Source organism: Sphaeramia orbicularis, chromosome 24 (assembly GCF_902148855.1).
Source record: "Sphaeramia orbicularis chromosome 24, fSphaOr1.1, whole genome shotgun sequence".
Classification (NCBI taxonomy): Eukaryota; Metazoa; Chordata; class Actinopteri; order Kurtiformes; family Apogonidae; genus Sphaeramia; species Sphaeramia orbicularis.
The window spans coordinates 24,704,554-24,819,152 of NC_043979.1; the positions used below are offsets into that span (position 1 = coordinate 24,704,554).

General features: G+C 37.5%; 3 protein-coding genes across 8 annotated transcripts; 1 reads left to right on the plus strand and 2 right to left on the minus strand.

The window, feature by feature from the left end:
• Positions 1 to 326: 326 nt before the first annotated feature.
• Positions 327 to 37,109, plus strand: fndc4a (fibronectin type III domain containing 4a). The gene is made up of 6 exons (XM_030129237.1): positions 327 to 1,242; positions 10,513 to 10,628; positions 13,676 to 13,880; positions 24,976 to 25,065; positions 32,550 to 32,683; positions 36,024 to 37,109. Exons 1-6 carry the CDS (start codon positions 1,167 to 1,169, stop codon positions 36,063 to 36,065), a joined length of 663 nt encoding a protein of 220 aa, XP_029985097.1. The 5' UTR covers positions 327 to 1,166; the 3' UTR covers positions 36,066 to 37,109.
• A 7,856-nt stretch (positions 37,110 to 44,965) lies between these two features.
• LOC115414957 (low density lipoprotein receptor adapter protein 1) lies at positions 44,966 to 92,248 on the minus strand. 3 transcript variants are annotated; one of them, XR_003934734.1, is made up of 10 exons: positions 91,899 to 92,248; positions 67,572 to 67,714; positions 65,236 to 65,348; positions 56,760 to 56,874; positions 55,792 to 55,864; positions 55,421 to 55,507; positions 54,270 to 54,397; positions 52,890 to 52,924; positions 47,345 to 48,045; positions 44,966 to 47,295 (listed from the first exon to the last, which is right to left on the minus strand). XR_003934734.1 is itself a non-coding variant. In XM_030128334.1 (10 exons), the coding sequence occupies exons 1-10, from the start codon at positions 91,981 to 91,983 to the stop codon at positions 47,999 to 48,001; spliced, it is 855 nt and encodes a 284-aa protein (XP_029984194.1). In that variant the 5' UTR covers positions 91,984 to 92,246; the 3' UTR covers positions 44,966 to 47,998. The 3 variants fall into 3 exon arrangements, 2 of the variants coding, with proteins under 2 accessions (XP_029984194.1, XP_029984193.1); XM_030128334.1 differs by adding an exon at positions 48,591 to 48,619 and having other exon boundaries at positions 44,966 to 48,045; positions 91,899 to 92,246; XM_030128333.1 differs by having other exon boundaries at positions 44,966 to 48,045.
• A 2,736-nt stretch (positions 92,249 to 94,984) lies between these two features.
• LOC115414955 (E3 ubiquitin-protein ligase RNF19B) lies at positions 94,985 to 113,716 on the minus strand. Of its 4 annotated transcripts, none has more exons than XM_030128331.1 (11): positions 113,436 to 113,713; positions 107,131 to 107,406; positions 106,854 to 107,015; positions 104,755 to 105,245; positions 100,993 to 101,198; positions 100,673 to 100,820; positions 99,136 to 99,298; positions 98,677 to 98,791; positions 97,261 to 97,392; positions 96,865 to 97,135; positions 94,985 to 96,695 (listed from the first exon to the last, which is right to left on the minus strand). In XM_030128331.1, the coding sequence occupies exons 3-11, from the start codon at positions 107,004 to 107,006 to the stop codon at positions 96,434 to 96,436; spliced, it is 1,941 nt and encodes a 646-aa protein (XP_029984191.1). In that variant the 5' UTR covers positions 107,007 to 107,015; positions 107,131 to 107,406; positions 113,436 to 113,713; the 3' UTR covers positions 94,985 to 96,433. The 4 variants fall into 4 exon arrangements, with proteins under 4 accessions (XP_029984191.1, XP_029984190.1, XP_029984192.1 ...); XM_030128330.1 differs by having other exon boundaries at positions 106,854 to 107,033; XM_030128332.1 differs by having other exon boundaries at positions 96,865 to 97,114; positions 106,854 to 107,406; positions 113,436 to 113,716.
• Between the last annotated feature and the right edge of the window lie 883 nt (positions 113,717 to 114,599).

The window sequence follows — 114,599 nt, forward strand, 5'->3', positions numbered from 1 at the left end:
CATGCACGCGTTAGATGACTTGTCCACTGTGTCAAATTCAACACCACAATATCCTGCGTGTGGCTGCAGTCAGAGCCCTTACAGGCAAGCAGTCGGACGTGGACGCTTGTCCCATGAGGCAATGCACTCAGCTTATCAACATGATTCATCTTCCTGATATCACGGTTGTCTTCTGCGCTCCGCAGTGTATGATGATGCGTGAGAGCCGCATCAACCTGCTGCAGGGGCAAAGGAATAAGCACTAATACCGACTAAAGAAAACGGTTTGTGCTGTATTTATGAATGATTTTCTCAGGAAGGATAAAAAAAAAAGAGCACAATAATGAAAAATCCCCCTGTTGCTTCCTGGTTCAGTCTTTGTCTAAATATCAACTTGCACAATAATAATCTGAAGAAGCATTTGACTGTGCACATGTTGCGGCTGCAGCTCAGGTAGGCGTTAAGAGCTGTGCCGTCCTCCTCTGATGACACGTGGAGGATCAATCACGCTATACTGCGCGCATACTAGATCTGAAAAGCCTCAAGGCAGAAACCAGGGGTCTTAAAGGCTGTTTGTGAGCCACGAGAAACAACTGCAGGATGCCCAACCCTCGTGAATGAATAACTACATTCAGGTCTGAGACGTAAACACTGAGGCTCCGTGCGCCAGAGCTGACACCAAACTTAGGCGCTGTCCACGGTGCTGAATCGCCCTACAGCGTCCCCTCAGTCCGGTGCGTGGACCGACGACCCTGTGAGCGTCATCTTTTCTGCGACCTGTTCATACCTGAGCTCTCGGAACACCGATGATCGATGATCCACAGGAGGATGTGAAAAGCTCACAGTTTTATCCACGCGATTTAGTCAGACACCAGACCTGCCTGTGATCACTCAATCTGCAGGAGACCATGGGTGAAGGACTTGTGGAATTAAACCAGAAATGAAGAATCCGCTTCAGCACGGGAAAAATGTTTCTGAAGACATCGATTGTTACGTACTTTCACTGGTCATCTGTTTAGTGACCAGCTCGGGGCCGATTCAGTCAGAAACCCTTCAATGAAAAGCGTTCATTCATTCATGTGGAATCCCAACATGTTATCAAGATGAACTACAAGCTTTTAGTTTCTCTTCAAGCATAGGAAATCAGCGTTTTAATCCAAGAAGAGCGACAACATCTCCTCCAAGACATGGCTCGTCTGCTTGTTTTGGTCAACTCTGTGATCCTGTTGCTTTTTGGCAGCGACATGTTCTTAGTAGGAGCAAGTAAGTAAGAGTCACATTCAATATTCTGCACTTTATTAGTAAAGTATGATAAAACACTGAAAAGTCATGGGGCTTTTTTAAACACAGACACAATTAACAACATTAAACTAACATTTTTAATGATAATTTCTATTCCTTCGTTTTGATGTGACATGCAGCTCATCTAACACCACCCGTTAGTCACATTTAACATAGAATTCAAGATTTTTTTAAAGTAATAACATTATCATAATTATTTCATTTTGCTTGCTTTATTGCAACCATTCAAAACAAGAATGGTTTATTTTGTTCTATTTTAGATCTGCTTCCATATATTTGTATTCACTAAAAATAATTTATGCAATGCCAGCAAAAGTCTAAAACAATAAAAATGCACACTATTGTCAAATTCAGCCTTTTGCTACTGTTTTACGTTAGGTACTTGACAAATACTTTATGAATTGTTGACTAAATGAAGCAAATTCCATTCCTGAAGCATCCATAAGAAGCTAAAACACCCCAGGTCATTCTCTTTTCTAAATTAAACACCAGTTGCAGAGTCCTGGCGTTGCTTAATCAGTCTGTGTGGTACACTGCTTCCTCTGCATTATATGGTATGTACACGATGGAGATCACCTGTGTTTGCATTGTATTAAGGTAACATTAGTCCATGTTAATTTCTAGATCTATTTCTTTCCATCTCTGCATGCATCTAGAGTTTTGCTGTTTCTTTATCTTCTTGTCTATCTCTGTGTCTTCTTTTCTTGTCTCTCAAGGGAACTGAGTCGTACATGAGATAGTGCTTTGACAGAATCTGATTGGCATTTCACTGTGTCTGTGGGTGTGCATTCAGTCGGTCTGAGACAAATATTCAAAGGTATTGTTATGTTCAGCTCTGACATGTAAGACGCAGGAGCATCTGTGATCTCAGTGGAGTTACGCATGAGGCTGTCAGGAGCAGGAAAAGTTGACATTAAAATACCAAACATGACACTCATAAATAAATGAAAGTGTTGAATGCATTCTGGCCTTTCAATGCATACAATGAAACTGGGACTCATTGAGACATGCCTTTCATTGAGAAGTCTTAATTAAATGTATTGCTCTTAGGTTTCTGGCAAGGTTGGCAAGAAACTTTCCAATAATATAAAAAAAAGGTGACAATGAAGTTGAATTTGCTCAAAGAGTTTACGATTTAAATGATATAAGGTTGGTTAAACTCTAGTACATAATAAATGCATTTTCTTCTTACATCCCCTGATATTTCTTCTTATTAATTTAAGTTTTTCTTTCATCCATTAATAAAAAGTCAAAGTATGTTTGTCTCTAGATTAAAGTGTCAGAATAATCTACACAGCACAGGTCTGTATTTCAGTATTTCAATGTACGTAGTATCCAGTCCACAGTATTGAGCTTCAAATACAACTGAGGAAACTCAGAATAATCTTAACAAGAAGAAAAGTCTGATGCCTTCTGTCTAAGTCAAACAGGACGAGGACACCAGACTGTTTGATTTTTGTCATTCCAGTCTGACTTGAGTGAAATATTTTAGCTAGGCTGTCTGTATTCATATTTACACAGTCTGAAAAAACAATCATGCCAGAAAATTAATCTCATATTAGGCTCAACCAGTGCTTTAGACTCTAAACAAATGTGAATTATGATATATTGGATTTATTGGATGGCTGGGCTCATATCCTTCTTCAAATTGGCAATCTGCTGTTTATAAACCTGGTGACACATTTTTGACAAATAGACATTTTGTAATAGAGCTGAATGTGAGGCCAAGGTTTGCTCATGTTGCCATAATTCCATCCCCTGTCACATTGCTGACATGTTACAGTGGATGTTTTGTTATATAAATAAATCTATTATTTATTAGCAGAATTTATTTCAGTTGTAACTTTCACCCCACTGTTTTAATGATCACGTCTGTGGAATGAACCAACACCCTGCCCTGTGTGGCTGGTAAAACAAGTGTTACAACCATGATTTACATTATAAATCTGCTCCTGTACTTTAGTGCATGCTAGAGTTTACATTTATGAGATGATTAAGCAGTGTTAGTCTGCAGTTAAAATGCCTCAGGCCTTTGCCAGTGATTACATTAACCTTAGATTGGCACCTGGTCCTATGTGGTACCACTGCTGTTTCACAGCCTCTGGGTTTGAAAGAGTAGATAAAGCACCAAAAGTAAAGGAAAGTAAATGCCCCTACAGTAGAAAGGTGATGAAATACAAACGGAAAAGCACAGGACTCCACGCCTGGCTGAACAAGTGGTTATGGTTTATACTTTATTTAGAAATATTTATGATGTTGCTGCACAAAACGTATCCCATTCCAGTAGCTTTAAGAAAAGATCATTTGAAGTCATGGCTCCCACATAGCACTAACTGTGGCATAAAGACAGGAAATGAAAATAATCTTGGAGTCAAGTTCAGATGCTAATGCAGTGCAGAGATGAAACAACAAAATGGTCCTCAATGGTACGGGGGCTGAGAGTGCTGCTGCTGAGTTAAAACCAGCACGACATTGCTTAAGAGGCCTACTACCGGGAGATTTGCAACACCGGGGCCAGTCAAGCAGCTGTGTGACAGTCTCCTGCTGTGCACAAGAGAACATTTAGACTTGCTTTAAAAGGCATCCAGATGAAGCTGTTCAATGGCAGCAGATCAAAAATCAAGCCCCTTGCTCTGAGTTATTGCCTTTATTATAGTTTAATGCACACACGGGGAATCCACTTCTAAATATTAGAAAAGGATTACATTTCAACTAACTGCTCAAAACGTCACTAGCCGGGAGCTAAATGAGACTGAAACACGAGTGATAATTCTGGGAAATCACAGCGTTTTGCCTTTTAGATACGTTTGAAGCAATGCGCATTACGCACCTACTGAAGTATTATCGCAGTCATTACTACGCTGATCAAACACTTGGATGATTCATGCTCACGGAATAATGAGATGAGCTCGTTCATGTCACACTTGATATTGTTTGTAAAATAAAGTAATGACATCTTCTGTCTCCTATCTCAGATGTGCAAGGAAGCAGAGCCAAATAAAACACAGCGCTGACTCTGCTTTCACACATTTTAAGCAAATGCATAGATGTGTTTGCCTCCTAGACTCAACATATGCTCACAAATGCTTTGCGAGCTTTCAAAATGTCATGAATTGAAGAGATCTTTTTTTTTTTTTTATTTGCTCAATATTCTTGTCATCCAGTGAGCTATTTCATGTGTCAAAATGAAAAACAAACAGTCGGGTATAACTCGAGTTTTGGAAGCATCAAATTAAATAATAATGTCTTTTTTTTTTCCACAGTCATTTTCTGCTCTTGGTAAGAAAAAAGGACTCCTCATCCAAATTTTTCGGTTTTTGTTTAGTCAAAATACCAATTAATTGACAGCAGCAGACTGTTTTACAAATAGAAAACATGTTCTGGGGCACACCATATAAAAGAAGGCACTTAAACATATGAGTAATCTGGGTGAGAACCTTTACTGCATTTCATCTTTACTTTGATTTTTCAGTCTCTCTCTACTATCAGTATCATCAGAAAGCAGAAATGCCCATAAAAATAGTCTTGAAAAACGTTTATGTACTAAAAAATATATGCTGCTCATGCATCCCACAGTTATGCTTCACAAGCAAATACAGAGGCCAAAATATATGATGTCACGGCCTAAGTGGCTCTAATTGGGCTCTGTTCCAAGAGGCTTGTCGGCCATTCAGAGATCCACCCGCAATTTTACTATCTCCCCGTGCACTTTGCGTAGATGGGGAGCAGCTAATGCGCTGGGCTTTTGGCTATACTCTATGATTCATTCTGGCAGTGTGCCCACATCCCAAGAGGGTCTTACCATTTGTTTTCAATGACACATGCATCAACCGCTGTGACCTATTGCTGTTTGATTTCAGATCTTACATAACACATTGTGTGGAGTAGAGCTGCTCGGGACACGTGGCCGACAACAAATATTTAAGTGTCCACAATGACACTTATTACCTCAGAACGGAACATCAAACAAACTCCAACGAGCTTGGACTGTATATCAATAAAAATATTTGCATTAGATAATCACAGAGGAAGGGTAATCTGTTTTCTGCTCACTTGCCTGGCCAATAAGTCATTACCCAGAGGGATTAGATATCAGAAATTTCAAAGTCGCCCATCTTATTTATTAGAGGCTTCTGAAATATTAAACGGATATATACAGCTGTGTTAGATTTAGTTGGCCTCTGCTTGTTCGATTATTTTTACTCTACGCTGCACAATGTCACCTTTGCCAGCAGGTGTTTGAAGTTGAGAATATACTTGTCCTGTTCACCTGCCTGTAATGGAAACAATATCATATATAGGGACAGGGCACTTATACATTAGTGATGATTCATAGCCTGCTTCAGCTGAATTGTCACTTGCTCCATCACGAATAAATGACCCGCAGACAATGCATCATGGTTAGTGACTGGTTTTTTGCCCATGCATAGCTGTCTGTAACCCCCATTACCTAAAGGACAACGAGTGTGAAGAGAAATGAATGTGTCCTGCCTTAGATAAATGTTGCACCTCAGCGTGCACTGCAGGACACATGCTGATGGCAATCAAGTCCTGATGGTGTTCACTTGGTAACTGTAGCGCTCCAACTGGTATCTCTACTAAAACAAATGAATCATCCTTGATATCTGTGTGTATTGGGGATAATACAGTTACACTATCTAAGGCTTCTGTGTGGCTTTTAGAGATGCAAGGCTGTTCGCTGCAATATGTTTAAACTGTGAGATAATGAAAAAAGTGTCATTCTGGTATGGCAAAGCAATATGACTGCTTTATATCTGAAGTTTCTGACCTAAATATTGCATAAATATTTCCATGATCACAAATATCATGACCCAAATTTGGTAAATTTAGACACTAAGAACTCACAAGGACACAGGTACCATTCATTTACATATTTATCTGAGTAATTTCTCACATCTCTAAAAAAAAAAAACAAGGACAATCCATACCAAACATGACTCCCCTTCCTCTTACCTACCTTGCATCTTTCTTTTAACACGTTCCAATAAGGAGCTTCTTATTAAACAACTAAAATGAGACCGATATAACCTCTCAACCTGTGGATTCCACCTCTACCAAGCCCACTTTTCTCCTTGCTCTTTTTACAGTCGAAACATTAATTTCCTCTGACACCCACTTTCACAGGCTAAGCATTACTCTATAGGAACCAATCTATGAGCCTGAGGGGCTGAGCTTGCCTGTTTGACCTTGAACCTCATGCTTCATGATGCCTGAAACAACCAGACGAGGCTGAGACTGATAGCCACGTCTGACCTGAGGGTCCCGCGATCTGCTTCAATGTCACCTTTTGCACTGAACACAGAGGCCATCAGTGATTGTCTCTGAGATAAGGCGGACAGAAATACAAGAAGTGAAAGAGAGAGTAAGACAAAGATAAGAAGAATGTCACAAAGAGATAAGAGGCGAGGGACAGGAGGCAGAGTAGGCAAGGAAACGACAAATCATTCAAAGTAGCGCTCAATTTTGTCATTTTGTCTGTCATCTTTTTCTCCAAAGTGCACTTTCTGAATCAATTATTGTCCTTATAGCACTTTCATCTTAGGACTATAACACTATGGCTTATTATGTCCATTTCCCATGCATTAAAAAAAGCTTCTGAATTACAAATGAACTACACAACCTAAAAACTCTTACGGTTGATAACTAAATCAAATCCTCTGAAATGAAGTGGAAATATTTCTTTATCAGTACAACACACTTGAACTGAACGTATCATACACTATTGTCTTTTTCTTATACTCCCAAGAAAAACTATTAATGATTTTTCACATATCTGACAGCGTATTTACCCCTATCCACATTGCATCAGTTACTTTCTGTGACAACACATAAGGTCCATTAGACCCACATTAACAACAAAAGCCCCGAGGACAGCCTCCTGGTCCTCGTCTGCCCACTCAATCCCATCTCACCTATCCATCTGAACAGTGCGATTGCTTGGAGACTGTAAAGCCGTACAAGCCCTCTATTAGATCTGTCACCCTCTGTTTCTCCTGCCTCTTGCTTCTCAATGCCTTTGTCCCACTTCTCAATCAGTGTGTCCACCAGCAACCAAATCATGATAGATGGCTGCAAAAGTGGCGGGGTGAAGAAACGTAACCCTGTCCTGGGGGTGTAGACATCAAATAGAGATGGTGATTGCTTTAAAAAGGCTGATACATCAAGGTGACAGACTTTTTTTTTTTTTTTTTTTAGATATTTCTCTAGAAGTAAAAAATACAGCTCTTTTAGTTCAAATCAAGGAAAGTAGGCAAATTTAAGAGAATGGGAAAAAAATTATCATCACCTCCGCGTATCATCCTCTCTTTTTTAAACAACAGCGTATAAACATCTGGAACTGAGGACACAAGTTGCCGGGGATTTGGGAGAGGAATGTTCTAGCTTTTCAACAGTCCTGGGTCTTCTTTGTCATTTTTATTGTTCTGTGATATGTGAAAGGTTTTCAACTGGACTGTGACGCCAGTTCAGCTCCAGTTCAGACTCTTCTACTGTGAAGCCATGCTGTTGTAATAGATGCAGTATGTGGTTTAACATTCTCTTGCTGAAATATGCAAGGTCTTCTCTTTAGAAAGATGTTGTCTAGATGGGATTATGTGTTTCTGTAAAACCTGTATCTACCTGTTAGCTGATGGTGCCATTAGAGACACACAAGCTGCCCATTCCATAGGCACTAATGCACCCCCATACCATCACAGATGCAGGCTTATGAACTGAGTACTGATAACATTTTTTTCAGTTTCATCGGATTCACTCTTCATCAAATTTCTAAGACCATTTGAAAAATTGCATGAATTTACATTTTGCACTGTTGGATCTTAAGAATACAGTGGCCCAGAAGGGCACTAGCTCAAAAATTATTCACTACAAGAAAAAAAGGAGATTGTGATTTATTTAAAAAGAAGTATCTGAAAAATAAATGTACCCCTTAAACAGAAATGCACTTGCATGAAAAAATAAAATAAAATAAACTATCTCCTAAAAAAAACTTTTATTAAAAAATGAATTTGTACAAAGAAATTAAATAAACTTGTATGATTTTTAAAATAAAATACTCTCCTCAAAAAAAAGTCTTCTACAAAAAAGTGTTTCAAAATAAAATTAAGCAACATCAAAAATTATACATTTATCAAAAAAAGAGTGTTTGAAAATATAAAACTTCATATGCCTAAAAAAGAAAACCTCTTCGCTTTTTAAATAAGGTTCATCAAGAAAGAAAGAAAGGAAAGAAAGAAAGAAAAGAAAACATCCTCCACCTTTTCAATTAAGGGGGGGGGGGGTTACCCTGAAAGGTCCCTTGCTTTAAAATTAAGGATACCACAAAAAATAAAAGCATAGGCTGAAAATTTTTAAGGCTTTCAGTTAATGTGGCTAATGCTAAGGAAGTAACCCACCAAAAGTGGAGGTTGGTGCGCTAAAAATAAAGTTATTTTAAAATCAAACAAGTTTATTTTATTTCTTTGTACTAATTACTTTTTTATTAAAAGGTTTTTTTTTTTGTTTTTTTGGAGATAGTTTGTTTTTCCATGCAAGTGAATTTCTATTTAAGGGGTACATTTATTTTTTTCAGATACTTCTTTTTAAATAAATCACAATCTCTTTTTTTTTCTTATAGTGGATAATTTCTTAGGCTGTTGCACCTCTGAGCCACCACATAAGAAGGTTCTAAGTAGAGTTTCAAAATGCAAAAAGAAGAAATGGGAGTGAGACAAAAAAAAAAAAAAAATTTGGAGTAAGCAATTTATTGAAAACAACAAGTAAACTGAAATAGGCTATTGATCAGCTGATCAAAAGTTTAAGGCCAAAGCCTTTGAAAACCAAAATCTGCCCAAAAGTGTGGATTCAGTGTCATTTTCTGTCAAGTTTTCACATTGTCATGACTTCCTGATGGCAAATGCTAAAAAGCTTTGTGTCTTTGAACGTGGTCAGATTGTTGGGATGCAGAAGAAAGGCCTCTTGCAACTCACCATCGTTGCTGAGGTTGGACGCAGTAAGACAGTCATTTTGATTTTTTTTTTTTTTTGTCTCACTCCCATTTCTTCTTTTTGTATTTTGACACTCTACTTAGGACCTTCTGAAGATCCAACAGTGCAAAATGTAAATTCATGTAATTTTTCAACTGATCTTAAAATTTTGATCAGGTGTGTAGCAAAACTGCTGTGTGTCCCAGTTGTGTTGTTATTACTGATTAGTCTTACATTAATGTGTCATGGTCTTTGTATGTCCTGTAGTGTGATTGTTCTTTGTATCAAAAATGTGATATTCTCATCTTATATGTCATATGTGTGAACTGTTATTGTTATCATTTCTCTAATACGTACAGTAAATGTCTGACAGCAACTTTTGGATGAAAAAGTGTCTTCTCATTGTTTGGTCAGTAGAGATCTTCCCTCGTACTCCGACTGTCCTTGGTTGCTATGTGAGCTGAATAAAGCCTTGAAATAAACAAAGCATTTCTTTTTTGAGCACCTTGTCTCAGAGTGGTGATTTTTGGTCTTAAAATCCCACAATTTTCTATGTTGTATTGTGAATAAAATAGAGGTTTAGGAGATTTTCAAGTCATTGCATTCTATTTTTATTTATATTTTATGCAACGCTCAAACTGGAGAGGGAATTGGAAATGGGGTTGTACGTTCATTAGAAAACACTGACTGAACCTTCCTATTTGGACCAGCATTGTATGCTACTGACTGAATAGAGTGATCAAGTGCAAAGAAATATGACTGTTGAGATTGAAATGAAATGTTTTAAAGGTCGAAGGTCATCAGCTCAGCGTAGTGCAGCTTATTAAACAGAACAGTAACTTGGCAGTGACAGAACACTTCACGCTGAAGCTATTTTCCTCCGTAAAGCCACTGCATAATCACATGATGAAATGCTATGCTCCTCTGAGTGTTGATACCGGGGGCTAATAATGAGACTATAAAAATAGGCCAAAAGGTCTGCGCTCTAAATGCTTATGCCCCTCTTGCTCTTGCTACGGTGTCCCATGATGCCTCTGTACTTTCTAATTAGAGTCGTCGATGCATCCACACAACTGACAGTAAGTACTTTTAGAGCAAAAAATCAATTTTCCTTTCAGGTCTAAGCAAACAACCTTGGTGACTCAAGGCTGCCAACAAAATATTTGAAGGTTTCAGGTGCATTGAGTAGACACAAGTGCTGTTAACAGATCCATTGCATATTAAATCCCATTTCTATTGTTTATTTCAGATCGGCCACCAGCTCCTGTCAATGTATCTGTCCTGCACCTACGGTCTGACTCTGCAACTGTGTCCTGGGAGGTTCCAGAAGGAGATACAATAATTGGCTTCTCAATCTCACAACAAGTAAGTCTTAAACACCTTATTGAAACCATCAAGACTGTGAAAAGACAAACTGAAAAAAAAAAGAGTCTGGCAAAACAAACACTTGTAGTTTGGCAAGGAGCCCTCACTATGTTGTGTTGACATTTTGGGCAAGTCAGGCAGTCAGTAGCCCCTTATACACAGCACTTCTGTTACGGGAATATTTCACCTTTATTCTGGAATGACATTGTTTAAATGAAATGAGGGTATCATTTGGTCCCACCTTTATCATGGCTTTGTAATGCCTCTGGAGGTAGTAACAGAGTCACAATAAAGGTGGAATCGGGATTCTGGAACGCTATGTAAAAGGAACACCTCTTGTTCTGCAACCAAGGTGTCGTTTTGATGACTTATTGCATGTGCGACCCCCGCGTTGGGGGGATTTAAAAATGAGTATGGGCCATGTACAGTAAAAAAACATATCAACACAACCAGAAAGATGCCAAACTGGGGAGACGCCGAGATCTGCAAGCTGTTGTCACTTCGGGCGGAGAACTCTATCCATGCTAACATTTATGAAACACGGGCCAACTCTGGAGTGGTTAGCAACACCGCTATTTATAAACCCGCAAGTTTTATGTCACACTGTACGCTGTGCTGCATCACCGCCCCTTTGATTCCAGAACACAGGTCCGCTGTGTAAAAGTCCAGCCTGTCTCACCTCTGTTACTCCTTTGTCTTGGCTGTGGAAATCGGTCAATGGTGGAAAAAAGGTGGGATCACTATCTTGCCTTTTTTCCAGGATCTCTGTGTAAAAGTGGCTATTATGTAGTAAGAAAAATACACCTGAAATCCAGCTTGTACAGCCATTGTGAGATAAAATGGGTATGAGCTACCGAAGAAACATTTTCAGGCATTGAAATGGCATTTCACTTGGCATTTGTGTGCTCAACAAATAGTTCTCAGTTTGTGTCTGGAATTCACATGGCATACAGAGCAGCACATTTGCACAAGATACTGTGTGAATAAAGATGTGGTTTTGTCTGAATGTATATTCTCAGGGAGCCCTTAAATCTTTGTTTTGCATGGAAAAAAGCTGAATAAATGCTGCCTTCAAGCCTGGAATCAAAATAAAACTTGGCACGACTGATTTGTCAAGAGAAAACAAGGTTGCAGTCTGAATGCAGAGCTGTGTATGTGGCTGCCAAACTGCTGTGCTAGGATCAAGAGAAACCTTAAAATAGAGAAAATAATAATGCTAACGCTGAATTTTGAAACCAAATGTTACTGTAATCATATTCTTGGTTTAAGTAATTCATGAGCAATAAAAAAGCAAATATGTCAGTCACGTCCCATCTTAATGCTGTTCATCATTCTACACAGCTGAATCTGAACACATCTGGTAATTGACTTTAGTGTGTATAGTGATTTAATCTTTGTATTAGTCATTGTGTAAAAAGACTAATGAGATTTTTATCAGATATCTCAGTCAAGTAGGGCCATAAAAACACATGGGAAGACATCTGGCATAAAGCCACTTCAAGTGTGGATGGGCTTGAGAGCGTACAAGGCAGAGGGCTCTCCATGCTGAGAAGACGAATAACTCTTACAGCTCTGAGTCCTGATAGCTCCTATAACAATCTTAAAGGTCAAAGAGAAATGTCTGTGCCTTTGAATGCTTATGTCTCAAGGTACTTTCACTCAAAACTAATCAGAATTTTGACGACGCAACGTTTCAATTTCCAGTCAAGGCTCCATATGGTGCAAATGAAGTGCCAACTGTTAATATAATAAAGTAGTCAGCATGTGGTTCTCCAGCTCTTTCAACATTTTCTGGTTGGTCACCTCTATTTCACATTGCCATGCCCCATTTATAGGTACATGATTCTTTTCCACTTTTTATGATTTCAGGGAGTGATTCATCACTACTTAACTGCTTTTTAAAGACAAAATCTGTAAAACATTGACAGAGAAGGTTGTGTAGTCAACACAGTATTGTTTATGACTTTCACTGCATGAAGCGTTGTATCTGTGTTTACCGAGGAAGATGTATAATAATTGTAATAAAATAACAGGTGAATTGTATATTTACTATATTATCTTGCATCTGACTGCTGCCTATAAATGAGAACTGGTTGTCAATTGAACTGACTTACCTGGTAAAATAAAAGTAAACTAGTGCATTGACCCATATGGATCCATGGGTTCTAGATGTGGTAGTTTTTATGCTGTTGTGTATTCATGCATGCTGTACTGCATTTGTCCAACAGTCACTGCCAAAGCATTCTGGGCATAGCAAGGTGATTATAAGGCTATTGTATTCCAAAATTACAAATATCTCCAAAAACATTGGCCCTATCAACTTGTTGTCTTTGCTATTGTCTTCCTTAATGAAAAATACATAAGTATGCCAAACTGCAACTGTCAGCTCTTTCTGAATTTTGTGTGATTCCCGAGACACACACACATGCACACACACAGAGGCCACTTGGTTTTTATTCTATAGATAAATAAAGTTGTATGAAGTACTGAAGAGAGACCTCAGTAATTTCAATTTTTTAAAGGTGTTTCTGAGGAAGCACTAAAATCTCTGGATCTCAACCTCAACACATTTGGGAATTGCTGCACTATACCATAGGATCACCTTGTTTCGTCAGACTTTTGAGCATTATTATTATTATTATTATTATTATTATTATTATTATTATTATTATTGTCTCTTCTACCATCTTCCATCACTTAAAACATCACAGTTTCTACATATGACAGATATATTTCATATTTATTTGCCATTTTAGTCATTTTCATATCTCACTAATAACTCTCTGTTATCATTTATATATTTTTTTAATTATATAATTTTTAATATTATGTGTATGTGACTGAGAGTTTATACATGTTTCTAGTCATTTATCTAGTCATTGTTAAATGTCTGTTAAATGTTATGTCATTTTATCTTATCTTATCTTATCTTATCTTATCTTATCTTATCTTATCTTATCTTATCTTATCTTATCTTATCTTATCTTATCTTATCTTATCTTATCACTATCTTTTCTTATTTTGTATGATCTTCATCTTATCTCCAGAGACAAGATGGACACATGCAGCGATTCATTCGAGAGGTCAACACCACCAGCCGCTCCTGTGTCCTCTGGGACCTGGAAGAAGAGACTGACTACATCATCCAGGTCCAGTCTATTGGCCTTTATGGGGAGAGCCAAGCAAGCAAGAAGGTCCACTTCAGGACCCTGAAGAAGACAGACCGCTTCCCCTCCAACAGCTCCAATCAAGGTAAGTTCTTGAAGGATCATGTTTAGCCTTTATGTCTTTATGTTAGCATTTCTACTTAGTAATTTACAATGTACGACTTGTAAATAGGATAGAGTTTAAGAGATATTCCGCGTCAAAATGACAGATGACAGGGTTAGAAGTTTACACAGTGTTGAGTCTGACTGTTATGCAACGTAATGTGTTGTTTTTAATTCTACATGTACTGCCACAGCTCTCTTCCTGAGGCAGAACTTGAGAAACCCATCACAGATATTTTTCCCACCATTGCACTAAAGTGTCCTCTGACTACTGAATGCTTTTAAGCCCCCTGACTTTGGAAATGAGGTATAATAAAAGCCTGTGCCCACATACTGTAAGTGCAAGTAACCTGAAGCCTCCTCTCACAGCCTCTCTCTGGGGGTTCTCATGAAGCTTTTGCAGGTTTATTTTCTCCCAGACACCAATTCATTATTGACAGTCTCTTCAAGCATGGCTGCAGGCAAGCTTCTATGAATTTATGCAACTCTATATCACTCCGAGTGCCTAATCAGGATTCTGACACACACTTTAAAACACCTCAGATTCAGTTTCTTGGCTCCGCTTATGAGCTGGAGGAATATGAAGACCGTAACCAAAGCAGAATGTGTTCAGTAGTGTTTCTTAAAGTGAGGAAAGAATGAGAAAAGAAGTAATTTGCTCTCTATTACATGTAGTTACAGTCCACGCTATGTAGTCAATTCCTCTTCTAACTTGTCCTGCATTAGTGTGTTCATGGTTGTGGGATGAAGCTAATAAATTAAAATAATGGAAGCTTATATTTGACATTGGCCGGATACTTTGAACATATTTTCCTCTGTGATTTTATGGGCTGGTCTTGGTTGTGAATATGGGATGTGCTGATGCAAGTGATTCATAAATGTTTCCCTTCAGCTGACTCAGGTTGGATACCATTAGTTAAGCTGGCAAGATTGGCCACGGTGAAAGACAGAGAAACTACTTCAAGTTCAAGTTCAACACCGCTGCTCATTAGGTTAATACATACTGTGGGGGGAAGCTGCTTTTCTGTTGCTTTACATTAATTAAAACATTAAATATATTGTTTATGTGCTTATTTTTCAGTTAAAAAGCACTGGATTTTAGAAAGTGTCAATATCTGGACAAAGCGCTGAGGATTGAAAACACTTTATGTCTTATTACTTTTTTAAGAATTGGAAAAGATTCACTATGGAACATTAATCAGGATTTGCAGCCCCATGAGTCATCCAAGTAGGTCAGAAAAACAGCCCATTCAGTGGATGAGATTAATTTGTGTGAGTTTGTTTGGGTTTCAGTGTAGAAGGAATCAGTGTCAGTTTTCCATAAATCTAATGCCGACACTGCTGACTCGTCACGCTCCAGTTCAAAAGTCCAATCACATCAGTTTCTTTGTGTAACTCTTGTCCAGTTTATTACTCACTTCCTGTTTTAATGTTTTTCATCATCTGAATACATTTTTTGACAGTGTTTTACTGTCGATAAAGTTAGAGTCCGAATTATGTGTGTGTGTGTGTGTGTGTGTGTGTGTGTATAGGGGATAGAATGACTTGCATAATACACACATTGTTTGGTACACAAGTATCTACTGAACTAAAATATTTAATAACTTTTGATACACTATTCCTTTCATTATATTTAAATAATTCAGGTAAAATGCAGTTTCACAGCTTTTCAGCACTATCAGATGTATTCTTTTTTTCCATAGCGAACATGAAAACACTGTAAATTTCTGCAACGTTGATTCACCAATAAAATCTATGACAAATGACAGTAATTGTAGATGTTTGTTTAATGTCCAGGTAATGATATATTCTGCTGAAAAACTCACCTTTTCTTCAATTTATCTGTTCTGATATAACAACCTTTGAATTTACCCTGACCGTTTATCAATATCTACATGATCAATAACAGGGTTTCTGTAGGTTATTAAAAAGCATTAAAAATCATTAAATTGATTTTCTGAAAGTTAAAGCCTTAAATGGCATTAAAAAGCATTAAATTTGATCTCCAGAGGCATTCAAAAATGTAATACACTTGATTGAAAAAAAAGCTTTGTTTTTCACAATTTATTTTGATTATATAAACATTTAATAATTTTGGTGAAAGTATAGTGTGATTGACAGGTGGAACCCTTTAATTGGCTATTGTTTATGGCCGATACATAAAGTCATCAACACCGGATGCTTGGAATGCAACGTGCTGTGTGTGAGCTCATGCTGTGGTGAAAGAGCAGAGGGAATACTAGCAAATGCTGGAAAAATGGGAAAATGCCAGTTTCAGCAGAAGTGATTGGAGGAGGAACTATTTAGAACCTGGTTAAAACCTGTCAAAACATAAAACTGTATATAAAACTGTATCTGTAGTTGGACATGGGCATTAAATTTGTTTAAACTGGCATTAAAAAGGGCATTAAAAAGGGCATTAAAAAGCATTAAATTAGATTTGCTGATACCTGCAGAAACCCTGGATAACTTAAATACTGAGAAAAAACAAACCCCAAAACAAAACATATTTTGTGTGAAAAATGCAAAATTCAGAGGAAAACATTATAATAAATGGTCATAAATCATTTATGAAAGGTTAAACATATCTACACTGAAGTTAAGTGAAACAGTGGCGTGTCCCTTAAATTATTAATAGTATCTAAGTACAGAATAATATATAAGTCTATCCTTTTTGAGAAACAGTCCTCAAATGGGTATTAAGTGTAGGTAAAAGGTGTGTGAAAATTACTGGGCCAACACTAAAAGTTTCAAGTGCAGAGTTTAAAATGACTCATTTTCACCAACCATTTATCCCAGTCTAAAGAACAGAATTAGGTCATGTAGTTATGATGATGATATGTAATTAGGTTATAAAACTAATTTTCTCTCATTGCGTCCTAAATGTATCGCTACTAGAATATAAATGAGCTCATAAAAAACCCTCATGGACTGTTACTATGGACTGTCCTCAGGGAGCAAAGAAATGTTCAATTTATAGATAACAGACAACAGAAGAACACAGTGTCCATAGTCATCGGCTGTTTCACACTATTGTACTCCTCCATGACACTTCCCCCCCTTTAATTCACACATCTGAAAATTAATCTTTGTGTTTCTTAAAGGTGTAGTCTTGTTTGTGAGCTGCTCTTAAAATAACTTTCCGCTCTGTAAACCATAATGCACTTTAACCTAGTGTGACTTCTTTTATTCAGGTTTTGCTGCTGACCATTGTACCTTGAAAAGCCTTTTTTAATCTAGCTGGCTTCTACATCACACAGCCTTTTAAGAAATCCTTTGTCACAGCCAAGTGGCTCTTATTGAAAGTAAACTGATTTGAGGTAGATACCAGACAAAAGCCAAAGAGCTACAGCTATGATACCTATAAATCAATAATGCTTTTATTTTTTCCCTCAATTCAGTTCTCATTCATAATGTGATTACGTTGCTGAATGTAAACCTGCTCTGGCCAGATTCAAAACCCCTTTGTTCCATATAAAACATTCACCCGCAAGATATATGCCATGTGTTGCATACAGGATCATTTGAATTTCATTAAGCTGCCGTGGATTTCATTTTCCAGGATCAATACATGCTTCTTTTTTTTTTTTTTAAGTCCAGCTCAATTCCATTACTTCCCTGCAAAGCATTTAATTAGAACATATATTTATGTGCCGGCTGTGTAACAGTGAGAGATGTTCTGCTTTGGGCAGAGACAGGGTTTTATAACAAAACTTGCAGAGGTATTAAGAATAGATTTTTGTGATTTGTTACAACAGATTAGTAGTTTGACAGTGTGTAAAACTAGCTGCAAGAAAAATATTGTGAAGTTTCTCTTAAGATTTGATTCCATTTAACCCTAAAAGACATGAATCATCTCCTGAACTAAAATGCTTGTTAACTTTTGAAACAGTGATCCTATCAATAAATGTCAATAATTAAAGTAAAATGCAGTTTCTCCTCATTTCAACAGCATCAGATGTGTCTTATTTGGATGTTCAGATGCTCTGTATTGAACATAAAACCTGAAATACTGATTCATCAATGAAATCCATGTAGTTTGATAAATGTCAGTTTTTGTAGAAGCTCGTTTTTATTTTCAGGTGACGATATATTTTGTTGGAAGAAGTCACTTTTTCTTCAAGTTTCTCTCTTTAGAATTTACTCTGAGCTCAATTGAACGTCTACATCACAGGTGTCAAACATGGGGCCTGGGGGCCAAAACTGGCCCACCAAAGGTTTCAATCCGGCCCCTCGGATGAATTTGTGAAATGCAAAAATTATAATGAAGATATTAACAATCAAGGATGTGAAAATCCTTTTAGGTAAATTCAATCTGAAGTGGGTCAGACCAGTAAAAAACAATCAAAACAACCTATAAATAATGAAAAATGCAAATTTTTGTCTTTTTTTTTTAAGTGTAAAAAAAAAAAAAGTAAAATTACACAAAAATGTTTATATTTACAGACTTTCCTTTTTACAAAAAAATGTGAATAACCTGAACAAATATGAACAATATGAAATTTCTTAACAGACGTATGTAGAATTGTACCAATATTCTGTCTGTTACTAAATGTTTTGTGTATTTGTAGATCCACTGTGATCTGTACACTGTGATGCACATGTATAAATGATAAACTAAGGTGTAATATTGTTAAAAGTTCACTTCTTTTTCTTAAGAATTTTCAGGTTGTTTATATTTGTTCATGTTATGTTCAAGTACAGTTCGTAGATGTACACATTTTCATTACGGAATTTTACTTTTTTCACTCAAAAACAGAGAAAACTTTGGTGATGACATTATTTATAAGTTCTTATCCTATTATTTATATTATTTTATTGGTCCGGCCCACTTTAGATCAGATTAGGCTTAATGTGGCCCCCGAACTAAAATGAGTTTGACACACCTAATCTACACGACTGGTAAAATGAATATGCAAAAATACCTGATTTTCACTGAAAATTGTGAAATGCAGAGGATAATGTCTGTGTTGGCTCTGTGTGTGTGTGTTTGTGTATGTGTGTGTGTGTCTCAGGCATCACACAAAATCCAGAAAGTGCTGACTGCTACAGTCTGGCATACATATGTATTTTTGGTCAAGGAAGAGACTAGCAAAAACGGCAAGTTGATAGGACTAATATTTTTGGAGATATTAGTAATTATGGAATACGATAGCCTTATAATTACGTTGCTATGCCCAGAATCATGTGAAGGCTTTGGCGGTGACTGCTGGACAAATGTGGTACAGCATGCATGAATACACAACAAATATCTATGCTGGGGGACTGGGATATTGGGTCGGAACGTGGATTTTAAACACCACCCCCCCACTTTTTTTTTTTTTTTTTTCGCATCCCACCCTTGGTAATGACAATGATGAAGTCCAGGATGTAGAACCCGTGGATCCCCATGGTTCAGTGCACTAGTATAAATGGTGGTAAATCATTTGGAAAAGGTTATATAAAGATAAAAGTAATCATTTGTAAGTCACTACATATTAGGTCTTTTAGGGTTGAGACAGAAATGGTCATTTACAGAGATATATTACACTGTATGTGTTTGTCTGGATCTTACCTTCTGGGGTCTGTGATAAAAGTGGGCATGTCATCGTATGTAACAGTGATTTCAAAGTCAATAAAACATGTCTAAACATCATGTTATGTAACTCACTCCCCTTATTAAGACATGAAACGTGGAGAAACCTTACCTGCTGCCTTTTGAGCTGTCAGACTGCTTCACATGTGAGACCAAAAAAGAAATATTTTCAAAAGATGGATGCCTTGAGCAGTCAAACCTAACTGGGTAGGCGGCCCCCTTAGACACAATTACTCTGAATCTTCAAAGAGATGCCACATTCTCTTTGCTGAGTCAGAAACTTCACCTTGGCCTTCCCTCTGACAAGTTAGAAACAAAAGTATACTATTCACTTCTAAAAACAAAATACTTCTTTTATTTAAAGTAATTAAATTATCAGATCTAATACTAAATAATGGATCTGGTGGTTTAATGACCCTAGTGTACTCCAGTATCTATTGTCTATTTTATTGTGTTGATTCTATTCTATTCTATTCTATTCTATTCTATTCTATTCTATTCTATTCTATTCTATTCTATTCTATTCTATTTAACTGATGCACAAATATATATTTATACATATACGGTGACATAACTTTAACATTTATGGATAATTAATGCTTATTTAGACTAATATATAGTATAACCAGTGATAGGGCGTAAGTATTGCGCATTATGGTAAGATATATAATTTAATGAAATAACATAAAAAATATATAAAAGTAATGGTAAAAGTTCTAGGTAGGCTAGTAAGGCAAAAGAAAAGCATGTATGTAGTATACGAATTGACCAGACTTCCCATTTCCATTGAATTGAAATATTATCATCATAAAAATGTTGATGCCAGTTGTTGTCAATAATTATCACAATAATTCTCAAATCAATATGTCTTTTGAGTATGAAGCCCAAAGTTTCTTCCTCAGTGAGAAACCAGTCAAGATTAATGGGCAGAATGTGACAAATATATCAAAAAGACATAAAATATTTAATGATTAAAACATTAACTCTGAATCATTTACATAAAATGAACCCTTAAGAAAAAGTAAAATGGTTATTGATATTAGTTTATTAATAGGTTAATTGATATGATATTTATCACAATATAAAGCTAAATTACATTTATCATTACCATTTGCCTCCTGTTAGCAATGAAACAACTGAATTCAATGTGCCCCAGTCTTTATGTGTACAAATAATTTTTACTTGATCTTTATTTAACTAGGAAATATGACTTATTGACATAATCGCTTTTGTAAGAGTGTCCTGGCCAAGCAGTAGAATTGCTACAGAAAGACAGAAATTTCTGCCATATATCCACACTAAAATATACATAGAACACAAATACAACTCACTACTAAAAACATACATACGAATGGCTGTAGTGTTAAACAAGAACACCTTTCAGTTCTGGAAATTCAACAATATTTATTTATAAAATGAAAAATGGACTCTAACATGACTAATAAGTCTTGGCGTGAACTTGTTCTCATCTGAGTGCCAAGTTTGAAGCATTTGTTCTGACCGTAATTGAAAGTAATGACTTACATTAGGCTGCTCTGATGAAGCAATTAAAATATCAATTAAGATAGTTGCTTAATACATTTCTCTTTATTAAAAAGCCAACTCAGTATATCAGCATTACATTGCAAAACAAATCCCAGTTGTTGTGAGTACAAAGGGTACTCGAAAACAAAATGACATTCATCCTGAACACCAAGATCACACAGAACACACCAATATGGCTCCTCAGGGATGCTTTCATATCTGTCGACCTCAGTTGCCTCAATTACTGTACATGACATCGTCTGTCTGGTAATTGTGAAATGTGGCACGGTCTCTAACGCATCTTTACAACACCAGTACACAAGCCCCGGTGTGTTATTACACGGCTTCTCGACACAGTACACAGCCACAAACAACATCATGGGATTCGGGGTGAGCAGAATGAAGGTCGACTAATTATCTTAACACACACACACACACACACACACACACACACACACACACACACACACACACACACTGTACCAGAGGCTCCACAGTTCCCTCATTCTCCACGAGCTGTGAATCACACAGCATATTTGAGCATGGTACCGGTATGAAATATGTATGATACAGCAGAAGGACATGGTATTCAGGTCATCTGCAAATTCCATTCATTCAATCTGCTCTGAAAAATCCCTTCTGTATGCATAGAGATACATTGTGTATACTGTATGCACCTGCATGCTCTAAATAAGGAAAAGTTATGCGTTAAAATCCTTCAGAATGCACATTACATTCATTACTGAAACAGCCTGTGATGTGCTGCTATAAAACTCACATTTCTGCTGCAAAGGTTGTCTTTGTCTAGACTGAGTGTGTCCAGAAATATCCTACCAGTATGCAAATCCAGCATTCCTCAGAGAAAGACAGTTGTACAGCAGAAATCAACTACACAGGGACTTGTTCTTGATTTGTTGCATAAACAAAAGTGCATTTGTTAGTGCGTGGTTCATTACTGAATGGTTCAAGCTGCAATAGATAGAGAAGATGTTGGACTAATAAACTGGCAGTAGAACCGGTCAGGCTTAGCTCTGACCTGACATTTGAGTGTAATATTCAGCCAGATATTAACTGGTCTGCAGAGCTCTCTATGGAAAAGGAAGACAGAGGGTATGGTACTGAAGAATCTGGTAGAAGATACTCAGATCACATCCTTAAATAGAAGCAAAAAGAGGACAGGAATATGTAGCAAACTTCTCTTTTTATTGCTTTTACTTGTAGCTGGACTTAGTCAAAACTTTTTTTCTAATCTGTGCATGAATTTTGTCAGACGTGCATTTCTTTTCTATTATAATCCTCATCACCAGTATGATGATGAGTGTGAGAATTTCCAACCTGTGAAAGTTTGTGCAAAGCTTGCAGCATCTGTGTGGTACATCTCTCCTAATGTGCAGCTTTAGTTAGGGATGAACGGTAAAGTATATGATGCTAGGGGCTAAGCAGCAGGAGCATTAGGAGAAGGTTCTACAATAGGTGTTGGACCTTTTGGGTAAACTGCACCTAATGCAAAGGAATATCTTGCAATACATGCTAGTTCCTTATTTGTGAACTGTGGCTTACTGTTGTTCTGTGAAGCCAACAAATAAGTTTGTTTTTTATTATTATTGTTATAAGGATGTCCCAATTTTAGCGCTGCTTTTAACCCTATAATGCCAAACGTATCATATTTAATACATGAGTTTTGAAGCCCTCTATGTGATCAGTGCAATATTTTTTGTGTTAAAAAACCTGATGTATACAATTAGATACATGCACCAGAGGCCTTTCCAGTGACACTACAAGATTGTCAGGAGGCAGAACTTTGCCAATTTTGAAAAGGAATTACCAATTTGTTAGAGATGTTTGCATTATATTACATTTTTTGTTTGTTTCAAAAATAATAACATTTGAGCTTTGAGACCCAATGTATCAAATACGATACAAAATTGAAAATCATACATGGAAATTGATATTTGAAAAAAATAAATAAATAAATTGGGGTTGTTCAGAAGGACCAATAAAGGCTCTGGTTTCAAAGAAGTGGAATTTTCTGTCAATGGTTTAATGGTTCAGGCTTTACAGGGTTAAGAATAAGAATTCTTGTGGTAATATTAACTTATAAGGATTTATTGTTTGCATAAATTAGAAGTAATTTAAAGGCTACTGAGGGAAAGGTGTAAATGGTGGCGTAGTTATAGAGCAGGGGTTGGCAACCTGTGGCTCCGGAGCTGAATGCGGCTCTTCATCCTCCTTGTTATGGCTCCCTTTACTGTGGTCAAGCCAGCCGCTAGCGTTTTTCGACAATTACGGTAGATGAGCTGCATTAAGCAAATCTGCCTTCCGGACAACAAAAGTAAGGCTCGTTTATGCTCTACGTTGAAGACGCAGACGGATACGGACGGAGGGTTCTGTCCGTCCTTTGTATATTACTCATGTAAATCTGTCCGTTTTCCGGGAGCTTGCGGATGTGAACCCAGACGGAGAATATGGAGCAGTACAACTGGGAACTGTGGAGGCAGTATCGAGTTTTAAAGAGAAACATTTCCATAAATAGCGATACTTTTCATAGAGTGACTGTATGAGTATGAGTACTGTGTACTTTTGGAGTAATCCTACAACAGATTCCCTTCCAAACTACAAAAGTGTGTTTTTTCATCTGAAATAGGCTTTAAGACTAAATTCAATGATGAATAAAATTATTTTTTCTCATAAGTACCTCATGAATTTGATATATTTGGTATTAGCACTTCATATACTATTAGCACAAATACAATGAACTACTTTTACTGTGTACTTTTGGAGTAATCATACTCAAAAATCTCTTCCAAGCTCCAAAAGTGTTTGTTTTTTCATCTGAAATAGGCTTTAAGACTAAATTCAATGATGAATAAAAAAATTTTTTCCAATAAGTACCTCGTGAATTTGGTATTTTTGGTATCAGTACTTCATATACTATTAGCACAAATACTATAAAATACTTTTACTCTGTACTTTTAGAGTAATCATACTCCAGAATCCATTCCACACTGCCCTTCTGTTTGTTGTGTTCAGTGGTTGCAACAGATAAAATGTAAAAGAAGATCAAAAATTTTAAACATTTATAAGCTCTGTATTTTTTGCTGCTCCAGACAATTTTTTTTGGTGGAAGAGGGGGCAAAATGGCTCTTTTGATAATAAAGCTTGCAGACCCCTGTTATAGAGTATACGGAGCAGAATGATGCATTAAGTGCTTTATAGTTACAAATAAAAAAACAATATGCTACTTATATGTATTGTAGGTAATTAATGGTGAATATGTCCCACTTAATATAAAGTCCCCTGAAGTCCACTACAGTTACTAATAAATTACAATCACATTTTTACTGCCAGAAGACCTCATCTGCACAGACTATAGACTCCTCCTCATTGCCCACCTACACTCCAATGTCCATACACACTCCCAAGTCTAAAAAACGTGACTATACACAATTGACCCCACTCCATAATTCCCATCATGCGAATAGAGCTGACAGTCTTACATTCAGAGCCAGTGTCTTGACGACTTGATTCACTAAACGAGGCAATTGGGAAGAGTGGCGGTCTGGAAGAGTTCCATCCAGGCAGGATAAGAGATAGTTTGGAGAGTGGAAATAGGCCCATAGTCAATCCACTTAAAGGAGGATTAATGCTACAGGATCGACGTGTGGTAATGCCCACCACATTCTCTGACTACTACGGTTTTTGTTAAATGCCGTTACCGTCACTAGAGATAAATGGAATGACCCTTTCTGCCAGCTCTCACTGTGGGATCTGAGAGGAACATCTTATATTATTAGGAGATCAGATATAACCGCTGTGCAGTCCAACTCTCCTGGTGCAGGTGTAAGGTTTCATTCATAGTGACTTAGGAATGTTTGAGGCTATCGTCTGTGATTTGTTTTATTGTATTACATTTCCTAGCTGTGAATTATAGATCTTCCCTTTGGGTCTGTATAGGTTTCTTGTCTTTCCTCTGTTGCAGATGATCCCACTGTGCAGGGCCTGGACAAGTCCCGGCATCTACAAACAGGAGAGATGATCATAATTGTGGTGGTTCTCGTCATGTGGGCAGGTAGGATTTTACACATATGTCACGATAACTCTAGACATGGATTTATACTTTGATTAATAGGCTGATGGTAGTCGCTTTTCCATTGACCCTCAAATTGTGCAAATATAACTTGCGCATAAAAATTGACCTAATGGAAAAACAACAATTTTGCCGAATGTCTCATTTTTTGATTAAAAGTTTTTGCGCTGGCAAGAGATGGTTTTTTGGGTGTAGCACAAATGGTATGTCACGCAAAACTACAATGGAAAGACCTTTTTTAGCAACTAGAGTCAGGTGGATTAAAAAAACGGATGTTGATGGACATTACAACAAGCGAAGAAGAAGAAACGTGTGTGTATGTGCATGTACATGTGGACACAACAGGAAACCCAATCATTTTTTAATTTAGTATGAGGGGTAATATACAATAATAATGAATATATCTGTAAATCAACACCGTATTTATGTTCGTCGCCATTTTTATGGATTGACTTCTTGTGTCATCTCGTGATAATAAATTAACAAATCATCGCATTTGTGATTTAATGGAAAAAACGACATTACGCACTTCTGTTTTTTCACATTTAGTAAATATCGGTAAAGTTTTGCGCAGATGTCCAATGGAAAAGGGAATATTGATGATAATATGGTCTAATATGTGAAAATCTTACACGTGTTCAGATGTTACTTAGTAGATGTTACAGTTGCTATCACTGGGGAACTGATATAAAAATCCTGCATAATAAGCTACAAGTTAATGGAATATTTCTAATGTACATGCCTTTTGTTGACATTTATTGCCAGCCTCAGTGACTACAGCTGCATTTGTTAAACGCAGAAGGTTTAACATTGAAGATTTTCAAGACCTTGGAGTTCAGAACTATTCAAATAATGTATAAAGCAAAGAATAACTTACTGCCAGGTAATATTCAGGAGATGTTTTGTGAAAGAGAGGGAGGATATGATTTAAGGGGAAAGCTGAATTTAAAGATTCATAAAGTGCATCATAAAGTTTGCTGTATTGCCATCTGGGGAGTAAAACTGTGGAACAAATTGATCTTTGGAGATAAAACAAATATCAAATATAATTCAGTTTAGAAAAAGATATGAAGAATTGATTCTTGGAAGGTACAGTATTTAATAATGACTATGAGGGCTGTTTGTTTTTGGATAATGTTGTATTGATAAATGTACTGTAATAATTGAAGAACATTGTTGAACTGTTGATGTCTGTATGAATGTACTGCCATGATCATATTGTTGTGCATAACTCAATTACTGTATTATGTAGTAGTTGTGGGTTGAATGCTAAATTAACCCTTAAAGACCCAATCATCCCCCTTTAACATAAACCATTTACTGATATAAACTGTTTAATACCTGTTGATCCACTAATCCTATCAATACCTGTAAATAATTGGTGTAAAATGCAGTTCGTGTTTTTTTCATGGTTATCAGATATGACCCATTTGGACGTTCAGAGGCTCCATAGTTACCATGGAAACACTGCCATCTTCTACAACATTGATTCACCAGTAAAACCCATGGAGTTTGATCAATGACGCTGGATTTATGTTCAGTTAATGATAGATCTGACTGAAAAAGTCACTTTTTTTTTTTTTTTTTTTTTTTTTAAGTTTTCTACGGAAGCGTATTGCATTCACAAAAAAAAATAATTTCGGCTCTGTTTTTCTGAATTAATGAGATAATTATCTCATAATTACGAGAAAAAATAAGTTAAAAAAAAAATCGGCGCTGTTTTTCTGAGTTTATGAGATACTGTTTCCTGAAAAAAAAAAAAAAAAAGCTCTGTTTTTATGAGTTTATGAGATACTGTTTCCTGAAAAAAAAAAAAAGCTCTGTTTTTATGAGTTTACGAGATACTGTTTTCCGAAAAAAAAAAAAAAAAGCTCTGTTTTTATGAGTTTACGAGATACTGTTTTCCGAAAAAAAAAAAAAAAAGCTCTGTTTTTATGAGTTTACGAGATACTGTTTTCCGGAAAAAAAAAAAAAGCTCTGTTTTTATGAGTTTACGAGATACTGTTTTCCGAAAAAAAAAAAAAAAGCTCTGTTTTTATGAGTTTACGAGATACTGTTTTCCGGAAAAAAAAAAAAAGCTCTGTTTTTATGAGTTTACGAGATACTGTTTTCCGAAAAAAAAATAAAATGTGGCTGTGTTTCTCTGTCAGTGGGACAGTGGTCCCTGGTCCAGGCAGGAGCTCCTTCTATCTGTGCTGCTGAAAGCTTCTCGGGGGAGCGTGAAGTTGTTTCCGTTCTCGTAACCGGTTCCGATTACGGATCATGGAACTAGTTTCGTTCACAGAAATCAGAACCAAGCCCCGCTTCGTGCACGGATCAAGCCCTTCAAGCACACCGGCGCTCGGAGCCTGTAACCCGGCTTCCTGACAGGGCACGACCGCGGTGATGGGAGTTGGCATTAATGAAGTCAAATAAAATGACATTCACCAGCATTAAAGAAAATATACACAGCAGAAGAGTGCAAATGTGGATTCATTTATTTGTCAGACCTGATGGAAAGCATTAGTCAGAACTAGATCCATGGAGGAGCGGCTTGGTGTACCGGTTCGTCCCCCCTCCAATAACTTTCCATCAGGTCCAGGTGGACAGCTATCCGCTCCCCGGTGTGTAAGCCGGACTGGAGCGGGTGGACGGAGCAGCTCAACTCGACAGAACCCCGGCGCTCGGAGCCTGTAGCCCGGCTTCCTGACAGGACAGGACGCGGTGATGGGAGTTGGCATTAATGACTACCACTACTACTAGGACTCCTGCCATGGGGCGGGTGTCCCGTCCCGGTGCATTGGGCCGACCAGGTGAACCAGTGTTTTCCATGGCTGGTGGTCTTGTGCCAGCTGCTCTGCGTCCTCCATGGTAACTCCATGTTGTCGGAGGTCGCCTGCAATGACGTCGAGCCATCGGGTGCGGGACTTGCCTTGTGGTCGTTTCCAGTCTGCGGCCTTTGGGTCAAACTGAAGGATGGCTCTTGTTGGATGGTCAGGAGGGAGGCGGAGGACATGACCGAACCAGCGGGGGCGACGTTGCGCGGCCAGGCTGGATGCTTTGGGCTGGCGTGTGCGGGCTCCAAGCACCTGATTGGAAACCCGCTGGGGCCACCTGATGTTTTCGATGGTTCTGAGAGCCCTGCTATCAAAGCCATCTATTCTGGCAGCCAGAGTCTGGTTTAAGGGCCATGTTTCCGAGCCATAGAGCAGGATGGAGAGGACGGCAGAGTTGTAGATCCGGAGCTTCGTCCTGCGTGAGATGGTCTGGTTCCGCCACAGTGGTTTCCAGAGAGACATCAGAGCTGATGCTGCCAGGGCTCTTCTGCGGGTAATCTCTGGTTTTAGGTCCCCGTTGTCTGTCATCACCCCAGATACACAAAGCTCTTGACAGGTTCTACAATGTCATTACTAAGCTGCAAGGGAGGTGGATCTGGCCCATCACTGACATGCATGAGGTTGGTTTTTGTCCAGTTCACTTGGAGGCCAAGCTTCTGTGCCTCTTCACTGTAACTGCCCAGAGCATCTGTCAGCTGACTGTAGGATGTGCTGAGCAGGATGGTGTCAGCAGCGTACTCCAGGTCCTGGCATTAATGAAGTCAAATAAAATGACATTCACCAGCATTAAAGAAAATATACACAGCAGAAGAGTGCAAATGTGTATTCATTTATTTGTCGGACCTAATGGAATGCATTAGTCAGAACTAGATCCGTGGAGGAGCTCTTGGTGCCCCGGTTCACCCCCCACCCCCATAGCTTTCCACCTGGACCTGATGGAAAGCTGTCCGGGGGTGGGGGGTGAACCGGGACACCAAGACGCATATTTTCTTTAATCATGGTGAATGTCATTTTATTTGACTTCATTAATGCCAACTCCCATCACCGCGTCCTGTCCTGTCAGGAAGCCGGGCTACAGGCTCCGAGCGCCGGGGTTCTGTCGAGTTGAGCTGCTCCGTCCACCCGCTCCAGTCCGGCTTACACACCGGGGAGCGGATAGCTGTCCACCTGGACCTGATGGAAAGTTATTGGAGGGGGGACGAACCGGTACACCAAGCCGCTCCTCCATGGATCTAGTTCTGACTAATGCTTTCCATCAGGTCCGACAAATAAATGAATCCACATTTGCACTCTTCTGCTGTGTATATTTTCTTTAATGCTGGTGAATGTCATTTTATTTGACTTCATTAATGCCAACTCCCATCACCGCGGTCGTGCCCTGTCAGGAAGCCGGGTTACAGGCTCCGAGCGCCGGTGTGCTTGAAGGGCTTGATCCGTGCACGAAGCGGGGCTTGGTTCTGATTTCTGTGAACGAAACTAGTTCCATGATCCGTAATCGGAACCGGTTACGAGAACGGAAACAACTTCACGCTCCCCCGAGAGGCTTTCAGCAGCACAGATAGAAGGAGCTCCTGCCTGGACCAGGGACCACTGTCCCACTGACAGAGAAACACAGCCACTTTTTATTTTTTTTCAGAAAACAGTATCTCGTAAACTCATAAAAACAGAGCTTTTTTTTTTTTTCCGGAAAACAGTATCTCGTAAACTCATAAAAACAGAGCTTTTTTTTTTTTTTTTTCGGAAAACAGTATCTCGTAAACTCATAAAAACAGAGCTTTTTTTTTTTTTTTCAGGAAACAGTATCTCATAAACTCATAAAAACAGAGCTTTTTTTTTTTTTCGGAAAACAGTATCTCGTAAACTCATAAAAACAGAGCTTTTTTTTTTTTTTTCCGGAAAACAGTATCTCGTAAACTCATAAAAACAGAGCTTTTTTTTTTTTTTTTTTCGGAAAACAGTAACTCGTAAACTCATAAAAACAGAGCTTTTTTTTTTTTTTCAGGAAACAGTATCTCATAAACTCATAAAAACAGAGCTTTTTTTTTTTTTTTTCAGGAAACAGTATCTCATAAACTCAGAAAAACAGCGCCGATTTTTTTTTTAACTTATTTTTTCTCGTAATTATGAGATAATTATCTCATTAATTCAGAAAAACAGAGCCGAAATTATTTTTTTTTGTGAATGCAATACGCTTCCGTAGGTTTTCTCTGTTTTTGATATAATAACTCAACTTTACTCAGAGCTTTTATGAACATCTACATGATCAGTGAATGTTGGAAAATACCAGATTTTTCTCTGAAAAAACACAAAATACAGAAAATAATATTACAATAAATGGTGATAAATCACTAAAGGATGGTTAAATACAGAGAAAAATTCATTTGGGAATGACCACAAATGTTACACTGGGACCTTATGGGTTAAGAAAAACGTATTGCTTCATTGTGAATTAAGTTGATAAAGATGTAAGTATTTGGTGTAAAAGTATTTGAGGGGTAGAATCAAATAAGTTTATACTTCTTCCTACTCCTTTGCAACCATGCAAATTTAGACTTATTTGTCCTTAAAGACAGATTCTGTTCATTTAAATGTTATTTTGTTTTAGTTTTATTTTGTTTCTTTGCATGTCCTAAATAAATAAATTGACTTACAAATCAATAAGCTATAAATCAAAGTTCAGTCGACCAAGACAACACCCAGATGATCCCGATTAAATGAAACTCCAAAGCCCAAAGTGACTGTCACTCAGAAATAAGGCTGACAATTTGGAGCATCCCCTGGGATTGTTTCTGTTTTTTTCTACAGTCATGTCAAACCAACATCACACTTCCCTGAGCGTTCTCTGTATCGTAGCTTTCCCTCCAAGTATAAATTCATGCTCCTTTGAGGAAGTCAACTGAATAATGAAGTGTTGAGGCACAATGAGAAGTGGCATGTCTGACAGGCTGCCAGGAGGAGGGGTGCCTGCCTCAGTGCAACAAAGTGAGATGTTAAATAATACTAATGAGGAGAACCAAAGTAACACAGAGGATGTGAAGTTAAGAAGTCAGTGGTTAAGAAAAATATCTTCATGTGGTGTGTTCATGCTGCTCATTTGCAGGCACTCTAGTCTTATTCATTCCATCCTCAAAATGACAAAATATAGGTCTAGAAAATCAAAATGTTATATTTTCTGTATTTGTGTTTTCCCTTTTACAACATAATGTTTAGGGGGAGGAGTATAATATTCATAATAGACATATTTCCTCAAAAATGATAATGGTTGTATTTTCGTTACTTTAGAGTGAGTTGTCAAGTTCCATCATGTATCCAGACAAGTTCCAAACTGCTGCCTCCTCTTCTTTTATTTTTGCGGTTTATTACATTTAGCGTCTAGCATTTAGATGCAACTTCTGTCATTTACAATCTATGGCTAGAATCAATATCCCCTGAACCCAAAAATCCCATGACAAAAAACTAAAAACCTACTGACTCTCCTATTGCTGTAATAGGTAATTTCACATGATTGTTTGTGGCCACTGCATGTAAGGGTACAGGCTAATAATTTGGTCGCAAATGGAAGCTTCGCCATTAGATGTCTGTAAATGAATGAATTAGATCGACCCATAGACTGTACTTTGTTTGTGGAGGAAATGTGATGTCACCCATTGATAGAGCTGTATATCAGAAAGAAAAATATGTTTTACTAAATAAACATAAACATGTAAAGTCTGACTCAAGAGAAAATCCAACTCCGAGTACAAAGTTCTGGTTCAGCCTGATATTTTACCAATAGAGGAAAAATTCAGTGATGGACCACCTGATCAGTTATTAGTGGGTCTAAATGAATCCAGAATGACTCCTGGACAAAAAAATATTGAATAGTTTTAGAGAGATATTAAATGTAAATGAAAGAAAGCCCACATCAGCAACTTCAAGATAGTTCCAGATTGGCTTCATTTTTTCTGATCAAAGTAAACTGAATAATGAGGGTGTTTTTGTCTACTTAGTGTATCTGAGTTAAGAAAAAAAAAAAAAATCTTTCAAAAGCTAAGTAGGCTAGGGTTTGGGTCATCAAAACACAATAATGCCCAACTTCACTGTAAAGTTATTAAAGGTATTGTCTTACCCTGTAATAAATTCAAAACAGGCTGCAACATCGACATCACACATCGGCACCAAACAGGCTATGACATATAGCTATAACGGATATTACAGAGCACTTATACACTGCATAAATAATAATTCGTTAGTTAAATAAATTACAACTCAGTATTTCATACAGCTCTGTTTCTCATTAGCAGGAACTCTACCATGGGATTCTTAATTTTTAATGATATCATTCTCATATAAATTCATAACCTCTGTGAAGCAGGGACGTTAATTGTGAGCGTACAGTACTTATCCAAACTGGAGGCAGAGCTGCATCTGGCAGATTGCAAAATGCAGCAAAGCAAACTCCAAGGAGAATTATTGTCTTCCAAGCTTTCAGATAAAGGCATAGCCCTCATATTCCCTTGGGAGTAGAATTCCATTATACACATGGCCTATCAACATGCTCAGTTAGGGGAAGTGGTGACACATCTGTGAGTGGCAGTTGACGCCTCCTGACTAAATCCCTGTCCTCATTGTGTGTGTGTTGGTGTGTGCCCATCTCTCATCTCCTGGCAGCTGTTATTGCCCTCTTCTGCCGGCAATATGACATCATCAAGGATAATGACTCCAGCAACAATAAGGAGAAGGCCAAACCGTCATCAGAGAGGAGCACGCCAGAGCACCACAGTGGAGGACTTCTGAGGAGTAAAGTGGGTACATCCCTGAATTCAGACTCAGATCAGAATCACATCAGATGTTTTAATGTCCTGTTAACCAGTGAAAATGATGCACTGTCTTAATAATCATTTAATAAGAATCATTTTGTTGCTGCAAAAGTTTTTAAATGTTAAAGATTATCTCACTTTATTATCCTCGTAGGAAAACTCAGATTTTTACCATTCTAATGCACATAACACCTAGCATTAGCACTTAGTACATTAGGAGCCGTGAGCTGCCATTGAAGGTGCTCAGGGACCAACTCCAGATCTCCATCAGTACCTTGGAAACTGAAAAAAGAATTCACTTATGTTTACCTGTTTTTAATGGCGAGGGATACTGGGGGACCGGGAGGAAACGTAATGGTACAGGCTGAGCAGAGAAAAGGTCGGAGGCAAATAGGTTAAAGTCCACAAGAACAATCTGTACCCAAGGATCAGAAACAGAGCAATATGGGACAGAAGTACAAAAGGGAAATGACAAAAATCAAAGTCACCAAACAAACCAATCATACAGGGGAGACAATAGACAATCTGTCATGGTAAACATACATTTATATACTGGAATAAAAAAGACACAGGTAACACACTGAGGTGGAGACAGTAATTAATTAAGGAGGGAAACACAAGGGAAGTGAAACAAAAACATACATCAAATACCAATTCACAAAAACAGCATAGCAGGGAATATATATATTTAACCCTCCTACCAGTCTGAAAACTTCTTTGATTAGACAGAATCCTATATTATGAAGTAGATTTTCTACAGCCTGAAAACACAGAGAATGAGTTGATAACACTCAGATAACTTGAATTACAATATGTGGTAACACTTTATAGTAATGGTGTACAAATTGTCATGAATTCATGCATGAAAAAGCATAATTTTCATTATTTAGTTAATGATGACATCACTTTGAATTCAATAGAACACATTTATTCTGCTGTGTTTCTTTGGGTTGTCATTTGTAACAGCAAAGTTAACATGACCCATACATGAAGATGATGAACATGCTGAATAAAAGATGAATCATGATTATTCAGATATCTTATTTAATACATTAGTTAATGCATCAGTGTTTCATTAATTCATGCAAGACTCATTATTACTTCTCGTACATTACTGATGATTCATGATATACCACATGAATTAATTCATGTTTTGTTTTTTTTCCCCATGCATGAATTAATGCATGGATTCATGATAATTTGTGTACCGTTACTGTGAAGTGTTACCCAATATGCTGCAAGGCAATTATGATTTTTTTTGCCTGGAGTGACATAAAAACACCAACACCACAGCTTCAAGTCTACAAGAGCAATATGAGACAAAAGTACAAAGGGAAATGACAAAAATTAAGTCACCAAACAAACCAATCATACAGGGGAGACAATAGACAATCTGGCATGGTAAACATACATTTATGTACTGGAATAAAAAAGACACAGGTATAACACACTGAGGTGGAGACAGTAATTAATTAAGGAGGGAAACACAAGGGAAGCAAAACAAAAACATACATCAAACACCAATTTACAAAAATAAAACTAGAAACAGAAAAAGATTCAAAATAAATGCAGAACCATCACAGGAAATGAGATGGAAAGAACAGACAAGATAGGTGTGAGGAGGAAGTGCTAACCACTACGCCACATACCACTAATACGATTAGCAAACATAATTTACACACGGCTGCACAAAGCATGTATGCTTATCCCTGTTCTGTCTATCATATGTTCACAATGGTCAGTAGTTTTTTGTGAATATTAATGAAATAATTGTCTGAACTCATCAACCACTGATTAATTAAATATTTGAACCCCAGATTAGGTTATATTAAATGCTTACACTGCAAAAAATCTGAATGTTACCAAGTGTATTTTTCTCATTTCTTGTCAAAATATCTCATCACACTTAAAATAAAACATAATCACCTAATGAGTAACTTTTCAGTGAGATATAAGAACTTATTTTTAGACAATAGATATGGAAAATCTCATTTCAAGATCATTTTCACTTGTTCCACTGGCAGATTTTTAGTTTGAATTAAGCAAAAATCTGCCAATGGAACAAGTGAAAATTATCTTGGTAAGATTTCTTGGAATAACATTTTCAAGATCTATTATCTAAAAATTAATTATTATATCTCAATAAAAAGTTACTCTTTAGGTGATTATGTCTTATTTTAAGTGTGATGAGATATTTTGACTAGAAATGAGAAAAATACACTTGGTAAGATTTAGATTTTTTCCAGTGTAGCATTTACATAGATGAACATCTCTACTTCAGGTGGCCATCGTCTCTTTTAGCAATCTAGAATAAAAGTATATCAAAAAGTCAACAGCTGCATAAAAATGATATAAATTATGATATATATTGACACTGAAAAATTGAGAATTCTACAGCCAACACTACTAGTGCAAAATACTTACAAAAACAGGCAAATACAGGCAAAGGAGACACAGATTATAGGAATACAGATAATCAATGCTCTAGAAAATGTAATGCAGCTAAAATTCCAAAGTCTATGCCTTGAAAAATGTAAAAATACTTTTTCTGTGTCTCAGTGTTTGTGTGAGACATGTCTTAAAACAGTAACAGACAGTCAGGCATCTGTAATGAGGCCTGTGCCCGTTGATAAACAAGACCATTTGCATCATCGGTGATGACCTAACAAAGATCACTGCTAAAATTAACTAAGGGGCAAAGTTGTAGGATTTCTAATTGCACTGGCTTATCTCTTTTTCCAGTCCTCATTAGGTGGGCGGATATTGATGAAGTGAGGTTTCTGTAAGTTTTGATTCAGACCTGACAAACAGCCAATTACCCTGGACTCTTTAATCTGTTTAGTTTCAAAAGAAAATCCTTAATGTGTTTTTAACAATAGAAACACATTAACCAATGTGTGAAGCAAATAATTTGTCTCTTGATACAAGTTTCAACTTTTATACCAAAATCTTGCAGTGGCCAGCAGAAATTTGGATTTATTACCTCTGCCAGGGAGGTTATGTTTTCATCGGCGTTTGTCTGTCTGTCTGTCTGTTTGTTTGTTTGCAAGCTAACTCAAAAAGTTATGGATGGATTTTGATGAAATTTTCAGGAAATGTTCATACTTGCACAATGAACAAATAATCAAATTTTGGTGGTGATCGGGGGAGGGGGGGGACGATTGATCTGCCTTGGTGGACGTCTGCGCTCTCCAAGTGCTTTTCTAGTTGTGTTTGTATCACTGATTCAGCTGGGACAGTGCATTTTTCTTATGTTACCAAATTATCGCCTCATTGCAAGAAAACATAAGGTGGTAATGTATTTTTTTTGTGTCATCTTTTACAGTTTCACCCCTCTGTACCATCTATCAACATCATTGAAGTCTGAGAAGAAGGAAGACAAAGCTCTCTTGTTTTGTCAATGCATTTTTAACTTTCTCTCTAACTTTCTGAGGGAAAAACAGACAGAATATGTGGTTTCGTGAGGGATTCATCTGTGAAGAGGAGTGACTCGGACAGAAAAGACTCACACATACATGTACAGTATTTGTAGGAAAGCAACAGTAAATTTAAAAACACTGCTACACACAAATACACACATGTTGCAGTAGCTAGCAGAAACCTCCTGCAGGTCGTTAGAACATAAATGAATGTTAACCCATGGTACAGTTAACATTTACGTCTTTGCCGGGTGCTTTGTATGTTATTGCAATACAAGACACAAAAAAGTTATCATCTCTGGGAAGCCTGTCTCCATGATTTTAAATACGCAGTGTATTTTTGATAATGGCATGTGCAATTAGATACCATGTTTGTGTTATAGGCAATTAAATCTAAATACTTCATTGTTTTTCCATTAAAAACTCTGATATGCTGCCTAATTGAGAAATGTATATTGTTATCTACCTGCTGTGAGCAGCTAATAGGAGAGGAAAGCAACCACATGTATCATAAATTCATTTTAAAGACCAACAGAGACCATTTCTTAATTATTCACATTAAAACACCATTTGATAACACTGTATTTTTTTCATATTACACATATAACAAGCATTGTGACTATATGATACATATCTCATTCATTTACTTAATAAAGTTGCATGCAGGTCATTTGCTTGTAGAATAGCATTTGATGTGTATTCAAAGTTAGATGCCAAAATGGAGAAATAAAGAACAATATATTATGAAAAGATATAAATGCTTTGCTTGATCTTTTTTGCTGCTCCTATCTTTAATCACACAGCATTTAATTTTAGTCCTTGTACACTTCCTGACAACTACATTATCTGAAGTGTGAAATAAACCTTCTTTTAAATGCCCAGTTACTAATTTCAGCTAATGTAATGGACTTACTCATACTTCCACTGTATGCATAATGGACTTCCACACAAAAAAAGCTCATCCAAAGTCCCGAAGGTGCATTTTGTATATTAAATGCAGACCAAGACTCAGAAAATTGCATGCCAAGCTTTACTGCAAATGTGAAGAAAGTCTTTCCAAGTAGTGATATTATGATGATACGATAATTAACTTACTCTAAATGTGTTGGTTTTTCATCTGAAGGAGAAAATGTTCACAATGCATGGAGGGGTTGCGTGTGCTTACATGTACAGGGTGGGGAAGCAAAATTTACAATGAACATTTCGTTGTTTTTTCTCAGCAGGCACTACGTCAGTTGTTTTGAAACCAAACATATATTGATGTCATAATCATACCTAACACTATTATCCATACCTTTTCAGAAACTTTTGCCCATATGAGTAATCAGGAAAGCAAACGTCAGAGTGTGTGATTTGCTGAATGCACTCATCACACCAAAGGAGATTTCAAAAATAGTTGGAGTGTCCATAGACTGTTTATAATGGAAAGAAGAGAATGACTATGAGCAAAACTATTACGAGAAAGTCTGGAAGATACTATTAAAGAAGAATGGGAGAAGTTGTCACCTGAATATTTGAGGAACACTTGCACAAGTTTCAGGAAGCGTGTGAAGGCAGTTGTTGAGAAAGAAGGAGGACACATAGAATAAAAACATTTTCTATTATGTAAATTTTCTTGTGGCAAATAAATTCTCATGACTTTCAATAAACTAATTGGTCATACACTGTCTTTCAATCCCTGCCTCAAAATATTGTAAATTTTGCTTCCCCACCCTGTATGTCTGACACATTATCTGCATTTCATTATGTGAAATAGTCTTTATGGAAATGACAATTTGTCCCACATACAAGAGGTGACACACTTCAAATCACTCTAAATGATGGATCTTTGTTAAAGAGGTTCTCAAGAATGAAATAATACTTGGAAAACTTCTTTCTTTCTTTCTTTCTTTCTTTCTTTCTTTCTTTGTCATCATTAAACATCATTTGATTTTTAAACTGGTGGAATTTGGTTATGCTACAATATACTACAGTATTTTGAATCCAACAACATGCACAGATAAGAGTCATATGAAACATATAAAATTCACTTCATTGTTTTTCTGCTCTAAAGATGCAGGAGCAGGAATTATTTAATGTTTTTCTTGTGTCCTTGTTTTATTTCAGTCTGAAGAACAAACACAGTTCACAGATCCATCCAATCCATAGATCCAAGAATCACTCCATGAAATGAAAATTTATAATAGAAACTTCACTAATTAAATAATTAATTTATTGTCAGACTGAAAAGGAGTAAGCTGAAGCTTTCTGCTTATTTCTCCTACCCTCTATACATTACCTTACAGCGCGTCCTCAACTTTAACAAACACAGCATATTCACACCGACAATGAAAACAGTATGAATGCTGAAATAAATATTAAATATTGCATACAAACTTAAGACTTAAAGTTCATATATCTATTAAGAGCCATATTTATAAATGTTTTTTTAAGGTGAGAGAGAGAAATTAAGGGGTAACAACACAAGAATTTGGGAATATACGTATTTAACCCTCCTACCAGTCTGAAAACTTCTTTGATTAGACAAAATCCTGCATTATGGAGTAGATTTTCTACAGCCTGAGTGGATGCCGCTCAGATGACTTGAATTATGTGTGGTAACACTTTACAGTAAGAGTGCACAAATTATCATGAATTCATGCATGAAAAAGCATCATTTTCATTGTTTAAGAAAGCTCATGTCACCACTTTATTTGGCGGGGCACAAACATGATAAAGTCATGATGAAATAATGCTTAGTTAATGACACCACTTGGAATTCAATAGAACACATTCATGCTAGAGCTGTACAATATATCATTTGAGCATTGACATTGTAATGTACGTGTGTGCAATAGTCACATTGCAGGTCCTGCAATGTAGGAGGCAAATGAACTTAACGTGTTGTCGTCTAAGTTCAACCTGGGTACCATGATCCACCAATCACAATTGTTCTTAATCAGTTTGGAGTGAGTCACTGGTAACAACATTGAAAAATGAGCAATGAACAAGAGAAAAGCACTGTAAATGAAGACTTGATGCCAAAAAGAAAAGCAACATCAGTTATCTGGAATTATTTCAGCTGCAAGAAGGATGATACTGAAACACATGTTCTGTGTCGACAGTGTCTTGCACCTTTTGCCACAACGAGAGGAAACCGAACTAATTAGTTTGACCATTTCCATCGACACCACACAGCTATTATATCCTCCTGAGTATTTTTTCCATATCGCAATATATATTGCAGGGTTAAAAAAAAATCGCAATGTCAGTTTTTTCCAATATCGTTCAGCCCTCATTTATGCTGCTGTGTTTTTTTGGGTTGTCATTTGTAACAACAAAGTTAACATGACCCATACACGAACACTATAAACATGCTGAATAAAAGATGAATCATGATTATTCAGATATCTTATTTAATACATTAGTTAATACATCAGTGTTTCATGAATTCATGCATGACTCATTATTACTTCTTGTACATTACTGATGATTCATGATATACCACATGCATGAATTCATGTTTTTTTTCCATGCATGAATTAATGCATGGATTCATGATAATTCGTGTACCATTATTGTGAAGTGTTATCCAATATGCTGCAAGGCAATTATGATTTTTTTCATGAAGTGGACATAAAAACACCATCAACACCACAGCTTCAAGTCTACGAACACTGCAGCTTTCTAACTCCTACGTTTCCAGAGAGGAAGCCATTTATTACATCGGGAACAATTTGATGTAAGGGATAACAGATAGAGATTTTGAAGAGATAAAGTCATGTCTTGCTAAAGCTCTTCAGCTGGATGAGTGGCTGTCATGAATCCATCAGTGACACAGATCAGTTGTAATCCACTCAATATCAGTCACACTACCAGGGATTACAGTATATTCTCACACTTCATTACGAACACAAAGAGAGCTACTGTATTTACAATGTCTGGTGCCTTTCATCAGTTATACACTCTATATTTGTAGTAAAAAAAAACAAACAAAAAAAAAAAAAAAAACTAGTTATCTGACTGACAGCTCCAACACTTATTCACAATGGACCAGAATTCATTAAAGATTGTCCGCTATTACTTTAAAGACCATTCAATAAGTCGTTTCAGCTGACCTTTAAACTCAAATGCTCCTAATCAAAAATGTAATTACACAGTTGTATCTAAGTATACCACTCATCTTAAAATAGAAAGTGATTAAAGCATCTCAGGGATTAATAGTTAATATTGTACACCTTCTTTTACCCTCTTTTTATCCTCTGTCTGTGTCAGTGCAGAGCTGCAGACTACATCTAGATGATGTATGGGCTGTTCGGCAAAGATAAGGTTCAGTTAAGATATTAGATGTGAGATATACTTTATCTGTAAATAAACAGATCAATAGATAAACTGTAGGGTTTGTGTAGGACTCTGTGTTATTTCACCACTTTGTTACTTTTTCCACATTAATTAATATCATTGACATGACACACCCTCTGTTTGTTCACCGTTCATAACAATAGGAATTTCATTTCAGAAGAGACAGGAGACCAGGGTGTTGTATTTTTGTTTGTATATTTTACATATAAAAACTTACTAAAATCCATTTTAAAAGGCAAAATGAAAACTCTATTATGAATTAATGTACATTAAAACCTGTGCTAAAATAATGATTTGTACGAAAACACTGTGATCATGGCTACAAATGGGAAAATACAGGAAGAAAAATATGAATCTAGAACACAATATTTTGAGAAAATCTGCACAAACAGATATGGGATATTACAAATCGATGGGTAGTTAATGCAGTAGTGAAGTTTTCACAGCATGTGCACACAAAACCGATAAAACATAATGTCAACAGGCAAGAAGTAATATTCTTGTATGAATTTCCCTCCTGTATGAATTATGTGTAGCTGAATTGAATCGGTTATAATGTGTAAATCTTTGAAGTCCAATGCTCTAATAAGTGCACTGATGCTACTTTTGAAAACTATTGCTCTGTAAGCATTTGTCATTAACTGAAGGCTTTGATCCATAAAAACATACTTTAATGAGGGACATTTATTCAGTTCCTCTCTTACATGAAAATAATTTGTGGGCCAGTTGCATTTCAGCACTGCAAATCCATATAAAGCAGAAATGGTTTGCTTGCATGCAGGAAACTATCTACACAGTTATGACAACAAAAGAAAATCAGTTTAAACTACAGTGTATCCAACCTCCATAAGCCAAACTGAATGGATTGTCATGATAAAATGATACAAGCCCTTCCAGTGCAATATAAAGCCATTAGGGCAACATGAGGCACCTTATCAGAAGCTAATTATCCATTTGAAAATGATGCTGGATTGCAATTTGGCAATTAAATGCTGAACACACTCATGAATACTAAATGAACTGTTCATTTGCAGATCTCAGGACACCACGAACAAATAACACATTTGTAATGATCGTATTGGTCTCAGTTTTTCCAAGGTATTCTGCAAAACAGTTAATAGCTCTATAAAACAGGCATGGATAGGTTTGCTTTTTTTGCATCTCATGTTTCTTTACATCCACAGGTTTATTGAATGTGCTGCCCAGGAAACAGCATGACAGTGCTTCTTTCATTTGCTGAGTTATAACATGTATGTGTGGGAGTGGAATTTGACAGCCATGTTTTAAGATTTGAGGAGGGCACTGGAAAAAATCAAAACCTTATCAAGTGTATTTTTCTCATTTTTTAGTCAAAATATCTCATCAGACTTAAAATAAGACAAAATCACCTAAAGAGTAACTTTTCAGTGAGATATAAGAACTAATTTTTAGACAATAGATCTTGAAAATGTTATTTCAAGAAATCTTACCGAGGTAATTTTCACTTGTTCCATTGGCAGACTTTTTTGCTTGAATTAAGCAAAAAAAAAACAAACAAACAAACAAAAAAAACCCTCTGCCAATGGGACAAGTGAAAATTATCTTGGTAAGACTTCTTGAAATAAGATTTTCAAGTAAGTTCTTATATCTCACTGAAAAATTACTCTTTAGGTGATTATGTCTTATTTTAAGTGTGATGAGATATTTTGACTAGAAATGAGAAAAATACACTTGGTAAGATTTTGATTTTTGCAGTGTACAGGGTGGGGAAGCAAAATTTACAATATTTTGAGGCAGGGATTGAAAGACAGTGTATGACCAATTAGTTTATTGAAAGTCATGAGAATTTATTTGCCACAAGAAAATTTACATAATAGAAAATGTTTTTATTCTATGTGTCCTCCTTCTTTCTCAATAACTGCCTTCACACGCTTCCTGAAACTTGTGCAAGTGTTCCTCAAATATTCGGGTGACAACTTCTCCCATTCTTCTTTAATAGTATCTTCCAGACTTTCTCGTAATAGTTTTGCTCATAGTCATTCTCTTCTTTCCATTATAAACAGTCTTTATGGACACTCCAACTATTTTTGAAATCTCCTTTGGTGTGATGAGTGCATTCAGCAAATCACACACTCTTTGACGTTTGCTTTCCTGATTACTCATATGGGCAAAAGTTTCTGAAAAGGTATGGATAATAGTGTTAGGTATGATTGTGACATCAATATATGTTTGGTTTCAAAACAATTGACGTAGTGCCTGCTGAGAAAAAACAACTAAATGTTCATTGTAAATTTTGCTTCCCCACCCTGTAGTGTTATCTACTTTTTGATGGACATGATATTAGGGGAGGAGAAAATCTGCTAATGATGAGTGGAACTGATTAGGCTAGAAGTAACTTATTCAAATAAGGAGCAAATCATCTACATTAGGGGCGTCGAACATGCAGCCTGGGGGCCAAAACCGGCCTGCCAAAGAGTCCAATCTGGCTTGTGAGATGAATTTGTGAAATGCAAAAATTACACTTAAGATATTAACACTCATTTTTGTTCAGGTTCCACATACAGACCAATTTAATCTGAAGTGGGTGAGTTAGTAAAAAACTATCATAATAACCTATAAATACTCACAACTCCAATTGTTTGTCTGTAAATGTAAACATTTTCATGTAATTTTCCTGTATTTACACTAAAACAAACCATTTCACAAAAATGGGAATAACCTGAAATGCCATAAGAGAAGTGTAATTGTACCAATATTTTGCCTGTTAGTAAATGTTCTGTGTATTTGTAGATCCACTGTGATCTGTAGTTTTAATGCACATGTGGAAATGCTAAAACTAAGCATAATATTGTTAAAATTGCACTTATTTTTCTTAAGAAATTAGAGGTTCTACATGTTATTCTATTCATGTTAGTATTCTTTTGAGGGGTAGCCATGGCCTAGATGGCTGGAGAGTAGGCTTGTAACCAAAAGGTTGCCAGTTCGATTCCCTGGACTGTTAGGGAGTTGTTGGCTGATGTGCCCTTGAGCAAGGCACTTAACATTGAAGCATAATCTAGTGATGGGTTTGACGGTAGAAGAAAAATTTCGGTGTGTGGTGCATGTTTATGTGTGTGACAAACTGCTACTGACAAAATAAAGATTCTATTCTATTGTTCACATTGTTTTAGAGGACAGTCTGTAATGTAAACATTTTCATCATATAAAAAAAGTTTGGAGTGAACAATTTTTATATATTATGTTATGTTAATTTACTGGTCCAGCCCACTTCAGAGCAAATTGGCTGAATGTGGCCCATGAACTAAAATGAGTTTGACACCCATAGACAAATCTTTGCAATTTCTACCTTGTTGAGATCAGCTGTACTGGACCCAATAATACTGTCTATTGCTGAAATTCATTTACAGATTCCAAACAACCTCCATGTATCCCATATTACAGCAGACAGTAACAAAGCTGATGCCGGCAGCACATGAAGCAGCAGCAGGAGTCTCCAGTGAGTTCCATGACAATATCAAAGAACAGTTACTCCACATGTTTTCTTCTGGTGCAAGCTCATCTCTTACCTGAGGATAGATCTGCACTCCAGAAAGGCTTTGTTCACTGCAGCCAATGGCGTCTGATTCAAGATGAGGTTGTTACACTGAGGTTTGTGATACAGCCGAGTCCTTCAAACTTTTACAGCCACTGAGATCTTGAAATGCTGCTTCAGCTCCAACTCATCTTCGTCCTTCACATTTAAAACCAACAGGTTGATGAATATAAAACACATCGTTTACTCCTAAACATTTTAATACTTGATTGTGAAAGTCATAAGACTGATTATCTCAGAGGTTCTGTACCTTTTCCTTTATAATATTTGTTACAGGCATCATTCCTTGGTCACAAATCAGGTCTTATTAAAGAAAACAGCCACATAACTTTACAAACAGTAATGAAATCAAACCAACACCAACATATTATTTCCCACTCTCAGTGTACAAACATGTACGGAAATAAAATGAAATGACCTCAAGGCGTTTTTTTTTATAATGCTTGACCATAAAAAACCTGATGATCCGTCATTACATACTGTACGCTTTTAGTCATTACTTTGCAGGCAGCAGGCCAAATGAGCAGACATATCGATGTGACTGTCTGTCAGACGGCCAAACCAGAGCATGCCCTTACTTTTGATCGACCACATAGAGCAGAAAAATATCTGAGAGAAAAACAGTATGGATTAAATTTCATGTTTAATATAACCGGAAAAAGCTCAAACGATCAAATGTTTGATTTTTGACTGCTTGTCTGCACAGTGTATAGTGGTCATGTAATTGATTCATTTGGAAAAAGACTGTTTGAGAGGCATTATTGATCAAATTACAGGGCAATTTTGGGATCAAATTGATTTGCTACATATAGACACATTATAATTATATTTCTGAATGCCACGTGTTATCTTTGTAATTAAAGTCTGTATGAAAGAGGCTTTTAGTTTAATAAAATACAAGATTCTGCCTTCATGAGCAAAAGTGTTAAACAAAAGATTTGTACAAAGGCTTTTATTGTGCATAAATATGTAACAAACCATAACAGTTTACAAGTCTGTACAAATTTGTACACAGTAGGACAACTGAATGTGATTTATTTCATAAAATGTTATTGTCATAATATCACAACAATGTCGGAAACCCACTAATTGCATAGATAGAAAATAAGCACCAGCTTTGAAAAGTAAACGGATACTGTAAACAACAGCTGTTAATTAGTATAATAATAGCTTATCTGAGAACATACTGCGGTCCGTCTGCTGAACATACTCATTTTACAAGCTCCAAATATTACTTTAGCCACAAAATAATCAAACATTTGTTCATTCTCAGTCCACCTCAGATACAAGTTGGCATGTTGTACATCTGAGTGCAGGTGCATGCCCCCTCATACACAGAAAATTCTTGGCTGTGGTAAAGCAATTTTATCCATTCAAGATTTTCTGGGCATCTGTCCACATCGATGTGCTGTATATAGTATTGTGGCCACATGAAACAAAACTCCTGCAACAGTCCAGCAGATTGATCTGTGCCACGCTATATTTTATATAGAGTTCTAAATAACAATCAAACAGGGATTACTTAAAAAATAAAAATCTACACAGATTGTTTGGCTGGAAAACAACTAAAACAGATAAAGACTAAAGCCCAGACAGACACTTTCCTCAGATATCTAATAGCACCCCCTGTAGGCCATCATGTATTATTTTAATGCATGTATTGAACATTAATGCAGGTGAAACTGTCTACACATGTGTTCAGTGTTTATCCACCTTGAATTGCTTCAAAACAGTTGTTTGCTGGTTTTTATAATTGAAAACTTATTCTGAACTTCCACCCTCCTGGGAAGCAGCTCATCTCAAAATATCACTCAATACTGTAGTGCTGAATCAACAGATACAGAAGCATCAACACATGACTTCATCAATGAGTCGATGCCAAAGCTTAAGTCATGAGAGAAGGGTGCGAAAAATGTTTCTGCTCAAGTGGAAGGATGTTTTGAGAAAGATAAAATGACAGAGCTCTATTTTCACAGTGCACTCTGATGACCTTCAGAGTCAATACTGAAATGCAAACATTGATATGCTCAAGAATATATACATGGTATCTAATCCTACTGCGTTTCCCGTCTCTGAAATTCACACTTGAGTTGGTATTTCATCCTGTCAGGAATGAAACAGTGCAATTAAGCTTCGTGGCATAACCTGATAAGCCATCCAATTATTCTGCAGTGGGTGTCATGACAACAACACACAGCTCCCCCTCCATCTCCTCCCTCTTGCCGTCACAATTATTCTCAGTCATGATGCCATGAATGCTGAGAGAAGGACCACTTCAGCCAGAACGGGGCACAACATAATATCCTCTTGACAATGAACGTCTTGTGAGCAGCAGATAAAAATAATCTGCACAGTCTAAGTGGAACAACAATTTATCTATGATGAGTTTTGGGACAAAGCACATGTTTGTGTGGTGTAGGTATTTTTGAGGCTGCAGCCAAAAGAGAAAACTGGATTTTATGCATGTAATCCTACAATCAAAAAAACTGATGGAGGAGTTTTTGTGACTTTACAACTGTACAACTGTGCGAGGGTTACTACTGTATATGCACAAATAGCCATTCTGAAAAAATAAAGCGGTTCTTCCAGTAATAAAAACAATCACCTACATTTCAGTATGCACAAATTGTCTAATCTAATGCAAAAGACACAAGCATTTACACATTCACATCTCAACAAGTAATCATTATTTATAAAAAAAAACAAAACAGTGTGATGCCCTGATTCTACTCTCCAACTAATTTATGATACAATATGCATTTGTAAATTACACAGCTTTGACATTGGAAAAATACAGAATATGGAAATAAGTAATTTGCTCTAATAATTTGGCCTTGCCATACTGACGTTCTGATAAACCTAAATGTCCACCTTTCCTCAACAGAAAAACATCTTTATGTACAGTAACAGGGGTGGGTAAAACAGTGATTACATTTTGGTTACATAAGTATTAAATAGGAAAGCATTTAAATTAATTAGCACATAGATGTCTACCACTTTTCTTTACAATACCTCATCCAATATTAATGTCTGACATTGTACTGACAGTATAAAGCAGGCCAAATAATAACAGATTAAATAAGGATGTTTCCAGTGATTTAAAGTGATTCAAGTCTCGTTCATCCAAATTAAAAATTTACTAATTGATCAAACTTTGTCATAAATAGAAGATATTTACTCTGTAAATATATGAAAGGCCTGTTTTTGAAGGATTTTCTAGGGCTGATTTTGGATTTATAATCAAAAAATTATGTCCCAGCATGGATCTGATATGTCACTGTGTCTGACTGAATCCTATGTATAATTTATTATAACCTCAGAAGAGAAGTTCACTATTAACTATCTAACTAATGCTGGACTAGTTTCACTCAAAGCTGAGACATCAAACAATTTATTAGATTAGAGAGCTTTCACATTTTTAGAAAGAAATGACAGCCTCAAACGCTGTAACTTTTTGTGCAAATTTGTGAAATTTACAGATGATCCCCATGTTTGACACTGTTTTTACACATTCAGATTAAACAACAATCAGTCAGGACTTGTCTTATGTTAAACTTCACTGTCTTAATCTGACAAAAAAAAAAAGTTTTTCAGTAGAAATATTAAACAAACCTGATTCATGTGAGCCTTGAAGTGGTGCTGTGTTTACTGTCTTTCATCTGGCAGTTTGTGTAAATTTTAATATGGCAGGAGAAGGCTGGAAATGGGTGTTTACACGGAGTGAAATGTGTGTTGACTGGTAGGCGTTCACAAGAAAAGCAGTTTATATTCAGGGTATTCATTCTGGCTCCTCTGCAGCAACAGAATAACAAACAGATCCTCTCTGATTCAGGGTGAGCATGATATATTTTTGCTGTCCATTCAAGTGATTTTTGTAGTGCTGTATGTTTGGCAGCTATTGCGGCTTGTGTTATTCCAAATCATTGTCGTGGATAGACAACAGATTTTCTTGGGAGGCCTCCTGGGGACTCAGAGCTGCATTGTCAGAGATGGGTTCGGTGCGGGACTCGGCCAGTCTAACAAAGACAAAGACAGAAAGACAGAGGATTCTGCAATATTGCTATGGTGTTCAGAGACATAATATATTAAACCTGCCAAAGGGTTCATGGGATGAGGCAAAGGTTAAAATATTAAGAGAACCAGAATGAATAAAATGTAACAGTGGGAAGCAGAGGATGTCAGCGAGGGTGAACGAGTGAGATGGTGGATGCATGGAGAGCAATTAGCGGCGAAGTAGACAGGCAGAGAAATATGAGTAGCATAGGACTAGAGCACAAATCGAATGGAACTGGTATACTCTATCAAACAAAAGCTGATTTTTATGCAAATGTGAAACCTTACTAATAACAGGTGAAATAATGAATCACCAGAATAGTCTTAGCAGCAACTGCACAAGTCAGAAAATGTTCACCTGTTTCTTAGTCATTTTTGAAGGGACCAACTTTGATGAGCCACTTTTTTTCAGTGAAGTTAGTGCAAAGACATGAATGGTACAGTGCAAGAATGATTAATATTTGAGTCTTCTTGCAACATGGAGATTCAAGCAGGCTCTTTTACTTACCAGTATCCATCTCCTCTACTTCCATGTTGCTGCATGCCAAGTAGAAGACAGAGGAAATTCAAGGCTGCATGTTTCAATAAATGTCAAAATATTAACCCACAAAGACCCAAACCTCCACCGGCAACCAAAAGCATCTACTGATCTAAGATGTTTAATCACTATTGATCCACTAAATCTATCAATACATGTAAATAATTTGTGTAAAATACAGTTTTTCATCTTTTTATGGTCATCAGGTATGACCCATTTGGATGTTCAGAGACCGTCATCTTCTACAACACTGATTCACCAATAAAACCAGTGGAGTTTAATAAATCACAGTGGATGGAGATTATTTATTTTGTATTTCTTTCTGTTTCTAATATAGTAACCCTCTACTTCAATCTGCACTTTAATGAACATCTACATGATCAGTAAATTAAATGTAGGAAAATACTGGATTTACACTGAAAAACCACAAAATAGAGGTTAATATTACAGGGTTATTCAAAAAGAATGAACCAATTTCATGACGCATTGCTTCAGTTCTCAAGCATCATCATGGAATGAGTCAGTGACCATTTGAAAGAGGAGTTTTCTCAGTTTTGAATGGCTGCCACAGGGGTGCCGGGGGCAATGAATTGGTCTGAAGGGGGCCCAAGACCTTGTTCTTTGTACTTGGCCGGCAAGCTCCCCAGACCTCACCGTGTGTGATTTTTTTCTTGTGGGAATACGTGAAAGATCGTGTTTATGTTCCACCGCTACCCACTAACCTCGATGACCTTAAACATCGAATAACAACAGCGATCAACTCAGTAGATCAGGATATGCTGATACACGTCTGGGAGGAATTCTCTTATTGCAATGATGTTGTCCCTGCTGCAGGTGGTGGTCACACTGAACACTTGTAAAACAGGAAATAAAAGTTGATTTTGAGTAGAATACTTGTGACTTGGCTGGAGTTTTCTATTGCTTTTCCCTATTAAAATATTGCGTAATGAAATTGGTTCATTCTTTTTGAATAACCCTGTATAATAAATGTTGATAAATCGCTTAAGAAAGGTTAAATATAGAGAAAAAAATCTTTTTGAAGTTCCACAAAAACAACAGTGGGTCTTTATGGGTTAAGAATCTTTACACTGTTCACAGAGAGGGCACCAAGAGTCTAAGAAGCATATATGCAACCCAGTATAAGGTGTCCCTACTTTGCATGTGAAGTAAAATCAGATCAGAAGAGAATATCTCTGTACCAGACCAGTTACTAATTCACATAATAGCTTCTCTAACTGCAAGGTTATCATTAGAGGAATCTTAAATGCAAGTCAAACATTTATTAAACTTAGTTGAACTTAAGAAGTCTGTGTCAAGTCGCCTCTCCCTCCACTCGACTTATCTAAAAGACTTTTTTTTGTTGCAGTCTAAGTCTAAACCCTGACCTGTGGAAATTCAGTTAATTAGAAAATGACTCCACTGAAGTAATAGCAATGGTTCAACACCATCAGTCGCAGCTCAGAATTAGAGACTGCTTGCGACCCCTAGAGGCTGAGCTGCGTCCTACATCCAAGCAGGATAAAGTGCTTTAAAATGACCTATAAAGGCACTCACTGATAAACAGACCTCTGCTGCTATCACACACACTGTTTTCTGGGGCTTAAAATGCTAATGAGCACTTGGGATTGTTTTTTGTGATATGTGATTTTTTTTAAGCAGCCTGTCGTAAAAAGACAGACAGACCCATATAAGAAAGAATATGCCTGTTAAATTTTTATCCTTGCTGAGTATTCAGAAAATCCTCTTCAAAGCTAATTTTTTCCAGTTCTATTGCTACTCAAAGCTCTCATGAGAACCGATTACTGCTGCAGTAAAAGAGCAAATGAAATGCTGCAGATTTAGATCTAATCTTGAGAACTAAGAGGAAACACTTACTGTGTGTGCTCATTTTACTTTCAGATAGTTGTCTTCGGTGACTAAAACACAAGCGAAAGCACAACACATTCCATCCTCAAGTCCTTAGTTTTTCAAGACTATGACCACGCGCCTGTGCTGATCTAAACACACCACTAAACTTACATGTAACACAGAAAAGAGGTGACAGCCATGACAACACAAAGTGATCCAGAGCCTTCAGCATTTCACTAATCTTATCCACTACTTTTGCACCGAAGCTACAGAGCTCGACAACCTTGCAAAGTTTTTCTGATGAGGTCTGGTTTAAAACTGTAAAAACCATCTGCATTTACTCTTTGGGAAGTGATTTTAGATGTTTTCACCTTCCTTCACTCCTGAGTGACGACCTACCTTCCTCTCCTGAACACCTTATTACCTTTCACTTTATATTCTAATACACCTCCTCTGCTTCTCATTTACACATTTGCTGCAAAAAAAGAAAAAGAAGGCTCGACGCTCCAGCACCACAAATCCATCCATTAGCCGCAGGCCAACACAAGTTAATGAGTTCTCATCTCTTTAATGTGTGAAGCAACATGTCTCCACTGCTGGCCTCTATTTATTAAGTGATAATGCAACATTTCAAGAGATATGAACACATTATCATCCAGTTATATGTGAAAAGAAAAACTAGAGACTGGCCTGAACTGAGTGACCTACATAAGATAGAGGGGCATCATGAACATGTACAGGAATCACACAAAATAGGTGGTATTTCCCTCATATGTGCAAAGAAGGAGAGCAGCAAATCCACATGACTTTTATATCTCTAAAATCTCCCATTTTTACCCTTTTGGTGCACATTTTTTTTCCCTACAGACACCTCACAGGCATGAAATGAAAATTTCGCAAACTGTCACACCATGAATGAAAATACAAAGTGCTGCCTTCGAAATCCCAGTTCAGCGATTAAGTGCTGATGCTCTGTGGAGCGCCCTTCCTGGCTTCACGCGCAGTGGCCCTGACAGCTCTGTCAGGAAAGGTGACGATCATGTTGGCACTAAAGGAAGCAATAGCCATTTCTATTGTCTGCTTTGGTTCCAGATTTGAACAGTAACACACAATGCTGGCTCACAATTGGAAACCATCTGACTTGTAGACATAGTAGCATGGGTTACACTGTGCACAGCATGAAAACACTCTTCATTTGAGTCTATTTACATAAAAACTGCATTCCAGTGCATAATCTTACAGAGCAGAAATATTTAGTATTATTTGTCATGACCTTGTTCTGATTGTCATTTAAAAATAAGAGTACAGGCCCCAAATCTCATTCATCATAATCATGTAAGAAAATTCATTCCTGAATCACTGATTGCTATAATTTGCACAATATTTCTTCAGTCTGATTGAAGATTGACCATAGTTTTCAGTTCAATGTTTGCATGGAAAACTGGTGCCAAAAGATGTACCGTAACGTGCTCAAACCATTATCATTATAAAAAGCATTATTGTTTGTTCTGCTGGAAATACAATGGAACAAGAAGAACAAGAAGACTATAATCTTTTATGTGTCTTCCATTTTTATATGTCTTTTGATCAGCGATACTCATTATGATTGAAAATTCCTTCTTATCAGATCAGACTTAGATTGTAACATGAGGCATTTATTTATTCAGATTGTGATGTTATTCTATAAGTGGAATATTTCCAGTAAGCACAGTCACTGTTATTTAACTATAGCATCCATCTGCTTGAAATGGTCATTTATTTTGTATCATGAACATCTTCTTATATTATTCAGACACCAGAGACTTAAAACACATACAATTACATCTACTTGTTCAGCAGTTACTCCCATCTAAGGAGGAAGCATGGTGGACTGCATTTTAAATGATCTAATGCTTCTATGGCTATAAAGTGCATTAACAATATATGCAAATTACACTAATACCACTCCTCCGCACAATCTGTAACAGTAAGGACATGGTCTGTAACATATAAATGAGCAATGACAATCAATACAGTGATGCTCCATAAAGAGTGATCCAGTTCTTTGTCCTTCAAGCCATAACTGGGGTTACAACATGATCTTCTGGCAGACAAATTAGGCTTAAAAAAAAAAAAAAAGTAATGGTTACTAGCGCATGTGCTCGTCTTTGTCCATCTCTCTGGGTACATTTTAGTAAAGATTTGGGTCAGTCTATAAGCCGTAAGGTTTGTGAAGTCCCAGACAGCTGACTATCACGCTTACTGTCATCCACTAAATCTGCAAGTCAGTATTCAGAAAGGGCTGTGCTTCCTTGTAAGATGGAACAGACTTTGAGGCATTTAAGTCAGTTGTGTTCAAGAATCCCTTCTCCTTTTATAAGCTGCAGAATATGTCTCTATCTCCAGTGCAAATAACATGCGCGGCAGACTAGAAAAGGTTACCTTGAAAATGCATCCTCCAGTCCATCCTCCACATCCTGTCAAGATACAAACAATACGAATCAATACCCACATAAATTAATGTAAATCACAATCGCTGCTGCTTCAGTGCTTTTAAGCTCCCATACATTTCTATAAGTAACACAAATGAATTCAAGACCGACTGAAACAAATTCTGCACAAAGGGTAATTTTCTCAGAGGCGTCTTTTTTCTATGTTATACACTCATTGTATATATGTATGGTACTGTATATATGGCTTAGATAAGAAAGTGGTCTAAAACACATGAATAATACATGCTGAATGCATTTTATAGTTTGCCTATTCAGTTTGATGTATATACTAATGGATTTAAGAAGTATGTCCACGTTATAATAAAATATTCTATTATATCATTACATCCACCACAGGTCTATATAATGACAATCTTAACAAAAGAAAAGGACATATGTGATTATGGCAAACTGACCCAACTAAAGATTGAGTAGAAGAACCCTCTGTATTAGTGAATATATACAATAGATGGACTTCACTGTGCAACGTTAGATATTTTAATGAATATGGTGTCACCTAGTGTTGAACATCTGTACGTGAAGACTTTGCAATGGAAAGATTTAAAAATACTAAATAAAATAATAATAAAATAGAACTGGATTTTCATGCATTAGTTGTTCAGTCATTAGCCATAGGGTTAAGACTGATAAAATAATTGTTAGGAAGATTAATCCTAAAGCTTTAATTGTGCAAAATTACAATGCACAACCTTACACAGGAAATTTGCCTGAGTAAAATTTACTCAAATTGAAGAAAATTTTACTCTACTCAGATAACATTTGGTAAAAAGAATAATAGTTACTCTTTGGGTAGAGCTCTCCAAACTCAATTTAGACCCAAATTTACTCAAAATAGACCGAAATTTATTCTTTTTGAGGAAAATACTTTTGACTCTGGAAAAAATGCTCAGTAATTTTTCCTGTGTATGTCTGGTCATACTTTATGAATAAGGCTTTCATATATGAAGATATAAATATAAATTATCTCAGGTCATGCTACTATAACTGCTGTTTTATTTGGATCCTGCAGAAACAGTAGTTACTGAATGTAACTCTGTACAGTCTAATACTTACATAAGGCAGAAATAGAGCTTATTATGGCAACTGTTGTCCATCATTTTCTTATATTTTATCAACAAGTAAAACTTCATTTTCAAATGAATCAACAATGTCTATTGTTGTGTTAGGCATTTAAAAATAACTTCAATTTAATAGATTGAATGTTGACTTCCAGTTTAACTAAAGTACATTAAACTGCAAAGGCAATAACTCCTGTTTTCATTCATTTTTTTCCCCTCATATGATGATTATACAAAAAGTTCTGTCCTACCCAGGAGTCATGCTTGATCGGTCGTCTTCGAAGCGGGTTACTCCGAGGTGAAGGCGAGCTGAGTGAGGCGGAGAAGAAAGGCCTGCGGAGTTTCTCCTCCATTCCAACAGGCTTGTGAACCTCTGCATCTGAGGTAGATATTGATAGAAGTTTGACAGTGTAAGAAAGACCGAAGAAATATCGAAAAAAGAGAAAAAAATGCGAATAGAGTCAGAGAGGCAGACGTTCAGAGAGATAAGCACCCAGACACAGAAGATAAGGAGAAACTAGTCCGGTTTTCACAGCTGTTACCAGTCTGCAGCAAAGAAGTAAAAATCATCTTAAGCCTGTGGCACTCAGAAGCAGACTTTAAAATATCTCTGTCCAACTTTCATGACTTCTGTGTCAAGTTACTCCTGAAGTCCTTAAGGCTTTCGCACCACACTTTTCTCTAAGTCCTCAGGTCACTGCCATTGGGAGCTGAGTGAAGTTTAATTGAAAGAAGCTGAAAAAGCCTGACAACTCACTGAATGGATAATTAAGTCTAATTTTGCAGACCTTATCACCTCCTGAGGAGTGGAAAACATTTTGACCTATAAATGTCAGGTCCATTGGAAACTCCGTCCAATCTATTGCTCCTTAGAATGACTAATGAGCCACTTTTAATGAGCGTATTTGTTTGTGAGAAGTGACTGACTTTTATAAAATAAAACATTTTACTGTTATGAGCACGCCAGAACTGTACAGCTGTGTGCTACTCAACCCATACTGAGACAAGTCTGTATTTCTGTCAGTGGTGAACGTTTCATTTTTCATTCTTTCATTTTCTGTAATCCTCTGGGGGGTCGTGGGGGGATTCAGCCAATCGCAGCTTACATTGAGCGAAGCAAAGCATACCCTGGACGTGTCTCCGGTTAACTGCAGGGCTGACATACAGAGACAGACAATAATTCATTCTCACACCTATGGCCATTTAGAGCGACCTGCTAACCTATTAAGGTGCACATCTTTGGGCTGTGGGAGGAAGTTGAGTGCTTGCAGAGAACACGCAAACCCCACAAAAATATGACCCAGCTGGCCAGGACTGAGAGAAGGCTCTTGGTGGAAATTTTCACCAATAAAAATCAACACAAGCAGATACACAGGGACACAGTTTTAACATCACAAGATACCTGCTGGAGCACAAGGTGGGTCTGTTGTCTCCGTCTGCCCATTGCTAGCTGCACATGAGCAGCAGGTCCTGGCCTTCTTGCTTTTATCTGCAGATAGAAAAAAAAAACAAAAAGCTGAGATATAGGAGTCTTTTGATATGAGTCACAGTTCATATTCAGTCACAATGTTTTTGTATAGAAGGTAAAGTAGTCAAACAGCATTCAACCTTCAAAAACATATTTCTTCACTTTCCTGCTAACACGACCAAGTCATTCACAGCTCAGATAGTCACAGAAATACTTTGTAGAGTGCAGTCCTTCATCTAAATAGTTAAAGAGAAAAGCTTTTACTGTGTTGTTGCTACGTCCCCTTGTGTTTTCTGTGAACTCACCTTCCTGAGCGATCTCCCAAAGATCTAGGGCTACTTTAAAGGCCTGGGCCACTGTTAATGTCACAGCCTGAGCCTGTCAGGAAAAAAAAGAAGATAACAGATATTGTTCAAGTAAATATAGAAAACTATGCATCTACAGTTGCGGAAAAATTATTAGACCACCCCTTGTGTTCTTCAGTTTCTTGTTCATTTTAATGCCTGGTACAACTAAAGGTACATTTGTTTGGATGAATATAATAATAACAACAACAACAACAACAAAAATAGCTCAAATAGCTCATAAGAGTTTAATTTCCGAGCTGATATCTATCCATTTTCCATGGTTTTCTTGATAATAACCAAAATGACTAAAGTTTTTACATCAATAGCTATGGCATTGTACTGCCAAAAACAGTGTTTTTAGGCATTCCATGTTTTCTTTTCTGTCTGTTTTAGTCACATGATACACACAGGAGTTAGTACTTGATTGCATAATCATTGTTTTTGATGACTTATGATGGTCTAATAATTTTCTCCGCAACTATGTCTATTGTACGGAAGAGGACTAGGGCCACTGGGGAAAAAAAAAAAGGTCCCAATATTTCTTTTTTTATTATTATTATCATCTTGAGAAAAAAGTCATAATTGGGATTTTAATCTCAGAATTCTAACTTCAGTCTCAGAATTCTGACTTTTTTCCTCAGAATAATAATAAAAAAAAATATTGGACTTTTTTTTCAGTGGCCCTAATCCTTTTCCATACTATTATCTTATTTTAGGTGGTTTTGCAGAAAAAGCAAGATACTCGGAACAGTGAGGTCTGGCTTCTACCACAAGATGGCGCCAAACACCATCTAAATTCATGCAACTTGCTGACTAGAGTACAGTTCATTAAATTCAATCCCCAAATAAACTGACCTCATAACCTGTTAAAGTCTAACAGCATGCATCCTATACACTGAGCTAAACATAGTCTGTTTTGCACTTACTATCTTCTTCTTTTGGCAGAGAAATGCATGACACTCCAGGGTCTCATTGAACTGACTCTGGGAAACATACGCAAAGACCTTATCCTGAGTTTTGTCTGCTGTGCAATAAGAGATTCTGAAAGAGAAAAGAAGAAATGACAAAAAAAAAAAGTTCATGTCCAATTTACCAGAATGAAAAAGCTCATCATAAATGAGAACATGTGTAATAAATGAGTGATAGTAGTTGACAGGACACCTTTTCAGCAATCATATAAATCAAAGGGAAGCATAAGTACTTGAACTACCTGCCTGCAGTCTTAATGAAACCTCATACATCAGAACACACAAGAGGTGGTTCAATTCAGGTTATCAATCTGCTTTTGAGCTCAAACTTTTGCATATGCATATTGTATGCACAAAGTAATCATAGAAGGATGAGGGTGGTTGTTATGAATATTATGTTAAGTCCCACAGCTGGGAAAGGGGGCGGAGCAGGACACTAATGAGAATCACGTCCATGAGAGATGCTCAACGCAGACAGAGCGTTTTTTAGTGTCTCATTTCATATAGAGTGTGTTTTTTATATCACACTAAAATGCAAATGTAATATTCCCCTATAAACTTTTTAATGTAAGTCTGAAGTAACTGCAATAAGGCCTGAAGACAGAGAGTTTGGTTGAATTCACTTTTTATAGTAATTATTTACCCTTGTATTGTTTGTTTGTTAGTTACATTTTATAATTTATAATTCTTCAACTGCCATTTCCACATGATCTTATAGTATTATCTTCAACAGAAACAGCCATTTACTAGAGGTATGACATAAGCAGAAACAAATAGACATTAAATACTTTATATTAAGTGAATAACTATTAACCCTTTATAGGTCACTCATAGAAATACTCTGAAATTCCACATTTCAACCTTAATGTGTTTGTGGAGGACATAAGACTATTACTTTTGTGAAAGTTTTCAAAATGTTTTGTTATGTAAAAAAAACTACATTAATGAAGTTACTATATTTGGTTCCTGACCCATAAGTGGCAAAAAAAAATAAAAAAATACAAAAAAAAAAATACAAAAAAACCCCAAAACATGTAAGTTGAAAGGAACATGTATTTTAGAACATTAGAACATCACTTTTTGAGCATTAGGCCAAAATGAGTGCCGATCCAGTCACATGTCAACATCCATATTATCCCCTTGAACATCATTCCTTATATCAGTACCATTACTTTATGGTACCTAACAAAGCAGGTACACTCACTGTTCATGCAGAGGTGGACCTTACAGACCCTGTAGACTACAACTGAGACTATTGACTCACTGTCCTCACTGTAACTGTTACTGTCACTGTCTTGTAATGTGTGCAGAAATGACCAAAAATAGTCACTTGCCTGATAAAAGGTTAATTGGTTAATTTTCTGAATAATAACCTCCAGGTCAGTTGCAGACTCTTATAACCCACTGAAATATTCATGTGAATATATTTTTCGGTAACATCTGAGTTTTGTTTGTCACTGAGAAAAGCAAAGTCTTAAATTACAAATTGATCTCAACTGTGACTATATCGCACTTGAAACCTCATTCCAAACAGTCACACCGAATCTCTGCTGAATCTAATATCTGGTTTCAAAGAAATCCAATTGTCTGCAAATCCACTGACAGCCATGACCAGACTTTTTCACTGGTTATCTAAAACCAATCTAGACGAAATCCGCCAAGCATTCACTCTCCAACAACAGCATATGGTTCAGTGAAGCAATGGACACAAAACAGATTGATCGGTTTTGTCGTACTTTATGTAGGCTATTAGAAGCACTATTGATCTGCAATCATTGTGCCTATTTGAGGGTGTTACCTGAATGAGCAATGTATGTCATGTTTGTTACTTAAAATAGAAGTGTAAATGATCCATAATGAGTGATGCACTTGACCTTAATTAAGCAAACACGTATTTCATGCACCACAAAGTCAAGGTTACACGTTTCCCTGCCTGGCAGATGCACCTTTCTTCTATCAAGTCTGTATGTTCCACATCAAACCCCCCTATTTGAATTACAGATCAGTGTATCATCTTCAGTGGGGGCAGACAGAGCTGGACTGTGGTCAGCGGTGTGTGAATTTCCACATTATACACTATGCTGTCAACTACTGTGAGTTCTAATCTCAACACCAAAGGGATGTGCAGATGGCAGCCCTTCATTCACAGCGCTACTTCAAATGAGGCCCTAAAATGATGTAATTCATTCTCAACAACATTATGCATGGAATAACCAGCCCTCATACCGTATCTCCCACTCAGATTGCTGGGTTGCACCACTGATGAATGACCCACATAGCAATGCCCAGGACACCCAGCTCTGCGTTTACCCCCACTTCCCTGCACCCAAACTTATAGCTGGATGTTAATTGCAGAAAAAACAACAGAAAAAGTTTAAAGGCATGACCTATTTAAGTCTGGAAAACAAGTATAATGTAAAACTTCATATAAACTTCATTATCATCTGATTGGCATATTAACTACTCTCCATATTCTGATTTATTTAGATCCATTCAACCTCTTTAGTTTTACACCTCTAGTTTTTGATTATAACAAAACAAAAATAATAAACTAACCACCATGTTAAAAATATAATGATCCAGTTAAACTAGAGGCACTATGCAGATGTTTTTAGGCAAGGCAAGTTTATTTGTATAGCATATTTCATGTACAGGACAATTCAAAGCACTTTATATAAAACATAAAAGCGTCACAGGAGAGGCATAAAAATACATTTAAGATGAGAGAAAGTTAAAATATAAAAATATTACAATTAAAATAGACATTAAAGTCATCAGCAATAAAATGTGATTTTAAAGTTCATTTAAAAGACATTTCAGAGTTTAAGGGAAATGAACAATAATAATTTAAATAAATAATATACAGTTAGATGAAAACTGTAGCCTGAAGAGGAGAATATAGACAGGCCTCTAAAACAGCTTTTTTGTTTGTTTTTTATTTCTCAACTGCATATTTTTCAGAGTAGAATCAAAAGGTTATGTATTTCACAAATTCCTTTCAGCAGGAAGTGAATTTGCCATTAGTTTTCCCAGAACACGTAGCTGCAAGCAGAAGCAAAATGAGCAAATAGGTCAATGAACATACAGTTTAAGTCAAGTCTGGCCCGACTGTGCCCCCAAATACATGCATCAGCAAGAATCTATGTCTGCAATGTTATCAGTGAACTGTGAATAAATGTGTGCAGAAGTAACAAAATCTGCAAATTCATCCCATTCCCAATAAATCGCAAGAGTTCTATGAATATGAATGCATGACTCATACAGTGAGGCTAAACTGGAAGATTCATTATATTATGTCATCCATGTGAGAATAATGTGAATCTTCCAACAAAGGCTATCATTGTGGTGAATACACATTTATGATTTGATCATTTTAACAAAGACGCAGAAACGTCTCCTGAGTCTTAATCATATACGCAAGTACAAAGGTCTCCCAAAAGAAATTTCAGCAAGAAAAAAAAAAGCTTTTAATTATAGGCACCAATGAGGCACAATGGATCCAGCCTTCAGCTTGAAACAACAACAGAAAAAAAAATTGACAGCATCTCTCAGCTCTCACTAAGCTTGAACAACAGAAGTTGAGCTGTCAGTCTGCATCATATCTCCAAAGGGGCTCTATGGACTGCAAGGCTTTGATCCCCCCACCATAGTGAGAACCGGTGTTTGTGAGAGAGAGGGTGAATATCAATGTAAATATTTCAATATTTACGGCACAAAGACAGAATAGATCCCGACTTCAAAGCCTTAATTTTTTCTGTACAGTTAAAGCATTCACGCTGTTTAACACAACAATGAACTACTTTTTATCCAACATAAGTGTCATTATAAGAAACAGAACTTTGCATTTACCCCAAGGAAACAGACATCAAAACATTTTTTTTTCCCCACATATAATGAAGTGGGTGGGGGGATCTGCTTATTTTCACAGATGTTAAAGCAAAGAAAAACACTGTACAGCGACCCAACAGAAATCTCACCAAAATGACTATGTGTCATCATTAGCAGGTGGAATGTCAGTCATGTATTCTAGCTCGTCTTTTCCAAACTGTGCGATTTACTGATTGATATGCAGCTCAGTCTCTGAAACATCGTGTTGGAATATGAATCAGTGGAACCAGCCCAGAAGGAAACTGATGCAAACACCCTCTCCTGGATCTGCTCACCGGTATATGGCTGGACCATTGTGTGATTTTTTGTTAATTAGACTTAAAACAAAAATAACAGTCTGGTAGGTCAGTCACACCTCACCATAAAAAGGACAATATGAGAAGGGGATTAAAATGTCACCTCTTTATGGTCAGTGACCTTTCCAGACATGAATAATGCAGGAAAAAAGAAACAGTGCTGATTTTGTTAAATAGGGACAGTCCTTAGAAGGAGGTGGCTGGGGATAGATATAGTAGAACAACAAACTTTACGGACACAAGAGACCAGACTTTGTTTTTTGGATCAAACTGAAGTCAAATACTAGGTCTGTTTTCATAATATTTTCATATAACTTTGTTCTTTCAGCTGTTTCTTCAACCTTTTTCCGACCATGTAAAAGTTGTTTTTGTGCCTAAACCTAACTATAACTGTTTGTTTTTTTTACTGTAAACAACTGCTGTCATGCAAGTTCCTCATTTTTGTCCTTTCATGAACCCCTTTTGCTAACCCTAACCAAACCTTAGCTATGACACTGTTAACCCTATAACACCAAATGTATCATATTTGATACATGAGTTTTGAAGCCTTCTACATGATCAGTGTGATATTTTTTTCTCTCAAAAAACCTGATGTATACAATTAGATATATGCAATACATTGATAAGCCACCAGGGGGGAGGGATTCATTCACCAGAGGCCTTTCCAATGACTCTACAAGATTGTCAGGAGGCAGAACTTTGCCAATTTTGAAAAGGAATTACGAATTTGTTAGAGATGTTTGTGTTATATTATGTTTTTGTTTGTTCAGAAATAATCATTTGAGCATTAAGACCCAATGTATCAAATATGATACAAAATTGAAACTCACACATGGAAATTGATATTTGGGAAAAAAAATAAAATTGGGGTTGTTCAGAAGGGCCAATAAAGGCTCCTGTTTCAAAGAACTGGAATTTTCTGTCAATGATTTAATGGTTCAGGTTTTACAGGGGTAAAGCCAAAATGAAACAGTTATGTAGTATTTTTTAAAACACTACCATCAATAGTAATTCATGCATGTGTTTTAGGAGACATGTGTAAGGATTTGTTAGGTAGTCTTTTCAGAAAATGTCTTATTCATATTGTTTAATTTATCCTCAATTATTTTACAATTATATGTCAAACAGAGACAATCAGAAAACTCTTACACTTGGGAACCCAAAATCAGCATGTTTCCTATGATATTCCTGCTTGATGAATTTCCTCAATCAATGAACTCACTAATTATTTTCTCTCCACTGGACTGAAAAGCTGCCTGTTCTGTTTATATTGAGAAAGAAACCAGCCAGGGTTGAGCTCTTAAATCAAACTCCCACTCAACCGCAACAAGTCAAATCTGTAATATAGATTTGAAGGTAAAAAAAAAAAATGAACACAGAGCAAAAACACATTGGGCATATTTTGTCATTTTTTGTCACATCTATTTTACAGTTTCTAAAATTTATTGGTGCTTGTAAAGCTGATCTAACACTGCTGGTGTCGTGGGTATTTTAAAACAATTGTGCATATTATAAAATCTTTACATCATCCATAAAACACCACCAACCTACTCATATTTACATTTTTAAATACATATTCATACTTATTAATGATGGGAATTTAAAGTGTATTGTCAATATCACCCACCTCCTGTGTGATTTAGCATTTTGCCAGCAGACAGACCTACAGTAGCACTATGACAGGCTCAGTCATGTGGGGAGATCGAGCCTATGATAACTTCATTTGAGAGTCTGATGCTGCAAATTACATGCACTGTAAAGTGTGGTGGCGTGAGCTGTGAAGGCTGTCGAGGCAGCTGAATTTAATATCAGGCTGTAAAAAAACTGAGCTTAAATGCCACTGATAAAGGATGATACCGCACTTTCGGTGTTTGGGTGTGGGTGAGTGAATGGAAGGGTCAGTGGATGCGGGGGTCCTGTTTCCAATGCAGTGCACAATTCTGTCCTGTTTTATTCCGTATCCCCCCACTAAGCTTCTTCCCCTGAGGGAAACAGCCTGGCTTCCCATAAGTACGAATATACAATTAGGTCAACAAATGTGCATATTTACATACACACTCACTGAGTGTAGCACTACGTATAATATGCGCACTTTTATTAAGCACATGTGCACCCTTATGCGGATGCGTTGACTTTGTATATATTTTTTGTCTCATTTATTTTGTTATTCACAGTCTCGAGTTGATCCCTTCTCATACATCTACATTCCACTTTCTTTCACCCTTCTCTTGGCTTCTTGGCCAATAAATGGATTATGTGCAACAAAAATAAGACAAGAAGGGAGGAGCAGGAGGGGGGGGTGGGGTCTCATAAAGGAGAAAAATCAATCCTCAGTCAAAGCTCTGCCTGTGGTGCTTCACTGTAACATTACTATCCACTTGCAGCGAGAGTCTGGAAATGGGAAATCAGATGTGGCCTTTGCATTCAAAGCTCTGTTTATGTTAATATGAGAAGAATAATTATTTCTTGTAAATATGAGAAGTGCAAAGAGGAAGGAGAGGAGGGGATGATAGAGGAGAAGAGGAGGAGATCAAAGTGGAGGCTGATTCCCCTGGCCTGTGGTGTGTTACCGCTGATAAGGTGAATCAAGAGGGGAAGCAGACACACATACACACACCCCAACGCACACACAACCTCTGTACATATGCAAACCACACCATCTAGTCTGTCCAACAACACACACACACACACACACACATTCTGTGTCTTTATCACAGCCTGTCCTGTAATCACAGGCCAACCATATGATATTTAGACTGTAATCCTCAGTGACATGAAGCCCAGGCTATATTAGAGGATGTTCTCCAGAGACTGGAGAGCAAACCAAACATATCACAGCCCACCCAGAGACTCTTCACTGGTTTTGTAGAACAGAACCAAGCATAGTGCTGGAAAAGGTTAGCTTTCATTGGCGCTGAGAGACAGTAACAGACATCACCTCAGCAGACCTTCATACCCCCTTGTTATTGGTTTCCGACTGAACTGATCAAACACGAGACTCAACAGCTCTGAGGAGAAAACTGCTTGATTTAATCCTGCAAAGGAGTGCAGGCAAAGGACAGGAAGACTACATAAAAGATAGGACTTGCTTTAAGCTTAGAATGAAGCAACTTTTTACAGAGCAAGGTTGAAGCATCCCAAGCATTTTAAAGCACAAATCTCAATCACTGTATAAAAGAACCAAAAATAACACAATAGTCAAAGGTGCCAGTGTGTATGATTTAATGGCATCTATAGGTGAGGATGCAGATTGTAGCCAGCTTAGTAGTGTCCTTTCAAGTGCATTTAGAAGTAGCCACACAAATGTGAAAAACGCAAAAAGGCCCTCAATACAGTCTGTTCTAAGTTACTATACAAACATGGCAGTGTAATATAGTGGACTCTGCCCTTTGTGAATGAACTTCACTAATCAAAATTCTGCAAGTAAATAATGATTTGCACTAATTTATTTTATGTTATGAATAATATATTGTTTTTTTTGGGTCACTCTTTAGAAGTTGATAATGTACATCCACACATAATTAGAAATTATATGACAGTGTAGCCACATGTTTTTTTGACTCTTTGTTTATCAAGTTAATGTCACTGTTTTAATAGCTTTGTGCACAATATTTCAGTTCAGTTAAAACACAAAATTAGTCTTATCTTATGGTTTCTTTGTCATCATTCATGCTGTGGGCACATACAGAGGGAGATGATGGAGTGTCAGGCTACGGCTCATTCATTAAAATCCCATAGTAGATATAAATGGCTCATTCAAAGGTAACTAGAACAGTGAATCTAATGTTCAGGTGGTTCTACTACTATAATGAACACATTATTCATGTTGTATCACATTGATGAAAACACAGCCCTCTAAATCCAACACACTGCAATAAACCAGATATTAATACACCTCTGCAAATCATTATACTGTATGTAAATGCCATGACACATAATACTGTTTAAGATTTATTTAAGTATGGAACCTACTTAAAGAAATCCTACAAACACTATGTTTGTCCTGGGTCATTTGCATAAAGCTAATGAGGCCACTTCCACTTAAATCAAATAGACTTTCTACTGCACAGTAAATGGCTTCACACACCAACAGTCTAAAAATATCTATCTTGAGTCTGGCAGGATACAAACTGCAATCTGCTGCAGTCTGTGTTGCACTTAGCCTCATAACTCTGCAGGATCCTCTTTAAAGCCTGATACTCATTTTCAGCTAACAGGTTAATAGAAGGCTTTGCATGAGATACATTTACCTGTATATGGAGACATTTTCTATGAGGTCTGTGGTCTCTGTGTCTGTGATGATGATGCCTTTTGGTGAGACTGTCAGTGTGACTTTACGAAACTTCTTAGCACTGGCTCTGGCCTGTGGAGATGGAATACGAAAGCACAGGAAATGAAAATACTTGCTTCAGGTCTATTCTTAGCAATCCTGTCACTCTGACATGAATATAAGATTATTACCACTGACTGAACCCTAAAAAACCCTCAACTGTGACAGTAGCGACCGAGCAAAGTTGAGCAGCCTGCATGAGCTGTCCCAGAAACATGGGGAATTTATAAAAGGAGGGAGGAAAGCTGGTCCATGTAGAAATGACTGAGTGGTGGAGGTCGGGCTGGCAGCCACTGACTCCCCCTGCTGCTCCGCTCCATCTGGAGTTTCAGAAAATACGGCGATGGTGCTGAGCTTGTGGTCTGAGAGAGCGCCTGTTGACAGTGACCTCTTTCCCATGCAATTAACTAGCAAATGAGATCAGTTTTATACGCAAATGATACAGAGTTAAGAATCAGTGGAGCAACTGTGAAGGACTACTGAGTGGTAACAAAGCAAATCACGATGTGTGCCGTTTATAATTTAGTGTATTTGCATGAAAATATTTGCAGGAGGTGAAATACCAGCCAATAGTAATGAGAAACTGAGGGTAAAAAGAAGGGGGATTACTAGGGCTAACTAGGACTTCTCAAGGACAACATGTCTTAGACAGAAGCCAGAATGCCCTGGAGTATGTGACAAGAACAATGTATTCTGCTTAAAAAAAAAAATACAGGCAACTGACACTGTGCTGAGGCTGATTGTGGCAGCAAATTCCTGTAGCAAGTGCAAACCACTACATTTGCTGCCATGTTACTCGTGTCATGCCACAAGGCAAAAGCCAATCTGTCAGTCTGAGATACGCCAAGTTCTGCCATTCTCTAGGTTCAGGTCTTGTCTCATCATTTCTAAGTAAAGCATGGAGCAATGAGAAACTCACCAATGTGTTCAGTAATCCCATTCAGTTTGACTGGTTTCCAAGGGAACAGACAAATGGATTTTTGTCTTTTTTTGGGTTCTGCTGTAAATCAACAGAATCTTAATCATGTCATTAGATTCCATTCAGACCCTAACTGAGAAGTAGGTGTTTTGGATTGGACTGCCTGCACCAGTTTTTCTTTCTCTGTACAGAGAGTTTTCCTGATGATGAGATGTTTTTATGGTGCAGTGGTGAATAGGTGTGTATTTTGTGAGCAAGAAAGCAACTTTAGCTTTCTTACAGCTTTCTGTTATAGCATTCCAAAATAGTCTGATGAAACGTGGCAGGAATCTGAGTAGATGTACATACAGTCGTGGAAAAAATTAGACGATCAAAAGTCATCAAAAACAATGGTTATGCAATCAAGCACTAACTCCTGTGTGTATCATGTGACTAAAAGAAAACATGGAATGCCTAAAAGCACTGTTTTTGTCAGTACAATGTCATAGATATTGATGTAAGACCTGAAGTGATTTTGGTTATTATCAAGAAAACAGTAAATTGCTAGATATTAGCTCTGAAATGAAACTCGTATGAGCTATTTTTGTTGTTATCATTATATTTATCCAAACAAATGTACCTTTACTTGTACCAGGCATTAAAATGAAGAAATTGAAGAGAAAAAAAAAGGGGGGCTGTACAACACATGTAGCTCGGTGGTGTTAATATAAGCAAACATCAAAATGATTTGACTGCAGCAAATGTGCAACTCTACTAATCCTGGATTAGCCACTGTGTTTCCATGCAGTCATAGTGACCTTGTTATAAATCTGACCTAACGGCAACTTGGCAAGAAAATTACAAAAAGTCAAGAGTAAAGTTAAATCTCCTACATTTTGTCTCTTACTGCTCTTTAGGGTAACCAGAAAGAATGTATTGCACTTTGAGGCTGTAATTTCACCCATGCATAAGGGAATTTCCATAAAAGAATCAAAAAGGAAACAGATTGATTCTTATTTTTACATTTGGCATGCACTTATCTTGACACTTTGAATGTTACTCCTCCTGGTTATGAGGAGCAATTGGAGTGTATTACAGTTACAGGCTGTAATTTCACACATATGCACAAGAGAATTTCCATAAAAAGAATCTGTGTAATTGAAATTATCACTATGTCACTCTCATTTTCATCTCGCCTAAGCAAATGTATGCAAAGTTGTTAGCAAATATCAGAATTAGCGCAAATTTACTGCATTGTGTACTTAATTGAGTAGGTAAACACATTAAACAGAGGTACAAACACATGACAAAGCTTGAATAATGTGGTTTCTTTGTTCTGAAATGGTTCAGTGACCCACCGTGGCAACAATTCTGCGAATGGCAGCTGAGGCCATGTCTTCTCCTTTAGGCTGGCCCACCAGAGTCATACCCAGGTACTTCACATTGAACACCATCCCCTCCAGCAGAGTCTCTTTAGTGTCAGTCCAGTTCTCTGGCAGCTCTGTTTGGAAAAAAATGGCACAACAAGAAGTTACCAAAAGGCCCTTATTTGGACAAGATTTTCACCTCATGCTCACATTAAGTTTGTGACTTTAGAAACGGGACAAATATCAGTATGGGAAAATATTGTATAGCTTGGACTTCCAATAGTTGTAATGATCTGAGTACGGTGACTGAACCCAAATGCAAGACCCGGAAGCAGACGTAAAAGTTTACAGTGTTTATTAAACACAGGTTTAACTGACAAGTCTTGGATTGTGATAGAATACAGATTCTTGAGGTTACAGAGTTCAGGGTTCTTCTCAGGGTTTGTGAGGTGGACCGGAGACGGACCCTCATAGCCCGGACCGAAAACACACGTCGGGTATCAAACTAGGGGAGAGCAGAGGGATGTCAGTAAACAGACCAGGTCATACACGGTAAGGCAAACGGATAGGCAACAGTACATTGGGATAAGACTAGCTCACGTACCAGAAAAACAGGCAAAAGGTCGAACACACGTTGAGGCAAACAGCAGCAAAGGCACAGACAGGGGACGGGCAAAAAGGCAGAGGTCCAGAAAAACAATCCAGGTCAAAAACAGGCAGACAGACAAACAGGATCCAAAAAACACTGGTAAGTAACACACTAGGCGATACGAACTGGCACAGGAAAGGGGAAGACACTGGGCTTAAATACACAAGAGGGAGGGAAGACAATGAGACACAGGTGGAGCAAATCAGGGTGGGGACAGGTAATCACACACAGGTGGAACTGATTAGGGAAAGGAAGCAAAGACACCAGACATGACACATGAGGAGAACTTAACAAAATAAAACAGGAAGTGACAGACAAAACACACAAGACAGACAAAACCAGACTAACGTCTGGTGGCAGATGTGACAATAATTTATTTAAATCTAATCACCAAATAACATTTTAATATTTAATTCATATTTTAATAATTCATTCATGAAATAATGGCACACATGGACATGAGAGAACACATTTTTAGGACTTCTAATTCCCACTGATTCAAGATATTATCATGATAAAAATGGTCATATCAGTTGCTCTCAATTAGTATCACAATAAATGTCAAATCTACATTTTTTTTTCCTGTGTGAGGTTTGAAGACATCCAATGGTTACCTATGGGTTAAAATTATTATTTAATTTCAGAATGTGGCAAATATTTCAGAAATTTAGAGGTACAATAATTAAAATGATTCTAATGATAAAATAAAAATCTGTGTTCTGAAACTCTGGGGTATTATGTCAAAGTAGATGACAACTTAAACATAATTAATGAAAGAAAAATTAAGGCTATATGATCGTAGTGATCACAGTGTAACTTAATATTATTATTTGTCATTTTTATTTTGTTGCCCAGCCCCCTGTTAACAATCAAATATCAGAATCTGTGCCAGTATTTTAGGTACTGAACTAAGACTCTATGCATTTTATTCACTAGTAATCTGAGTGCTTCTATGAAACTGGGTTCATTTTGGTACCGGGCACTTTGCCAGCTTTTTTAGACCCAATAATAAAAGAGAAATGTAGACATATATCCCCCCAGGATGTACCTAATGATGACCTTAGATAAATGCAAAAAAATTATATTCTTGCTATGAGCCATCCCAAAATTAATGAATTTTTAATAGAATATTTGGGCTAAAAATAGGACCAAAATTGGGACATGAAAAGCTACCTAGGTGTCAGTGCATTTTATATGGAAAACATGGCTTGAAATTGTCAACAAATAAATAAAGACACCGTGTTAAATTTGACAATCCTAGTGGTTTTTCTCATCCAGACATGCAAGTTTTCCATGAATCTCAGTCTCATTCCAGGTTTCATGTGTAACCCATTGTGTCCACTAGCGTTACATGCGGGACCTACCCATTTAAACACATATAAATCGTGAGTGATTTTGCAACAGCGGTCATTTTTGTGAAACACTCTGCCTTGCATAATTAGTTTGATTCCCAAAATGTACCTGAGAGAGAATTAAAAAATATTTTTAAAAAAATAGTAGTGCGTAATTTTCGTGTCCTTTTGACCATGTTACATGCAGATTTTTGTGTAAAAATAATATAAAATTGTGTTTTATCTGAAGAATAGTTTCTCTTTTATCTTAGTAAAATAGACCCAAAGTGCTTCCAAACTTGCTTCATAACATTAGTCTAAATCTTGTTTGAATTTCTAGCCCCCATGTCCTGTTTTTAGATACCAGTTTCATAGAGGCACCCATATTTGATCACCATTATATATCAGAGATGATTGTCTTGCAATATGTCGATTACTGCAGATTGGCTATGCCATACTACTATTGGTATTGTGTTAGTATTGAGGGAATTACTCTGTGAATCCCCCTGTATTTGATATTAGAGGTTAATTTAAGGAAATATATCACAAGTGGTTACAAAACACATGCAACACCTGCTGTAATGTCCTGTTGTTGCTGTGACTCTCAACAGGTAGGGCTGAACTGTCCTCTATCTACTAGGCAGGGCAGTCACGCAGAGCTTAAAATATCTCAGGGACACCTGGGAATCCCACTGGGAGCAACGAAAGAGCAATAACTTGCAAAACTATGCAACAGACCACATTATGCAGTATAGTAAAGCAGTGATTCAGAGAATTATTTAGTATTGCTGTGCACTCTATTGTTTTTTATGCATACAGGGATATCTTTGCTAATAGCTTAAACTGAGATGAGACTGACAGAGAGGATGAACATGGAGAGCACTGAGAATAGGGCAGAGAAAAAGAAATAGAGACACACAATCCGAGTCCAAACCTCTACTGGGCTATACTGGCACCGAATTCTCCACATGGGCTGAGCCATCTGTCACTGGCAGGCCCCATGCAGCTGTGAAGATGTACAGCAGGGAACACCGTCAACTTACACCGCTTCCAACAACTCTGAATTATTAACTCATCTTCAATCACACCACGGGGGCTGCCTCGAAACCAGAGAGCAAATTTGACATTATTAAATGTGACTGCTTAGACACATGGTGGGTAGCGTAGTTTGTTGCTTTGAGCTGCTCAGGGTAAAATTTGCATGATGATTAAGAGTCTCACATTTGGTGTGACGTGGAATTTGTGCTTCTACTACATTCAGTTCAAGGAAACCATTAATTCCTCTGACCACCATTTCAGATGGTATTGATTTGTGGGGGAGAACTCTATCATTTCGCTTCTCTGCTCTCTCCACAGGAAGTCACAGGTCAAGTTCAACCACAGAACACAAAAGGGTTTCTGTCTTTTTCTCAAGAATCCAACATAGTAAAATATGACACATGCTGCAGTATGTCACATCTTGGTCAAAATATTTATTACATGGTTGAATTGCGTTAAATGTCACAGCGCTATAAAGCTAAACTGATGCAGTCAATGTTGTGGCTTACAGATGAATTATTAAAGAGATCCATGGTGATACTGCAGGGTGTCCAATATATTTTCCCCCTAAAAGAAGAGTGCTTTAATTTTTAATAAATCCTGTTTGAGGCCACAGATAGGAGTGACAGAAAGAAGCAGAGGGAGGCTAATTGGATACAAAAAAAATCAAAAACACTGCACTAATAATATACAATTTGGGAATCTTATGATACTCCAATCCACCCAGTGCTCTTAATGTTCATCCATACACACAACTAACACTCCCCACCGAAAAGAGAAAAGACATTTCTTTACTTATTTAGTTGTACTTATTATTTATAAACCCTCCAGTGTCAAAGCTGTCAATAAGTGTTGCTGAAAGACTGTTGACTTGTAGTTTCTTTGTTTGACAACTCAAAGGTGTATTTCAGTAAAGTTCTGTGTTGTATAGAGCTGGGCATTAAAACATTAACTACAGTTATCGCAATATACACTTTTCTGCAGTCTTTAAGATATACTCTGTTTTACAAAAGGCTTCACTCAGACCCAAAAATCATCATTTAGGCATCAAAAATATACTGATTTGATGTGTTATTATAACCTTTAGAGAAATTTGAACTCAACCCGTATCTTTATCCATCTCTGAGCTCTGAGGTCAGACCATGGTGTAACAGTGTCTGCTCATTTTTCATTGTGTTCTGTCATCTTTTTGTTTGCAGCAAAAGGTTCATAGACAAACTGTGCCCTATACTCTCTGCTACTGTGTCCAGGGGAATCTGCACACACATCAGTCACTGTTTTCCTTATGTGTGTTGTATGAAGGTTATAGGTATACTTGCACATTTCAACCAATTATGGTGCAACTTACTCCATCCAACCTTAATCTTACACTAACAACTGAGTTGTGATGATTGTGATGGGAAGAGCATGAGAACAGAACCAGATTCCTCAGTCTCCTGTATTGAACAATCTCTAATCTCATGAGCTCATTGATTGTGTTTTTACACCTGCTCAAACAAAACCCCTAATCAATAATTATCAGTATTCACTGTGCATTGGGAAACAAATGAGGTAGTCTGTAACTTTCAATATTTGGCTACAGCAGGTGACATGCTAATGCAGTGTTTTTCAACCCCATGTGGGATCGCCTGAAATTTCAAGTAATTGATAAAAATAAAAATAAGAACTTATTAATAAGAAATATATGGTGAGTTGAGAGACACAATTCTAATACATAAAAGACGTGACAAACTGTGAAGCTGAAACTGAAGCACTGTGGTTCTATTTATCTTTCAAATGTTCACTGTGGTTGGTTTAAGATGCTGCAGCTCTTTCTTAATTCATGGTTTGAATTATTGTTTGTTCAGTATTAATTGTCAGCCTTGTAAATCCAAGCTGGACTGACTGTACATATCCTGACCAAGGAAAATAAAATTCTCACTTTGTGCCGCAATCTCAACCTGGCTTTTCTGCCTCTGTCCATAATAATATACATTATAGAGACTAAATGTCATCTAAAATTAGCGCTTATTTGCACCGTAGTATAGCAAAGTATTACATGATCAAAAACAAATTAATTTTAGCAAAAAAATATCTGGGGTTACCAGAAATTTGTGATGTTAAAATGGGGTCACAAGCCACAAAAGGTTGGGAACCACTGGGTTAATAGAAGGCTTTGCCTGAGATATATTTACCTGAATATGGAGACATTTTCTATGAGGTCTGTGGTCTCTGTGTCTGTGATGATGATGCCTTTTGGTGAGACCATCAGCGTGACTTTACGAAACTTCTTCTACACCTGGCTTTTCTGCCTCTGTCCATAATAACATACATTATATAGCCTAAATGTAATCTAAAATTAATGTTTATTACCTCCGCCAAGGAGGTTATGTTTTTGCCAGGGTTTGTTTGTCTGTCTGTTTGTTTGTCTGTCCGTTTGTGTGCAACATAACTCAAAAAGTTATGGACAGATTTTGATGAAATTTTCAGGGTTTGTTGGAAATGGGATAAGGAAGAAATGATTAACTTTGGGGGTGATCCGGAAGAAATCCTGGATTCTGGATCACTTTGAAATTTTCGTTAACATTGTGGTAAATGGGGCCAAAATTTTTGTTTCCCAATATCTCGCTTAATTATTGACCAAAACTCATGAAATTTAACTCAGGAATTGACAATGGGGTGCTCTATCACATTTCAAAGGCTGATCTGGATCTGATCCAGAAGGCGGATTTTATCTCAATTTATATAAAAAATGGGGGTGCCCTTACTTTTTGGCCTACTGTGCCTTTAATTTGGATAAAAATTTCAGGAAGTGTTGATACTGGCACAAGGAACAAATGATTAAATTTTGGTGGTGATCGGGGGTGGGGGGGCCCACGGGGGGGCCCACTGATCAGCCTTTGTGGAGGTCTGCGCTCTCCGAGTGCTTCTAGTTTGCAACATAATATAGCAAACTATTACATGATCAAAAACAAATTAATTTTAGCAAAAAAAAAAAATTCTCCATTTTTAATGTCTGGGGTCTCCACAATTTGTGATGTAAAAATGGGGTCACAAGCAAAAAATGGTTGGGAACCACTGTACTAATGTAAGTAACTTAGCTAAGCGTTATTTTTAAGTGTATCTAGCTTATTCTGTTTGCTTAACCATATCAAAGAGACAAAAGATGAGAACTTGTGTGAGATTATGTTTTAGATTTCCACGACAATCATATCATGATAACATTTTTGTCCATTTTGTCTGTTTCTAGTTGAAGTTACTGTAACATTTGACAGCATGTTTTTCATCGTTGCTGTACCAAATAATGGCTCCAAATATCTGTTACCAGTCTCCATGATAATCATCTGTATCTGTCGACCACTTCTGTGGGAGTGGGTGAAGGTTTTGCATCAACGTGATTTGATTTAAAAGGCACTAACAAGATTATGGTGAGACCTTGTAGAGCACTGATGACTTTTCCATCTTTATTAAACCAATGCCTCGCAACACCGCCACATGCTTTTTTCAGTAAGAGCACTGATTCTATTGTGTTCACACAAAGCTTCACAGTCGAGACACATACTGAGAGAATCAATGCATCACAATAGAGGCACACATAAATTTGATGACATTTTGCTGCACTGGGCCTGAAGGGTATTCACATAAAATTGTAATAACACCTCCTTGAGAAATGGAAGGCATTGTAAAAAAAAAAAATTTGATACTCTGTACTATGAACAGCTGACAAGCGTAACATTGACTGTGGCTGAGCTGACTGGAGGAAGTGCTGTTGTAGTATAAAAGAGTCCATGTGCTCTGCACCCCTTCAGCTACATGCAGCGATCACCAGCTGTCTCTTTGTGCTTCCATGCTCAGTTATTTAATTTGCACAGGGAAGTCAAAATGGTTCCAGGATGAATTCTGCTCTGGCTGAGGGGCTGAATACCTACACTCACAATTAACAGCACAAACAGAAGCTCAGAGATATGCACACAGGTACTATATTATAAAAAAATAAGCTGCTGCATACTGGGAGAACACAGCATATCATAAATCCAGTTCATTGACTGTTTGGCCTCCTGGGTCAAAAAGCAAAAGCCTGTTTATTTATATATTGCTACCCGTTTTCCACTGCCCTGCAGGTTGAAGCTTTCTTTCACACACTGTCTTGGTTTGATTCCAAAATGTGAGTAAGGAAATGTTCAGCTTGACACCCCCATCCTCCACATGCTTCTTGATATAATCTCTTTGCCTTACTGTTTTACCCATCTGATAGAACTTTGAATCTAGGACACCACCTTGACTGGGAAAATAGGCCGCACAATGAGGGAAGGTGGTGGGCTCAGAAGAGGTGTGTGGGAGGGGGTGTGTAGCTCATTTTCTGATTCTGCCTTAAGGGGGGACTCAGTAAAACTAAGTCCTTCCTTTTCAGAGCTTGTTCTTCTCACAGTTTCCCAAAGTCTGTCCCTTCTGTCACCTGACCTGTTGTATTTCCATTGGATATACATCAGAATATCCAAATGTGTTTCTATACCACAATTAAAACAACAGGAGAGTGACAAAATTCCCCCTGATACATACACAGGGTATCACAGAGAGTAGCTTCATTTCATTACATGCCTCTAGATCAAAGGTAGAATTTACAATACTCCTCAAACAGAATATTTATATGCACACAAAATTACTACTAAGCTGTTTACATGACTAACAAAATTTACTGTTCCTGTTTACATGCCACTATGCATATCCCATTAAAAAGAACATTTCTTTCAAAGTTCTCCACTGGTAGCAAACATTCCAGTGTGTGCTCTCAGTCTGGAAAAGGTCACTTTTTGATATTTGCTCATATTTGATATCCTCTGTCATAATGATTAATGATAGCTGTGTTTCTCCTTCTGACCAGAAATGTGGACTTTTATTTGGAGTATCCATTTCTACCAGAGATGATCTTTGTCTTCACTCTAACTGACTGTAAATAAGTGTTTGATTCTGATTAATTTTCTCAGTGTTCTGTGTACATGTCCAAGGAATCCTCATAAACTCAGAACAATATCAGCATACCCTGGATATATGGAAAAACACCTATTTCAGAATATCCAAGTAGAAAGTGTTGTTTTCAGTGTAACTGTCAAATGCAGAATACTCCCAAATTTGGAGTAGCAATGGAATATTAGCATGTATGTAGATGTACTCAATGACAATATCAACCACAACAAAGAAGAAAACCATGGAAAGTCATGGGATCAAACAGCCAACGTTGCTAAGCAACCGCTGGCTTTACCAGTAACTCAACCCAGCAGCAGGGAGGTGGGACCCACAAATATCATTACTAAACCATCAGCTCAGCATCAAAAGAAGTGTACAAACCACATAAAGTGTCGGGATAACAGCAGGATTACGTTGGGAATGCTGCACTCTCTGAAATGGAGCAGTACATCAGACTTCCACCTCATCATTTAGATGTAACATACCTGACAACAAACTCTGAAATGATTCTTTTTTAAATGGTGCGACCACCTACTGCGAGTTCCCTCCTGAGAATGTAATCACACTGAAACAAAGGAGTGAAACACAAAAAAATAGAACAATGATAATGCCAAAAAACCCAGAATGCCGTTACATTATGCAAATTATGTGAAAAACACAATCTGCTAAATAAATAATACATGATGAGGAAGTATATTTCCATAGCATTTCAAAGTATGACTGTCATGCAAAAAAGATAAAGGAAGCTTTGGGGGAGTTTTCAGCCGGCAACTAGTAATAAATAAACAACCCCTGCTGTTACTGAGACTCTCACTTCACAGTTCTAGTGTATTCCTCTACATCAGTGTTACAAAATGATTAGATTCGAGGAAAAAACAAACAAATGAAACTTTGCTTATAATAGCTATAACTTTGTTTTGTTAATTTATAATAACTGCCCAGTTGTAGACAGCTTTAAGCTACCTTTACACCTAAGTTTTAAAGAAGAAATGTTTACTTGTTAACCAACACTTTTCATTTTCTGTTGACAAAACCTGTCAAAAAAGACAGGAGTTACAACAAAATACAGCAAAAGTAATAAAATAGAGGTGCTGAATTCTCAAACATTTAATGGAGTCACTGTCTACTTGTATAAGAACATATATTTTAGCATATAAAGTGTTGACTTCTGATAAAAAAAAGTCATTTTCTCTGTGAAATATGTGTGGATTTAAATAAGTCAGGTTCATAATACAGCTATTTGCCCCAGAGGTCTGTGAATGAATCCATGTGCTCTAGTAATCCCTTTTCTCCAAAACCCCTTCATTAATTGCTTTCACTTCAAACAGTCTATCTACTGTTAATCATAATGGTGATGTAAGTTATCTTGTCCATGCATGGCTGGGAAAATGCTCAGGCTACATGCTATGTAGAGGCTGTTTAAGTCAGGCTGAGAATATAGAAGAAGACATGTGGACAGTTCATTGGGATATTATAAATATATTACTAATATCCTGTGTTTTTGCCTGAAAATTCTGCATTGAACTGATATGAATGTCTGAAAGCATAAAAGATAAAGTATATGTGATTATTAAGCCTTAAAAGTGATAACAGAAAATATAACTGCAACCTCACGACAGAACACCCTGCATGCTAATTGTCTTTGACTGCAGTTATTATGCAAAACACAGGCCTTAACCCTCCCATCAGGAACTGTTCTCCAAAGGCCTTGTGAATTGTTAATTAGTGAGGATCAAACCAGTGTTCTCCCATACAGCAGTAAAACAGTCTTATCATCTCCTCTCTAAGTAGCTTGTTTTGTCCTCAGAAGTGTCCAGAGAATGAAATGGGATTAGCATTGGGGTTATTTTGCGGGCAGCCATTATTACATGCATTAAATTAAAAGTCAACACAGACGTTCGACTTTTGTTCCTCACTTACTCCCTATTTATAGCTTGCATACCGCTGTGAAAATTGTGCTAATATTTGCTCTGTAGACAGTGCCAGTTGGTGTGCGGTTGGTATGATGCTGTGCAGGGGGACAGAGCTAGATAAGCACACAGTGAAAATAGTTTTTTTTATTTTTTTACAAGCCATCATGGAGTAGTTCCAGGATGCAGAATGCATAGTGTGTGGAATAAATAATGAGACTTTAGAGCCTTATCTCAGAGGCACCACAAAAAATTAAACCACCACTTATGCATTCTAGTACTGTGTTTCTTCACATTTGTGTGTTTTTAGATGATATATGTAATGGAGATTGGATGCTTTTGTTGAGCAGGTGAAGAGGGTGACACTGAACAACTGAAGCTGAAGAAGAATTGAGTGCTTCTTTGAAACTGGTCTGTAAAAACGTGACAGAGGGGCTAAAAATTTCAACCAGATGTAGACTAATGTTACGAAGCAAGTTTGGAAGCACTTTGGATCTAATTTAAAAAATAAATACTAACTGAGATAAAAGAGACTATTTTTTAGATAAAACACATTTTTATATAATTACCTCCGCCAAGGAGGTTATGTTTTTGCCAGGGTTTGTTTGTCAGTTTGTTTGTTTGTTTGTTTGTTTGTCTGTCCGTTAGTGTGCAACATAACTCAAAAAGTTATGGACAGATTTGGATGAAATTTTCAGGGTTTGTTGGAAATGGGATAAGGAAGAAATGATTAAATTTTGGTGGTGATCGGGGGTGGGGGGGCCCACGGGAAGGGGGGCCACTGATCAGCTTTGGCGGAGGTCTGTGCTCTCCGAGTGCTTCTAGTTTTACATTGTATTTAATACAAAAATCTGCATGTAACATGGTCAAAAGGACACGAAAATGATACGCTACTATTTTTGTGAACATCTTTTTATTCTCTCACAGGTACATTTTGGGAATTGAACTAATTATGCAAGGCAGAGTGTTTCACAAAAATGACCACTGTTGCAAAATCAGTCACGATTTATTTGCGTTTAACTGGGCAGGTTGTGCATGTAACGCAAGTGGACACGATGGGTTACATACAAAATCTGGAATGAGACTGCCAATTCATGAAAAACCTGCATGTCTGAATTAGAAAATCCACTAGGATCATCAAATTTAACACAGTGTCTTCATTTATAGTGGTATATAAGACCATTTCAAGCCATGTTTTCAAGATAAAATGCACTGACACCTAGGTAGTTTTTCATGTCCCAATTTTGTTCCTATTTTGGCCCCAATATTTTATTAAAAATTCATTAAATTTGGGATGGCTCAAAGCAAGAGTATATATTTTTTTTGCATTTATCTGAGGTCATCATTAGGTACATCCTGGAGGGAAACATGTCTAAATTTACCTTTTATTAGTGGGTCTAAATAGATGGCAAAGTGCCAGGTACCAATATGTACCCAGTTTCATAGAAGCACCCAAATACGATTATTTTTCAAGGAAAAAGGAAGGTTTGAAAAATATATTGTCATCTTTGTTTGGCAGAACAAAACAAGCTCATATTAATTATAGCTGTCAAAAAAAAACTGGCCACTTTCTCTGCAGGTGTAGGCACTATTCAGACTATCTTCAGCTGTGTCAGAAAGGCATGTATAAAGTCCTTTTATAGCTCATTTATCTGTTCCATTATGAAGTAATTAATCATACAAAACACGAACTAGAGGAGAGATTGTTCATTATCTACACTGTGGACAATCTTCTGACAGTTATAGTTTATCATTGACTACGGGGCATTAAAGTAGAGGTGACTTGCTCGGTAAATGTCCAATGTAAGTGCCCTAGATCCTTTTTATTGAGCGACTCAGTGCTGTTTGTCTAAGCCTGGCATGTATTACAGGCTACTGCTGCCTGTTAAATAAGCAATAATACTGGTGAGATTTCCATGTGGATTTAAAGCACAGAGATCTCCTTTTTTATTTACTGCAGAGTGAAAAAAAAATCATATTATAAAAGTAAAGTTAACAAGAGGAAAAGTACAAAAAGTGTGATTTGACTGCATTAGCAATGCACACACCTCCATATTGAAGGAAATCGTTCCTCGCAGCTATTTATTCATAGACCATAATCACTCAGCACCGTGAAAGGATTGTTTTCATTAGCAATTCAAAGAGGGCATGATTTTCTCTTTGCTGATACAAATCTTTTCCCCCTGGATTCTGCTGGCTCCCATTTCAACATCTTCATCAACTATAAAAAAGCCCCCCCAAAAGAATTCCATTCATGAAATAATAAGTTACAGTCATATTTTGTTTTCAAGGGTAAAGTAGAAAGAGAAAAACACCAAAATCGCAACCATTCTAATCTCCAGCTCACACCAGGCGCTGGAGAAACAACACTTTCCTTTAACAATCATTAGCATCCCCATCCATTATCACACCGAAGCATTCAAGTCACCTTCGAGAGCCACTGATCTCATTTGAGACAGTGTTTCTCGGTGCCCCTTTAATAGATGAGGGCTTCCCACAGGAATCACCTTTAATGTGTTAGAGCACTTTAAAGTCTTCCCGCTGAGTGATGGATGTTGGTCTGATCGGTGGATATCACGGCCTCTCCTGTCTCTAAAGGATCAGGTGCAATCAGTGTGAGTGCTACAGTTTCATTCAAAATAAATTACATGGGGGTATTATTCAAGCTGAGGTGAAATAAACATTTTGTTCTCTGAGACTGCAATTTGTTTCGATAATAAGGTCCAGTGTTAAAGATTTTGTTGGATTCATTAGTAACTAACTGCAGAAAGGATATATAATGTTCATCCACACATTTTCATTAACATATAATCACATAAAAATGACCTCAGTCCTGCTCATACATATCTTTCAGTACATTTTATGGGGATGGGTCAGTAGACCATCGCCAAACCCCCAACATGGAGGACCAGGTGCAACATTTCATCTGGTCCTTCACCTGCCCAGGAAGCTTCAACCTACCAGGGAATGAAGCCCCAGCTGGTATAGCATCTAGGGCATGGGTGTCAAACTCATTTTAGTTCAGGGGCCACATTCATCTAAATTTGATCTGAAGTGGGCCGAACCAGTAAAATTATAACATAATAATATATAAATAATGTCAACTCCAAACTTTTCTCTATGTTTTACACTGAAAAAAGTAAAATTACATTATGAAAATGTTTACATCTACAAACTATCCTTTCAAACAATGTGAATAACATGAACAAACTAAAAAAAAAAAAAAAATTAACACTATTATGCTTTGGTTTATCATTTCCACATGTACATTATAACTTACAGATGACAGTGGATCTACAGATACACAAAATATTTAGTAAGGGGTAGAATATTATTAAAATTGCACTTCTCTTAAGACATTTCAGGTTGTCCATATTTGTTCAGGTTATTCAGAGCTTTTGTGAAATTATACTTTGTTTTAGTCTAAACACATGAAAACATTTACATTTACAAACAGAAAAATTTGGAGTTGTGAGTATTTATAGGTTATTATGAGATTGAATTGGTCTGAATGTGGAACCTGAACTAAAATAATTGTTAATACCTTTGTGTAATTTTTGCATTTCACAAATTCCTCACAGGGGCCGGACTGGACCCTTTGGCGGGCCGGATTTGACCCCCGGGCCGCATGTTTGACACCTGTGATCTAGGGTCACCAAGGCACACAAACCTCCCCACCACCATAAGACTTAACACTTATAGCCTACAAAATGGGAGTCATTTCAGGTGCCAAAAGAAAATGGGAATTTTTAGTCATAGATTATCTGAAGTTGAACAAGTTATGTAGGCGTCAAATGATTAGTTAGCGCTGTGGTTAAGAAGAAACAATGAGATGGATAAGGCAGACCAGAAGATAAAAACATGGTAAGCCTAAAAGGACTTGGCACAGAACAGAAGAAAAGGGAGATGAGACAGGCTGGAAGTTGTTTGATTAGGCTGGAGTTTGTGCTAAAGACAGCTGGTAGAAACATACAGCCTTCTTTCATCTAAATAGCATTGCTAAAATTAGGACCACCCTGTCCCAAAGTGATGTAGTAAAATTAGCCTACTCTTACGTTAGACTACGGCAGTGGTCACTAACCCTGGTCCTTGAGAGCTACTATCCTTCATGTTTTAGATGTTTCCCTCTTCCAGCACACCTGACGGTCATTATCAGGCTTCTGCAGAGCTTGATGATAAGCTTATCATTTGAATCAGGTGTGTTGGAAGAGGGAAACATCTAAAACATGCAGGATAGTAGATCTTGAGGACCAGGGTTGGTGATTCCTGGACTACAGTAACTCCCTGCAAGTAAGATGTCCAAATAATTCCCTAAAAAAACTCCAGTTAATTTTAAAGTGCTGCAGCACATCTCCTCAATAGTAGCCTCTCTTCACTGGCTTCTGGTAAAAAATCTAGAATAGACTTAAAGACATTCTATTAATTTCTAGCGCCATAAACAAGAAATCTCCTTCATACATTAGAGATCTCCTTTTACCTTAGAATCCAATCACAACACTTTGCTGTCAAAGTCCAGTTTTATTTATGGTTCTAAGAGTTTCAAAGACCAATTTCAAAGACCAAATATTCACTTACCAAACTCCTATTCAAGATTCAAGATTCCCTTGTCTTGTCATTGTATACACAGACCATATACAACGAAATTCTGATGCACTTTAAAGAGATGGTAGCTTGAGTAAAATAAGCCTGTCATGTGGAACCAGCTCCCTGCATAGATCTGGGAGGTAGACACCCTCCCTACCTTTAAGACTAGACTTAAACTATCCTTTTTGACAAAGCGTATAGTTAAGACTGGCTCTGTTAACCCTATAATGCCAAATGTATCATATTTGATACATGAGTTTTGAAGCCCTCTACATGATCAGTGTGATATTTTCTTTCTTGAAAAACCTGATGTATACAATTATATACATGCAATACATAGATAATCCACCAGGGGGGAGGAATTCATTCACCAGAGGCCTTTGCAGTGACATTACAATATTGTCATTAATGAGGAAGGAGGCAGAACTTTGCTAATTTGGAAAAGGAATTACCAATTTGTTAGACATGTTTGAATTATATTATGTTTTTCTTTGTTCAAAAATATTACTTTTTGAGCATTGAGACCCTGTGTATCAAATATGATATGAAATTGAAACTCATCCATGGAAATTAATATTTGAAAAAAAAAAAATAAAAAAAATAAATAATAATTTTGGGCTGTTCAGAAGGACCAATAAAGGCTCCAGGTTCAAAGAACTGGAATTTTCTGTCAATGACTTAATCGTTTAGGCTTTACACATGGTTAATCTTTAGTTGCAGCTGCATAGGCAGGTGGGGGACAGTGATACACCAAGCACCTCTACACCTCTGTTTCTCTCTATATATGACACATCATATCAAGGCATCATTATTTGTCACTAACTTTGTGTCTTCCCTTTCTCATAGTTTATACTTTTCCCTCTCTGTCCTCTTCCTGTTCCTTCCTGCAGTTATCCATAGGTTCTGTCGCTGTTTGTTCCTGACTCATGGTTCTGGTCTCCAACCTAGTCTGTTCTGTCCAGAGTCTGCATTATTTCTTGTTCTTTCATTATGGCATTCTTTTCTCTCTCCTCCGTCCACTGACCTAAGCCAGGTGAGGCAGATGGCTGCTTACCTGGAGCCCAGTCTTGTTTGAGGTTTTCCCTTCTATAAAACAGGTTTTCCCTCCATACTAACAGCTACTGGAGGATTTGTGTGGTTTCCTCTCTCTATGTGCTTTTGAAGGCCTTGATCTGAATTTGTGAAGTGCCTTTAGATAATCATGTATTATGAGCGGCACTATATAAGTAATACTGAATTGAACTGAAAGAGTGTCAAGGCCTTATACATACAACAAAGAAGTGAGTGAGTTATTTGACTTTACCTAAGAATGAGCGGTTACATCTACAGGGGTGCAGGTTGGCTTTCACAGAGCCATTGTTGCGCCACACTGTTTCTATAATAGTTAGAATGTACTTTTTCAGCTTTAAAGGGGTCATATTTTGCTTTTTTAAACGGAATTGTGCATTTTAAAACATTTCCCTGGGGTCTACATAAACTGTAAATGCTATGCTTGGGTCTGAATTCGTCATTAATAAAACTTAACAGGTCCATCTTCAACCCTATTTCCGAGTAAATATGTACACACATATTTCCAGAAAGGTTATTTTGAGCACTGGCCCTTTAAATGCAAATGAGCCACTTCACACCCCACCCCCTCCAGGTTGTTGACCATGCTGCTCTGTCCCATTTCTCCGTATTCTGAGAAATGTGTGTCAGAAGTCTTAACCTTATATGTGCAAATATTGTGATGTAACTAGTTATAGACGTAACAAATTAAGAAGGAATTAAAACGGGTTGTAGAAATCCACTTGATTTTTGCCACAAAAAAAAAGAATATAAAGACAGTTTCGCAGCACCTGGAGTGTTCAAATTCAAACTTTTAGCACTATTCGGGTCCAAATACACAAATATATGTACCAAAGACTAATAAAAGTAGGTTAAGCAAAATATGACCCCTTTGAAGTAACGCATTATCAACACCGACTGTTTGAACTAAACTTAATATTCCCTTCAACTAAGAAGCAGAGAACAGACAAAACAAACCCACAACAAATGACAGCCTTAGGGGAAGGAGGCAATCTGCAACTTTACTGCTAAATGTCACTAAATATTATACACTGAACCTTGAAGCCATTGAAGTATCATAAAATAGATCATATGCCCTCATGATTCAATATGAGATAAAAACAAATCAGTTAAGAGCTAACTTACTTATCTAAGATGTGTTCGCAGTGTTCTCAACAGCTCATCTTAATTGATCTGAAGACCAAGGCAAGGACATAATTTGTCTCTTGAGAAAATACAACACTGCAGAGGATTTCAATTTGATTCTGATGGAATCAAATGGAAGTCAGTTATTTTTAGGCGTGGGTTCCTTGGCTCTTGGTGCAGAGCTCAGATTAGGGCATGATGTGTCAGAAATGGAGAGGGGAGTCTAAATTTTTCAGCTGAACAGAACAGAGATGGGATTTTGGAGAAGCAGGTTCAGCTAATACACACACACACGTGCACACACACACACAGACACACGCATGCATGCACGCACACACACACACACACACACACACAACACACACACACATAAGCCCTCACCAGCATGGCATCTGCAGTACTTAATCTCTTCCACTCACAAAAGAATAACAACTAAAAACATCCTAAGACAGACAGCTGCCACGGGCATCAAACAGGAAGAGGATGAAATGTTCGGACATCGCTGTACACAATAAAAAGGATGCTGAATTGTGTGTGTCTATGTGATGCTGCAGAAGTGTGTACAAGCATCTCTCCCAAGATAGGGTCTCTCAGTTTCCTGGTGTTGCATAATTCACTTCACTTTAGGCCAGAGGACCTTGCTGGTGTTAAAAACACTCCAGAGAGACTGCAGCAGAGCTATAATAATGCATGTAAAAAAAACCAATAAACTGAGGATATATTGCACATGTTAGATTTTATGAAGCCGTGTACTGAACATGTGCTGTTAAACTGGCAGAGAGGGATAAACATTCAGGCTTAGATAACATGAACGGCTTTAAAAAAAACCCAAAAAAAAACATATGAGATACTTGAAATAATATAAGCCATGAAAAAATTTAACTCTCAGGGACTTCAGAGAGAAAATCAATATAGAATATGATGTGAAGCAGTTTTCATAACATGATACAGAGGCTTTAAAATCGATGCTTGTGTGATACAAGAGTGAGGACAATATGTTTGTTCCTTCACATGTAACGTATAGAAGAACAGAAGGCGAAAGGTCAAATACATAATCTTGTAGCGATACAACTATGGATATAGAAGAACATGTGAAGAAAAGGCTGTTCAGATGATTTTTTATTCATGCAAGAGTTGCAGTAACCCTTTCCACAAAATACCTTGACAACATTTTGGATACATACCAGCTTAGGCCACTAGCTGTGTTTTTTTTTTTTTATCTGAAACCCCCCCTTCCCCACCACCACCACCACCTAGAGAGAATTAAGATGAATTTCCTTGGCTCACTTGGGATTTAAAGGTAGTAACGCAGAAAAAATATAGTGGTGGAAGAAAGCACAGATGGGCGCCAGCTAAGCTTTGATTAACCTACGACAAAAAAAGAATAAGTTTTTCATCTTATATATTTTAAAAGGGAAGGGGACTCTGTTAGTGTGAGTGTTTGTGTGTATGTGTGTGTCACACAAAATCCGGAAAGAGCTGACTGCTGCAGTTTGGCATACTTATGAAGAAGCCACCGTCCATCTTGCCACGTGCCTCTGACAGGGAGCTGAGTGTGGACCTGAAGAGGAGGCTTGTTTTCCCACAGGACAAGGCAGTGACCTCCCTTCAGGCAGACATTGTTGTTTTATCCAGGAGCATGAAGACCATCATAGTCACTGAACTCACAGTGCCATGGGAAGAGAGGCTACCCATGTCCCACCAACTGAAAAAAGCCAAGTACCAAGACTTAATTGGTGAGGCAGTCTTGAAAGGGTGGCACGCAACTATCTTCCCCATCGAGATCGGCTGCCGCAGTTTCCCAGCAAAATCGGTGCGCTCCTTCCTCCAGAAGGTTGGGCTAGAGCCTAGAGAGTTGAAGAAAGCCACCAGGGACAAAACTGCAGCAGCTGAGACCAGCTCAAAATGGCTGTGGCTGAGGAGAGCCGACAGTTGGAACCCTTCTGCAGGTGAAGCCTAACTAGTCTTTGCTGCCTGACTCAGGTGAGGTGTACAGGTCGAGGGGCGAAAGACCTGTGACCCTGAGATCCCTGCTGACGATGCAGATGGGTTTCCAACAATGCAGTTGCTCTAAAGAGCTCCATCCCTTTTCTTTCTCTCTCTGCAAAGTTAACATAGGTCCTGCAATTGCTGCTTGTAGCAAAGGATCTTTGATGTTTGCCTCACCATGTATTTTTGGTCAAGGAAGAGACTAGCAAAAACAGCAAGTTGATAGGATGAATATTTTGAGAGATATTAGTAATTTTGGAGGACAACAGCCTTACAATGACGTTGCAATGCCCAGAATCACGTGAACGCTTTGGTGGCAAATGCTGGACAAATGTGGGACAGCATGTGTAAATACACAACAAATATCCGTGCTGGGGGACCAGGATGTTGCCCCTCAGGGTTGGGATGTGGATTTTAAAAACACCCCCCTTCCCCATGGGTCAACGCACTAGTTGTATAAAAAAACAAAAAAAAAAAAAACACATGCAAATGCTGGATAAGAACACAAGAAAGTGTGACAGGAGGAGCATATAAGCACTTGTCAGACCAGTGTGAACTCAAATGCTGCTGTTCTCATCTTCACAAATACTCCAGAGATTCAATTAATTCTTCCAAATATTTTGTGCAGCGATATCATGAATTATCATAAATGACTGAGACAAAAACAACCCACAGCACGCTCTTATCTGAGCATTATTATGGGTGTTCAAAAATTCTAAGAACCCTGAAGGATAAATGATGGTTTTCTAGAAGTTTAATTCATCAATTTGATGCAAGTGATTATCTATCTATTAAGTTGGGCAACTGCTGATCTTTGAAATAAGGAATCCATTAGATAGGTTATTTTGCTCAAAGCTCCAAAAACCCATTAGCAGCACTATCATCTAATCTATCCTTAGTGTGAGACTGGTGAAACTGATGAGGATGTGCACATGAATTATGCAGAGAATAGGTGGGAAATCTGCTCTGTTAAATCGTGAAATAATATACTAAAACTGAGCTAAATGCACATATAGGTTTAACTGTTCTAACTGCAGATACTCAACAACCAGCTTATGAAGACAAGATTCAACACAGATTTTTTAGAGTAGCTTCTATAGATTTTCTTTTGTTTTTTAACATTGTTTTTGCTTTTTACTGCATCAGCCTTCTTGAATTCTTTGCAAAGGGACCACAGTGCCACTGTTCCTCACCCTGTACCTGCTTCTAACTGTATTTTGTTTCATACTGTTTTTGGGGCATGTTCTTTGTGCTTTGCTGTAAACAGGGCACTGCTATAAAAGGTCACACACCGCATGCTAATCCTACCTTTCCTGCATTTTAAATAAAACACTGAATGCTCCGCTCTCATGCAATACAAAGCAGCTGAAGAGAAACCTTTACACAGTGAGGTCTGTGGATCATAAAGCTACACACTGGAAGGTGTGTTGCTGATATTTTTCTAAGTGGAGGCAGATCACTTGAAGCTATTTGCATGACTACATACCTCAAGGTGTACCAGGAAAATATGCTCTGTAATATGCCCAAATGATCTATTTAAATGGGTTTATAGGCTACACATCTGGGTAAGTCAGAGATGCTTTGATGACACTTTAATTCTGCATCATAACACAAATCCAAATGCCTCATCAGCCCCAATTATCATCTCCACATATTATGTATCACATTCACAGCACTGGAATCCCCTGTTTGCTTCACACTAATCCTACCCTTCATCTCTCTCACTGACATCCCCTCCTTCATTATCTGGTATATTCCCACCATTCCTCCTCCTCTTCCTCTCTGGCGTCTCTCTGCCTCACAGGTTGCTGAGTCTTAACGAGCCATCGAGAGATAATTGCTCCTTGAGGGCCAGCGTTAACTGACACCCCTGCCTATTGCATGTCATTCAGTCAAGCCCATGTCAGCTTTAATAGAACTTCAGGCTGTATCCAGTGCCAGAGCCTCCAACAAGTCAAATCTAATGACTGTGGAGTCCACTAATTTCAGATCAAGCTCAAACACAAACCTGCATTTTCTGACGTTTTCCTCAAAGCGCTTGAAAATCGAACAACAGCACAAGCACACTTGAGCTGTGATTTCTGAAACCGAACAAAGGTGCAGTGGTTATTTTCAGATTTTTCTATGGCTTTGATATTGATCACACCACAACAGAATCAAGACCTGGTATTTAAAGCACTGAAAGGTTTAGAAAAGCTCAGCCTAAAGACAGCAGCTGCACTGGATTCCTCTACTCAGCCTGTCCCAAAGCTGGATGATTTTGAATCGACTGTACAGCGTGGATGTCCTTGGTGCCAAGGGCAAGTGTGTGTGTGACTTCTGAGATCCAGAGAGGTCTGAACCACTTCCATGTGACGTGATCCGAAGGGAAGGCTTGTACTCCAGGCACATGCTGTGTCCTCTTCCGTCCTGCCAGTGGCTTTGACCTCAGCAGATGATGATGGGCGGCCATAAGGGGCAATGGGGGGACTGCTGTAGATGTCAGTTTCCTATTTGCCAATTAACTAAAGATTGAACTAATAACTGTCCATAAGTAAAGGTTTTTAATGTAAGAAATTAAAGATAATTATTGATTTAATTAACTGTCTTTGCATCCTGGGCTATGGTAGAGAAAAAAAGAGAAGAAATTAGGTTGAGTGTACTTGAAGAACCCTAACAGGACACTTCAAAGTTGTGTCACTGTTTGCATATCTGATGAGTCCTCATTAAAAATAAAGTTCCTGTTATGTTTTATAAAAACTCAGCCACTACTATGAAGTCAATAAAGTTCTTGTTCTCTACCTTAGTGTATTGTAGGACTTGATTTAAACACCGCTGTGGTGATCACTGTTGCTTATTATAAGGCTTTAACACCATTAGAATATTCAGTATAGGACATTTCAGTTATAGAGCAAAGAACTGTTATATTATTCAACTTTTTTTTTTAGCTTTGTTGGGGTTTATTTCAGAGTTATAATGAGCATATATATTGTTTCTCAATCTCTTTTCTTGAGATACAACAAGAAAGTACAAGAAATATGTGTAGAGTATTAAAAACACACAACAAATCAGTACAAAATGGGCCCTAGAGGCTAAAGTCAGTGTTTAGTAGTCAGTGCAATAAAAGCTGTTGAAATATTTTGAACAGAAACAAAATGAAAGCAAAATAGTAAAATTCATTGTAAGTACAAAGGAAAGTTTTCGTTATTCATATTTCAGTGTATATTTAGGGTGTTTCTTGATGCAGAAGCTGAGAATTGCATATGTGTAATCAGTATAACTTTGCTAAAACAAAGACTTTGTGCACATTACAGTGTTTCAGAATTATGTTTGGTAGGTTTTTTTTTTTCTACAAATCAAATACAAATACATTCCTGCTTAAATCACACCTATTACGTGTGAATATGTGCAAGGCAGCTGCCTTATTTGCATTTCGACATCCAGCTTTGATGCATCACCTCATGCTGGCATAGAAATGCTGTCCTCTATCCAAATTGCCTGCTAAATAGCTTGTGGACATCAGCAGTCACCCTGCCTGTCTGTACTGTTTGTGACTGCTGTGTTCACATTTTTCCAGCCTGATTCCTCTGGTGGCTCTCAGACACAAACTGCTTCTGTCATCAGACATTGAAATCCAGTTGCATTGTGTGCTGACAAAATCACTCTGTCTTTTCTCCCTTCTTTCTCTGAAATCAACAACAATATGAGAATGAAAGCTCAGTGTAGGAGCTCCTGCTGACAATGTGGTGCACACAAGATAACATGGTGATTTTTTTTATCGTCAACTCTTCTTCAGGTTCATGATGATGGAGAATATGATGTTTGCTCTGTTAAAGAAAATAATAATAAGTATAATAAACCTGCTCTCTCATATCTATCAGTGCCTGCCCCACACTGAAGCTCAGAAGTTTCAGTCTAGTCACCTAAACATCCAACATCCCAAATTTAAGATGATCTCTGACTAAACGTTGACAGCCAGGGCTCAAATGTCGAAATTAATTACAGCCAAATCCATACGAGAAACTCATTAAAGCTCTAATCCAATCGAAAACTTTTCAATCCGTAGGCTTACATGCAATATTCAATTATTTAAGTGGAACATTTTCCAGTGAGTGTGAAGAAAAACCAAGTACATCCTCCTGGCTGTGAAATTAATCATCACAGTTTAATGAAAACTAGCGTGGGGCGCCTGAGCAGAAATTCAGGTTGAGGCAAAACCAGCATGTTAGCAGTTATGGCAGCCAGAGCCCTAATAGGCAGTGGGGCTGCAGGGAGTGAGTATTCAAGACAACACTACACACATCAATGAGGCAACAGAGCTGCAGGCGATAAGGCTCAGTGATGGTGTGACAAGGTCTGCAGCTCTGACCCTTCACTCAACATTCACCACTATTATCAATCCCACAGTGGAGAAGCCTCAAGCAAGCATGAAGATTATTTCAGGCTTGTGCTGGACTTATAAGCACCCTAAATAACATAAACAGCACACGCATCTTATCATCTGCATACAAAAAATAGACAAGTTTACTCTTCTACATCTTTACTGGCCATTCTTTACATTGTATATTATTATGTGCCTCAGAGAACAAACAGATATGCCTTTATTCCCTCTACCATAAGGTTGTTAAATGAGTCCAGTGTACTAGTCTGTTTTTGAGTATCCTGTATGTGTGTGTTGACTTACTTACCTCTTTTTTATGATGTATGTATGATGGGTTTGATGGGTTTATATTGTATATTATATTTATGAGCTGCAACCAGAGACTGTTAAACTGAATCACCCTTTGTGGGATACATAAAGTTGTCTTTCTATCTATCTAGAGTCACGGGAAAAAAATTATTAGACCATCAAAAGTCATCAAAAACAATGGTTATGTAATCAGGTATTAACTCCTGTGCGTATCATGTGATTAAAACAGACAGAAAAGAAAACATGGAATGCCTAAAAGCACTGTTTTTGTCAGTACAATGCCATAGCTATTGACGTACGAACTTATGTGATTTTGGTTATTATCAAGAAAACAATGGAAAATGGCTAAATATCAGCTCTGAAATTAAACTCTTATGAGCTATTTTTGTTATTATCATTATATGTCCAAACAAATGTACCTTTAGTTGTACCAGGCATTAAAATTAACAAGAAATTGTAGAAAACAAGGGTGGTCTAATCTTTTTTTTTTGTGACTCTATCTATCTATCTATCTATCTATCTATCTATCTATCTATCTATCTATCTATCTATCTATCTATCTATCTATCTATCTATTTGTGAAATGCTAAAAAAGTTATGGTACACCACATAAAAGCAGCAAATAAGATCATATATGATAGGCTATTTTGGCTTGAATAAAAAAGAATCAATGTTTATGACAAAGGATTGTACATATTCACCATCATATCCCAAATCTGTTCCATTTATTTCACTGTTGTTTTGTTAAGGCTCAGTTGGACTTACTGAGATAAAGTAGTAAATAAGACTAAACTACATACAGTAACTATTGGGTTAAATACAGATCAGGTACATTGAGCAGTATGACAAAAGCCATTAAACACAGCAGTCCACTAGAGCCCACTATATATGAACATCCAGAGGCATGCACCGTCCTTGTATCTCCTGCTTGTGCCTTAGAAAACCAAAAAAAAAAAAAAAAAAAAAAAAGAAGAAGAAGAACATCCGCATTTTTAAACCCCCCCGACTCACTTTCGTGTTTTGAAGTTCCCCATGTGTGCCGTGGAACTCCAGGGCTCTTGATGATGGCTCTGCCGGCGGATTTCAGGGCATCCATCCCGAGGCGTGTGTGCTCTCCGGCAGGTGGATTCCCCAGTCTCCGGACCGCTGGGAGGTAAATACAGCAGGCTGCGCTCGACGGCGGATGCGCCACAGAGAAAAGGCAAAGACAGCCCACTGTATGATACTGAAGTTCCCGCCCAGATCCACTCTCCTCCACGCGTCCCCTTTCCCCACGGACAGACACTACGCACCCCCAATGCACCGTTTCCAAAGTTAAGGGCGTGTCCTGTAACCTCGACGAACTGGTGCGTCTTCCAAAGTGCGCCTCAATGAAAACCCACTACACTAGACTGGTCCTGGAGTCTGCATTGAACACAGCAATGCATGTAATGATTTATGAGCTTTTAACCCTCCAGAGTCCACAGTTGCACTAGTTCATCGCATAAAAAAAAATTATTGAAATGCCATTGAATTATAGGTTTCTTCATTTGATTTCAGTTGCTGACTTCACACAGTGCAGATGTTGATACAGTGACAATATGTAAAGTAATTAATCTATAACTAATTTAGAATGCAACTTTGCAACAATGATGCTGCAGATCTGTACATGAGGAGGATTAATAACCATGGGTGTCAAACTAATAGCATAATAGCCTACAAATAAGTAGAGCTCCCAAATGTTCTGTTTGTTTTAGAGCAAAAAAGTCCTATTTAATTATAGCAAGGTTTACTTTTTCATTAACTTTTCACAAAATATATGGATAACCTGAAATGTAACTTTAACAATGTGCAACAGTGTGCTTTACAGCCTACAGTGGTTCTGCAAAAGCACAAACATTTAGTAATATTTATAATATTGTTAAAATTTTAGAGGTTGGAATTTGGAGTTGGCATCATTTTTATCTTATTATCCTATTATTTTTTCAGTTTTTAAAATTCATCCCAAGGACTGGATTGGAGCCTTTGGCGTTTGGCACTCCTGTCCTTAACTGTGTTTTAATTTACTAGGATTTTCTATGGTTATTAAGCTGATTATCGAGCTTATTATTAAATCAGTGGCTGAATTTTAACCATAACATCAGATTTTTTTTCCTGTTCTGTATTAGTTTGTACAGGGAAAAAAATCTGCTATATACTTACAGATATGTATAATGGTTTATTTATGGAAAATTCTGTGTATTTTTGCAACATTTCCAGGCAACAAAAACAATCATTTTTAATGAAAGCTCAGGGGATGCATTTTTGTATGTTGGCGCCTCCTAGAGGATATATGTTACCATCACAGCTTGAGAGTAAGCACTGATGTCACTGGTCTACAATTTATTTATTTATTTTTTTAAATGATCTATCTCTGATTATCTGTATGATGAAAGTACTATTACACACACACACACACACACACACACACGCACACACACACACACACACACACACACACACACACACACACACACACACACACACACACACATATATATAGTTTTATGTACATTTCTACAATATATTTAAAGAAAGGTCCTGTAAAGTGAATGTAATGCAATGTCCAGACAGTGAATTGAAGTCAGTCTGACAAACAGCAGATGAATGTTTCTTTCAAGTAAAACCCTCATTAATTCTCACATTTTTGACTAAGACTGTATCTTGGAAACTATAAACGTCCGGCATTTTTGACTTAATATTCCTAATTAGAGACTCAAACTTGGTAGTTTCATTACTTTTATTCTAAAGGCATTTTGCTTGTAGACCAAAGTATCTTGAATAAAATTAACCAACTGTTTGTTAAAATGTTTTTTAATCCTCCTTCACTCAACACCTTAGAAGAAACCCCTAATTATGAATGTACTGGTTGTTTCTTTACACTAAAAGAGCTAGTGTAAGAAACAACCATCAGAACAAAAATGCTAATTTCTCACAAAAAAGTAAAAAAAAAAAATAAAAACAATAATAATAATAATAATAATGTCACCTGAAAGATATGGATTACTATGATTTCAGAAGTTACTGTTTTTTTGCATATTATATGAAAGAAAAATGCCATATTTACATTTCTGAAAGAATACATAGAAATCGAGATGTATGTGTATATACAGTACTGTGCAAAGGTCCTTGTCCAACATAAGGTTTGCTGGTTTAATAAAGTTGTAATGAGCACACATATGCACATTTCCCAGTCTCTGTATTAACCTCCTGAGATCCAGGAAATGTCAGCAAAGTACAAGCTTTTGTTGTTTTTTATTAAATAAGTGCTTATATTGGAAACATCATGATGCAACAGTTTTCCCAGATGCAGTTTTTAAAATTTTTATGGAATGTCCTTTGTGATGGACAGTTCTCTCTCTCTTTTTTTTTTTGTATAAAGTTGTGAAACTCTTGTCCACAAATGTGGACAGAATACCCATAGCTGGGTCTTAGGAGGTTAAGATATAATCTGGATATATGGGAAGTATGTACAGGATTAAAAACAAAATTTACAAAGAAAAAACAAATTGTAAAAACTACAAAGGTAGTATTTAGTGTGGCCTCCATTTGTGCTCGACATGTCTTTAACCCCTTTGTTCAGAAATTTATTGCATTCATTCTCTGATGTTTTATACCAAGTTTCATTCAACACATGTCAGATGTTTATAACTGTGTTGTTTCTTGTCATAGGGTCAGGGGTCACACTAAGTACTGACTTTACCCTTTATAACCAATTTAGTTCAGTTTTTTGTGTCATTTATGTCTTACATAAATCTGTATGCTCATTTCAACCCTGCAAAAGTAACAAATCTAGAAGTGGCTGCACAGACTGCAGAACTGGAAAAGCACCAGTTAAAACAAAAAGAAATCAGTAATCTAAAATTATTAGGAACAGTTTCAATGCAAAATCATGACAAAAGAGAGTGATGAACATATGTGGTCTGTAAATAACCAAGTTGGTAGGATTAACATTAAAGATTATTTTAAGCAAAAGAAGAAATACTACTTGACTTATGTCCATCTCTTTATTCCTGTCTGTATGTACGATAAGGGAATTCAAACTCATGTATTAACTAAAGAAAAAAATCTGCAATTAGTTTTTGTCCTTCATGGTGAAATCTTTATTTGATATCTCCCCACAACCCAGCACAGGTTATCACTTCGAGTCTGAGTTCATCTCACAAATATTTCACTCAGGAGGCTAAGCAGTGCAGGTATAGTCATGTATTTCTTGTAAATGATCTAGAAGGGGTTACAGTTCAGCCTGAGGTGGCATGCTGCTGTTGTCATTTTGGTGCTCTGTGATCAGTTAAGAGGGTCTTTGAGTTTAGATTAATGCTCTCGACATACACTTCTGCAACTACACTGACTGCTGGGCGAGTTAGCATGTGAGTGTGTAAGTGTGACTATGTGACTCTGCTTGCCTGTGTCTGTACACAGTAAATATATATGAGTGTTTTCCTGGATACAAGTAGGAGAATCATGCAGATACTTTTAAAGACTCCTCGGAAAAAGACTGTAGTGTTGTTGCCATTGTTAATGCCACTAATGCAGATCTGTGTATGCATTAGAGAGAGCATTGTTAAAAACCATGAAGGAAACAAAGAAAACTGAAAGTATACAAGTGAATTTTTGTTCTATTGGAAGACTGTGGATTTGAGACTAAGGATATAATTTCTGCTAATTTGAAACCCTCTTCTCATTTCATTGATCACCACTGATAGAAAATTTCACAGAGCACCTTTGACTCCAATAGAGATGAAACTCAGGATTCAACAGTTTCCACATGTCTGAACTGTAAACAGTCATTTCAACATTTCCTACTGGACTTCTCTCAAAAAAAGAGTAATCAAACAGTGCAGCATGCGCCATCTATTTAAGGTTACCTAACTCAGGTTTGGGCACTGCATTTGAAAAGTGTTTTTGGTAGAAAAGAATTCATCCTACTGTCTTGCAGAATGGCGTTAGCTTGAAAAGCTTTACATGAACTCACTGACAAGACAGCTGCATGTTAAATTCTGAATCCCCCGTAAAACAACTCATGCTCTAGGGGGGTCTCTTCATTGATAAAGGGAGGAGAGGGATGTGAGGTCACTAAAAGAAGACAAAGAGAGGGCTTCATGAAACAGATTCAGCAAAGAGGGGGAGTAAGGTAGTCTCTTCCAGAAAGGACAACAAAATAAAAACAGGCTGACCCCCACTGAACTGGTCAGTTAACATGCTCTTAGTCACTTCTGTTTTAAGATTAACTGATGGGTGCTATCCTTTCTGCTTTACATTTTCTCCCCCTCCAGTCTCAAAGTCATGCTAATTGTCTCATACACACTCACACGCTCTCATCTTTCTCATTTCCTCTCTCTAAACCCGCATCTTCCTTAGAGGCTGGAGCTAGAAGGCAACAGGTGGGAGGGCCAGTCTTGGAAGCAGGAGGTGGCCGTGGCAGACGATTTTCAGGCCAATCCAGTGACACGTCAGCACATGGATTTGATAATTTCCACAAAACCTGACTAATCTTCAACCAAGCACAGAGCCTGCATTGGAGGACCTCATACACCGTCCATATCAAAGACTGGGAAAACAGTCCCTTCTTCCCCTCCTGGTTTCTCTTGTCCTTCTTGTTCCTCTCCTTCCCCTCCCTCCTGTCGTCTTTCTTCCACTTCTGAGGCACACAGGTAATCTTGGGACTGAGACTGTCCGACGGACTCCACCGACAAGCTTCGACTAGATAGGATGCTACTTAGACTGGACTGGCGAGCACCTCTGGGATGGGTTTCAATTTCCACCCGAACTTCAATATTGGTTCCATCCCTACGTCAACAACAAACAAAAATAGAGGCACTTTTATTGAAACTCTCCGTCACAGAGTTTAACACTGTCTTAAAAGTCTGAAACCCACAAATGGTACTAAAAAAGGACAATAAAAGTCATAAGTAAAACCATTACAAACAGAAAAATAAAACCCTGAGGCGACACTCACCTCAAAGGAAGTGCTTGTGTGTCATTAACTTTGCTGTCAGGCACAATAACCACCTCGCACTCTGATTGGCTGTCCTGCTGGGTGTATCCATGGCGTTTTGTGGCTTCATCCACTCCTACATAGCTATCTAGCTCTGGGGGTGTCGTGCTTGTACTTGGGAGGACACCCACTTCCTGTACACTGACTCTGACTTCTTGGACGCTGGTGTCACTGAGCGCTGGGTTATTCTGACCCGTCCAGTGGTCGCTGACTACATGAGAGAATAGAAGATCTATAAGAGAAGTTGAAACTTTATCAGATCAGACTGTACTTGGGAGCAAAAATCACAATGTGTTAAATATAAATGTGTGATATTTTACAACACCCAACATCTATAGTAGTAAATTCTGGACTCACAGCTGGCTAAGTCCTCCAGTTGGATCTTATGAGATTCAGGGGGCTCATTCTGCGGTCGACACCAGCCGTTCCTACATAGCGACATGGGGACCACCCCATAGACGTAAGTCAGCATTAGAGGGACACCTACACCTGCAGGAAAACAAAGAATTATGGGGCATTTACACATAAAACATCATGCTTTTTCTAGATATTTTGTAGATTCTTATGTAACGAAAGAATATATGTAAACTAAAAGAATAAAAAAAATATATATGAGTGCAAAACCCAAAATAAACACAAGAGGGAGCCCCTCCTGCTTCACTGTGAATTGAGATCATTATTGCAGCGAATGTTTTGCAATCTCAGAAGTAAGAATTATCAGCCGAAGATCAAACTGGCCCCATTCTTCCCCAGTGCCACTCCATCAGTTTAACAAAAGTACTTTCATTAAACCTCCAAACTGATGAGGACCAGACTTGCTTTGCTGTGTGATTATGCAACCTGTGATTGAAATAGGAATTTGGGTGCACAATGCAGAGTACAGAGCAGACAAAGGGACATCATTAACACAGCGGGACAACTGGAACACTATCGACTCTGCACCAGGGTAAAACCAGGGCAAGAGGATGAGCCTGCCAACTACACAGTTAACAGAAAGAGGAGAGTGGACACAAGAGGCCGTGTTTGTGAGTTTGTTTGTTTGAGTCAGCAAGAGAGAAACAGCAAGAGTGATAAAGTATGAGGAATAAAGAGCAAAAAGGAGACAAACCAGAAGGGATGTACTAAAAATGTGTGGAAGAAGGTAACTGAGAGCAGGGTGACGAATGAAAATAAAACAGAAGCAGCGTAGAGACAAGGATGCAAGCTGTGAGAGTTACACAGAGGTGAGAGGTGAGGGTGGAAACAACAGTGGAGCTAAATATATGTTTTATTGTGTGTGTCTGTGCCACTGCAGAAAGAAGCTGAGAAGCTGTTAAAACCTTCAGGATTTCTGTCACAGCGTGGAATGTTAGACAGGTCAGAGTGGGCAATGAGTCATCACAATGTTCACAGCACCCTCTGCACTGAATATATGTGAGAAAATTGAGTCGTATGTTTGAATATAGAAACACAGACTGTGGGCATGAAAAAGTAAGAGTTTCATTATTTTGTACCTATAAGTCTAAGCTCGCACATGGAGATGATGAGGAAATGTCAAACTCTACTTGATTATCTTTAATTTTAATCACAGCAAGTGCCTTAGATATTGGAAACTATACATCAGATTGGACATATTTTTATTCATTTAGTATAATTAGCATATATGCAATGATCACTGTCTCCCTTCAAGTGTTTTGCGATACTGTGTAATATTAATGAAAATTAATTAAATAAAACAATACTTTTTGCACTTCTGTAGGTGCAAAGCAAAAGGTGGCCATGTTATATCCTTACCCACTGTGACAGCTGCTATGACAGGCGACACAAACACCGACATCATTACCCCGCTTGCCACAGTCAAATAGTGCTTACTTCCTGAGATATTGTTTTTCTTACAGCGACCATGGACCTAGAAGAGAAGAAAAAAAAAATATAAACTAGATATTGGAATTCTAATTTGTTCCTTTCAAATTACTTATTTCTGTCATTTATTTCCATCTCTCTATGGATGCACTTCAGTCTGCATGACAGGAAAAGGTCTATAATAGAGGTCTAACACAGACACAGACACATTATGACAGTCATAATGGCATGCACATAATACTGAGTTTACACTTGACTATTTACTATAAGTCATTGTTTCAAAACAGTTGCATCCCACTCTAGAGATTTCTGCATAATGGATCATTTAGCTGAACTCATCTGTTCACATTAGTGGAACAAAGTTGTACTGAGCACTAGGCTGTTCTGTACCTTTCGGCCCATGTAGATTGGTATGCCCACAATGATGACTGGGATGGCAATGCCCGCGATAAGCGAGATGACCACTGGTGCTCCGAGCAACATGCCCACCTGCCACAAAACCTTACGGGTTTGCGACCATGGCTTCTTCCCCCAGAATGTACATCCTGAGGGACTGAGACAGACAGAAAAAACAACCAAGGTAGAGTTTACAAATTGCATCATTATCATGAAGGTAGTGGTTTAATGGCACATTATATTAGATGAATAAATCAAGAAAAAGAAAAAAATGATGAATTCTGCCAGCAATATGACAACATTAGCATCCTGTCTCATTGGTGTCATTACCGACACTGAACCGTCTCATCTGAATATATCATTTTAGCCTCGCCTCTTCTCCTATAATTAAAGCCATTTGTGCCTTAATTCACACAATCATTCATCTTATATGTTGATGTAAATTTGAAAGCGTGGATATGCTTACAAGAAATCATTAAATTAAGTAGTAACTTAATTTAATATCAATCTTTGGTGTTGGCATGCAATTCTAGCTACTTTGGAAAGCAATACATCGCTGACTAATGATGCTTAGTCCAAATCGAGCCACACTTTACTTGTCTAAGCTGCAATAAAATACAGGGACAAAGGGGGTGCAAATAGCACCTTAGAGCAATTAGACATTTCTCAAAGCATGAATTTGTTTTACAGCAGCAAATGTCACACAGGGCATTTAAAAGCCTGAGTAGGTGAATGATGATGAGGTTATGCTCTGGTACTCTGAACGGGCAGAATTGCTGCAAGATGCAAAATGCTTTGTTCTTCCAGAGTACATCTGCAGTAATTTGTGGTGTGAAAGTCAGACATGGATGAGTGAAAATGAGGAGGGGTGAGGGAGCAAAGGGAGAGTCAGTGAAGGAAGACAAGAACACACCTATTAGGTTTTAAAATTCACCAGCAGAAAGATTAAGTAGTTTCATCAAATTCAGCTAATCAGCTTCTGTTCAGATTCTTTACTTAAGTTACAAATATTCTACTGCATGGAAATATGGAGGAAGACAGAGCTCATTAATTGATGACAAGTCAGCAGCGACTCCCTTCCAGGACTGGAAAAATCAATGAAAGGCCAGACAAAGAGTTTGAGTATTGCAGCCTCTAAACAATGACATACTGCACGTGGCCTGCTGACTCTGTCAGTTTTTATCTGCTGCATAGGGAGAGGGAATGGTGTGAGCACAGCAATATTTATGTTATGAAGATAGCTTCATGGAATTAAAAAAAGAAATGTAAAGATAGTCTTTTTTATCAATTTCAAATTCTCCTGTTCTTTCAGTCCCTTTCTTGTACTGTATAGGTTGAAGAAAAAATTATTCAATACAGACTTATATGTAATGTTTACTTTTGTGTAAGTGGTTGGAAAACCTGATATTAAAATATAAATAAGCGTTTTGATAATTTATGGTACTGTCATTTCATTCTATTAGTTGCTAAATTGCCTTTTCAAAATAAAAGTGGTGATGATTGGATTTTGAGCAGGCGTGTGGCTGGACACCTGAGGTAGTGCACGTCGGTGATCTCCTGCATACAAAGCCAGCAGAACTGACAGGCACACACAGTGCAGTTCATACGATTACAGCTGCCATCATTGGTCTTCATGATGTAGGCACCACAGCGAGGGCATGCTTTGATCTCCTCTGCATCTGCAAAAACACAGTGAATATATGAGACAACGAAGCCTTTGTACTCACTAAGTCACTCTACTATGCAAGCTGTTGTCACTCAGAAAAAAATATTTTGTCCTTGAATCAGAATCGTAAGTATCATATATCTTTTGTTTACAAAAATGTTGAATAAGTTAGATGGCAGTCTTACCTCCTCCAGGTTCTTCATTGAAGACGTACAGTGTGGAGGCATCGTTGCCTCCTGAGGTGTGCCGGGCCCGCTGACGTCGAGCCTGGTCACACGTCTGGTTGGGGTGCCACAGCTGCCGACAGTGGTAGCAGAACTCTGTGTCACACCCTTCACGGCCACAGCTGAGTTTGGGACACTCTGCACAGCCGTAAGCGATCACTGCATAGCTGAGGAGAGAGACACAACAGACATAAAACAATAGAATGGGTATGACCAACAAGTGCATAAGCAACAGATTATAGAACAAACATTAGCGCCTCACTCAGCAGGTATCACTGAGGTTCACATTCAGGTGCCTCCTCCACCGACTCCACCTGTTGAACTAACATGTTGAAGCTGGGATTCATTTGGTTTAAACATCACATCTTTGGTTGTCTGGTTGGAATATATAATAGGTGCAACAGATCTCCTCTCATCTCAAAATAACAGTTTTTTATTCAGCCTGCAACAGGCCACAAACATCACTGTTGTTGCTTCTGCTTACCACCAGTACATCTGTTGACTTTGTGTTGCTCAAAGAATCACACACAGAAATATGAATATCTGTAGAAGTGATTAACAGAGTTCAACACCTGAACCAAAAATTGTTTCAAAGGACATTATGATGATCACAAGAGTTTCGATGTCTGTGAACCTATTCTGATTCCTCTGATATTAACAAAAATCTTAATATTCAAAAGATAATATGTTTAATGTTGAAATGGAATCGAAGCCTGTGATTAAGATTCTTCTAGGATCCAGACAAGACAACTCTGGCATGAAGACTCAGCCACGGTCCGTCCACTGCAACCTCAAAACAGAAAGGCAGATGACTCTACAGGCCGAAGGTCACTACATAAGAGAATAGATAAGCTTCTGTCTAAATGTTACTTTGATACATACATCAACAAACTAGATGTGAACAGTGCCTGGTACTTCAGTCAAATAGTGACTGAACAACAAAGCAATTCTCTCCAGTGTGGACCTCATGCATAAAAACATTTTCAGGTATCTGAGGGTAGCTATCAAAGAAACCTGTGTGAGGAAGTTCAGATTAAAAACAGCAGGGATTCAACAGGCTACCCATATCAGTAAAATCTGAATTTTGATTTTAAAGTGCACTACTTTTAGTTCTGCCTTTATGAGATATCTACTACATCAGTGTTTTATCAGCACCTTTTGAAAGAAATCATTGTACAGTATGTAAATGGTATAAAAAAGTTATGCATGTTCACGTAGCTGCAGGATACAAATGTCTGATTTATGCCTGTTAGAAAAGTTTTAGCTAATGCATGGGTCGGCAACCTTTGCAATCTAAGGAGCCATTTTAGAACAGAAAAAGAAAAACAAAACTGTCTGGAGCCAAAACATACCCATATACCTTTCCTCAAACTGGTGACTGTTTAAGAAGCTCTTTAGGATTAGTTTGTACAGAATATGTGTGGAATAAATCAAAGATTCAGTGCATTTACAGAACTACAAATAAATGACAAAACTAAAGAAAACAGTGATATTTGTCATTATTTTTGTTTTGATGCAAGAATCCACTGGTAAGTGAAGGCTTTCTTTGCAATGGAGAATACAAATGAATACCTTCAGTGTTATAAAATTAAAAAGTAGTCTACTTTTGCTACTGCAACTATTTTTTTAACTCATTTGGAGTAGAGTCTACACTTTTACAACTGCATAACATCAGAATAACTATGACAAAATGTATACAAAAAAGTGTTATTTATTTCCATATGGTTTTTGACAAAGCTACATTGAGCCACTGGAAAAGGGCCCAAGAGCCATATGTGGCCCCGGAGCCACAGATTGCCTACCCCTGAGCTAATGTGACAGAATAGAAATATGTAGAGAATATGTCTTAAACTAGTTCTGCAAATGATTTTATCAAGAGAAGAAAGCCAGTGACAAGAGGATATAAACAAATCATATAAAATCAATACCTATATAACATCTAAAGTTATAATATAAATGTGACGTTAGCAGAGTACACTATCATTCTGCAGCTATTTTAAACTGCTAAAATGTAAAGACTACTTGGTAAAACTGCCACCATTCTGACAAAAATCTGTTATGTAACATTTAAATGCATACATAAAGTGATTTTTCCACTGCAGATTCTGTCTCTGTGTGCAAAAAAACATATCTCAAAGCCAACTCCAGTGGAGCACACACGGATGCATGGACATAAACACAACAGCATATTCTGCCATACACTCTCCGAGCCAACATAAGCTCCATAAATGCTTGCAGTATGTCAGTAAGAGCTTGAGGAATGTGTGATTGTTAGGAACATGAGAATACAAAAGCCATAACTGAATGACACGTATTATATAATGTGTTAACCCTTAAGGCTCTTTTCTGTGGGAGTATTTTTAGAGCTAACTTCTACTGTGAAAAACTTTCAAAATATGTGTATGATTATAATTCTGTGAATTTGTCATACAAATGTTAGAATCCAGCTATCTTGTTTCTGTGTTATATTTAATTCACCACAGCGTCAGACAGATTGGCATATTGATTTTTGCTCCACTTATTCATCACGGCTGCGCTGTGAGCACTGACAGCCAGGGCAGACAGTCAGTCTACCACTGAGCATACGTGCTTTTCACTACAAATATGAGCACATACACACATACACACACACACACACACACACTCACATACACACACCATGATTTCCCATCAGCAGCCCTCTCCTGTTACCCATCCGTGAACTTTAAGGTTACACCGCAATGAATCAGTCTTTATATCTGCCCTAAACAGCAGCAGAAGGGATGAGTTAACTGCGGACATGTTGAAATGGTTGCATTTCATTGTGTTTTATAAAGTCTGCTCTCATTTAAGAAAAAAAATCCATAAACAATTTCTCCCAGGATTATTTATGATGATGTCTAAGATCGATCCCTTAATGAAATCAAACTATATCTGGGCTTTAAACATCTCTGCATGATGTAATTCACATTTCAGCCCATTATCCTTGGGGAGCAAGAAAACACTTCAACCTTAAGAATAAAACAGGCCCAAAGTGCATTAATAATAGCTATTTTAGAGAGTAAAGTAAAGTGATTTAAAGTGAGTTTTTTAAGCCCCAGAGAAAAATGTAAGAGTGTGGATACTTCTGCATTTTTTAGAGGTATAGTTACAAATGAAAAGGGGTCGTTTCAACCCTCTTCTGTTTTCAGGATTTGCGATTGCTTGTTCCAAACTTTTAACAGCCTCAGAGTTGAATGTACGATTGAGCTTTCATGTCAACATCTGTTTATCTTTCAAAGCTCAATCAATCATTTTGACATGGAAAGAAAAACCATCTGCTTTGTGGTTTACAACATAAGAACAGTGGTGGGATGACAGGCTTTTGACAGGGGCTGTCACACTGCAGTGCTGAATAAGGGGCTGTTTTTTAATGTAATTATACTGAAGTGGCTCTGTGTGACTCAATACGTCAATAAAAAAGTGAATCTAGAGGACAAATAGTTTTCATTATGTAAGTCGACCCTATTAAATTATCCTCTCTGTGTTTTTGGTTCTGTTTTTTCAGCACCATTTCATACAAAAGAAGTTCAAAGTGCTTTACATGATAAATAAAAGGACAGATATATGAGCATTAACATATACATTTATACATGTTATCATATTGTTTGTCTATTCAAGTGTTCTTTTTTACTTTTTATGGTATGGTATGGTATGGTATGGTATGGTATGGTATGGTATGGTGATGTTTTTAGTTTGTCTCACCTGCAGTCAGGAGCAGGGCACCAGCGTGTATCTGGATCCGAAGCCAGGAACCGCCTCAGCTGGTACTCCTCAAACCGCTCCAGCAGCGCCCGGTCATCCAGGATGGCACGGACATCCAGTGGCGCCAGTGTTTCAGGGCACTGTGGACATGCGATGCCCACCCGGCTCTCTGATATCTCAATGCGCAGGTACTGGCGGAGGCAGTCAGAACATGCCCGATGGGAACAGGATGTGAGTCGTGGAAAGTGGCAACGTGGTTGACTGAGCAGGCACAGTGGGCACTCCTCTAGGTGTTCATCCAACAGCTGATCCTGACTGGAGGAGGAGAAGGACAGGACGCCTGTTGAGCCACTACTGACCCCGCCCACACATTCAGCCGTGGCAGCGCCGTCCTCAGCCGCCTCAGCTGCTGCTGCCGGACCTCCTCCTTCTCCTCTTTCTGCTCCAGAAACTCTTGATTCTCCAGCCTCTTCTGCTGTGAGATTGACATCCTGTGAAAGTTACACAGCCAGTTACCATAAATTATTATTTTCAATTATCAGTTAATAATAGAAACAATAGATTACACCACAGTGTGGGAGAAAGAAGAGGCAAGCAGAAGCTAATACATCCTGAGTTAAAGCTTTAGTACTGAATCATGTCAGTTCAACTCTATTGATAAGCAGCAGATTAAAAAAATGACCAGGAATAGCACAGGGTGTTCGGACTAAAGACAAAAGATTCAGAGATTCATGCTCTTGGGATCTTCGAAGACAGACCAGAGGTATTTCTGTTTGAGTCCTGTGGGAGAAGTGGCTCACTTCCCTGAATAAACACCTATTTTCTGAAATTATTGGTTTCTGAAAAGTCAGACAAGTTCTTTAATATTTACCATCAACTTATAATGTCACTTGATAAGCTCTAAAAATAACTAAATAACTGTTCTGTGGAGATAAATCCCAGTTTGAGATGATGCAACAGGTTCATTTACAGCAGCTCTACTATCTGTCATATCATTGTAGAACGGACCAAAAACAAGGGTGGTTTTATGTTGTTGTTGTTTTTTTTTCTAATATCAAATCAAAGTTAGAAATAATTACCATTTACCAAACATGTCACTAATTCCTCCCACCACATCTGAGAAATCCACCCTGCTGAACCACTGCTGTAAACATTAGCTTTGGTGAATAAGTTAACAACAGGTTAGTCATTACATTTCCATTTATTTATTTATTTATTGGGATATAGAACCAGGGTTCTACAGGTTTCTATAAGTTAAATTTAAGACTTTTTAAGACCTTTTCAAAACTACTTTGAACAGAATTTAATGCCCATTTCATGGCCTTTATCACAGCCATACTAGTAAAAATTGTGACTCCTAGAATTTAGGAAAATGTACTAATTTACTCCAACACCTTGATTCTGTAAAGTTAGCAATAATTGGTTCCTAATTTCACTATAAATTGTCAGGTGGAACCGAGTAAACTAATGTTGCTTTCTTTGCAGCTTGGACACATTTAAACACAATATAGCCAACAAATTTATGGCACCATAATTTAAGACCTACCATATCAACTTGAACATCTTTTAAATAAGGTATTAAATGCAGATTTGTAGATTCAAGACTTTTAAGACTTTTTAAGACCCCACAGGAACCCTGTAGAACATCTAATGTTCTGCACAAAAAGTACATAGCTTTTAGCTAATTTTCAACTCCTGCCCCTGGTTTGGCTTTTCAACACAGAAATACATTTACAGTACAAAAACAATATAAAAAACATACAAACAAACAAACAATACAAAAGCCTATTCACAGCTACCACACACACACATCCACATTCTCAAAGATAAGAAAAAAACAGTCCAACCTCACCAAACATTATACATTATACCATGGAATATTTTGTCTTCAGTCAGAATGCCAGGAAATAGTGCATTGATAAAGAACAATACAGTACAGTATATGGTCATTTCAAGAGCTGAAACTAAAACATCAAAACCAAGATCAAACTAAGCATAAATAAACCAAAATGCTTCACATACTTTCTTAACATGCCTGTATGTAAAATAAAAATGCCCTCTTTGCTTTAGTTCCTCCTGACCAGTAGCATTCCTCTCACCTGCTCTGGATGCTCGCTCGGGGTGAGGGTAATAGCCACCTCCTCTCTGGGCCAGGCGTCCACAGGCTTCTCTGGCCTCGGCTCCGCTTTGGGCTTTCGGCTGAAGAAGTTGAGAAAGCTCAGGGGCCCGGTCTGCTGCTTGGGCCTTTTCATGGTCTAGGACTAGAGCAGGAGCAGCAGCTGAGGAGACCAGGCCAACGACCATGAGCAGTACGCAGCAGAGTGTGTGTTTGTTTGTGTGTGTGTGTGTGGGAGGGTGAGCAGTGCGAGCTCACACGGCTCAGAGTCTTGGTGCTGGGAAGCTGTTCTGCTGTACACGGGTGGGAGAGATGGAGAGGGAGACGACAGGGAGGAGGAGGTAATCCCTGCCGGAGGGGAACATCACTAATTTGGATCCTTTCCGCAGACTGGTCATGTGGTTTACTTTCTCTCAGGGTCCTTTCCCTCCTCCTCCTCCTCTTCCTCCTACACCTCCACTACAGTTGTCTCTGAGTGAATTAGTCCTGAACTGGTGGACTGTCCTTCATCCTTTCACTGCCTGTAGCAATTCATCCTGAAAAGAAACAAACAGGCATGAGTTTTTTTAAAGCCATAGTGTCATTTTGTTTTAATGAAACACCTGCAAAATGCATCTAAGCAGGGGTTGGAAATAATTCAAGGACACAGTTTATTGACTTTCAGTAGATTGCACTGTGGTGACATAAATAATGCATAAAAGTACTTCTGTTAACCCCATACCCACAGTTATCTAAGAATTTTCCCCTCAAGCTGCGAATTCCTCTTCAGGCTACATATAACATAACAAGTCTGTCACATGGCTTAATCATGTTGTTACTCCACAATGATGATGCATCATCTCATTTGTAAGATGATTATCATCATTAGGAAATCATTAATATTTTGTAAATGTTCTGCATAAAAAGAAGACATACTATGAAATAAATAGTGTACTCCTCTTGTTTTTGTAAATAGAAGGATTCAAGTCTAACCAGGTTTGGCACCCTGTGACATAGACTATAAACCTGAGCAGAAACAATACTGAAAGATCATCTTCAACTTTTCCACAATGCAACAAACATAGACAGATGAAAAATAAACAAAGTACTTTCACTCTCAAATCTCTATAATTACTCCCCAGAAGGGCTTTTGCTTTAGATAAACTAAAACTCAAAACACATGGAATTTGTTTTGGGATCGAAGCTCCCTGGCCTTCCTATGATACAGCCTAACACATGAGCAATAAGGTCGCAGGCATGAGCAGATGGATGACAGAGTTCTGACTGTTTGACAGAAAGGATTGTGGAGATGGAGGGTAAGGCAGGGAGAGGCAGTGATAGACAGCACAGACAACTCATTCTGTCTCCATTAGGCAGTAGCTAGCTTTCATAATCAGGCCCCCAGAGAAAAGAGAGCATGAGGTGATACATGCAGACTCACCCTGGACCAATTAAAATAGCTCTCTCTCTACTGAAACTGTTTGATCAGACCAAGGGATTATGCATTTAATATAACGCAATTATAGATTGTCTATTTTAAGATGCAAAACAGCTTTGTGTTTGCTAATTCTATAACCACAAAAAATGAAGTCCTTAATATTTAGAATTGATGTGCTCAGGGTTTGACCCTAGGAGACATAAACATTATAATTCTTTCAACAGAGATGTACAGGGCATGTGAGTTTCTGTAACACTGTAGTGCCTAACTAGACTTCTTGCACAGAGATCGCAAGTTAGTGTTGTATTTATGTTCCAGTCCTGAGGATATGTTAAAATGAACATAAATAGTAGGCTCCTCTTGCAACAGGACATCATTATATACAGTAATTTAAGAGTAAAGAAAAGACACTGTTGAACTTTGAGAAGTTGGCATCATAAACTGATGATTAGTGTTCATATTTTAGATACAATGTTTTGTGCAGCTCTATATCTTGTTCTGTGCAACCAAAAGCTAAATGCATACAGAAGCGTGTTTTGTCTAGACAGATTGTATTCAACTATCATTCACATTATGTACAACTATTAAATCATTAATGGAAACAAAGAAATCAGTCACACATCAAACTAAAACAGTTTCAATTTAGAAACGTATCTGTACATGCAAATCTGTCTGACAAGGCCACAGGTAGTATATCTACAGTATATACTCATATCTGTACCATCTAAAGATGACTACTAAAATCATGTAAATAAACAATATGCTGCTGATTTCTAGGACTAAACCTATTATGCCACCTTGGCACTGCCTCCTGATGATTAAACTGGATCTGGTCTTATTCCAGACAACAAGAGGAATTTGAACGGCCCAGACAAGAGGTATTTGTGAACACATCCAGAACTTCCAGCTTCACACCAGAAAAAATCAGAGAGGATACAGTGATGAAGGAACTGCAAATTGGTTCACCTCAAGACCAAAGAAGTTAATATGTATTTATGTTTAAGAATATAGTATAAGCATAATATAATAGGTGGCAATTTAAAGGGAAAATCAGGGTGGAACACTATGATTCACAGCCATTTTCATATTCAACTTGTGACCCTTCCTTTCTGTATGCAAACACTAGTATGTACATTTTACAAAGTGTGCACCCCCTCACATTTTCCTACCATCCATATTCCAAGGGGACTGCCTCATGATCTGAATCACTAACCTCTGCAAAGACTGCATCTCTGTGCCGCTGTATTTATAGAAATGATTCCCATTCCTGAACACAAACATCAAAGACAGACTCATAAAAGAGTTGTTTGCATGCTATGAATATACTGTATGCACAGTGTATGCATGTCTATACACTGGTGTGAATGTGCAAATGCACTCCATGCACCATGATGAATAAGTAACACAGGCACAAAGACAGAATCAAGGATATAACAACCACCTGCTTTACTTTGCTGTTCTGTTGCCCTTAAGAACTCAATGTCATCTGACTTTGGTGCATTTTAAGTGAATTATTCAGAAGGTAGATGTCAAAAAAGAGGAAAAGGACCAATGTGGAATGACATGTGTCACAGGTACAGCTTTGGTTGCACCTTAACCATCACCCTAATCATGTACCTGTCTGTCTGCTATTTAGCTAAAGCACTAATTTATATATATATATATATATATATATATATATATATATATATATATATATATATATGATTTTCTGTGCTATTGCTGATCTCTTTAACCTGCTTCATCATCCAGTACATACTGAAGAGAGGTGCATAAAGTAAGAATTATTTCCAGTGGGTGGAATTATGCAGCCGTACAAACATACTACCCTGAGCTTTCATTATAGATCTCACAATAAGAATCACACCATAAACATTAGAGATACAATAAATCAAGAGGCTTTCCAATCAGTTTTGGCCAAACATAACTAATATAAGGGCTGTCCACTGGAATCACTGACTTTGAGAGAGGATAAGAGTTGAAAATATTAAAAGTTACATCTTGAACTGCCTATTCTTTATGGTTAGTTTGATAATGCTTGTTCAGCAGTTATTCACTGACCAATAAAGTCAAGTTCTTTTTCTAAAAAACCCCCCAACTGTTTCAGCGATGATGTTTGCCAGCTAATTGGCTCTCGTCTTTTTCTTGCTCCACACAGTCATTATTATATCAGCCTCAAAGTTCACTTTTGGCTGACCTCTCATAAATACAGTATCAGCATGTATGAATATATACTTGTTCTGCTATTAAATGGACACGGAAATATTGTCTTTTAACAGAGTGGAACTACAGTGACATATAAGACTAGTCTAAAAACTCAAAAGTGACCTTTTTTTATATTATACTATTTATGGAAAATAACAGGTAGCCTTTAGAAGCTTCAAAACTATTCAGTGAAGTGAGGAGTTAATGAAAGAAGGTCTTGTTTTTTTTTTAGAGTCATTCCCTCAAAAGGTTAACAATACAAGGGATGGACACAGATGCTGCTCGGAAGGGAAGAGCACATCTTGAATTTACAGCTTAATGGTTTTTCTTTTCTCTTGGGTGCCTGCAAGTGTGTACTTATGTGACTGTATACAATAAAATGCTCCTGAGGCCAAAGACACACTTAAAGATGTGACCTCTCTGTTTTTTATGCAAAGACATGTGGGTTCCGTTGATGCTTTCCTGACTTTTTAGTAAATTCTTGGCCGCAGAAAATGAGCAATCCGATAAAATGGCCTTTGCAAGAATTTTTTAAGATTCTTAAGACGTCTTGAAGGATTACAGAGAATTAAAAGACAAATACAAAATCTGTCCTGGGACTGTTTTTTTTTCTATGCTGAGAACAAACAGAAAGCTAAATCACTCACACTTCACCCATGTGGAAATCCTAACCTAAATACCACATTTAATAACTCTGGAAAACTGTGAGAAAGTATTGTTCAAGTCATGTGTCATATTTGTACAGGGGTGTATGAGTAAAACTACAAAAGAGAATCATGAGCAGCAGTTATACATCTGGGAAACACCTAGTCCTTCTGAGAGTTAAGTAGCCACTTCACTGGAGAGGGAAAAATCAATCATGTTGAATCAGGTCCCATGGGAGCAAAGATATCCGGTGACTGAAATTTTCTGAAGAAAAATGACCCACTTTAGTCCACAAAAAGAAATCCTTTGTGGTGTAGTTCTCTGCATTTTTCCCCCACTATGCATTATAATTTATGACTGACTAACATGAAAAAAGCACTTATTCAGCTCAGTTGATCTAAATTTGAATGTTGGAAATGAACGATATGTTCAAATGCAAAATTAGAAGACGTACAAAAAATCCTGCACATTTCAGAAGTGTGCAGGTGCTGCAGAATGTAGATAGTTAAACAGAAGTTCAAACAGAAATAATATTGAGTTTGTGTGACCTTGTGACCTGTTCAAGCAACTCACAACTATCTTTTTGAGCAACCAAACAAAGTATCACTATTAAATGACTTCCGTTCCATGTGTTACCAGCTACAACAGTGCACAAAAACAAAAGCCTCAGGCTTAATTCACAGCTGAGCAAATCCTCATTTTTAATTTATTTGCAACAGGCAAAAGAAAACTGATCCTTTGACCAAACAGCAACACCGGACATCATTACATAATTACAAAGGCTTCAGTTGGAGTGTGAGAGAATGACCTATTTCAATGTAACAGCAAAAAAAAAAAAAAAAAAAAAAAAAAGAAATTCAAGTCGAAGGTTGGTGAGAAAAGCTCTAAAAGCATTCATGATACAACAGGTACTGACCATAATCAAGCTGCTTGCACTGTTAATACTCTCAGTTAATGTATCTCAGGATTAAAATACTCGCAATGCAATATATTGTCAACATGTGGTAAAACACTTAATGTCTGAGTGAACAGTGATATATGTGACTATGGCATTTGATCTGTATAAATGGAGGACCTTCTATGTAAAGAATATGAGATTAAGTCACATTTAATCTGACATATTTACAATGACTGAAAACATGTATAAAGAACAAATGAGCAGAAATAAAAGAACTTCTGCTCTACTTTGGAAGTATGTAAATATATGTCCTGCAGACTGTTGGAATCTAGTCTTTCTGATTTCACAAACGGCTGAATGTATGTTTGAGACTATAGTGTGACATGTAGTCTCTAGATGACGGCTGAAACGACATTAACAGATGGAGGTATTACACAATCCACATCTGCCTCAAAGGTTCTCCTACCTTAGAAATGTCAAACAAGGACGGAACTAGGTGCATTTTTATTCTGTCCTTTGAATGAACCATATTATTTCCTCAGTTTGGAGGTGGATGCGAGGATATGGCACTTGTTAACAAGCTGTTGCTATGCAATTACTGAGCAAAATTAAAAAAAAAAAAAAAAAAAAAAAAAAGAGGCAGTTTTGCATCCTGATGTTGAGATCTTAGTTAGAGGAGGGAAACCTGATGATCCACCCTATTAAATATCCGTTCACTGGACAGAAGCCCACATCAGCAATGCGGGTTTCAGAGGCATGAGAGTGACCTCAGTCTGCCCACACACTCCTCTACTCAGGCATCCCTGACTCAAATATTCTGTTTCTACACCATGTGGTCCTCAACACAGACCCACGGCAGCTATTATAATATTGAAAAACCGCAATAAAAGCAAATAGGTTTTATATTAAGCCCTGTATTAGTCTGATGTTTTATCATTTCAAGACAAACAGCTTTCATCTTATTGTTGTTAAATCTTGCTGCATCATTAGTTTTATGCAACACAGAATAATCATAGTAATAATAATAAATATAAACCGACAAAACATCCTAAATATAAACCACATTGGCAGGCCTGCACCTTTAAGGGTGGCAATGTTAAATAAAAGGTTTTAGAAAAAGCACAGTAATGCAGTCAAACTCCGTACTAATGTCTCAACGCAAATATATTTACACATTTTCACGCATCTTTTTAATTATTTCTAGAGGGTCTGTGCAGGACATCAGTGTTGCAGGGAGTGGCATGTTTAATACGCTGTGTATTCGCATTCACCTCCACCTTCACTGACACTTACAGGCACGAGAAACGACCGAAATAAAGCAGTCGAACGGCGCTTTACAGAGTCTGCCCATAAAGCAGATAAAACACATAATAATGTGAATTACGTAAAGGCTTTCTTACCTCTGTGTACGGCGCCTTGTCTTTGCAGCGTAGAATCAACAACTGGCTCCTCCCCTTGAGGACCAAACAGTAGCACAGATATCCCCTGTCTCCTCTTCCTCACTACTGCAAAGACAACATATCTGACCGTCAAAGCCGCAGAGAGGGTGGATACGACGATCCGGGCCGGTGTGTGTGCGGCAGAGACACAGGATCCACGGAGAGCGCTGCCTTCGGCTACAGACTGATGGCTTCGGCGCACGGCGGCCTGAGCCGAGGCTCACTGCAGTGACATGAGCCAATGGGATGACGCAGAATCCCAGGATCTCCTATTCACAAGTGGACATCCCTGTAATAAAACGAACCGATTTAAACATGTTTTCACTGCCACATGAACACACACGATGCACATTTTGACACCATCTAGAGTACAATCACAACGGAGTTGGAGCTGATTTAATTTTACGCACAATTTTACGCACGACCACATGATAATGTAACCTATTTTAGTCTGAATCCAGCAATATGGATACTTATACTTTACAAATTTTGTTATCATGTTATTCAGTGGTAGGATAAATATTAAGACCCTTTATGCTACTTAAGAAAAATTAGACTAGGACTATTAACACAGTACTGTCAGAGTACTCTCAAGTACTACAATTCTACTGCTTATGTAAATATGTACACATCCCATAGAGTTTTATTACGTATTATTATTCTTATTATTCTTTTTTTTTTTTTTGCACTACCTTATGCATGCACATTTTCTTGCATTTTATCTTGTCACTGCCATGACCAGTGAAATTCCCTGTTGTGGGATTAATAAAATTCCATCTAATCTAATCTAATCTAATCTAATCTAATCTAATCTAATCTAATCTAATCTAATCTAATCTATGTAAAGTTTTTGCATTGGTGTAGCTGGTTCTTGGATGGTAAAAGTCCTTTTATACAGTATTATGACCTTTTGTATTGTGATGCCTTTATCTCAACATGTAAGGTTTTCATTTTCTGTTAAGCTTTGTAACTTGGATGTCACTCGTTAATTTTTTATAACTTGCATGTCATTCAACCCTCATCCAGGGACTACAGATAAAAATGTAATAATGTCTGGTAAAATATATGTAGTATGCACTTTCACATTTAAATAAACAATAATTGATACATGCAAAACTAATAATA

Excerpts from the sequence above, each read along its gene's own strand:
- LOC115414955 (XM_030128331.1), bottom strand. The coding sequence starts at position 107,006 with ATGAAAAGGCCCAAGCAGCAGACCGGGCCCCTGAGCTTTCTCAACTTC. Across the intron at positions 105,246-106,853 it reads CGAGCGAGCATCCAGAGCAG|GATGTCAATCTCACAGCAGA; the intron begins GTGAGAGGAATG and ends TAACTTTCACAG. Across the intron at positions 99,299-100,672 it reads ACCGACGTGCACTACCTCAG|TCCCTCAGGATGTACATTCT; the intron begins GTGTCCAGCCAC and ends TGTCTGTCTCAG.
- LOC115414957 (XM_030128333.1), bottom strand. The coding sequence starts at position 91,983 with ATGGATGCCCTGAAATCCGCCGGCAGAGCCATCATCAAGAGCCCTGGA. Across the intron at positions 55,508-55,791 it reads TTGGGAGATCGCTCAGGAAG|ATAAAAGCAAGAAGGCCAGG; the intron begins GTGAGTTCACAG and ends TTCTATCTGCAG. Across the intron at positions 48,046-52,889 it reads CTGGAGGATGCATTTTCAAG|ACTGGCCGAGTCCCGCACCG; the intron begins GTAACCTTTTCT and ends TGTCTTTGTTAG.
- fndc4a (XM_030129237.1), top strand. The coding sequence starts at position 1,167 with ATGGCTCGTCTGCTTGTTTTGGTCAACTCTGTGATCCTGTTGCTTTTT. Across the intron at positions 10,629-13,675 it reads GCTTCTCAATCTCACAACAA|AGACAAGATGGACACATGCA; the intron begins GTAAGTCTTAAA and ends TCTTATCTCCAG. Across the intron at positions 25,066-32,549 it reads GGTTCTCGTCATGTGGGCAG|CTGTTATTGCCCTCTTCTGC; the intron begins GTAGGATTTTAC and ends ATCTCCTGGCAG.